At 44.1% G+C, this 144,179-nt stretch overlaps 1 protein-coding gene across 1 annotated transcript; it reads left to right on the top strand.

Moving 5' to 3' along the window:
* Positions 1-37,810: 37,810 nt before the first annotated feature.
* Positions 37,811-125,634, top strand: LOC147422443 (uncharacterized). The gene is made up of 3 exons (XM_086502710.1): positions 37,811-38,118; positions 87,505-87,588; positions 125,433-125,634. Exons 1-3 carry the CDS (start codon positions 37,863-37,865, stop codon positions 125,486-125,488), a joined length of 396 nt encoding a protein of 131 aa, XP_086358836.1. The 5' UTR covers positions 37,811-37,862; the 3' UTR covers positions 125,489-125,634.
* Positions 125,635-144,179: the final 18,545 nt, after the last annotated feature.

Below are 144,179 nucleotides of genomic sequence, written 5' to 3'. Positions count from 1 at the left end.
TGTGATTTGTCTTGAGGTAGGTTGTACTGATTCATGTGAAGCTTAGAGGTGCTTAGTCACTGTCCAAGCTTGTGGGAGAGGGTGGTGTTCTTTCCTGAAACAAACTCAGTAGATCCCTAGTTTCTCTAGTGAGAGTGTGAGCCAATGCTTCCGTTATCCGTGCTGCAGCATCAGGTGTGACTTGGAAACTGACTGTGATAATTACCTCGGTGACTTGAGTTACCCGATTCTCAAAGTAGAATAGTGTTGATTCTCTATTGTGCAGAGCTCCTTCCATCTTGTTGTTGTGGGTTGGTTGTAGGTTGCGGACATGGTTTTGACCTTCTCCTTCTTCTTCTTGGCACTCGACGTATGTATATCCACTGAGTTTGGCGTGTTGGTTGACTCTCCCACTGTAAATCGATTATCGTTACACCTGGCACTCGAGCTTCGATGGAGATGCAGAGTTCATCTAGTTGTGCTTGGAGCTCTTCTTCTTCTGTCGTCCAATTAGCAAATCCTGCTAGCCATTCATCCATTCACAATAGTTTAGGTGTTTCAGTCTTGTAAACTGAAGGGTTTCATGAAAAGATCCTCGGTGGGGGGCACCAAATGATGGGAGCAAAGCGAACCCCGAACCCCCGACGGCCTCTAAAACGCCGGGGGCGAATGGCACGCCTCGAACCTGTTACGGTAAAGCGAACAGGGGCACACCTAGCTTGAGCGGCTAGGACGCAAACAACACACCACCATAACAAATTTTTCATCCAAGAGAGATGGATGCTTGGGAGTAATGATGAAGAGGAAGGGGAATGAGATCAAGTGAGAGAGAGAGAGAGAGAGAGAGTATAGCGGCTTAGTACTTAGACACCACAGAAGGATGGCGAATCCGCACACCCTTCACACATACACAAGCTCACTCCAAACACAAGACTAGGTGGCGATTCCGCACACCTCAAATGGGAAAAACATTGCAAGAAACATACTCACAAAACCTCAAGCTTTATTTAGAGAATAAGGCGATGAAATGGGGAGCATAGGGTAGGGGAAAGAGAAGGGAGAGAGTGGTAGAGCACATGGTGGATACGTGGGAGCTGATGGCGAAGACTCACACGAGGGTTATGTCCATCATCCTTCATTTATCTGCCCTTCATCTTCCATAGCCTAAGGGTTTAGAGGTCATGCTCAAGACGAGCATGGTGATTGCGGTGATGGTGATGGTGTGGGTGTGTGTGTGTGCACTAGGCACACACAGTGCATAGTGTACTCTTTGGTGATGTTGTGTGTGTGTTTAGTGTGATGGTGACCCCTCTTTATCTAGGGAAGGAGGAGGGAGAACTTCTAGAATTTAGAAATGAAGAAATCATTATCTACATAGGCCATGTGATTGTGGGGCCCACTTGTCTGGCTGTGTGTATATACGCCAGAACAGCAGTCTCATGAGAGAGAGATGGGTTGATGAAAAAGGTAAGAGTTGACATGGAGAATAAATTAATTACAAGAGGGGAGAGAGGGGAGTGTGTTCAGAGGTGAATCTGTGTGCAGATGTGTGTGAACACAAGAAAAATCAGGTAACCACCGGGTGGGGATGGGTCTGTGGGCACCTTTTTCAGTGAAACTGAGTGTGTGTGAGTGTGGGGGAGGTTATTTAGCTACAGGACAAGAGACATGGCGCCCTTTAGAGAGAGAGGGGGATATTTGGGTCATGGGATATGATAGGAGAGAGAAAAGGGGGGTGGGGTATACTGTTTTGGAAGATAGGCGAGGTGGCATGTGAGTTAGAATGTATTATTGGTGAGGACAGGGGTGGGGTAGCTTAAGGGGAGAGAGAAAGGATAAAGGACAAGGGGAAGAGAGAGGGGGTTGACCTTTTGAGTGGAGGAGAGAAAAAGGGACACACAGTGGGGCAACAGTGAAGAAAAAGGAGGCAGGGTGGGGATGGGCTGCCCCGCAGGCACGAGGTGGCCTATTTTACCTTTCTCACTTATTTACATACTCATACTTTTTTTTTTCTTACTTTTCCAATGCCTTTTATCACTCCCTCCCTAAGAGGGGATTTCCATGGGGTGGGGAAGAGAGAAGAGGGGTATGGGAGCCTGGCTTGTGAAAAGCCCCCATCAACATGTATGTAGACAACCACCCGAAAAGCTATCCTCTTTCAACCTCAAGATAATCCAATTTTTAGAATAGTTGACCTTTATGGATTTGTTGTAAAAAAACCATGAGATTCCAACTTTCAGTCTATGTAATTAAAATGAATGTACAGCTTGACATAGGTTTCAGAGCTCAGCCCCAAAAAAGACCGTCAAAAAGCTCAACCAAAAAGTCTTTGTAAGTCATAACAATGCCTTCCTGCATTCTAGATTTACTTCTTTCATAGACTCGAGAATAGGAAATGCGTATAGAGTGGTCATCTCAACAAACATCACTGATACAGAATCCACATGATGAACGTCCAACTGTCCTCTTCATTTTAAAATTAATAACCATTTATAAGCTAAACTATGTACGCAAAATTTCTGCAGCATTTCCTTTGTATATGCTCAGTCATTTCAAAAAAAATTAGGCAATGTCATCTCCCATGAGACCCTCACATGGGGTTGTATGCAAAACAGATAATGACAATCATTTCCATAGACAAAGGTTTTTTTTTTCTTCTTGTTTTATCCAGCCTTATACATTCAAGTCAATGAATCAGTCTGGTATACCATCCGATCTCTATATGAATTGCATGACATGAGAAATAAAAACCCACATTTATCATTAGGTTTCAGCTGACTAGATGTCAAAACACAACACTTGTACACTTTCTCCAAATCTTGAGCAGAAAAAGAAATGTTTAAAGAAAATCTAACTACATACTGAGTAGGTGCAGAAGGCCAAGGACTTTATGTCCCAACGACCTAGCAATAACAATATGCAGCCTGATAGAAACAACCAGCAAGGTGAAAGGCCAACCCACTGATAGTCATGAGTGAATAGAAAACCCAAGAAATTCACATTATGCTAAGTACAAAAACCTGCAAACTGACACTACATCTTGCAATTTCCAAATGTTTTTTCTTCAAGGGCAAAACTTTAGTGGAGACATTACTATTATTGCAAAAACTTGACACTTATTTCCCATAATTATATAATAGTTTTGTATTCCAAGGAATGCCCTCTTTCTAGAACATTCTAAGAACTTGTTATTTACCATAAACCCAAAATATATTGAGTAGGTGCAACTGCACAGTTGCACCTACCTGTATCTCGATCGTTTTCCTTTTTGAAATAGACAAGGTTTTGTAGGTAAAAAAAGCGGGATGTCGATTGCCGCTGTAGATGTACATTCTATCAATCTTGTTGTGTGTTTGAGTGGCAATGAAGGCCAACATGGCGAAGGAATCAGCTGACGAGAGCCATGCTGCCATGCTGTGTGACAAATTGCCAAAACCATCATGGGCATGTGAGGTAAATTGCATAAGGTCCAAGGCTTCGCAACCAAAGAGCCATAGTCTGTCTATCACGAGCAGCAAATCGCAACAAAACTATAGGAGAAGAGGGAGATTCACCGAGGTACCGGCAAATTGTGTGCACGCGAGTAACTTCGCAGGATTGGTCCATGCAAAAATGTGTGTGTGTGTGTGTGTGTGTGTGTGTGTGTGTGTGTGTGTGTGTGTGTGTGTGTGTGTGTGTGTGTGTGTGTGTGTGTGTGTGAGAGAGAGAGAGAGAGAGAGAGAACGAGAGAGATCCTACGTGGGGAAAGCTCCTCTAGGGGGGGGGGGGGGGGGGGGGGGGGGGGGGGGGGGGGGGTTGCACGCTTGCCTGTGTTCGCTTGTGGAAAAGAATCAAGCAAGAAAGGGCATGTGGGAATGCAAAGAAGGACCACCTGAAGGAGTACGAGCGGAAGTGCGACGCGAGAGAGAGTGCGAGAAGAAGAGCACGACGATATGGTGAACTCGCTCTATTGTAATGTGCAGAGCATAGTGAGTTCTTATTAGGTTTTTACAAAAGAATATGTGTACATACCTAGCGGCCTGCCCACTTACCTGGGCGACCACATTGGGCTTTATACCCCAACAACCTCCCACTTAAAGTCCCATGTGGTACTTTAAGTGTGAGAGAAGCTACTATACAAGCTAATATACAAGAGATGTAGAGAAGTGATGTACTACCCTACACCTAACGGCTTACGAAAATGCGCAAAGCTCTCTGAGGGAAGTCCTTTTGTAAGTAGATCAGCAGGATTTTTTGTGGTGTGAACTTTGACAAGCTGAATTTGCTTATCCTCGAGCATTTCCCTAATGAAATGATACTTCACATCCACATGCTTTGTCTTTGAGTGATAAACTGGATTGCGAGCCAATTGTATAGCACTCTGACTATCACAATATAACACAGGCATCTCTTCTTTGATTCCCAAATTTGTTACTAGTCGATTAAGCCAAATTGATTCTTTGCATGCCTCTGATGCTGCAACATATTCAGCCTCTGTAGTAGACTGAGTAACACAATCTTGTAATCTAGAACGCCATGATACTGCTCCACCAGCCAATGTAAAGACATACCCTGACGTAGACCTTCGATTGTCTAAGTCACCTGCATAATCTGAGTCTGTAAAACCCTTTACACTTAGCTCCTGACTCCCATAGAATATGCGCGTACTCTTTGTAGCTTTCAGGTATCTCAATATTCCTTTCACTGCCTCCCAATGTTTCTTGCCTAGGTTTGACATGTATCGACTTACTACTCCCACTGCAAATGCAATGTCTGGGCGAGTAGTAATCATTGCATACATCAAACTACCCACTGCAGACGCATATGGAATCTTATCCATTTCAGCCTGTTCTTCCTCAGACACAGGACAATCTTGTTTGCTAAGTTTCACATATGGTGGCAATGGAACACTCAATGCCTTTCCCTTCTCCATATTAAAATGTTGCAAGACCTTGTCAATATACTCTGTTTGAGATAACCAAATCAAATTCTTTGATTTGTCTCTCTCAATGGGCATACCAAGTATATGACTTGCCTCACCCATGTCTTTGATGTCAAATGATTTTGCCATCTTTGACTTCAAAGCTGAAATTTCTTCCAAGTGCTTGCCAGCAATCAACATGTCATCCACATACAAAATAAGGATCAGCCAACTACCATCCTTAGCCTTCTTTGTATATAGACAGTGATCGAACTCACTACGTTTGTAGCCTTGAGAAAGCATAAACTTGTGGAATTCATGGTACCATGCCCTCGGTGATTGTTTTAAGCCATAAAGACTCTTTAACAACTGGCATACCCAATCTTCCTTGCCTTTCTCAACAAACCCTTCTGGCTGTTGCATGTAAATTTCCACATCTAAATCACCATGCAAGAACGTTGTCTTGACATCCATTTGGTGCAACACCAAATCTAATATGGCAACCAATGCAAGAAAGCATCTCAATGTAGTCATCTTGACCACCGAAGAGAAGACTTCATCAAAGTCAATGCCTTGTTCTTGCTTAAAGCCCTTGGCAACAAGCCTTGCTTTGTACTTTGTCTGACAATCATGAGCGGTGATCTTATACCTGTAAACCCATTTACAAGGTAGAGCCTTTTTGCCCTGTGGTAATTTAACTAGCTTCCATGTCTGGTTTTTATGCAGAGCTGTCATCTCTGACTGCATGGCCAATTTCCAATTCCCGGAGTCCTTCATTTGCACTGCTTCCTTGTAACATGAAGGCTCATTGCAATCAGTCAACATGACATAGTTGATAGATGGAACAAACCTATCAGGAGGTCGCGTGATACGTCCAGATCTACGCACAATAGGTGGCTCAGGCTCCGCCACAACCTGTGGTTCCACTCTATCCTGTCCTTGCTCCTCTTGAGCCCTGACATTTTGTCTTGCACGTGCAGGTCCATCTTCTTGGAAGACAACTCTTCTAATCTCCTCAACCCTCTCTGGTTTAGAATGATATTTGGCTTCATTAAAGTGAACATCATTGCTGCGGATAACCTTTCTGGATTCGGGATCCCAAAGTCTGTACCCCATTTCACCAGAATTATCGTAGCCTAGAAAGATGCACTTTCTACTCTTTGGCTCAAGTTTGTTCCTAAATTCCTTTGCAACGTGAGTATATGCCTCACAGCCAAAGACTCTGAGATGCTTCTATGAGGGCACCTTGCCTGACCATACCATCTCTGCCACTAAATCCTTCTGCAAAACCTTGCTAGGAGATATATTTATAAGATGAACAGTTGTTGATACAGCTTCAGCCCAAAACCCATTTGGCAGTTGTGCATTAGACAACATACTTCTGACCTTCTCTTGTATGGTCCTATTCATCCTCTCAGCAACACCATTTTGAGGAGGATTGTAAGGAGCAGTAAGTTCACGATTTATACCTTTTGACTCACAAAAGTCCTGAAAGGCCTTTGAAACATACTCTCCACCATTGTCAGTGCGTAAGCATTTAAGCTTCTTGCCACTCTGATTCTCCACGTGTCACAAACGTTTTGAAAACACTAAACGCTTCATCCTTGTGCTTGAGAAAGTAAACCCATACTTTCCTCGAGTAATCATCTATAAATGTCATAAAGTAAGAAGCTCCCCCTAGAGATAGGTTAGGCATAGGTCCACACAAATCACTATGAACAAGTGCCAACTGTGTATCTCTTCTACTACTTCTATGCTTATGTGGCTGCTGTGTTTTCTTACCATACAGACAATGTTCACAGAATTCAAAATCATTAAATGACAAGCCAGGAAAATAACCAGAACGAGACACGATTTACATTCCCTTCTTGGACATATGTCCTAACCGGCTATGCCACAAAGAAACGTTCGGCTGCTCGGTCTTCAGCTTTCTCTTTGCCTTTTTCTGCTTTCCATTCTCTGCATTCTCTTTTCATGTGACCCTTCTTGCCACAATGGTAGCATTCTATGTCACTCTTGCCTTTAGCACTGCGGGACTTGCTACGAGACTGATTCCGCTTTCCACCTTTGTACTTTTCTTTGGTCCTTCCCCTGAAAACTAAGGCTGTTCCTTTGCCTTTGTCCATTGTCTTTCTATTGGTTTCTTCAGTAAGCAGACTTCCTTCTACACCTGCTATGTTCAAACCATCTGGAGGTGCAGAATTACTCAAAGCTGTGCGAAAAGTGTCCCAACTTTCCGGCAATGTGATCAACAGGAACATAGCTCTAACAGGTTCATCAAACTTGACACCTTGAGCTGACAACTGACTATAGATTGTGTTGAATTCATTCAGATGATTGGACATAGGTGTCCCTTCTTTCATCTTCAAGTCAACAAGCTTCTTAAGCCAGTATACCTGTAAAGCTGCACTCTGCTTCTCATAAAGATCACTTAGCTTTAACCATGCTTGATAAGCCGACATCTCGTCTGCTACATTGAAGTAAACGCTTTCTGCCAAAGTCAGCATAATGGTAGAAAGTGCCAATTCATCCATTTCGCTCCATTCATCTTCGTCCATATCTTCTGGTTTTATCCCTTGAGCTTTATAGGTTTTATCTGCTTCTTTTGTACCAACACGTGCCAAATCTGCTTCTTCCACAATGGGAAATTGGTTCCATCCAGTTTCTTGATATTGTAAAGAGCAGTGTCTTGTGATCCAGCCATAGCTACGCTTCACAGTAGTTTACTTTCCTGGGAAAAATTTGGCAGAGTTTCCCCTATAAACTGACCTCTGAACCAATATCAACCTGATGAACTAGTGGATGTCGCCTACAATCTGTGTGTAGATGCGCCCGTGTCGTATGTGACACGCCTCCAAGAACTATGAGCCGTCCTTCAATGTGTAGACAGCCACAAATCAACACTCTGGGAGTGCCGATATCCTCAGCACCTGCAGTCGTAGGCCGAAAATCCCAAATTTGTAGAGTCAGATCTGCACCCGCCAAGACCACGTAGTCGAAAATGGCCTGCGCAGAACTTTGTCGAAGCCGAACGGTGGCCGAGATGGCCGGAATTTGGGCCGTGTCTTCGCTTGTCGAATCTCACTCCAATCTGAGCAGGTGACTCTGGCTACCTGCAAATGCTGCCCCGAGTCTCGATCTGAGCTTTGATACCAGTTGAAGGAGTACGAGCGGAAGTGCGACGCGAGAGAGAGAGTGCGAGAAGAAGAGCAGGACGATATGGTGAACTCCCTCTACTGTAATGTGTAGAGCATAGTGAGTTCTTATTAGGTTTTTACAAAAGAAAAAGTGTACATACCTGGCGGCCCGCCCACTTACCTGGGCGACCACATTGGACTTTATACCCCAACACCACCCGTATAATAAGAAAATCCCAATTCCAAAAATAGAGGGGCCGTTTTTAAGCACCCATGCATACAGTTGTTGAATTCATTATGAGCATCCACATTATGTGAGTTATCTCATTCAAGTCCACCACCAATTTAAAGCCCCAGCTAAACCAAAAGAGACCCAGCTCTGAAGCGTGTTCCCTTGGGGTTCTAGGGTCTATCAAGCAAGGAAGATGACTTGTGGCAAGAGCAATTCCAAGAAAGGGTGTATGCAAGAGAAGATCATACGCTGAAGCATGTGTCCCCTACGCAGCTGTGCGAAAGTATATTTGGATGTATGCAAGCCCTAGTACGAAGAGTTAGCCTAAATGAGTTAATCATCATTATATTTGTGTGTGTGTGTGTGTGTGTGGGGGGGGGGGGGGGGGGGGGGGGGTGGGAAAGGACAAGGGGAACTAGGGTATGAGAGTCCACCACCCAACCAGCCATTATATAGGCAAGCCTCTGGCCCTTTGCCCTAGTTGGACTCCCCATTCCACACCGCCTAACCCGGCCCTGCCCTTGTCTAGTCCGGCCTTGCCGGTGTCCTGAAATTACTCCCCCCTTACGAAGAGTTTTCGTCCTTGAAAACAAAAGTGGAAACTTCTTCTCAAGAACACTAATGTTTTCCCAAGTGGCATCCCGTTTGGTTGACCGGAACACGGTTCCGCAGGAGGTTCAATGAAACCAAGAGTAACATCTTGATTTTCCACATTGTTGTCCATTTGCAACCATCTAGTGTGCAGACTCCATTTAGAACGTACATGAGCATGCTAAACGAGTTATCACGACAAAGATGTACCTGAAAGAGTACCGCTTTTCACTTCCTGTGAAAGTACTTGTTGATCTAACTCATCAGCTAAGTGTAAGTCCTTGACTTGTTCTCAAATTTTATCAAAGTAACAACCCCACCCTAACGAGTGTCAAGGTTGAGAACCTGACTTATACATGAAGAGACTACCTAGTCGCAACATGCGTTAACTGATAGTAAATAAACTCCAAGAAGAGCAAAAATGCTTATTAATTGGATTGCTTGGTGCTAATTTACGCACTTTGCATATCTTTTAGCCCAAGATACCACTTTGTAATCTACCTATCCCCTTGGATACTGACAGTATTGAGGTGTGTTTCCCTCACTGTTTACAGACAGTCTTCCCTGATGACTGGTAAACGGGGATTTACAATATCGTATAACATTGTCGAGGAATCAACAATGTCCAAAATAACCATCATGGTTAACTTGAAAAATCCACAAACACCCAAACCGAGCCATGACCTCTATTGGTGATTAGTAGACCTAAGAAGTAATCTCATAGATATATTGTACTTAGAGTGCAAAATGCTTCATAAGCAACAATTTGAGGAATATGCATGCCACTCCAAATCAGCCTTTGCTAAACACTAGAGCCCATAACACCTAGTGTGCATGCATTTAGAAAAAACAAACCCGAACCCGTATATCCATAATGATCCTTGCCAATACTTATGGAAAATGTGATGCACCTAGCACACATTTAAAGAGGAATGTAATAGTTCTGAAAAGAAACTAAATACTTTCAGTTTTGCAATCTTTTGCAAGCCTTGCTGGAACGTCTAAACCATAATAGAAGGTGAAATAATGATCACTTCTAGGTACAAACAATGAAACTTTTTTATATGCTATATGTATAAACAATCATTTGTAATGTTGTTTAGCAGTACTTGTACCTTAACAAGTCATTCTAAGTATCCGACAATTGTTGGCCTCGAAATTGCTCCTGATACGTCGTTCTAAAAATGGTCGAGAAAACAAATGTGACCAGCACTTAGGGGCTTTGTCGTGACACATAATTGAAATAATGGCGCCAGTGTCAGCCCAGAGACTCATATATTCTCCACATGTGGAATATGTCTCATGTAAGGATGTGTAAAAAGGAACATCCTTCAAGTACAAGATGTACTTGTGTGTGGAGGTAACTCTAAACACTCGTGACAATAGTGAGGGACCCGCATTCTTTGCTCCACACTGGCTAAACTGAACTCCTTGAGTCCCTAGACCATGTTGTATCCCATGTGACAACATGTGCCAAAGTGAATCCTACAAGCGGATTCGTAACAGCATAATGTACTTTGGACACTACGGCCCAAAAAACTTGTTTTGACCTACCCTTGGCATGGCCCTGAAATATTCAAGCATATTTAAACGACTTGAAAAAACCAAGCAATGCATACTAAAAACTGGAATAACACCAAATCAATAGATGCGTACCTGAAGATTGAACTGAATGTTCACTTACCTGTATTCAAATACAGAGGAACATGTCATCCACATGTGAAAAAACAAGCAACATTGCACTAGAAACCCTGGGTGTTGCCTTTGCAATCCAAGTCGGTTGGGTAGAAGCTACGTAGTCAAACGCCTTGGTAAGACCCTTTGTAGAACTGCACAACTAGCAGGTAACGATAACCAAGCTAGTTAACCGTGTACAGAATGATGAGAGTCAACTTAAAAAGTTGAATTTTCCCGCTACCGCGTGGTAGATTGTGGAATTCTTTCCTTGAAAGTATAAAAGATCAAATTGTGATCCTCAATGCGTATGGGGTGATTTAGTAAGCACCCGCTGGGTCATACCCCAAAACTGTGATGCCATAGACACTCGTAGTGCTATAGAGAGAGCAATAAATCCTCCAAAATGACAAGACTCTTGCTCGTCCAGATGTTCGATGTGTAATCCACTGGGCAAATATGTTTGATCCTAAGAACAATAACCCAAGGAATGGCAATAGTTGGATCTTACCCAATATCTGCCAATGGCTCTTAGCCAGCCTGTGTGTGGCTCCTAGCTCTTACGATAGTTAGTGTTCAATCGATAAACCGAGGAAAACTAATGTAAATGGCATCTTGGCCCATTTCTTTAGGTGTTGGCCCAGTCTTCAGACTTTTCAAATGCTCTGGCACATGCAAATTGCATAGGTTGAAAACCATACATGAGCATGAAAGGATTAAATCCAGTCGTGACATGCTTAGCATTGTTGTAAGCAAACTCAAGAAGAGGTAGATACTGTTCCCAATCTGTTTGTTTCTTGCTAATGTATGCGCGTAGCATATCCTCTAGCACTTGGTTAACTAGTTTAGTTTGAACATCCGTTTTTGGATGATCTGTTATACTGAGGTTGAGTTGTGTACCCAATCGTTTAAACACAACCCTCAAAAAATGATTGTTAAACTTGGGATCATGATCACTCACAATGTTACTTGGCAAGCCATACAACTTGTATAGATTATCCACAAATAACTTAGTTATTTCTAGAGTCTTTACAATAGACTTTGTTGGAATAAACTTGCATAGTTTAGCCAACCGGTCTACGACCACCCATACCGAATCATGACCTCGTGCAGTGGTTGGTAAACCCACAATAAAATCCATAGAGATACTTTCCCATTTCCCATTGGGAATCTCTAAAGGATTTAAGAGTCCTCCTACCTTCAGGCGCTCTGCTTTTTGTTCACATTTTTGGCAATGCAAGACATAATCTTGAACAAAGCCATGTAAACCTGGCCAGTAAAACTGTCCTCGTACGAGAGAATAAGTCTTTTTTATACCCGGGTGCCCATGACATTCATAAAGAATTTGGCGCCGAATGTCCGTTTCTGTCGGTGCACAAACTCTCTCCTTGTGGAGTAGGTACCCATTATCCATGGAAAAATTCTTCCATCGCTATAGTTCATCACTCGACGGAGAAGAACTGTATTTGGAGGTTAACGACCCACTACCAGCATTGGAGTGAGAAGGATCCTGTTAAGTATGGAGCCCGATTTACCTTGTAATCTTCTGTGGTAAAAGCGCACATTTGTAAGGCCCCCATTATGAGGAGAAGCCATCGTGCGTGAAGGAAAATCACTCGCCGAAAACCAAAATTTTCATGGCCAAAAATCAAGGGCAACTTTAGGGGCCTCGGGGGTGGAAGCCCCCTGAGACTTTTTTTTTTTCTTCGCCGAAATATTCCTTTTTGCGGGAATATTATGGCCGGACGGCGGTCGAAAAGTGGTCCGAAAACAACCGGTCGGTTGGCCGGTGGCCAGTGGTCGGAAGTCAATGGCCGGTGGCCAGTGGCCGAATTCAAAAGCGGACATGCCTTCTCAAGGGCGGCCACACATGGGCGGATTGAAGGGTCCGATTTGGACTTATCTACACAAGGGTGGCTACACATGGCTGCCTCTCATGAGAGAGGGCAACCCTTTTGGCCTATAAAAGGAGGTCATTTCTACACACATTTCATAGTGTGAAGTTGATGCAACAAGGTGAGTGTGAGGTGGTGAGAGTGAAGCAAGGCGGGAGCTCCATTAAGGGTATAATCCGTTTGTAAACTACTTCTTGTTTTGAAGTACTAAAGCCATTGAATGGCTGCTTTCCCGTGGACGTAGCCCACATTGGGTGAACCATGTATATCGTGTGCACTCTCTCTCTCTCTCTCTCTACTTTATAATCTCGTGTATGTAAATCTGTCTCTCTCCATTAAGTAATCTACTCAATTATCTATTTAGCTACGTCTTATTTCCTAACAACTGGTATCAAAGCAAGGTTTGCTCGTAGCTAAATTATCTCAAGGAAAGGATTCCTTGAATTGAGTGGGAGTTATGGCAGAGGAAGGGAAGCTCAAGATTGAGAAGTTCAACGGTAAAAACTACCAACATTGGAAGATGCACATTGAAAACTATTTCTACCAGAAGGACCTCTATTTGCCACTAGGCGGTCTTGCAAAGAAGCCCGCAACGATGGTAGATGAAGCATGGATTGTCCTTGATCGAAAGGCACTAGGAACAATCCGGTTAAGCTTAGCGTCAACGGTGGCCTTCAATGTTTAGGAGATGAAGACCACGGAGGACTTGATGAAGTCACTTGATGACTTCTACGAGAAACCATCTCATCCAATAAGGTATTTCTTATGAAGCGCTTGTTCAATCTAAAGATGGCAGAGAATGGTTCAGTTGAAGAACACCTAAATGACTTTAACACAAACATAAGTCAACTTCGATCGGTGAAAATCAATTTCGATGACGAAGTGCGAGCTCTCCTTGTCATAAAAACTAATATCTAACCAACCCAAATGATTTTCTCATATTAAATTGATCACTTAATGTGGGAGAATAAACGGGAACAAGGGTTAAGATATACACATGTGCTTATAGATCTATCTCAACACAGGGCCAATGGTAAAGGAGCCCAAATGAGAGATGGTCTATCAAAGACCAAGGCTAACCAATGGAGCATAAGACCTTAGGGTTAGCTTCATTGAAGACCACCAACAATGTGTGTAAAAGTCCTTTGACCTTAGGTAAGTTGACCTTAGGTAAGCTAGGGCTGAGCTTGAGGCGCGGGAACCCGACCCAGCTCGAGGTGCTTGTCATGCTTGATGACTAAGTTGATTGAGGTGCTTGATGATTGAGATGCTTGAGATGCTTGAGGTGCTTGAGATGCTTGAGGTGCTTAATGATTGAGATGCTTGACATGCTTGAGATGTTAGGGTTGCACTTGAGGTGAGAACCCAGCCCAAGCTTAAAGTGCTTAAGGGCCAAGCTTGTGGTGGGAACTGGGCCTATGCATGAGGGGTTGAGGTGTCAAAAAGTCAAAGATTCAATCCCTACAAGGAGGGGGCAAGCCCTACATGAGGGGGGATGAGAGAGAACACCTACACACTCACACAAGGCATGCATGGTACAAAGAAAGCAAAAGGGACACTTGTCAAGTTCCTCCTCATGTTGCCCTCATGGTGTGCCTAAAGCCTATTGGTTGGCCACCCAAGGGGTCCAATGATAATTTAGGGGATTTGATTAATTGATTTTTCATTTATCAAGTCCTCTCTCTCAAAGGGGAAAGGGGGACACTTGTCTCAAGGCTACCCTTGCTGCTTGTAATGCCTCCTGCTTATGGATTGGCTAGGCTTGGAGGGGTCCAATGAGCTTCAAGCATGAGCTACAAGGGGGGGTCGACCCAAGAAATCTAGGGGGTTGCTTAGGGGGTATACTCACCCACACACACTCACAAACACTCTCATTGTGTGCTAGGCAAGGTGCAAGAGCTCCATCTCCATCTCCAAGCTCCTTGAGAAGTTGAGAGCCTACACCAACACTCTTGGCTATCGAATGCAAATCCAACCAAGAGCTATGCTTCAATGCTTAAGCTTTCCATCTTCATTACTATGCTATTATGTAGGCTAAGCAAGAAGAGTGATGATAAGTGAGGAATTATTTCTTTCTCCTATGGAATACTTCTTCTTCCTCTTCCCTACCCTTATTCCCTGCTACCTCTCTCCACCTTTGAAGGTGTTTGAGGTCTTAGGACTGAGGCTTGGGATAGTTAATGCTTTCCACAAAGTGCATGTTATGCTTATTGCAAGAAGGCTAATGGTTTATTGCAAGTAGATTAGTTACTTAATGCAAGTAGATTAATTGTATTGCAAGGTAGATTAATTGTTGCTTTAGACACAAGTTGATGCATAAAAGTATACATCTTCATGCACTCAAATGATTTAGGGAACACAAAGACTAATGATGTTCACGAGTTCTTGACTGTTTTCAAGCTAAGATTGATTGTTGATATTATGCAAAATCTTGGTGTATGAAGCTTCCATCTCCATACTGCCAAAGAGGTTTCAAGGAACACAAAGATTGTATTGTACCAAGTCTCTCTTAATGAGAGAATCTATAACACAAATGCCTTTTGGAGGGGGGACCGGCTCCACATAAATCTGGTCCTCAAATGTTGTCATATTCTCTAAAATCTCTCTCTCTCTCTCTCTCTCTCTCTCTCTCTCTCTCTCTCGCAAACATATTGCTCATGCCTAGTTAATTAATTAAGTTGCTACTACCAATTAAGTCCACCATCTATGCTCTCAAAGTTGCTCACTCTAATTCTCTTAATTCCGCTATTCTCTAAGTTCATAGGCCATTTCCATTACATTGGTATCAGAGCATTTGGTTTCTCTTTTCTTGCTTAAGAAGAGAGGTCCTTAAGTAGCCTATAAATGGTTGATGTTGTTAATTATATTAGGGTAAGTGGAACTGGGATCTATTATTGTTTTTGTTGAGCCCATTATGTGGGATATGGTGCACACCTCGGGAGCTTTGGACTTAATAATGGAGTCTTTTTAGACTTGCCTACGGCTTTACCATTATTGAGCCATAAGAAGTCCGAAAGGAGCTAACCCTCGGCAACTCTGCTATGTTAGACCTACTCCTCTACTCTCTATAATTAACCACTTTGAGCCATGGGTGTAGATACTTAAGAGCCGATTTTCAAAGGCTAAGAGGAGTGGCAACTAAGGTTTTGAATTTCCAAATCATACACTAAGTACATACATAAATTTTGTTAACATGGCTGACAATAATCAAGAGAGTAACGAGCATTGATAACTTTGATTTTGCACATGAAGGTGCTAATGATGATGCTCCCATGTTTATCAAGTGTCTTGTTTCTAAGCTGCAACAAGCTATGGGAAACCCAGCCCTACAAGGTGACAACTTCATAGTTATGGGATTCTCCAAACTCCCCCAAAAGAGAGAGCACCTGAGAAGTCTCTTCAAGAGATTTCCAAGAGAGGGATCTCTACGGTGAGAGAAGAGGAGAACCCATATGAAGCGCTTAAACGATTACTAGCAGGCTTAACTCCATCCAAGAAGAAAGGTGAATTCTCTATTATAGAGCCTTCCCCAAGAGAAGGAGAAAGAAGTGAGTCTCCCGATACTTCTGAAGATGTGGCTCCAAGAAGACGGCAGCCTCAACGATCTCCAACTCCCCCCAAGAGAGAAATATTGCCGGAAAGTCCTCCTCCTCGTTATCACAAAAAGGAAGAGAGGTACCAAAAGAAGGAAAAGGAGAGAAAGAGGTCACCCTCTTCTCCATCTTCATCACCTTCCTCATATTCCAATGAAGGTAGAAGATCTTCTCTCAAAGAGCCCAAAAGGAAAGGCCATCCCAAGCCCTATCCGGTATGGAGATGGTCCAAGAAGCTGAAGAAGTTCAAGGAGGGAGGAAAGGACACCACTTTTCTTACCTATGATGGCACCTTTGGTGCTACGGACAAGATCTTGGCCTTCATCCAACAGTTTGATGTGGCCTTTGGTGATGAGGACTTCATGGAGCCCTCTAAACTGCGTCAGGTATCTATGCATTTTCAGAGCTCCGCTCGTCAATGGTGGGCTAGCCTACAAGCCCAAAGGAAAGCTCCAAGTACATGGAAGGCTTTAAGAGCCTCCATCATGAAACAATTTCTGGCAAGCAACACTAAAGACAATGTCCTCACAGAATGGCAAAGCTTGAAACTCTCTCCCTACGAGTCTATCTAGAAGTATGTAGATAAGTTTTGGGATTTACTTCTCAAAGCCAGTGTCTACAAAAAGATAGGCTTTGAGGAGAAAAAGCAACAATTTTGTGCGGGTCTTTTTTACGAGATGGCCGAGTATATCAACTCACAAAGGACTAATGCCATATCGACGGTCATACACCATACTATGGTCGCCTCTCAAATCAATTTCCAACAAGGGGTTAAGAGAAACTCTAAGCCCATGGAAGTGAAGGATCAAAATGAGCCTAGAGGAAGGAATAATGCTCAAACTTCCTCCAAAGGCAACTCTAGCAACACCGATAACAAAGCTAAGGAGAAAGGAGTCTTAAAGGTAAGAATAGACTCTCTCCAACAGAGCTAGAGTGTTATCGTAAGGATAACAAATGCTACAAGTGTGGACAGCAAGGGCATATCTATCATGCTTGTCCCCAAATAAATGCACGCAACAACCCGTTTCTATGCTGGAAACTCCAAAAGAGGATGCTAATAGCAAAAGGCTTTTGTACATACATGTTTATGAGTCGGGTAGCATCCTATCCCATGTAAATATGTATGCTTTTCGCAAGTTAATGAAAATCTATATATTCATATACATGATTTTTGTTAGAAAGTCTGTAAATGAATTCAATGTTTCAACCAATAACAATAAAAAAAAGACGGGAATCAAGAGGAATTAGAATTTTCTACATTCCTAAATGGATTCCAAAATGTTTTTATTAATGATACCCCCGTGAGCTATCTCCATAATGAGGGGACAATGACCATGCAATGGAGCTTTTACCACGAAGCTCACTGCCTAATAAGCCTCCTTATTGAGCTTTATAAGCTCCACAAGAGGAGTTCAAAAGGCAATAGCATGAACTGGTAAGTTTTGAAAGAGATAACGCTTTCCTCTAACCAAAAGAAAAATGGTTTTTTTTTTTAAGAGATTCAATAATTAGGTCATATTATCTCTAAAGGTGGTATTTGTATGGATCCACAAAAGGTAGAGGTAATAAAAAGATGGCCTAATCCAAGGAGTCTACATGAGTTGCGAAGCTCTAAAGGTATGAGTGCATACTAGAGATGCTTCATAAGAAAAATTCATGCTTATAGCACGTCCAATACATGACTTAACAAAAAAGAACGTTAATTGTACATGGACTACAAAGAGAGAAAAATACTTTTGAAAAGTTCAAAGAGAAACTTATCTCTCAACTTATGCTTACACTACGGGATCTCTCAAAGCTATTTGAGGTCCAATGTAATGTCTGGATGCATGCCTTCAAGCAAAATTTTGCTTCAAGAAGGGAATACCATAGAAAACAAGATTCAAAGACTCAAATCCAATGAGCGAATGCTGGACATATACAAAAGGAACTACGAGCTGTTTTACATGCGGTTGACAACTAGAAGTACTTCTTGTGGACTCCATCCATGATACAAACCAAGCTCTTCGACAATCAAATGAGGTGGGAAAATTTCTTTTTGCAATTTAAATTTTACATTGCTCACATTGCTGGCAAGCACAAACATGTAGGGTATATAGGGTATCAATATCAACTTACAATGAACTATGTTTTATGATAGTTAAATATGCTTCTAACCCAGGCTTTAGGGATATAATAATAGCCTTTACAAATGGAAGAAAAAGAACCACTCACGTTAGAGGATGGTTATCTTCCATACCTCAATAGGCTATATCTTCCTAACTTCCCATGCTCCTCCCATATGCGGGGCAAAGAGGAATTCGAATTTATTCTTTTAGGAATAAAAGCATACTTGTATTGTCTTACCAAGAAACTGCAATAACATACAAGAGTATGTTTCAAAATGTATGGTATACCAAAAGATGAAGTATGATAGAAGGACCATGGCTTGCCAACATCTAATTGTGTCAGATAGAAATCCTACCATGACCACTAATTTTTGATAGAGTCTCTATCAGAACTAGAGTAACCCTCTTATGTTGGCCTACTATTCCAACGGATGGCCAAAAGGAAAATCACAAAACTAATGATCCTTGATCTACTAAAAGCATGTGATTCGAGGTAGATCAATGCTCAAAATGGGAGAAGTACTTACCCTAACAACAGTATGTCTCTAATAATATGAACATACTTCTAAGGGAAAAGTACCTTTTGAGGCTAAAGACGGAAGATCCAAACGTCCCTTGTAGCTTAAGGTACATGGGAAGATCTTCATTGAAAAGGAGTATAGCCGAGATCAAAACGAATCTTTTTAGAAGATTAAACAGGCTATATCCATCTATTAGCTAGGCAAAAGAGGCTCCTGCCATTAGGCATAAAAGAGCCTTATCCTTTAAAGAAAAAGAAATCTTTCTCTGTGTCTTACTAAACAATTAAAGTTGCGCAACTATTGGCTCATATATATCATTTTTCATGAGTGCCTATTCGAGCCTTATTAAGGAGAGTCACCAATAGGGGCTATAAATGTAGACCCATTAGAGATAGAGGATGAAGCAAACGAGCTACAACCCAAGTTCATCCTTCGACAGGAACATAAGGTATTAAGAAATGGTAAGATTACTGACAGTATCTTATTTAAGTTAAGAATTATCCTTTCAAAGATGCTAAATGCATGCAAAGAACATAGCTTAAGGATAATATGAACCTTGTTAATGATGCTTACAATGACACAAAAGAGTAAGAAAATGTTAAAAAAATGCATTTTAAATGATCCATGTTTTTGTCTTATAAGACTCTCTTTTTATGTTTCGTGCACAAATTTTAAGAAGTATGCATACTTAGGATCATGTTTGTGGTGACTACGTCTCCCAAACACCAAGTAGAACTTGTCACTCTACTTTGGAAGTATGATATGGACTAAAAAGAGCAGACATGCTTGCGGCAGACAATGTCTCTCAAGCACCAAGTGGATTAGTCATCCACTCTGGAATGATGTCGTAGGGTAAAAATGGATCCTCTACCCGCTAAGACCAATGGACTAACGGGTGAGACTATACCATCTCTACCTCATAGTCGAGGACGACTATGATTCCAAGAGAGAGTTAATGTCATAAAAACTAATATCTAACCAACCCAAATGATTTTCTCATATTAAACTGATCACTTAATGTGGGAGAATAAACGGGAACAAGGATTAAGATATACACATGTGCTTATAGATCTATCTCAACACGGGGCCAATGGTAAAGGAGCCCAAATGAGAGATGGTCTATCAAAGACCAAGGCTAACCAATGGAGCATAATACCTTAGGGTTAGCTTCATTGAAGACCTCCAATAATGTGTGTAAAAGTCCTTTGACCTTAGGTAAGTTGACCTTAGGTAAGCTAGGGCTGAGCTTGAGGCGCGGGAACCCGACCCAGCTCGAGGTGCTTGTCATGCTTGATGACTAAGGTGATTGAGGTGCTTGATGATTGAGATGCTTGAGGTGCTTGAGGTGCTTGATGATTGAGGTGCTTGAGATGCTTGAGGTGCTTAATGATTGAGATGCTTGAGGTGCTTGACATGCTTGAGATGTTAGGGTTGCACTTGAGGTGAGAACCCAGCCCAAGCTTAAAGTGCTTAAGGGCCAAGCTTGTGGTGGGAACTGGGCCTATGCATGAGGGGTTGAGGTGTCAAAAAGTCAAATATTCAATCCCTACAAGGAGGGGGCAAGCCCTACATGAGGGGGGATGAGAGAGAACACCTACACACTCACACAAAGCGTGCATGGTACAAAGAAAGCAAAAGGGACACTTGTCAAGTTCCTCCTCATGTTGCCCTCATGGTGTGCCTAAAGCCTATTGGTTGGCCACCCAAGGGGTCCAATGATAATTTAGGGGATTTGATTAATTGATTTTGCATTTATCAAGTCCTCTCTCTCAAAGGGGAATGGGGGACACTTGTCTCAAGGCTACCCTTGCTGCTTGTAATGCCTCCTGCTTATGGATTGGCTAGGCTTGGAGGGGTCCAATGAGCTTCAAGCATGAGCTACAAGGGGGGGTCGACCCAACCAAGCTAGGGGGTTGCTTAGGGGGTATACTCACCCACACACACTCACAAACACTCTCATTGTGTGCTAGGCAAGGTGCAAGAGCTCCATCTCCTTCTCCAAGCTCCTTGAGAAGTTGAGAGCCTACACCAACACTCTTGGCTATCGAATGCAAATCCAACCAAGAGCTATGCTTCAATGCTTAATCTTTCCATCTTCTCCATCTTCATTACTATGCTATTATGTATGCTAAGCAAGAAGAGTGATGATAAGTGAGGAATTATTTCTTTCTCCTATGGAATACTTCTTCTTCCTCTTCCCTACCCTCATTCCCTACTACCTCTCTTCACCTTCGAAGGTGTTTGAGGTCTTGGGACTGAGGCTTGGGATAGTTAATTCTTTCCACAAAGTGCATGTTATGCTTATTGCAAGAAGGCTAATGGTTTATTACAAGTAGATTAGTTACTTAATGCAAGTAGATTAATTGTGTTGCAAGGTAGATTAATTGTTGCTTTAGGCACAAATTGATGCATAAAAGTATACATCTTCATGCACTCAAATGATTTAGGAAACACAAAGACTAATGATTTTCACGAGTTCTTGACTGTTTTCAAGCTAAGATTGATTGTTGATATTATGCAAAAGCTTGGTGTATGAAGCTTCCATCTCCATACTGCCAAAGAGGTTTCAAGGAACACAAAGATTGTATTGTACCAAGTCTCTCTTAATGAGAGAATCTATAATACAAATGCCTTTTGGAGGGGGGATCGGCTCCACATAAATCCGGTCCTCAACTGTTGTCATATTCTCTAAAATCTCTCTCTCTCTCTCTCTCTCTCTCTCTCTCTCTCTCTCTCTCTCTCTCTCTCTCTCTCGCAAAGATATTGCTCATGCCTAGTTAATTAAGTGTTATGATTAAGTTGCTACTACCAATTAAGTCCACCATCTATGCTCTCAAAGTTGCTCACTCTAATTCTCTTAATTCCGCTATTCTCTAAGTTCATAGGCCATTTCCATTACACTCCTTATACTATCATCTCTATCGGATAGTTGGGACAGCCTTCTGATGGCTGTAAGTAATTCTATTTCTGGCACAAATACTCTTAAGTTTGATGATGTTGTGGGTGTTCTCCTAAGCAAGAAAATACGAAGGAGAAGCACATGAGAATCATCAAGTGCTGCACTGTCAGTAGAAACAAGAGGAAGGCCTAAGGAGAGGTTCAAAAACCAAAAGGGTCGTGATTGCTCAAGGCGAAGCAAGCCACGCACAAAGTCAGTTCTTGAACTTTTGGAACTGCGGCAAGAAGGGCCACGTCAAGAAGGATTGTTGTTCTAAGAAGAAGAAGGAGACAGAGTCTCAAGACAACAAGCCAACATTGGAGGCCAATGTGGCAGGTAAAATAGAGCAAGATGCTCTAATTCTCTCATTAGACAATGTGTATAACTCCTGGATAGTAGATTTCGGGGCTTCATTCCATGCAACACCACACAAGAAACATTTCCAAGACTACACCAAAGGTAATTTTGGGTATGTATACTTGGGAGATGATGAAGCTTGTGAGATTGTCGGCAAAGGTACAGTTTCTGTCAAAACTGCTAACGGAAATGCATGGAAGCTTAAAGATGTTGGGCATGTTCCTTCTCTTCGCAAAAATTTGATCTCTACAGGACAATTGGACGATGAAGGTCACAACATTGCATTCGGAAACAAACGGTGGAAGATCTCAAAGGGATCTTTGGTGGTTGCCAAAGGAGAAAAGGTCGGTACACTTTACTTGTGTAATGTTAGCGCGTAACCTTCAGCATGTGCAACAACTACAGAAGTTGACAGTGCGGTGTGGCACTACCGGCTTGGGCATATGAGTGCCAAAGGAATGCAAATCCTTCAAACAAAGAAGCTTCTACCAAGTTTGAAAGAAGTGGACTTAGAGTTCTGTGCAGATTGTGTTTATGGTAAACAAAAGAGGGTGAAATTTCAAAAATCAAGAAATGAAAGAAAAATTAAAAAACTTGAGTTGGTTCATTCTGATGTTTGGGGTTCTGCAAGTACACCATCACTTGGTGGCTCATTGTACTATGTAACATTCATAGACGATGCGACTAGAAAAGCATGGGTTTATGTCATGAAGAATAAGTCTGATTTATTTTCCATATTTCAAAGGTGGAAAGCCTTTATGGAGAATGGAACAGGTACCAAGGTTTAATGCCTCAGATCCGACAATGGAGGTGAATATTGCAGGCAAGCTTTTGAAAGCTTTTATGCTAGCAATGGCATTCAGAGGCAAAGGACAACCCCAAGGACACCTCAACAAAATGGGATTTTAGAAAGGATGAACAGGACAATCATGGAGCGAGCACGAAGTATGCGGCTACATGCTGGCCTACCGCTTGAGCTTTGGGTGGAAGCTGTAAGTACGTCTGTGTACTTAATCAATCGGTCACCCTCAACGGCATTGGATGGGGGAATTCCAGATGAGGCATAGATAGGTAAACCGGTGAATTATGCATTTCTCAAAGTGTTTGGGTGTGAGGCTTTCATGCACATAGATAGAAGCCTAAGATCAAAGCTAGATGCAAAGTCCAAAAAGTGTTTCTTCATTGGCTATGGAGAAGGTGACTTTGGGTATCGCCTATGGAATCCTGAAGATGGTAAAATCTTAAGGAGTAGGTATGTAATTTTTAACGAACAAAATATGTACAAAGATTACTTGGAAAGAAATCAAACAAAAGAAACAGGTGATGAGTACATGGAGCTTGAGGACGATGAAGACTCAAGGACTGCAAACGGTGACAATGTGCAACAACGTCAACCAAATAAGGAGCCTCAACCTATTCCCCGAAGATGTACAAGAGCAAGTAGACCTCCAGAAAGGTTTGTTCCTTCCTTCAACCATCTCTTGATCTCAGATTCTGGAGAGCCGAAATCATACAAAGAAGCTATGCAACATGAATCCAAAGAAGAATGGACGAAGAGCATGCAACTGGAGATGGACTCACTACATCGCAACCAAACATGGGAATTGGTTGAGTTGCCTAAAGGTAAGCGGGCACTTCAAAACAAATGGGTGTACAAGGTGAAGGAAGAAGAAGGTGGGAAGAAAAGGTACAAGTCTAAGTTTGTGGTAAAAGGTTTTTCTCAAAATAAAGGTATTGACTTCAATGAAATATTTTCTCCTCTTGTAAAAATGAACTCAATTAGGCTTGTCTTAATCCTTGTGGCTGCTCATGATCTAAATCTCGAGCAAATGGATGTAAATATGGCATTCCCTCATGGTGACTTAGAGGAGGAAATCTACATGCTTCAACCAAAGGGGTATGAAGTAAAAGGTAAGGAGAAAATGGTTTGCAGATTAAAGAAGAGCTTGTATGGTTTAAAGCAAGCATCAAGACAATGGTACTTGAAGTTTGATCGATGGATGTTGGATCATGGATTCACAAGATGCAACTCGGATCTCTGCGTCTACACAAAAGAATTTGGGAGATGGGAAATTCATCATCCTAATGTTGTATGTTGATGACATGTTGATTGCAAGTGCTAACATGCAGGACATCAAAGACCTAAAAGAGGAGCTGTCTAAATCTTTTTCAATGAAAGATTTAGGTGTTGCAAAGAAAATACTTGGTATGAAAATATCAAGGGACAGGACGAAGAAGACAATAAAGCTATCTCAAGAAGATTACATCAAGAAGGTACTAGAAAGGTTTGCAACGCAAAATACAAAACCAGTTTCTACACCTTTGGCTGGTCATTTTAAACTAACGAAGGATATGTGTCCAAAGACACAAGAGGAGATAGCCTATATGTCTAAAGTTCCATATGCTGCAGCCGTAGGTTCTCTAATGTATGCCATGGTCTGGACAAGGCCAGAAATTGCACATGTAGTGGGAGTTGTGAGTAGGTTCATGGACAACCCAGGTAAAGAGCATTGGCAAGTTGTGAAGTGGATACTTAGGTATCTAAAAGGGACAACAACAAATGCTTTGTATTTTAGAGGAACTGATATTTTTCTAGAAGGGTATGCTGATGCTTATATGGCAGGTGACAAAGATACTCGAAGGAGCACTACTGGCTATGTGTTCACGGTTGGAGGCACAGCAGTAAGCTGGACTTCAAAGCTGCAGAAAGTGGTTTCACTTTCTACCACGGAAGCAGAGTATGTAGCAATGACGGAGGTAAGCAAAGAAATTATGTGGCTTCACAGATTCTTAGAAGAGCTTGGATTCAAACAAGATAATTGTGTCTTGTACAGTGATAGCCAAAGCGCTATCCATCTTGCGAATAACTCAGCCTTTCATTCAAGGACAAAGCACGTTGAGGTGAGATATCACTTCATACGCACTCTTTTGGAAGAGGGACAGCTAAAGCTAGGAAAGGTGCATACAAGTGAAAATCCTGCGGACATGTTTACAAAGGTGGTCAACAAGGAGAAGTTCAGCTTTTGCTCATCCTCAATTGGCATTCAAGGATAAGAAGCCAGGATGAAAAGCAGTCTCATAGGTTTGGTTTTGAGATCAGTCTCCAAGTGGGAGATTGTTAAGTATGGAGCTTGATTTACCTTGTAATCTTCTGTGGTAAAAGCGCACATTTGTAAGGCCCCCATTATGAGGAGAAGCCATCGTGCGTGAAGGAAAATCACTCGCCGGAAACCAAAATTTTCACGGCCAAAAATCAGGGGCAACTTTAGGGGCCTCGGGGGTGGAAGCCCCCAAGACTTTTTTTTCCCTTCGCCGAAATATTCCTTTTTGTCGGATTATTATGGCCGGACGGCGGCCGAAAAGTGGTCGGAAAACAACCGATCGGTTGGCCGATGGTCGGAAGTCAATGGCCGGTGGGACGGTGGCCGAATTCAAAAGCGGACTTGTCTTCTCAAGGGCGGCCACACATGGGGGGATTGAAGGGTCCGATTTGGACTTATCTACACAAGGGCGGCTACACATGGCTGCCTCTCATGAGAGAGGGCAACCCTTTTGGCCTATAAAAGGAGGCCATTTCTACACACATTTCATAGTGTGAAGTTGATGCAACAAGGTGACTGTGAGGTGGTGAGAGTGAAGCAAGGTGGGAGCTCCATTAAGGGTATAATCCCTTTGTAAACTACTTCTTGTTTTGAAGTACTAAAGCCATTGAGTGGCTGCTTTCCTGTGGACATAGCCCACATTGGGTGAACCACGTATATCGTGTGTACTCTCTCTCTCTCTCTCTCTCTCTCTCTCTCTCCTCTATAATCTCATGTATGTAAATCTGTCTCTCTCCATTAAGTAATCTACTCAATTATATATTTAGCTACGTCTTATTTCCTAACAGATCCCTCATTTGCCCATGGCTCCACACTTTGGAGTATGTGTCATCATGCTCATATGTGCCCTTCAAAGAATCCAGAAATTCACGGCGAAGTTCTGTGAACAAAAGAGAATTGATCTCAGGCATACGACTAAGATCATCAGCCACCACATTGTATCATCCTTTACGATACCGAAGTTTTGCGTCATATTCATGAAGGATCTCAGTCCACCTGGCCTTTCAACCCTTCAAGTCTCTTTGTTGTGTAAGCCATTTTATGCTTTCATGGTCAAACACAATCTCAAACTAAGCTCCATAAAAACAATGTCGCCGTGTCTTTAGGCAAACACTATTGCGTAGAGTTTGCGTTCATAAGAAGAATAATTTTGATGTACTGAATCAAGATTCTTACTTTCAAATGCAATTGGCCTTCCTGTTTGTAGAAGGACTGCTCCAATAGCACGTCCGTTTCCAAAATGAATGGTTTCAAAGGATCCACAATAGCTAGAATAGGAGTTGTAGCTAATGTATCCTTGAGTGTATCAAAACTATGTTGTTGAGCGGCCCCCTACTGGAAGGTCTTTCCTTTGCCTTTCAATTGGTCCATCATGGGAACAACAATATTAGCATAGTTTTCAACGAACCTTCAATAAAAACCTGCAAATCCCAAGAAAATCTATAACTCTTCCAAATTTTAAGGAGAAGGCCACTTCCGAATGGCATCCACTTTGGATTGATCCATGTGCAACCCAATAGCTGAGATAACATGCCCAAGATAGTGAATTTCCTCCTTGAGAAAATGACACTTGGATCCTTTGGCATATAATTTATTTGTTCATAACAATTCAAACACCTGCCTCAGATGTTGCAAGTGCTCTTCCTCAGGAGCACTATATACAAGAATGTCATTGAGAAAAACGATAACAAATTTGTCTAAGTACGGTCTCAAGACACTATCCATGAGTGTCATGAATGTTGTGGGCTCATTGGTTAACCCAAAAGGCATAACCAAAAACTCGTAATGTCCAAACCTTGTTCGGAATGCAGTTTTGGGTATATCAACAAGTCTAATACGTGCTTGGCGATAACCCGATCGCAAGTCTATCTTCGTGAAAACACAAGCTTGAGTGAGCTTGTCAAACAACTCATCCACGCGTGGTAATGGGTACTTGTTCTTAATAGTGACCGCATTTAATCCACGATAGTTTACACACATGCACATACTACCATCCTTTTTCTTCACTAATAGGATAGGAGAAGCCCATGGTGAAGAACTCGGTTGGATAAACCCCCTACTAAGATAGTCAGCAGCTGACGTTTCACCTCAGCAGCTTCATAATAACTCATTTTGTAGGGTGGTTTACTGACTGGTTTATTGCCTGCAACCATGTCGATGCCATGTTTCACAGATTGTGTTGGTGGTAATCCTGATGGCAAATCATTTGGAAAAACATGAAATTTTGTTAATAATTTTTTTAACTCACGAGCAACCTTTGCTTGAGAAGTAGCCATTGCTGCAAGAGATAGGAGAGAAGCATGCAGTGTTGAGGAATGTTCAACCGATTCAACATTGGAAAGAAAATGACACAATAGGTAACACAAGAGAACTTCGTCTATTTCATTATCAGAAACGAGCTTCATAAGCTCTGCTGCACATATCAGTGGTGAGGAGGACACATCCTTCTCTCCTAACAACAACACCTGTGCACCATGGGATTCAAACATTAGGTTGTTGTGCTCATAGCTACACTTCAGTGATGGTCCTAGGCTATGCAACCATTCTCTACCAAGTACCACATCTGCCCTCTCCATATTCATAACCTGGAAATCCAAGGATGTGGAATAGCCTTGTATTTCCCACAGTACAACTCTGACTTGAGTATCCCATACTTCGACATCATAACCATTCATCATTGCTACCTTGTAGCTATGGGAACTCAGAGTTTGGGGCAATTTGAGTTTTTTCACTAATCCATACTTAATGAAATTGTGAGTAGCACCATCATTTACCAAGATACCACCTTTTTTCACTTGAAGAGATCTGTGCATACGCACTAACTCATGTGGACCAAAAGTCTGTTGCCACATGGAAGTTGTGATACATCATTCAACACCACCTCAGTGTGTGTTACCTCCACCGTGGAGACATGAGGAAGACTCAAGAGGGAGTAGCTGCACCGTGTGCACTGCTTTCTACCATGAGCAGCAGATTTCCCCTTGGGACAATCCTTTTTGCCGTGGCCGCTTCCCAAGCATTGAAAGCATAACTTCTCTTTTTTAGCCTTCTCAAATTCCTCAGGAGAGAGAGAGGACCACGAGACCCCTTGGGTTTTTTAGCTGCTTCAGAATTAGCTACTATAAACTTCCTTTTATTGTGCCCATACTATGTGCGTGTATTACCATGTGTATTAGCAGGCACGTGTTATTATGTGATTTCTTTTCATCTGGATCATCATGAATGTGTGCTTTCACTATGGCCTCCTCAAGTGTTTTAGGGTCCTGAGTCTTGACGTGCTCCTTAAGCTTTGGCGTCCTACCACGGATAAAGCCATGTACTTGTTGAAAGGTGTCTAGCCCTTTCAAATTGAGGATAACATCCCAATAGTGAGAGATATATTCAAGCAATGATGGGTGTTGGCGCATGGAGCACGTGACCCGAGCCGTCCAATTTCTATGTGCCTCATTCGTGGGCAGAAACTCTTTTCGAAACATAGCTTGAAAGGCTGTCCAACTTTGTGGTATGATATTCTTCTCCTTGAGAGACATCCACCATTTGTAGGCCTTGCTTCCAGAGTTAGACTTGTCTGTAGTGCTCTGACTACATCCGGAGTACACCGTAAGGCGTGAATTCCATCCCACTTGCTGAGAAAGATATTCATTGCATCCTTATTGCGATCTTGATCCTCTCCCTTAAAAGTTGGTGGCTTGGTGTTTTTCAACAACTCGTACACCTCCTTTGCAGTGAGAGAGTGCAAAGAATCCGGAGATGGATCTTGTCCATGACCAGAAGGGCCTTGCCCCTGATCGACAACGTGCTCATGCATGTGTGTGTCAACAGGGCCCTCAGGGCCTACTGTTGCATGAATTGTATCGCTAAAGTGGATAATTTAGTGACATTTTCGTTTAGAGATGCAAAATTTGTTTCCATTACTGAGATGCGTGCTTGAAGTGCTCAAAATTCCTGAATATCGAGCAATTCATAAGCGTCATCTCCTCCCGTAGTGTCGCGGGCACCCTCCGTGAGAGTATCAGACCGCGAGCCATCATGGGGAGGATCAGGCATATTGTGCTCAAAATCAAAGGTCATGTTGATATTTGACTCCATGGCAAAAACTGTGCAGTTGAGAGAGAGAGAGAGAGAGAGAGAGAGAGAAGAATACCTTGATTCCAAAAACAACCGCATAGCCATAGTATGCACCACTGATGTTGGTAGGTGACCGGGCTAATGATACCCGCAACCGTATGGTCGTCAAAAGTCGCCAATCCGAGATATCAAGCTTGTTGTAGAATCACCATGTACGATTTGCAGTACCAACGTGCTCCATTGAGCTTTCCTTGAAACAAGGTTGATGTTCTATCGAAAAATATTACCGTGCAATATTCTGCAACTTCAGATGGCGGCTCGTCGATGTATCAAGCTACGGCACCATGCCGGGGTCAGTTGCTAAGCTTGCTAGGGTGCCGGGGTCAGGTGCTAGGTGTCGCAGGCATCTGCCCTAAGGATAATTTTCTTGAATTTTCCTAAGGCCAAGGGCCTTTGGGCGTCGGGTGTGAAAGAAACGGCGATACACAGGAGCAATGGTGCTCACTGCAGAGCCGCTGAGACAGAGAAGAGGACCACCCAATGAGTGTGTTGCTCGGCCTCGCCCGCTGCAGTGACGGGTTTCTTGCAGCCGGGCCTCGTGCTCCCATAGAGCTCCACAACGCCGGGTTCTATGCTGGTCAACCCATCCTCTCCCTTCCCCTCAAGAAGCACTGCACACGGGTCCTTCCTCCCCGGCTTCTTCCTCGCTTGGCAAGAGAGGAGCTCCACGGCCTTGCATGCACATGCAAAAAAGACCACGCCCTCTGTTCCCAAAAATAGAACCAGCTTTGATACCAATGTAAAACCCAGAGGAGACTGAATATTGGATCCTCCTCCCAGCCAACCTTTTATATGAGGGCCCATGGCCCTTTGCCCTAAATGGATCCCCTGTCCACACCTTTAGTCCGGCCCTTGGCCTAGGTCCTTGACTCCCCTAGGTCGGGTCCTGCCCTCTAGCCCTTGGCCTGACATTAAATTCCTTGAGAAGCTCCTTAATAAGTACATATTCCTCAGTCTTTGTCAAATCTTGGGCAATGAAAATAGGTTTGGACTCCTCACGTGGGTCTGCTTACTCTATTTCCTTAACTATCATTGGACTATCATAGACTCCATTACTTCCATCGATAGGAGTTCTCTGGGCCTTTGTATACACAACCTTATGCTCCTCCGTGGTGTAGGATTTGAAATGCTAAGGTGCACGATGTGGGGTCTTGTTATTCTGTGGATTGGATTTCTCTTTCTTCCTTCTGTTGTTGAGCTAGCTCCCGGTTTTGTCGTCTCCTTACAGTGCGGCTCAACTATGGCTTCTCTGTAGCCTTCAAATGTGCAATGTCAATGGGTTGTGGGATGCACCACATGACGCTTTGAAGGTATTCACCCCAATTATTTACCAACTTTTGATGAGCATCACATGCCCCCATATAACTTTTCTTTTCATTTATCCTAGCACGTACATTGGCTCGATATCAATGCCTCTTATATTGCTTACTCCTCTTGTCTAATTTTTTATTACTACTGATCTCTAGTGCAGAATCGCTAGATGAATCGCTACTTGTATATTCTCCTCTCCAGGATAGATTGTCATCTAGGGTACCACTGGGCCTTGAATGGTTTGTCTCCACATTTACACCAAGATTTAACTCAAATTCTTCATCCTCTCAATTTCAATTGATGTTCCAAAATCTGAATCATGTGAGCTATAGTCTTTTGAGAAGCTACTGGTTTTAGTGTCAATCAAGCCTTCACCTTGTAGGTCATCAAAAGCTATATACATTGCTCCTATCATATTTAAAGGTACGAGTTGTGGCATTTCACCCCCCTCATGTGTTACCAGGTCGTCCCCCAAGTGTTTATGTTTGCTGCTAGGTGGACTCAATCCATATTGTCAGACTCAGTGATCCCAGGTAGAACAACCATATAAGGGGAATCTTTCCCAACGTCAGTGTCCTCTTTACACGTGTAACAATACTGCAATGGGCCCCAGTGAATTGTGGTGTCAGATCTATGATCAATTATAAATATTTTTCCTAAAGGATGTGCTCGACCATTTACAAGATCAACTCGAATGACGGAGTCTTGGAACTGCAAGTAGACATGGTTTTTAGACCAGTCATGCACCATTTTTGCTTCCCTCATGAAAGGACGTCCTAATATCATCTTAGATGACATAGTGTGCTTGGAAGAATCCATAACAATGAAGGTATGCCTTATTTTGTGTCCCAGGACCTTGATCTTGAGATCTTCTAGCATCCCAATAGGTTTAACAATAGTCCCATTGGCCATCTTTACCACCATGTTTGTAGTCCCAAGGTGAGGTCTTCCCATAGATTCCCACCAATTTTTAGTTACAATGCTAACCCCAACACCACCATCAAGGATTCCTTCACATTGAATCCCTTGGTAGTGATTGGTATGGTCGCATTGGATTCATCGCCTTCAATGTATTGTCCCAACTTGTTAACAGGCATTTCAACAACAAACTTCTCATCTAGGTACTAGGTATGGCTAGTGGTCTATGGTCTTTGTGAGGTTGATTTCACGTAGGGAACACTGTGTTTGTAATTTGGATCTGCCTAGGTACTAACTCTAGATTCCTTAAGGTCTCTTTACCAAATTCATTAAATTGCTTGACTCGCTCGATCTCCTCTATAGGGTTTGGGTAAGTTCCTATCTCCTTCTTGGGTTGCTTGGGTCCTGGCCATTGTTGCTCATGATGATCTTCCTTGGTTGTTTCTTTGTCATCCAAGAAGAAAGTGACTTTAAGTCATTGGAAAGTGGGCGTAGTCCCTTCTTGTTGGAGAGAATATTTACAGAGGGATTACCTGACCCTATCAAAGAAATGGAGACCCCATCTCCCCATGTTAAGGGATTGAAGCCCAAAAAGTGTCGTTAAATATTGTCAAAGTGATGGATTTCATGGCTTCAGAAGTCAGAACCACCATTATGTCTAAACTATATGGAGACCCTGAGCTATTCTTAACTCTTTGAACTCTCCTCAATGGAGAACTAAAAGTCTGGCTACCACAATTTGCACATATGGATGGAGCTAGTGGGGTGCCAATAGAGGAGGAACACTTAGATCCACAACCCACCTAGTGATCGTTTTAGTCTCCATGGTCTCATTCGAATCAGAATCCTCTTCAACGTCGTTCACATACACGGGGTCATCACAACAGTCCCCATGTTGGTATTTGAACTGGGGTCTGACTTCACTACTTTTTGCAATCTCTTCCTTCGTGTTTTCTTCTTCTTCTGAGATTGGGCAATCGATGATGTGTCTCTTTCTTCAAGAATATAATTTTGGTTTTGGAGCATCGATTGTGTGAGTACATTTATTGGTACCACATGTGTACTTTGTGATGGCTCCTCGGTAACCTCAATTAAGTTTAATGGCGTAATCTTTGGCACATTTAGATTATTAGGACATTGGGCAATAAATGATCTATGCCACATCGATTACACATGAGTATCGGCATTGTAGTTGTACTCGCTTGATTGGTTTGTATTAGTGTGGTACTCTTTTGTAGTCTATTAGGACACTCCGCTACATGATGTGAACCCCCACACTCGTAGCATTGAAGAGGTGGTCTCTTGGCAGTGAAATTGATATTTTGGCCTCTTGCCACAAGAGTAGCTACTTGATAGACAGGTTTGACTTGTCCCCAATAGTCCTCCATGTATTATTGTGGACTTTGTTCAAGTGCATCAATCCCATAGACAACATTAGGGTCTAACTCATCCACACAAGCAATAGATGACTCACAACCCACTTGATCCACATAAGTGATTCTCGGTGTGGGGGTTACGGTCCTAGCACTGGAGGTGGTAATGGTGTTGTTTGAACAACATTTTGGGCCCTAGAGACCATGTGTTGTGATGGCTGTCAAGAGGTGGGACCAACATCAATGCAGACACTCGAGGTGTGTCCGTCCATGCTAAGGTTGGTCTATTGGCCATTGAGCGTTTAAATACTATGCAGTCCTTGGCTTGATGACCATACCTCCGACATGCATTGCAATTCCCATTAATTTTTTCTCTAAATGTAGGGCATTCACCGGTACTATGTGGACCAAAGCACACGGAGCACCATTGTTGCTCCCTTTAGGGATACATATGATTGTTTTGTGGAGTATGATTGTCTCTAAGACTTTCTTGAATGGCCTTGGTGAGATCTGCTAAAGTCATCTCAGATATCTTTGGCTCTTTAGCAATAGGATTTATGGTCATTGTCTCATGCCCCGATGCTTGCGAGCTAGTAGATATAGGCTCAACAGACACTCTTTCTCCTTGAATCATTAAATTGTCTTCCAATTGGATCGCATTGGTGGTGACCGCTTCCCAAGTGGTGATACCTCTAATGACTAGGCCATTGTAGATATCCTCATGTTGTAGTCCCCCAATGAATCTATTGAGCAATTGGCTATTATTGAAGCGCTCATTTGGATTACAACAAGAATTCAAATGCTTCAAGTGACTAATAAAGTCTCTCACGGACTCCCTTCCTCTCGTTGGGATTTCTGGAGCTTCGATGCTACACTCCAAAGAACTCCCTCTCGTATGTACTCTTTCAAGGACAGTCTTCTAAGAGTAGGGTAAATCATTTTCTCTTCCACCCTTAGGGTCCTATCCAATCCCCAGCCTTTCCACTCAAGTCACACTTAAAGCATTACTCTTATGCAGCTCATTGTGTTCTCCTAGGGAATCACATATTTGTTCAAATACTTCGATATGCTTTCTCACATCCCTGTATCCACTAAATTTTTGTGTGAGCTTGGCTATTTGTACTGCCTTACTTCTAGGATTTCTATTAGGCGCGTTATGCATATTTTCAGCAATAGATCGATCGATAGTTTGAACAAATATTACCAAGTCACCCAAGTGAGCAGGTATAATGGGGACACGCGCTATCGGGACTGCATGTGAAATGGGGGTTGGCATTGGGTCCCAAGCTGGGTACGATGTTGTGCCATGTGGTGGCCCAAAGTTCATATGTGTGGCCCTGAGCATAACAGATGTGGGATGTGACATGCTAATGCTAGCTGGTATGGTCTCCTTGAAATAAGGGCTTGGATGTTGTGGTCGTGGAGTATAAGTTGTTGAAACAATGGGAGGGGTAGGAGCTACATGATCACGAGGGTCCATAGGTGCATATGATTGATACACACTTGATGTATTGTTGTAGGCATTGGGCCACCATGTAGTGGTGCTTTACTAATAAATGAGGTCCATGACGTGTTTTTTGTCATGTCCATCACTAGGGTAGGCATGGTAGCCGTGGTGTCATCAAGAGAAAGATGAGCTAAACTTGGAAAGGTAAAACTATCGTTTGTGGACTCAGATTGTACTGAGACTTTTGATGAAACAATTTATGGAGGATCCATTGGGCTTACTGAGGGAGTCTCCATTTGTGATAAAGTTGGTTGCTTAGTCTTCCCTATATCCAAGAATCTCATGAGACCCATTGAAGGCATGTGGATTCCTTTGTTCTGCCTCTCTAGCTCAATAACCCTATGGATGACATCACAAACTCTTTGTTGTTGCTCCTCTACGCTAGTAGCACACGATGTGGATTAGGACATCTAACCAGCCCACGTGATAGGTGTGACATGTGTATAGGTCGATTAAAGTCTTTGTTTGTAGTTCATACTCCCAATTTTCATTTAGAAACACTCCATCTAGGATTGAGTTGCTAGGGGTGTCCATTGAACTAGATGCAATGTGTCTCTCTATGGTTTGACCCTTAGTGGTTGCTAATTTAGGAGCACTCGATTGCTCGACTAGCATGGGTGTTGACATAGGGGACTTGGCCTTTAGCTCTCTCCGTTGCTCTACCTTGCGTAAGCTTTCGATTTCCTTTTCGCTAGCTGTAAGGATATGTCGCTCAACCTCTTGCACTTCGGCAAGGCTTCTACCATCAAGTAATATAACCTCGGAGGGGAATAGCTCTGAAGAGTCAGGGAGTGCAGTGAATGAAGTATTCACATGCACACTCTCTAGGAGCATGGGGTCTACATTGGTCATGAATGGGGAATTTACTTCCCCACCCCCTTCATTTACATCGCCAGCTCCATGTTTAGAGCAAGTGGCTCTACTAAAAGTCTCTTTCAAGCGGCTAAGCATGCTCGGCCCGGACTGTGGGTCCATGGCATGCATGTCTTGGCTTGAACTATCAGGATTGGGTGTAGGGTAACCTTCCATGATGTCGTAGTCAGAGAAAGAGTCACTCGATGCAATATGTGGGTCATGAGTGGTACTACCTTGTGTTCCCGCTGAGGGCCTAGAGCCTAATGTGGAGGAATAATGGGTGTCCGTGTAAACGGAGACACTCTTTATATGATTGTCCTCTAGCACACGACTAGAGTGTAGGTGCATGTGACCTCAACACCCTAGAAGTGTTGGTGAGTGCCAATGAAGGCCGCTGACATAGTTTTTTTGGGTGTTTTGAAACCCGAAATATCTCTCAATTTTCTGTTTTTTTAGTCCTTTTTTCTAACCAAGCCATGGAATATGGTGTGTGATAGCTCAAAATGAACATCTTGGTTAGAGGGACATGTCGTGACTACAGTCCCCGATTCGTTTACTTAAAGCCCTCAGAATCCTAAAAACGGTCTTTTTCTAGTCGAAAAGAAGGCTAACATTAGTAAGTCCGAGGGTGTAAGTGTGAAGGGAAGGGTGGAGGACTTAAAGGACTTGTCCCACATGTTCTCCCTTCACCTTGAGAGAGTAGTCTATATATATATAGTAGTGTCTATACTATATCATAAGACTGAGGACTTAGGCTTGGACTTGGGCTTGGGGAATGATCCCAGTCCCTTCTTTTAATATAAGCTTTTTCTTTTTGAAATTTCTTTTTGATCTCAAATTTTTCGAGCTCTTTTAATATAAGCTTTTTCTTTTCGATAAATTTTTTGATCTAAAAAATTTCAAGCATTTTTTAAAATAAAAAATTTATTCTTAAAAACAAAAAGAACTTTTCAAAAGAACTTTCTGCGGATAAGGTTGTGCTGCATGGGCGCCGAGCTCACGCGCACAGAGCCTGTCTAACGCGCACAGCTGCACCTTACAGCTATAACACACTACACACTAACAACACTAACACTACACACTAAGTAACACTGCACAACACTGTTCACTGCCAAAAACCTGCACATTGCAGAGCTACTAACACTAACATACATACTAATACCTGCACATTACAGAGCTTAACATATCTCACAAAACCTACTAAAACTTGCACATTGTAGCACTAACATATCTAATCCAAACTCAGAAAAAACTGAAATTGACAGAAGTGAATGGCTTCACAAGGTAGCACTGAGTGCTCCTCGAGCTTGGTGCAAGGCAATCCTCGGCAGCGGCGCAAAAAATGTGCGCTTCTATAGCACGTGTCGGAGGGGCTGGGGACTTGTCGAACACTTTGTGCGAGCCACGAATGGCTACAAGCACACAACCAGACTATTTTTAGTAAGCTCAAAGGGGGCAATGGTGTGTCACTCACCGCTCAATGCTTATCATCGTGAAGGATTCTGTGCCGCGAAGAAGAGGGAGCCACCGTCGCCGTGCTCAACCGCCTCGCCGCCGTTGATGCTGCCACAATGCTCGATCACACACACACACACTCTCTCTCTCTCTCTCAAGTGCACATGCACACATACACACACACACACACATACACACTCTCTCTCTCTCTCTCTCAAGTGCACGTGCACAGACACACACACACACACACACACACACACACACACACACACACACACACTCATGAGCACATGATGGACACGATGGAGAAGAAGGTAGAGGTAGAGCAAGAGCACTTCTTTAGCATGCACCTCAAGAATGAGGATTTTAGGTCAAAATGGACCTTTTATATGAATCTGACTCATTCACACATGGATGCCCATAGGGGTCGGTCATAGCAAAAATAATGTAAAAATGAGATAAGTGGTGTGTCTCTCATCGACGATCACCTACGTACCTATAGGACCGACAAGCGCGGTCCATGACTCAAATAAAGTGTCTGTCAAAGGTGATAGGGTGTCCGTAAGTGGTTAACAATTGGTCGCTCTCTCCTTCACATGATTTGCAGGCACATGACAAATTTGATCTTGGGAAGATGAAGAGCTGCCTTGGGATGAATAGGGTCGAAGCTCCACCTCTAGAGTGGTGCACGTTGAGAAGCAAGAAGAAGTGCTCATAGCCTACAGTGTATGGTTCCGCAAAAGATCGGGGACACAAGATGTTTACGATGTAGGAGCTCTGTTGCTGCACACACATTCACGATGAGAGAGAGAGAGAGAGAGAGAGAGAGAGAGAGAGAGAGAGAGAGAGAGAGACCTCTTGCTCGATGCTTGAGAAGTTGTCTTGAGAAGTCGAGGTGCAAAATGTGGGCAGAGGGGAGTGAAGATGCCAATGATGACGGGTTGTTGCTTGTTAGTGCTTAGTAGGGATGTTGCTTTTCGACAATAGAAGGAATGTTGCTTTTTCGACGATAGGAGAGCTGTTGCTTGCTACTACTAAATGTGAGGTGGGAGTGTTGTTTTTTTTTGGGTCAATATTTAACGTTGGATTAAGCTCCATTCGACGGTTAGGATTGAACCCAAGTGGACTAATCCTTTGGCTTTATTCGAAAGAAGGACCTTTGGCTCACTAAGTAAATATTGTTGGAATTTCCACATATCAGAGTGGTATTTTGGTAATTTTCCCAAAATAAAAATATGGCATATGCGGCGAGCGTAACCATGAACAATTTGAGCTACACAGAGTAACAAATGGCGCTTATGATTGGAGCGTCCGCCTTGTGGGTGCTTCCCAGAACAAAAGCCCCCTTGATCACCGGCTCCTTCGTGGGCACTCCGCTGAGTTCGCTCCGGTCGCAGAAGTTGGTAGTTTCTTGTAAACGGAAGAGGCGTCTTTCTGCTCGAGTTCGAGCCGGCCTTCCCATCATCTCCAGCGTGCCAGTCGTTGGGCCTCTCGTCAACGTGCTCTTGAGCCCCCTCGTTCTTCTTGCAGTGTACGCATTTGGGGGTAAGTTCTGAGAGAGAGAGAGAGAGAGAGAGAGAGAGATTTATTGATGTCTTCGAAAAACCGAGCTCGGCTTTTGAGATGCATCTATGTACATGTGTGTATGTCCTGTGTCATCCCAAAAATGGAAAAGTTGAACTGAAAATGAAAGACTAAGTACGGGGGAATGATAGATGGAGGATGTAACTTTATTTCTAGGGGCTTGTAGTGCAAATAGTGTATACAAGCATGACGTGCAATCTAGCTAGCTGCATCCTGCATCCTGTACTATACTTGGTGTGTAGTATAGTGTGGGTGTCAACAGCTCCTTGAAGAAAATCCTAGATCTGATCTTAGCCAGACGCTGTGTAGTCTCTTGGTGGAACTCGTCTCTGATCTTTGTATGGCAAAAATCATTTAAAAAGGGGACCTCATTTTTTTTAATCACTGGGGAAGTCTCGAAAACCTCAATGATACTTCAACCGGACTTGGATGCATCTGGGAAAAACTATGTTCGGAGGTGGAGGCTATCTGAGTGATATTTATGTCTCCCGTGTATATAGCTGCATAAAAGTTATGCCTCAGGCCTTTGTTCCTCCTGTGACTTGGCCATACCATGATCTTGTGTCCCTTGTCTTAGTGAGTTATTTAGAAGCCTTAAAAGCTCTTTATGATATTCGATTAGGTGGCATCTTTGTAAATCTGTCTAGAAGGCATATAGTCTAAAATATGATATTCACTATCATGGATGGTGCAACAAACTCAGCTTGAACTATAGCATGAGGTATCGAGGGTTTGCTGCGTGCCATAGATGCCATCATGAGTACGTGTGGTTGCTCTATTTGTGTTCACTAGATGGTGCCCATAATAATGTGGCTCCGTACATCAATGCTAGTGTGACTAGAGTGTCAAATGCCACCCCTTTGTCTTGGGCTCTTGGAGGTGTGCCACCATGATCCTCTATCCCTTGTCTTAGCGAGCTGTCTAGAAGCCTCGAAAGCTTTGTTTGATATCTGGTTGGGTGGCATCGTTGTAAATCTATCTAGAAGGCATACAGTCTAAAATATGGTCTTTCCGATCGTGGGTGGTGCAACAAACTCGGCTCAAACTACAACATAGTGTCATAAATGCTATCATGAGTACATGTGGTTGCTCTATCTTTGTCCCACCAATGGGCCACTATTTCACGTGCCCATTGCTCTATGTGCCACGTGGACATGTTATATCGACTTCCAAAGCCAATTCTGTACATATCTCTAGATAGGAATGCCTAAAATCCTAGAAGGATTAGTACCAGCAATTTTGTGACCCTGTTCGCAAAACTTGCATGTCTGGCATTAGATTAGGTTTTCCAATTTTGGGACCCTCTTGCATAAATGGTTTGTACAAGCGTTTTGGTAGATGTTATTACACTACGGTGGGCATCTGGCATGACGAGCATCTAAGTTTGGGCTAGAGGAACGTGTCGGTTCAGTTGGTGAGTCACCAAGCAGTGAGTTGTCTCCTATGTGCGCTCATTTGCACATTTTACCCGACTTGATCTAAGTTTCCCGACCTGCCAAAAGTCATATATAAGGTTAGCGTTTCCACACATATTTGGAAGCGCTAGCTGGAGGAGAGCCTCAGTGTTTTGCAATAGCAGACCGACCCTAGCGTTTTTCAACTCCAGATTAGCCTTGGCGTTTTCGACAGCAGTTCAGCCAGCAATTTGCTCTTTCAGCCCTAGCACCAGCTTGTTCCCTGCAGATCAGTCAGCGTTTTCAGTTTTCAGCCCATTCCCTCGCGGGCGATCGGCAAGATTTGCAAACGCCAGCCATCCAAATGCGGTCCAATACTTCGGCAACCCATTGAGCCTCTTCTCGGCCATTCCCTCACCGCATCGAGTGCTCCCATTGCTGTCCATCATCGGCATCGTCTGTCACAAAGTGATGACGTGGCAGACAGCAGAAACCCTAAAATTCCTGCAAACCCTAATTTTTGCCAAAAACCCTAAATTCCGGAAATCACGGAGGCGGAATATTATTATTATTATTATTTTTTTAATAGAAAATGATGAGCGACGCGAATTTTGCTGTTGCTTTTTCTTTATAAAAAAAAGAGAAAAGACTCTCAAGAGAGAGAGAGAACTGATGCTTTTGATTTTAAAAGCTTTTGGGGCTCTGCTTTTGGGCATCCCTTGTAACCTTTAAATTAGTGGTGAGGGCCTCACTTCTCAGAGCATCTGGACGCAGAGTCTGAGAGTGAAACCCTAACCGCTCTCTTGTACTTTGATGATTGATTAATACAAAAAGAAATACCGAAAGGGGCGCCAGTCTTTGGGGCCAATATCTCTAGGCACGGAACTCCGCCGGGCCAGTGCAAATCTATTGTGATCTGTGAATTGTTTTGAAGTGGTTATTTGGTGCTGTCGCGGTTGATTCTTGACTTGGAGTGTCCAAGTTTGTTACAGTGGTATCAGAGCACGGCCGATTTCTCTTCTACGGGAAATCCGATCCCCGAATTTTTTTTCCGTGGCACCTATGGCTTCAGGCAATGATCAGTCGACTCCCTCTGCATCTGGAGATGCGGGCTGGGATCACAACGAAGATTCAGGCAGAGAGTATGGCCCGCCTTGGCCTACTTAGGCGGAGCGGCGAGAGATAGAGCGTCGCCAGTTGATCAGCGATGCAACAATGATGATGCTCAATTTTGCCAAGGAAGCGAAGATGGCAAAATATATGAACCAGACCTCTTTGGAAGAGGTACAGATGGAGTGGCAGAGAACCACAACACCACTCCCGAAACCCGCTCTCAAGAAACCTTCTGCCTCCAAGAAATATACGGAGAAGGAACTGGAGAACGTGGTTGATGCACGGATTGCTCAGCTTTTTGACACGCAAAAGAAAGCCAAAAAGCACGGCAAAAAGCAGAAGAAAGGCACTGACTTCCCGAGATATTTGGATCGTCGGTCGACATTTGACAAGGCAAAGAAATTGAAGAAGCGCGTCAAGTTTGAAGACCTACCCAGTTCTTCTTCTTCTTCTTTTGACAGTTCTTCTAGCTCCTCGGATTCGAGCGAAGAAGACAGAAAAGGTAAAAAGCGAAGCAAGAAGCAACGCTTTGGAAAGGGCAAGAGAAAGGCAAAGAAGGCTAAATCTCGCCCAGAGACTGACAGTTCTACTGAGGACTCGTCTACAGACAGCTCAGATTCCGATGACGGAAAGTTTTATGCGAACAAGAAGAATTTTTACAAAGCCAACCAGTATGACTTTCTCGAAGATAAAAGCAAGAAAGTCCGAGAGTTTAAGGAAGGTGGCCACTCGATCAAGTTTGATACTTTTCAGGATACTCAGATGCTTCGAAGGCTTTGTCTTTTATACACCAGTTTGACATCGCTTTCGCGGGAGGACGCTATTCAGAGCACTCCAAGATTCGGAGAGCTGCCTCTTACTTTAAGGGGAATGCTCGTACTTGGTGGTCCACGCTTCTATTAAGCAAGACTGTGCCAGTTACATGGCTGAAATTCAAGAGGCTTTTTATTTCTTCTTGGTTGACTCAAGAGTTTGAGCGAGATATACGAGCTGCTTGGAACCATCTCCGGATGACCAAGAGCGATACAGTGAATTCTTATTGTGAAAGATTCTGGAGCTCTTTTCTACCCGCCTCTTCATTCAAGAAGATCTCGTTCAGAGAACAAATTGAGCGGTTTACCTTGGGTCTACCTACAGAGATCCGAGATCACTGCTTGGAACAGAAGTCAGCTTCTATTCAGGAGTTGATGAGTCATGCGAAGCGGGGCTTTGCCATTCACTCTGGCAGTCTGACTTACCCCACAGATGAGGCCATGACACAACGAGCCAAACAGACTTCTGGGAATGAAAGTAGAATGAAAAAGAGCAACCCAGAGAAAAAAAAAGGATGCACGACCCAAGCTTACTCCTGAGGAGAGAGCTCGCTTCATCAGAGAGGGGAAGTGCTTTGGATGCGGGAAACATGGACATATTTCCGCAAAGTGCCCTGATAAGGCACAGAAAGAACAGAATGATAAAGACGATGACAGGTCTGAGAGTTCGAGAGCAGCTGAGGAATGTGGCAGAAAAGGCAGATAGAAAAGCAGAACTGGTACCACATGGCGTGGGACTTGCACCGAATCAAATGAATGAAAGTACAAACTTTGCCGTTTTTTTTTTGGGGCAAAGTGAAGGATGTAGAAGCTCTTTTGAAGGAGCCAAGGCCAACTTCTTTTCACTTGGAATTGGCGGCTCGATTTGGAACTACGCCCGACAGACTGACGCCACAGGCGGAGGTAGTTCGACTGGCACCCGGATGGGATGTTGCCATTACACCGAGCATTGGCAAACTTCGTTTGCAATGACAGGGGTGTTCAGGGCACGTGAGTGACGTTCTACTCGGGATCCCTTGGTACCACAAGAACTATGCCGTGGTTGACTACCGGGCCGAGAAAGCGACTTTGATAAATAAATGAAGGGCTTAGAGATTGTACTTGATGAACTTCAGTTTTCTTACTCATTCTTTTGGGAGAACTGAACCATGGATAAAAGTTGAATATGTTTTGACCTGAAGAAAAGAACGCCAAGATTTTTTTCTCCACGCTCATGCCGATTGCTTTTGAGAGGGCCTGAAGATCATACCATTGATCTGATATCTGGAAGCACACCACGGAATCGGCCACCTTATTGTGTGAGCCGAGTACAGAATGAAAAGATTATGAACTCAGTGAAAGACCTCTTGGAAAAGGGTCTTGTCCAGCTTAGTACTTCACCGTATTGCTCTCCAGTGTTGTTGATTTTGAAGAAAGACAGATCTTGGAGAATGTGCATCGATTATAGCACTCTCAACGAAATCACCATCAAGAACAGATTTCCGATTCCTAGGATCGATGATATACTCGACAGGTTACAGGGATCCTCGTGCTTTAGCAGGATTGACTTGAAGAGTGGATATCATCAGATCAGGATAGCGCCAGGAGATGTCTACAAGACAGCTTTTCGGACGACTTTTGGGTTATTTGAGTTTTTGGTGATGCCTTTTGGCTTAACCAATGCTCCTGCGACATTTAACCGGATGATGGACAGGATTTTTCGAGAGTACAGGCTATTTGTTGGCACTTTCTTTGACGACATCATTGTTTTCTCGAAGAATGAGGCAGAACACAGAGATCATCTGCTTCAAGTCTTTTAGGCATTACGAGATCACACGCTAGTGATTAATGCAAAGAAAAGTGAATTTTTTCCTACCATGGATACACTTTTTGGGACACATTGTGTCAGCAACACAACAGGAGTGCAAATGGACCCGGCCAAGATAGAGACTATTCGTGATTGGCCCGATTTGAGGAATGTCCATGAAGTTAGAAGCTTCTTGGGACTATGTTCATACTACAGGCGGTTCATACGAAAGTTTGCAGAGGTTGCTTCCCCTTTGCATATCTTGACACAGAAAGGAGTACCTTTTTCGTGGGGACCCACAGAGGTGACTGCCTTTCAGACATTGAAAGAGAAATTGACTACGGGACCTATTTTGACTTTGCCGGACTTGCAGAAGTCATTCGAAGTATATTGTGATGCTTGTGGTCGTAGTCTGGGTGCGGTCTTGATGCAAGAAGGCCATGTCATAGCTTACGAGAGCCGTTTGTTCTCTAGGCCGGAGATGACAGCACAGATTTATGAGAAAGAGCTTTTGGCGGTTATCCATGCTCTTACTCAGTGGCGGCATTACCTACTCGGAGCGGATTTTACTGTCTTTACAGACCATCAGAGTTTGCGCTACTTCTTGTCACAGAAGCAGCTTTCGGAAAAGCAGATGCGGTGGGTGAACATCTTGTCACAATTCCACTTCCAGATTGTCCATGTGCAGGGACAGAAGAATGTGGTGGCAGATGCTTTGTCTCGGAAACCGTTGGTTCTGGCTATTTCCGCGATACATCATAGGAGCTTCGAGGATATGGTCGATCAGTATGCCACAGATACAGGTTTTGCAGATATGTTCACACGGATACGGGATGGGGAGACAGTAGCTGGATACTCCCTTCGGGAAGGCTACTTGATGAAAAAGACTATGTTGTGCGTTACACAGCCGTTGAGGGAAAAGGTTATGACTGATTGCCACTGTCCACCTTTTACGGGTCACCGCAGCATTGCTACCACCATGAAAGGGGTAGAGAGAGATTTCTTTTGGCGGAGACTGAAGAAGGATGTGGAAGAGTTTGTGCGCAGTTGCTTGGTATGCTAGAAGGTCAAGTTTGACAGGCATAAGGCACAGGGATTGTTACAGCCTTTACCCATACCCACCCACCCGCCCCTCGGAAAATATTGAAATGGATTTCATTTTTTTTAATCTCCCGAGAATACAGAATGATCACGATGATTTTCCGATTACATGGCACGCCTGAGACGATTGTCTCCGACAGAGACCCCAGATTTATGAGTTTGTTTTGGAAAGCAATTTGGGAGAACATTGGCACGCAGTTGCAGTTCTCGTCATCGTTCCACTTGCAGACTGACGGGCAATTTGAGATTGTCAATTCAGTGATTTTAGATTTATTGAAGTCTTGTATCTCGGATCAGAAGACTCAATGGGAAAAGAACTTACCTTTGGTGGAATTTGCCTACAATAACACGATACACTCTTCGACGGGGAAGACGCCATGTGAGATTGTTGAAACTGCTGCGAAGGTTCCATCCTTCCAGAGCACGAAAGATTAGAAATTTGAAGCGGAAGAATATTCGCGAGATTTGGATACGGCTTTTGCCAAGGTTCGCGAGACTTTACAGAAGTCTCAAGAACGACAGAAAAAGGCAGCGGATCGCCATCGTCGCGACTGGAAACTGAAGGAGGATGATTGGGTGCTCTTACTTTTGAGAAGGCACGCCTAAGAAAGAAACAGGGAAAGGAGAGGCTTTTTCCAAAGCTTAGTATGTGATACTACGGACCTTTCCAGATTACTGACAAGATAAATGATGTCTCCTTCCGATTGAAACTGCCAGATACTTGGAGGATTCATAATGCATTGCATGTGAGTCTCTTGAACCCTGTTAAGGGTGATGTGCCTGATGATGGGGAGCCTGATGAGCAACCCAAAGTGGAAGAAAACGAGGAGATCCTTGTTCCTGAACAGATTTTGGCACATAATGATACGAAGAATAAGGGTAAAGTCCGAAGGCGGTTCTTGGTTAAGTTCAAGAACTTTCCTGCATTTGATGCGAAGTGGATGGAGGAGGAGGACCTAGCAGATACTCCTCGGATTGTGAAACTTTACCTCGATGTTTTGGTTTAGCATAGTCTACTCCAAATGGAACCCAGAACTCAGCTTGGCCGAAGATCTGGTGCAGTGGGATGCACAAGAGGGGAGTCACTCCACTCCTTTGTCAACAGATGCCTCGATTTTGATACTAAAGTCACTGATGTCTCTTTGAGCTTCAGGGATACTGAGAGCTGACAGGATTCTGCTGGATGACTTTATGAAATGGAATTCCTGATTATGATACTGATTTGTTCTTGACTTCTTGTGAGTGTAGGAACTGATAGCCGAAATGACTGCAGCATTTTGGTCTGATTGATCTCGAATAGACATGGTTGCAATAGGGGTTAGTCAATCGGACATCGATGAGGTCCCGATTGGACCTAGATGTGATTGCTAGCTACATTGCCGATAAATCATGGTCTAAGATCCGAATGAATGTTGAATGTCATGTGATGTCCTGTGATGTCTGGTGATGTCCTGTGATGTCGTGTGATGTGACTGTCGATTTTGTACATGTGCTAGATGTGTGTTCCTAGTACGTAGGTACTAACAGTCAGTGTCTGCTAAGACAGTTTATGGCTTTTGTCGGTTTTGCAGGCGTAATCGCGGTCGATTACAATGCTTTCAAGAGGGGGGTATGTCACAAAGTGATGACGTGGCGGACATCAGAAACCCTAATTTCTGCCAGAAACCCTAAAATTCCTGCAAACCCTAATTTTTGCCAAAAACCCTAAATTCCGGAAATCGCGGAGGCGGAATATTATTATTATTATTATTATTATTATTATTTTTTGAATAGAAAATGATGAGCGACGCTAATTTTGCTGTTGCTTTTTCTTTATAAAAAAAAGAGAAAAGACTCTCAAGAGAGAGAGAGAACTGATGCTTTTGATTTTAAAAGCTTTTGGGGCTCTGCTTTTGGGCATCCCTTGTAACCTTTAAATTAGTGGTGAGGGCCTCACTTCTCAGAGCATCTGGACGCAGAGTCTGAGAGTGAAACCCTAACCGCTCTCTTGTACTTTGATGATTGATTAATACAAAAAGAAATACCGAAAGGGGCGCCAGTCTTTGGGGCCAATATCTCTAGGCACGGAACTCCGCCGGGCCAGTGCAAATCTATTGTGATCTGTGAATTGTTTTGAAGTGGTTATTTGGTGCTGTCGCGGTTGATTCTTGACTTGGAGTGTCCAAGTTTGTTACATCGTCGAGAGCTGCGTTTGTAGCCCTTCATTCCTCTCACATTGGGAGTGTGAGTGCGCGTGCGAAAGCGTGAGAGAGGAAGGAGAGAGAGACAGAGAGACACAAAACGCTAGAGATGGGGAAAGGGGGGGATCAGCCCCCCACAGAGACCCTCAATACATCAGGTGTGTGAGTCTATATTTGTGGAAGTGGGTACCCCCCTGGCCCCATATATAGGTGCCCAAGGGGAGGTAGGGAATGCCTGAGAAAACCCCACGACCCAGCATAAAAAAGGAAATATAGGGCGCCTGGACATAATGAAGGCGGCCGGCCCAGAAGTGGGCGGCGAGATAGTGCAGTGGGTGGCCAGCCCAGGGACATCCGGAGACATACTAGCCGTACATGTACGCCCTAGACCTGAGTGAAGTAGCAATGTGGTGTAAATCTAACACCCCCTCTCAACACGTGATGCTGAACAAACCGCATAAAGCCGAAGATGTGAGGCAAACGATGAAGATGTCTGCTGCGATGTCCATTGAAGGACAATACTCAAGCGAACTCCACGAGTGTAGCAGCGTCATGACCGCCAAGGAATCTCCATGGTAAAGTGCCGTCACGAGCAGTGTAGCAAATTGCTGTACTCCGCCGATACAGGGTGAAGATATTGCATGAAGGTCCTGAATGAGTGTAAAAACAACTCCTTGTCGTAAAAGAAGTGCCAATAGACCTGCAAGTGTCCTACCCAATAGGATTTGTGGTGTCTGTAGTCAAACCGTGTGGAGAAAATGGGGAAGCTCAAGAACCATCATGAGAATGACTGGAAGCCTGTGAATGCTTGAACCTGTAAACCAGTGTGGCCAGGAGGCTAAGCTGTGAAAATTTAAAAACTCCAGGAAGGCCAGATGTAGCAATCTGCGCCGTAAACGTCCTCTGAAACAAGGAAAGCCAGACTAGACAGTCTGCACTGCTACCTTAAGCTGCAGCAGCAGTCACGGATAGACCGCACGGACCACCACCTAATGGTGTCCTGTCAGTAGGTAGGGTAATCCAAGATGAGGGAAAAGCCAGACTCAATAGTCTGCGTTGTGAAGAGTCTTTGAGAAGAGGTGTGGTCAGACCAAGCTATCTGCACGGTGAACATCGTGTAGAAGTAGGGAAGCCAGACTGAGCAGTCTGCGTTGTGAATAATCTTTGAGAAGAGGAAAGGCCAGACCAATCTGTTTGCGCCGTCTTGCCTGTAACTCCTGCCTCCAATCCTCGGGTGTCAACCAAAACAGAATTTGCGCCAACAACGCCACTAAACCGCAACTCGGTGTGGCTCTCAATGTGAATGAGCTGGGAGTGGCCTATTATCCAGGTTGTGGGATAAGTCTGCTGTAAGGTTACCGAGGGTGAGTGTAAGTAACTCTGAATGGTAGCAATCCAAATGATCAAGAGTGTAGAAGAGCAACTACACTACCATGCAAGCCAAGCTCTGGGTGACTCCGGATGTAGTCGCGTAATGATGCCTGATCTCCCGCATCTCGCGGGTAAACTCTCCAAGTGTATAAGGTGCAGCGGAAGTGAATGAGAGAGAGAGAGAGAGAGAGAGAGAGAGAGAGAGAGAGAGAGAGAGAGAGAGAGAGAGAGAGAGACGATGATGATGATGTATTTACGTCCTCGAGGGGCCAAAATGACCCATGGGACCACAAAAGGTCTACAAGATGCTCCCCTCATGTGGGAGGGGGTAGTGGGCTAGTAGCTTTCTTGTGTGTGAGTGTTGTGTGATGATCCAATATTTTGGCAAAGTAGATGCCTAAAGCTACCGGGGAGGGGTGTATCCGAGAGAGAAGCTCCTCAAAGGTGACATTGTCACAAGGCGGGCACCACGTGCCAATAGAAAAGAACAGACTGAATAGACTTTTAGCACTTCAATAACAATTGAACTGAAAGAGAGAGACGACACGCGATACGGAGTGGCAGAAGTCCACCCCAGAGAGTATTGGCCCCAAACCTTGGTGCCCCTTTCGGTATTTCTTTATATTGCATCATCAAAGTACAAGCCGGTACTCCAGACTTTCACCTTCTCCAGGAAGCATGCCAGAGAATGAGCCCTAGCCTCATATTTAAAGGCCCTTGGCCTGAAAAGCAGTTACAGTAAAAAGCTTTTAAAACTCAAAAGCTTATGGTCCAAAAGCAAAGCCAAAAGCTGCCAGCGTAAATCACGGAAATCCGTACAGCCTGCCACGTCATCAGCCAACGCAAAACATGTCTGCCCTTAGGGTTAGGGTTAGGGTTTCTGCAGTTTTAGGGTTTCTGGCAGCAGAATTAGGGTTTGCAGGTTTTAGGGTTAGGGTCTCCAGAATTAGGGTTTCAGCAGTTAGGGTTTCTGGCAGAAATTAGGGTTTGCAGGTTTTGGGGTTAGGGTTTCCAGAATTAGGGTTCAGCAGTTAGGGTTTCTGGCAAAAATTAGGGTTAGGGTTTCTGCTGTCGGGCAACCACGTCATCACTTTGTGACACTTCTTCTGTTACTTGTTCTTCTTAGGGTTTAGGCCCCTCGGCCGGTAGCTCCGTTCTTCAGTAGGTCAACACATTAGCAGTTTGTTACATCTCCCCTCCTTGAAAGAGAGTAATCGTCCTCGATTATAGCATATCTGCAAAACAACTCAAGTTAGCTCAAAAATTTCTGAGGGACAATCAGTTTGCTCTTTTTATTAAGGAGTTAGCTTCTCCTTTCGTCCAGATCGGAACTCTTGATATACCGGCGTAGTAAAATTAGCCATCACACCCAGACCGTACTGATCTTCTACGGGTGTCTTGATGCACTAAAATTACATACCCAGGCAATCTCATCCAATTAGGAATATTTAGTAGTTGGCACATCACAATGCAACACAAATGCTCACATATGCATGTTACAAGACATAGAAACATAAAGCCGCCGATGAACACTCCCCCCACAAATAACCATCTAGGTCCGGGCCATGAGCTGTTCAACGACTCCCTCGTCACTCCTCCCGCAAATAACCTAAAAAGGTCCAGGCCATGAGATATAGAGGCCTTTACAACCAAACGCCCCCCAGACCGCAGCCTGCGCCGTTTGGAGGTGCTGAGAGTAATCACTGCTCAGACTTCTTAATACTCCTCTCGCATAACCATGCAGGTCCGGGCCATGAGTAACAACAACAATACTCCCCTCGTAAATAACCACAAGGGTTCGGGCCATGAGTAAAACAACAATTTTCAATCATTCAATACTCCCCCCGCAAATAACCACAAGGGTCCGGGCCATGAGTAAAAACATTCTCAATCATCATTTCTCACTTCTCAACCCGGGAGTAAAATCACCAATCATTGAAACCAGTATCAAACCAGAGTCAAACAATTCAAATCGGCACCAAAACAGGTTCAAAACAAATAGCATCCATTTCAAACAAATTCCAAACAGGATCACCAAACAAGTTCTCAAATAGATTTGAAACTTAAAAAAGCAATCTCCACATCAGTCGAGCTCGAAAAGTCGACCGACTTTCCATCCTGGAACCTGCACCAAAAATTAGGGTTAGGTTCATTCCGTAAGGTCGTAGCCGAGCAGAGCATGGTCCATCAGCTCTTGGACAGATAGTGTTTTTGTTGGCGGCGATGGTAGTCCCAAGATAGCAATCGCACTGGATCTCCAAGGTCGTCTGCTCGTGAAGAGACATCTACTGAAAGATGTCGAGAAATTTCAAGTTATAATTTGCTGGGTTTCCATGGCAAGCAGAATTAGGGTTTGTAGATTTTAGGGTCAGGGTTTCCAGAATTAGGGGTTCAGCAGTTAGGGTTCTTGGCAGAAATTAGGGTTTGCAGGTTTTTGGGTTAGCGTTTCCATAATTAGGGTTTCAGCAGTTAGGGTTTTTGGCAGAAATTAGGGTTAGGGTTTTTGCTCTCGGGCAACCACGTCATCACTTTGTGACACTTCTTCTGTTACTTGTTCTTCTTAGGGTTTAGGCCCCTCGGCCGGTAGCTCCGTTCTTCAGTAGGTCGACACGTTAGCAGTTTGTTACAGACATCCCTTGAAAGAGCTGTGGAAATTCAACACGGATGTGTGCGTATGCTGGGCACTCAACGGTGACATGAGCCTCGCTTTCCACTTTGTTCAACTTGCATTGTGGGCATGTCCTCCTATTTTCCTTTATATTCAGCCACCCTCCCGTTTCAATCTTGAGCATGTGTGATCGCGTCCGCATCAAAGTAATGGCTCGTCTTGCCCGGTGGGACATGGGTGTCTTTATATGCATCTGAGTGTCCCCAGTATGTAGGTCTCCCAATATTGTGTATTGATGTGCTTGCCGTAGTACTCAAATTTGGACCTGTGTACTGCTGTCTTCCATTTAGTGTGTAGGGCTTCAAGTATGCTTATGTCAAAATTCAGCCCATGTTCATGTTCGGTGTGTTCCTCTATATGAATGTCCACATGGTCTCCCACATTCCATCTAGAGAACCATTTCCGTATGTCTGCTAACAGGACTAAATGTGAGAAACTTACTCGTAATTCTTTTGTGGCTTACATCCGGTTTGCCATGCCTTGTGGAGTAGACGACTCTCTGGCATCATCTTAACTTTCATGAGGTATCTCTGTACTCTCTGTAAGGCTTGCATTTCCAAAGGTCTCTTGCCTGTCTCCAAAAGCATCACTGAGTATGGGGTGGTAGTTTTGATCCCCAGAGAGAGAGAGAGAGAGAGAGAGAGAGAGAGAGAGAGAAGATACGACACCAGGCGGTTCTCAAACCCTCCTTCAAGGGCCCCCCTCTCTATGGCGAGAGAGGTCTATGCTATAGATTGCACAAATCTGGTACAATGGTTTTGATGCAATGGTCTTGATTCTATGATGCTAGATGAGGCTAAGTCTATAACGACGACGACGACGGTGATAACGACGGTGCCGAGGACGATGCTATGGCTGAAACTGAAGGGGAATAAAGGTGCGGGCTGATCCGACCCGAATCTGCAACTGCTTGGCTGATCTGGTACGACTGGCTCCAAGACTTTCGGCTGAAATCTGAGAGTAAAAAACGCTGCTGCTGTCCTGCTGAAACGCTGCTGAGGACCTGCTGAAAACGCTGATGATGGTCTGCTGGAAACGCTGGCGATGGTCTGCTGGAAACGCTGGCGATGAACCTGCTGATGAGGAAAACGCTGATCTGAACTGCTGATCAGGGCTGAGAATGTTGAAATTCGGAACTCTGAAAACGCTGGATGCTGGTTGAGAAAACACTGACTAGCTGGCTCTGTTGCACTTGCGCACCGTAGACTTCTTGTGTCTTTTGCTTCTCCCTTGCGCCCAAAGCCTTGCCTTTATACTCCCAATAGGCTGGGCCGAGCAGATATTAGAGAGCTCCATGATTTGGCCTTTTTTTTAAAAAACTAAGTTAAGGTCACTTATTAAGTTATAGGAGATGGTTCACATGCTGTTAAAAATGGGTGCTCATGTGGTGGCTTATGCCCATGCTGGGTATTGGGTAATCATACTATGATCATGGTTGTGCAATCAGAGGACATGCAACTACTCTTAAGTGCGTGGACATGCACGGCCTGCGAACATGCTCACAAGGGTGCCAGAACACTTCCTAGGCTAACTTGAACCCCAGATCTGAGATAGCTTGTCCACATGCACATAGGGTTAGATGTGCACGTGACATCCCCTTCTTTTTAAAGTGAGGTACTGGTACCGAGCTGCATGGCTTCCTTGTAGGCCGCCAACAACTCTGGATAATCTCTGAAAAATTCTTTGTCAACCCACACTGCCTCGTGGGTTCCTTGATCCTTTAAATTCAAAAAGTATTGTCGCACTTGCTTCTTCGAACCGTGGGGAAACCGATGCAACAAGACTTGCTCCAGGTCCATGACTTCGGCTTCATCTATGATTTCTGGTTATTCTTCTTCGGAAATGTCTTTTGGAGCTGTACCCTGAAACACTTTCAACCAAGAAACATGGAAAATGTTGTGCATTGACGATGAGTTAGGCAATTGCAATTTTATAGAAACCTCATTGATCTTTATAATGACAGGAAATGGACCGTACATTCTGAAAGACAACTTAGGACACTTCTTTCCAACTTGCTTCATGATTCTCAAATAGACCCAATCCCCTTCCTTGAGGGGGGCTGAAATGGGAACAGGGTCGGAACGGTAGACCAAAGAAACTATATATATTATATGTATTATAGGCTCATATGTTAGTGAAAAACTATAAGCTAAGCTTTTGAATTTGACCATCCTAATTTAGAGCCATATTTAGACATCTTTTACGATGACGGAGCTTGAGACAAGGATGGAGTTTGACTCTTGAGAGAGAGAGAGAGAGAGAGAGAGAGAGAGAGAGAGAGAGAGAGAGGGAGGAATGGAGCTTGAGACACGAGAGGGAGGGATGGAGCTTGAGACACGAGGAGGGATGGAGCTTGAGAAAGAGAGGTAGAAGCCACGTTTGTTCTTTGAGGGTGTTGTGCTTTTTGCCAAAAAAGAACAGATAGAAGCTAGAGCTCCATGTCCAAGCTTAAAGCGTTAGCAAGGAGAGTAGCTTAGTAGAGATGTTGAGAGCTTGAGGAGGAGGTGAGACGAGCCTCTAAACAAGCCCAAATCAGCCCTCTAAATAGCCCTCAAACAGCCCCAAATCAGCCCTTCAAATAGCCCCAAACCTATCCCCAAATAGCCCCCAAACAGCCCCAAACATGCCTCCAAATGGCTAGTAAAAAAAATTTGACTTTTTGATTTGACAGTCCCGGATTCCTGTTCCGCCGTTCCCGGTGCCGTTTCGTCCCGTTCCCCCCGTTATGGGTCATCGTTCCGGTTACATCGTGTTCCAGAATGGCGTTCCGTTCCCGACTCCGTTTCAGAGCCGGGCCCGTCCGAAACGTTGTTTTGGAACATTTAGGGTCTGTTCCGTGTTACCATGTAGAAATGTCCTGAAAGGGCCCGTCGAGAATAGGCAGCGGTAGCAAGAGGCCTTGCTGTTTACCCTGAGGAGCTTTTGCTTTTTGACAAATGGTGCACTGTGTGACATAACAAAACACATCTTTTTGCATTTCAGGCCAATAAAAGAATGTTTCTATTTTTTCCAAAGTGGTGTTCATTCCCCTCTTGTCAGGTGTAGCGGAATGAATGTTTGCGCTTTGCTCAAGATTAGTGCTCCGAACTGTGCTCAAGGTTCCTTTTGTTCTTATGGAAGGTAGAGCCTTCCGTTCTTAATGAGAGAATGCTATGATCACAAACAAAGTGAATGGACACTGTGCGTGCAAGTGTATGAGACTGAGAGATAGAGAGAGAAGAGAGATACGACACCAGAGACGTTGTAAAACCCTCCTCCGAAGGCCCCCCTCTCGTCGGCCAGAGTGGTCTACTATTGATTGCACAAACTGGCACAAACGGTATGCATGAGACTGATGCAAGTCAAGGCTATGTTAGCGATGACGACGGTGATGACGAGACCGACCTAAGGGCTGAAATCTGCAATCTCTTTACTGCTGTCCAAAAACGCTATGGGCTGAAATCTACGACTAGTCCAAAAACACTGATTTTGGGTGTAAGGTGCAGCGGAATGAATGTTGTATTTTCTCAAGATTAGTGATCTTTATTGCTCAAGGTTCCTTTTAGTTCTTAGGGAAGGAGAGAGCCTTCCGTCTTGTGGAGAGTGCTATGATCACGAACAAAGTGAGTGGATATTGTGCGTGCAAGTGAATGAGACTGAGAGAAGGAGAGAGAAGAGATACGACACCCGAGTGGTTGTAAAACCCTCCTCCGAAGGCCCAACTCTCGTCGGCGAGAGTGGTCTACTTTGATTGCACAAAGGTGTACAATGCGTATGCAATGGATTGATGCAACTTGGACTATGCCGATGACGACGACGACTTCGTGGCTGAAATCTGAGGTCTTCTATCTGCTGTTTTTCGGGACTGTTTCGGTGGCTGAAAATGATTGTTTTGGCTGCGTTTTCTTGGGCTAAAGATGGGGGGACTTTTGCAACCAATCTGGGTCGGTTCTACTGCGATTTATCTGCTGAAAACTTGCATTTTTCCAATGCTGAAATCTGCTGCAAAAACGCTACCAAAGCTGATGTCTGTTGGCGTTTTTGGCTGATATCGCTAGGGCTCTTCTGAGGTTGAAAAATGCTGGCTATGGGAGTGAGAAAACTCCAGGGCGGAATGGTGCTGATGGTTAGCGATGGGTTGAATCTTGGAAAACGCCAAGGACTGCAAGAGGCTAGGCGATGGTATCTGCTGGGGGTGCTAAGGGGGGGGGTACTGCTGAGAAGTTGCCTGTTGAGCGGGAAGCTCCTGCTGCCTCTTCTGACAGAAAGTGCTAACTTGGGTTTGCTTATATATTAACTTAGCAAAATTGCCCTACCTACTTTTGTTGGAAAGTCACTTAAAAATAATAAGTGAAAATACCAAAAATAGGGAAAATAGGCTAAATGCATTGGAAAATTCCCCTAACTGATGCTAATGGATTCTGATGGGAATTCCGATGATCATGCTGTGTGCAATTGGAGGATATGCATCTATGCTAAGTGACTGGGCATGCACGGTCTACGAATAGACTCACAAAAGTGCCAGATCAGTACTAATCTAAACTGACTGGATTGACGGGAACCCTGCTATGGTGTAGCTTGTCCACGGACACATAGGGTTGGGATGTGTCACGTGACATCCCCACCTTTTCAAAGTAAGGTACTGGTATCGAACTGTATGGCGTCGAGGGAGATCGCCAACAGTGTCCGACTCTTTGCCGACCCACTCTGCTGTGTGGGTCGAGCGGTACTTGAACTTCATAAAGGTCTGCAACGCTTGCTTCTTTGGGCCGCGCCGAAAGCGACACAGTCTTCTGTGGCTCCTTCCTTGCTTCAACTTCGTTTAGAGACCTGCTTCTTTCGTCTTCAAGAATCTCCATGGCTGAAAATTCCTGAAACCATCTTCAACACAAAACCATGAACATACCCATTCCATGTAAAGTGAAGGAAAAAAATCGTGTCTTCTCTAAAGATTGTGCATGCAATGTAGATGAACATAGAGACGGAGTGACAACCTGTTCATCTACCACATGCAAACAATGAGGTCTAATCTTTTTTGTTTGATCGAAATCAATCAACTGTGGCAAATCACAATGGAAATGCCCATGCTTGGTGCTCATACTATCATGTGCTCTTTCGGAAAGTGTGTCATGCCAAGGAAGAGACTTGGAATGTGACTTCCTTACATACAAACTTTTCAGCTTTTCATGAACAATCCGCATACATTCGTGCTCATCCATGAGAGAAACGTGCTCAACATGCAATATGTCAATCATTAAAAAATCTCTTCTGTCAACGGATGTAGAAGAGTGGAGCCACCTTGAGCTCGCTACTGTTGCCCACCTGTGCACGCCTAGCTTCACCCCCTCCCCCCCCCCCCCCCCCCCCCCCCCTCCTCAGCCCGTTGCCTCTCCCCCCTCCCCCACTGCCCCGCTGCCTGTCATCCTGCGCCGCCCCCTGCCTGCCCGCGCTGCCTCCAGCCCGCCCGTTGCCGGCCCTCTGCCTGCCTGCCGCCCGCTGCCTGCTCTCTGCCACCCGCTGCCTGCCCTCCGCCGCCCCCCTCCCCCCCCATCACCCCCTCCTCCTGCTGTCGCCAGCCTTCCCCTATACCCCCCCCGCCTCGGTTTCTCCTCGTCACCTGCTGCAGTTCGGCCTCCTCGGCATTGCTTCGTTTTTGGGGCAGTGTCTCTAGCGCCTGATTGCAGCGTCCACCCGTCGACCTCTTCTTACGACACAGCAGTAGCAGATGGAGGCTCCAGCTTCGCCACAGAGGGACTCGCCAGAAGCCCCCTCGCCCGACCGCGCTGAGCCCACCATTCGACTTGCTCTATCGCCGACAGAGCAAGCGAGCCTAGCCGTTGAGGTAGAGCGTTTGCAGGCGACTTCGGTCATGTGCAAAATTCTCAGCACCTGTCCTAGCAGAGGAGAGCTGCGAGACCTTCTCTAGGCCCGCCTTCTCGCAAAGGTGGGCAAGATCTTGGATGTCCAGATTCTCGGACGGGGGTACTACCAGATTGAGTTCGAGACCTCCGAGATGGCTTCCAAGGTCATTGCTATGAGTCCACTGGCCATCCGAGCATCACGCGTCCACTTTCGACAATGGCGACATGGTTTTGACCTGACTTCGGATGTGCTAGTACAGGAGGCAGACATCCCCATCTCAGTCTTCTTTCCGGGTTTACGGAGGGAGTACCTACCACTTCTTTCCAGGATTGGCTCCGCCATCGGGACTGTCCTGGAGACACCTCGTACGGCAGCATCAGTAGTTGCCAAGGCGGCTTCATCCCCTCAGTTCGAGTTTTGGTCAGAGATACCCACATGCTCTCGAAGGTCATCCTTCTGCCTCGGGTGAGTGGGGGTTGGTTTAGACAGAGTGTGGAGTACTCGGGCCTCCCGAACCTGTGCTTCATTTGCAGACAGATGGGCCACCTAGCGAAGGCCTGTCCACGGAGGAGGCCACGACCTGCACCTCAGCCTCAGCCCCAGCCTGCCAAGGCTGGGCCGCAGCCACAGCCAGCGGCACAGCGCATAGATTCAGAGCCACCCTCCGAGCCTGGGGCTCCAACAGAGGAGGGGTGGTAGCAAGCCCGTGGCCGTCGACGCCAGGGGCCCCAGCGAGCGACAGCCTGGCACTCAGAGTGGCCCTCAGGTGCCTACTCAGCAGCAGTGGGTTTCCACAGGGAACCGCTTTGGTCCTCTTGAGTAGGAGGAGCCCCCTACGCCAGCCTCCACCTCTGCTTCACCCTCGCCAGCCGCCCCCCCTTCAGAGTTCCCCTCCTCCTCCTCATCCTCCCCCCCGCCCTCTGCTCCCGTCCACTCCCCACCTCGCCCCTCTACCTCTGTCGCCCCACCCCGCTCCTCTTCCCCTCCCCCCCCTCCTGCTCCAGTTCCACAGTCGACTCAGGAGACTGGTTCCTCGCCGGCGGCTAGGAGATCTCTTGGTAGCGCCTTTGCCACGAGTCGCCTAGCGAGAGAGGGTCAGCCCTTCTTGCGGCCCCCTCTGCAGATTCAGACATCTTCCCTTGCAGCTATCCCTCGTGGTCTGATGAGCATTGACCTCCGACGCCGCTGGGATTTCTTCGACTACGGGTTTACTCGCTTTCCCGGCGATTCCGCAGCAGACCACGAGGCAGCCTGCTTCAGGGTCCATGCTTTGTTCCTCGCCGCTAGGGGGACAGAGGCCTTGGACTCAGCAGTTGGTTTCTCCTTCCCCCTCTGTGGTAGGGCCGAGACAGAGTGGTCCCTTGACTCAGTGGTGGGATGGTTGCATACACAGGTTCTCGAGTTCTCTCACCACATGGGAGAACTTGGAGTTATAGATTTGCTGCAGACTTTGTGGCCACTGGCCAAGTTTGCGGTGACACCCCCTGACTCAGCAGGATGTAGGCACATTGTGGTGTACTTTTTTGCTGATACGCAGTGTTTGCCTTGCTATGTATACATTCATGAGGACTCCTGGACAGAGGAGGTTGCTTTACGTACGGCTCGCTCTGCTTGGGCTTGGGCTAGGCACTCACTGCAGTCTTGCCTATCTAGAGGACGCTCGGATGCGGATTACTCCCCATCCAAGCCAGCCTCGAAGATAGCCCGTCTTGCTGCCCATCCAAGCCAGCCTCGAAGATAGCCCGTCTTGCTGTTGCGGCATCATCTATTCTCTCTCGCTCCCCATGAGTATCGTCTCGTGGAGCGTGCAGGGACTAGGTGGGCCCCAGTTTCAGCGACAGCGGGGCCGATTGCGTCAGGAGCTTCAGCGTTGCCTTGTGGGAGGAGAGATTGATCTCCTTATGCTTCAGGAGCACCATCTGTCTGAGAGCCGCATTCGGCGATGTGGTCAGATTTTGCGTGGACGATATGATACCTTTTGGTCAGCTGCTTTTGGACCTGGAGGCATCCAAGGTGGGGTATGTATGACTATTGCGGACTCATTGCAGCAGGCCATTGTGGGCAGAGGGATTATTGTGCCAGGCAGGGCTCAGTGGATTACTATGCAGGTTCAGGGTGGCCTTGTGGGCTTCCTGAACATCTATGCGCCCAATGTGGCGAGTGCTCGTGCAGAGTTTTGGTCACAGATTGTTGAGTCTTTGCCACAGGCTGACCATTGGTGTGTAGGAGGGGACTTCAACATGTTGGAGGACCCTTTTGATAGGATTGGAGGCAGCCATGCTACTGTGCATGGAGTCGAGTTAGCAGCTTGGGAGAGGTTGTGTATGACTTTGAGGGTCTCGGATACATGGTAGCACTCTGGCTTTGTGAGGCCTCCAGCGAGTCTTGCCTTCTCTAGATTGGACCGCAGAGTGGGAGGAGTGAATCTATCGCGGATAGATCGCTTCTACACTAGTGACCACTTCAGTGACTTGGGGGGATCAGTGGGCATCCTGGCAGGGACATCCTTTTCGGACCATGCTCCAGTGATCCTCACAGTGGCAGACAGGCAGAGGAGTGGGAGCACAATGCTTCGCATCCCAGAGCGGGTCTTGTTGGACTTAGCACTCAGAGAGAGGGTAGAGGCTCTCTGGACAGAGGGCATGGACAACCAGGCTCTACCTGCAGACAGAGTGGCCTTAGGCCTAGCTCAGCTTAGCCACTTTTTTCTCCAGGAGTCTCTGGCTCGACGGGCTGTAGCGAGAGAGGAGGAGCAGCGTCTCAGACGAGGCATTGCTTCACTACAGTGGATGTAGGAGCAGCATCCAGACAGTCCATGGTTGGAGGAGCAGTTACAGTAGGCTCGACAGGAGCTTGCTTGCACAGAGGAGAGGCATCATGAGTTTGCCTTTCACCGACAGGCATCTCAGTGGACTCAGGTGGGTGACAGAGTGACAGGTGCTTTTTTTGAGACAGTGAGACCTCGGCACTCGCATGCCAAGGTCAATCAGTTGAGGAGACCCGATGGGTCAGTTGTTTGTGAGCCCGAGGATATGCGTGCAGTTGCGACTTTTACCGTGAGTTACTATCGGCTGAGCCCCAGTCAGAGCGGCAGGATGCATGCAGGGAGCAGGTTTGGGCACAGATGCCTTGTCTTGTGACTGAGGAGATGCGCCAGAGGCTTGAGATGCCTCTTCAGCTTTAGGAGCTGCACACGGCTCTTAGGGCCCTCCCTCGTGGTAGCTGTCCAGGTGAGGATGGGTTGACTCCCAGCTTCTTCTTGGAGTACTGGGACCTGCTTGGCCCAGATCTTTGTAGTGCCTTTCAGTACATTCTGCACACAAGAGTGATGCCGGATAGCATGAGTGAGGACCTGATTTACCTCATTCCAAAGGAGGGTGGCTCCTTGGATGAGATTCGACAGTGGCGCCCCATCACCATCCTCAACTCAGCCTACAAAATTCTTGCCAAGGCTTTGAGTTTGAGGATTCAGCCACTTTTGGAGAGCCTTATACATGGGACTCAGACAGGTTTTGTCAAGGAACGCAGTATCCTTGAGAACATCTTCACTTTCTGGGAGGCTTCTGCCTTGGCAAGGCTCCGTGGGGAGGACCTTGTGATTCTTCTTCTCGATTTTGAGAAGGCATACGACAGAGTTGATTGGGACTTTCTAGAGGGCACTCTACGCAGGATGGGCTTCTCAGATGCTTGGATCAGAGGGGTGTTAGCTTTGTACAGACAGGCTCACAGTCAGGTGCTTTTGGCAGGAGGTAGAGGTGAGCGCTTCATGCTCACACGATCGGTCAGACAGGGTTGTCCTCTTGCCCCCTTTCTCTTTCTGTTCTATGCGGAGGTGATGAGCAGATTTTTGGTGTCACAGCAGGTTGGTCTGAGGGGCTTAGCACTCCCTATTCGGTGAGATGAGCGACGACTCAGCCTTGTACTTAGAGGGCCAGGAGGCCAATCTACACAGATGTGAGCAGGCTTTGTAGACCTTCTGTTGTGCATCGGGCACACTGATCAACTGGAGAAAGACAGTGGCTTTCTCGGTTGGCAGTGCTCCTGTGCCAGATTGGATGTCAGGAGAGGGTTTCAGGTGGATTCCCCCAGGGACTGCAGTTCGGTACTTGGGTTGAAAGGTTGGTTTGGACTTGTCCCCCAAGCAGCAAATTGCTCCTCTTCTCCTGTCCATCAGGAGAAAGCTGTTACATTGGAGCTCAACACGAATTTCGCTGGCTGGTAGAGTAGTAGTTGCCAACCAGGTGTTGTTGGCGACTATGTGGTACATCACTTCTTGCTGGATCTTCTCGAGTTCTTGTATCAGCCAGGTAGAGAGGCTGATCAGGAACTTCCTTTGGTCAGGTCGTGACACTCAGATTGCCTGAGCCAAGGTGGCTTGGTCGGTCATCACACTTCCTTGTTCTCAGGGAGGGCTTGGGATCATTGATCCAGCACAGCAGAGCAGAGCCCTTCTTGGGAAGTTGTTCGTCAGAGGACTTCTAGGCGAGGAGCCCTGGAAGGAGTTCTTGCTGCAGAGGCTTTGTGCCAGGGTGCCTCAGTCAGGAGGCCCTTGGCAACCTTCGACCAGATGGATCTTTACAGAGTTGCGCCGAGTTGGTTAGAGCAGGAGTCTGGAGGACCGCTTCGCTGTGAGTTTGCTTCGATCTTGGGAGCTCTTACGACGTGGCCTAGAGCAGAGACAGCCGACGTGCACGGAGGAGCGCCTACGGCAGCCCCTCGTCTGGAACCCCATGGTTAGCACTCAGAGAGGCCACTTGGTTGGGAGTCGGCCTCATGTTTCTTGGGTCCATGGCAGCAGGTCCAACGCTCTCTCTAGGTGACTGGCTAGAGTTCAAAGGCTTGTCAGAGAAGGTGCAGGGTTTCCAGCTCTACAGGGCATGAGAGGGGTGCAGCTGAGTGGCTCACGCCTCTCGAGCCAATATCACCCCGGTGGATGGGAGCCTTCACACGACTGGAGGTTATCATTTCAGTCAGGGCCTGCTCAGAGACTCTCCCAGCCCTGTTCTTCGAGCTTCAGGGTGGGGGACGATTACAGCGAGTTGCAGTAGAGGCCCTGCAGATAGCAGAGTGTTGTTTCCAAAGGATCCGAGTTGTGGGCATCTGTGGGAGGACTTGTGTCATAGACCCTGACCCTGCAGCTCTTGAGACTGGACACTGGAGGCTTTGGGCTTGGGAGTGTTGTCCACCGGCACGAGTACAGTGGGATCCTTGTGAGTGGCTATGGAGGGACCCCTTCTCTTCTGCAGACCGCCCAGGAGTCCCCTTCTTTCAGTACACTGCTCGGCTTGGACGTCATATACTTGCAGCACAGAGAGAGGCCCGCCCCGCTGCAACACGTCATTGGCAGGAGGAGGGCCTCACAGTCGAGTTCTTGACAGCCTTTTGGCAGAGGCTGTGGGACTCCAGACAGCCGAGGCGCGTCAGTGGCTGGTTGCACACAGAGCCACAGCAGGAGGGAGTTGGCTTGTGCATTGTGGTCTCTCGGCCGCATGTGCAGCCTGTGACCAGTTGGTGGAGAGTCAGCGTCATTGTCTTTGGGACTGTCCCTCGGCCCAGCAGGTGTGGCTATGAGTTCTTCGGTTGATGCGTGCTCTCTCCACGGCTCGACAGTACACTTGGGGGGCAGCGGCCTGGTCCACACTCACGGGCCCGACACTTCAGTTTGAGCTATCTTCCACCAGCAGGATGATAGTGATGCAGGGGGGGCGACCTACACTCCAGCCTGCTACTACAGAGCTTACTCCACAGGAGTGGTGCAGTGAGAGAGAGGAGTGTTGGGAGCTCATCAGTGGCCTAACACTTTGGTTCATCTGGCGGGCCCGTTGTTTCCGCATCTTTGAGGCTCGCCCTGTGCCACCAGCAGAGACTGTTCGTGACTTTTGGCTAGAGCTGATCCATACTCTCAGAGGACAGCTTGAGGGACTACAGGGTAGCTCTGACCGCATGCGGGAGCGCTGCGAGGCTTTCCTTCGACTCTGGCGCCCTGGGCCTTTCTTCACCATAGTCCAGGGGGTGCTCAGATGGCACTACTGTCCACCTGTGTGGCTCTTCCCTCCTCCCATCTCTTGATTTAGTGTTGTATATATGCTGTTTTTTCATTGGGAGAGTCTCCCCATCATGCTTGTTGTAGCCCTCTCTTGCAGAGGTGGATGTAGCCCTATGGGCAATTTTCATTAACTAATAGAAGGATCTTTTTCTCGTAAAAAAAAACATGCAATATGTCATGCCTAGAAAAAGGGATCACATAACGATGTTGACTAAAATACAGGAAACCTTTACGAATGAAACACTCGAACAATGCGTGCGTATCAATCATGCGAACACATAATACTTCTTGTGAGGGTTCTGTGGACCTAGGCTCGAGAGCCAAGATCGGTTCTTCTTGAATGATCGAATCGTCCTGTGGGGGTTCTTTGGACCTCGACTCGAAAGTCAAGATCGGATCTTCGTGATTGATCGAATCTACAACGAGGTTAGTTTCGCTAGGAAAAGCATCCACTAACACATTATCATTGTGAACAATCACATCTGGTTCATGCAATTCATCATGCTTGTCTTTATCATCCAAATCATCATGCAAATCATGGTCAATCAAATCATCATTATGCTTCCCATAATCATGCAAATCCTATGTGTCATGCTGTGGAGAAAAAGAGATTGAGAGAATCTCCTTATCTTGAATTGTTTCAACCTTGTCTTGCATATTAGCAATGAGAGATGGAGAAGGAACAATGTCCTCTCCATGAATGACAATGGGAGAATCGCTTTTGGCATTGACAGTGAAAGTGTTAGCCTCCCAATCAATGAGAGGGTTATTATCACGAAACCATCGAATGCCCAAAATCATCACATCCTGAGAGAGGAGAAACAACAAATCTTCTAGTGAAGGCGGCTTTTTGAATTGCAAACAACACATCAAGGCATTCCTCCGTGATGAGAGCGTCCATACCGGGAAGGAAGCCAGAGACCTCCATAGGAGATCTCGGACCAACTTCGAGGCGGGCTCTCTCAACAAGAGAGGGACTGATCACATCATGCATACTACCTGGGTCAAAAATGTGACAAAATGGTGCCCCGACGTACGACCATTACATTTAATGAGAGAATCATCAATGGGAGGGTCCTGAGAAACTTTGGGCACACTCGTGTTATCATTCATTGCATTGACAGATGTAGTGGGTGCTGTGGGTTCTTTAGATTCATTCGATTCAAGCTTAGGACATGTTCGTATTATGTGACCCTTAATGTGACAATGAAAACAACGACCTTCCTTAGAATAAGTGCTTTGTGCTACCTTTTCATCTGGAGTAAGCTTAGGTTTAGCAGTTGTGTCAGCCTTACCCTTAGATTCATTGGAAGAATTCTTTGATGAGATACTGTTGGTAGATTGGTTAGAAGAGTTATCATTCTTACCATTCTTACCGTTCTTACCGTTCTGAGGGTTCTGAGAAGTTTGCGAGGTACTTGTGGAAGTCTTGTTCTCCTTAGGCTTTCCCTTGTCGTGCTTCATCTCCTGTGCGAGAGCAATCGCTACCGCCTTGTTGAGATTGATTGGATCGAAGACTTCTACATCGTACTTGATATACTCGTCCAATCCAAAGAGAAAAGCCTTTTTGCGCTCATCATCCGACATGCGTAGTTGGGTACCTAGCTGCAAAACACGATTAGAAAAAGACATAACCGGCATACCATTTTGCTTGAGAGCGCGCCAATCGTCCTTCAATCGTGCGAGGTACTGAGGTAGCATAAACCGCGCCTTGAGCTTGTCTTGGAGATCAGCCCAACTAAAAGAGGGGCGTGAAATCGTCGGCTGCCTCTAGGTGCGCGACTACCTGTGCCTCTTGCCATGCGTGGTACCAATTGATGGCATCACCGGCAAGGTATATAGCTGTCGTCAAAACTTTGCTATTTCCTGTCTTCTTAGTTGTCGCAAAATAAGCATTTAATTGATGCAACCAAGAATGAATAACCGTAGCATCCATCTTACCGTCATACTTACTGAAAGTCAACTTTTCTGTGATTGGATGGTTGGAATCCGCGTCGTGGCTTGCGCCACTTGATGAACTCCCACGATCTTTGGGTGGTTCGGTCTTCGAGGCTAGGACTTGGGCAAGCAATTCTTGAGTGCGTAGCTCTCGTCGAGCTTTACGCTTGGCCTCCAAGGCCAATCTATGAGCGGCACGATCGGCTTCCAAGGCCGCGTTTCTTGCCGCCTTGTCCGCCTTTCTTTGTTGCTTCCGTTCTTTCCGTTCGTTGCGCTCGCGTTCTAAAGCAAGGCGATCGTCTTCTTGTTTTGCGGCAAGTTGTGCGTTTCTTTCATCGCGCTCACGTTCCTGAGCAAGGCGATTGTCTTCTTGTTTTGCGGCAAGTCTTGCGTTTCTTTCATCGCGCTCACGTTCTTGAGCAAGGCGATTTGCGTCTTGTCTATCCATCATGGCCATCATCTGCTTGACCATTGCCTCCATAGCACTTGGTGGCGTAGATGGCAAAGGGGGAGGGTTGAAGAAATCATCTCCGGGTGGGGACGAGTCTTCGTCGCCTCTCTCATGCTCATCACCTGTATGCGAAGTATCCATTCCGCTTCGGGTGACGACCATGCACTATGATCTTGGGTTCTTAAGCTCGCGAGGAACTTGGGTTCTTGAGGGTCTTGAGGTTCTTGAGTCTTGAGGGTCTTGGGTTCTTGAGATTCTTGAGGTTCTTGAGTTCTTGAGGGTCTTGAGGTTTTCTTTCACTTGCAAATCGCGTTGGAGAAGGATCTTCTCTTCACCCGAGTTCTACCCTTTTCTGCGGGCGCACCTCTTGGCGGCCTTGCGCTCACACCAAGGTTGCTTTTTCCCACCTCACGTCAATTGGCCGGCCGCTAAGTGCACGGTCCGCTCTCAATGAGTGAAAAGAGACACAAGGGGAGGCTGAACAAGCCCTTCTTTCTTGGGATTCCTGTCACTCTTCAACAAAACAGGATTAGGAATGGCCACGCCCATGTAAACTTGGGTTCGTGCGACCTCAACAAGCAAAAAAAATTCTTGTGGTTCTTGTGGTTCTTTCCTTGAGTAATGCAGAACACTTCCAAAGCTCTGATACCAATGTAAGGTGCAGCGGAATGAATGTTGTATTTTCTCAAGATTAGTGATCTTTATTGCTCAAGGTTCCTTTTAGTTCTTAGGGAAGGAGAGAGCCTTCCGTCTTGTGGAGAGTGCTATGATCACGAACAAAGTGAGTGGATATTGTGTGTGCAAGTGAATGAGACTGAGAGAAGGAGAGAGAAGAGATACGACACCCGAGAGGTTGTAAAACCCTCCTCCGAAGGCCCCACTCTCGTCGGCGAGAGTGGTCTACTTTGATTGCACAAAGGTGTACAATGCGTATGCAATGGATTGATGCAACTTGGACTATGCCTGTCACGTGACACATCCCAACCCTAAGTGTCCGTGGACAAGCTACACCACAGCAGGGTTGAGTCAGTTCAGTCAAGTCTAGATTAGCAGTGATCTGACACTTTTGCGAGTCTATTCGTAGACCGTGCATGCCCAGTCACTTAGCATAGATGCATATCCTCCGGTTGCACACAACATGATCATCGGAATTCCCATCAGAATCCATTAGCATCAGTTAGGGGAATTTTCCAGTACATTTAGCCTATTTTCCTATTTATTGGGATTTTCACTTATTATTTTTAAGTGACTTTCCAACAAAAGTAGGTAGGGCAATTTTGCTAAGTTAATATATAAGCAAACCAAAGTTCACACTTTCTGGCAGAAGAGGCTGCGGGAGCTCCCCGCTCAACAGGCAACTTCTCAGCAGTACCCCCCTCATGACCCCCATCGCCACCGTGATCCCTTTCCTTGGCGTTTCTAGGACAGCCATCGCCAGCCCAATCTAGCAGGTCCTTGGCGATTCCTATCAGATTAGATTCCCGCTTGTTCCCCCTTGCATGATTGCCGCAAAGACCATCAGCATTAGCGTTTTTCATTTGCAGAAAAGCCCTACTTCAGCCAGCGTTTTTCATCCAAAAACGCCAGCAAGACTACAGCATGTCTCAGCAATTTCAGCCCCCAGCACTAACGCTAGGAAAGCTGCAGTCTCAGCAGGGAGAAAAACTCAGAATTCAGCATATAGAACAGTAGCAGATTCCGCCCCAGTCGGTTGCAGATGATCCCCCAAGTTTAGGCCAAGAAAACGCAGCCAAAACAGTCATTTTCAGCCACCAAACAGTCCCCGAAATCAGCGATTAGAAGACCTCAGATTTCAGCCATCGCGTCGTCGTCATCTCCGTCGTCGTCATCGGCATAGTCCCATTGCATTTGTCCATTGCATACGCATTGTACACCTTTGTGCAATCAAAGAATAGACCACTCTCGCCGACGAGAGTGGGGCCTTCGGAGGAGGGTTTTACAACCTCTCGGGTGTCATATCTCTTCTCTCTCCTTCTCTCAGTCTCATTCACTTGCACGCACAATATCCACTCACTTTGTTCGTGATCACAACACTCTACAAGACGGAAAGCTCTCTCTTTTCCTAAGAACTAAAAGGAACCTTGAGCAATACAGATCACTAATCTTGAGAAAAAAAAACATTCATTCCGCTGCACCTAACATTGGTATCAGAGCTTTGGAAGTGTTCTGCATTACTCAAGGAAAGAACCACAAGATTTTTTTTGCTTGTTGCGATTGCACGAACCCAAGTTTACTTGGGCGTGGTGCTTCCTAATCGTGTTTTGTTGGAGAGTGACAGCAATCCCAAGAAAGAAGGGCTTGTCCAGCCTCCCCTTGTGTCTCTTTTCACTCATTGAGAGCGGACCGTGCACTAAGCGGCTGGCCAATTGACGTGAGGTGGGAAAAAGCAACCTTGGTGTGAGCGCAAGGCCGCCAAGGGGTGCGCCCGCAGAAAAGGGTAGAACTCGGGTGAAGAGAAGATCCTTCTCCAACGCGATTTGCAAGCGAAAGAAAACCTCAAGAACCTCAAGAACCCAAGACCCTCACGACTCAAGAACCTCAAGAACCCAAGATTCTCACGAATCAAGGGCCTCAAGAACCTCAAGACCCTCAAGAACCCAAGTTCCTCGCGAGCTTAAGACCCCAAGATCATAGTGCATGGTCGTCACCCGAATCGGAATGGATACTTCGCATACAGGTGATGAGCATGAGAGAGGCGACGAAGACTCGTCCCCACCCGGAGATGATTTCTTTAACCCTCCCCCTTCGCCATCTACGCCAAACCCTATGGAGGCAGTGGTCAAGCAGATGATGGCCATGATGGATAGACAAGAAGCAAATCGTCTTGCTCTTGCCGCAAAACAAGAAGAAAATCGGCTTGCTTTTGAACGCGAGCGCGATGAACGAGAAACTCTACGGGAGATTCGACATCAAGAATTTATTTCCCATTTGGTAGCTTCGAAGACTGAACCACCCAAAGATCATGGGAGTTCCTCTCGTGGGGCAAGCCACGATGCGGATTCCAAGAACCCAGTCACCGAAAAAGTGACTTTCAGTAAGTATGATGGTAAGATGGATGCTACGGTGATTCATTCTTGGTTGCATCAATTTAATGCTTATTTTGCGACAACTAAGAAAACAAGAAATAGCAAAGTTATCAAGTGGCGCAAGCCACGATGCGGATTCCAATCATCCAGTCACAGAAAAGTTGACTTTCAGTAAGTATGATGGTAAGATGGATGCTACGGTTATTCATTCTTGGTTGCATCAATTTAATGCTTATTTTGCGACAACTAAGAAGACAGGAAATAGTAAAGTTTTGACGGCAGCTATGTACCTTGCCGGTGATGCCATCAATTGGTACCATGCATGGCAAAAGGCACAGCTAGCCGCGCACCTAGAGGCAGCCGACGATTTCACGCCCCTCTTTTAGTTGGGCTGATTTCCAAGACAAGCTCAAGGCGCGGTTTATGCCACCTCAATACCTTGCACGATTGAAGGACGATTGGCGCGCTCTCAAGCAAAATGGTATGCCGGTTATGTCTTTTTCTATTCGTGTTTTGCAGCTAGGTACCCAACTACGCATATCGGATGATGAGCGCAAAGAGGCTTTTCTCTTTGGATTAGACGACTATATCAAGTTCGATGTAGAAGTCTCCGATCCAATCGATCTCAACAAGGCGGTAGCGATTGCTCTTGCACAGGAGATGAAGCACAACAAGGGAAAGCCTAAGGAGAACAAGACTTCCACAAGTACCTTGCAGACTTCTCAGAACCTTCAGAACGGTAAGAACGGCAAGAATGGTAAGAATGATAACTCTTCTAACCAATCTTCTAATAGTCTCTCATCAAAGAATTCTTCCAATGAATCTAAGGGTAAGGCTAATACAACTACTAAACCTAAGCTTACTCCATATGAAAAGGTAGCACAAGGAATTGTAGGAGGTTACATCACTTCGGAAGAACAAAGCACTTATTCTAAGAAGGTCGTTGTTTTCATTGTCACATTAAGGGTCACATAAAAAGAACATGTCCTAAGCTTGAATCGAATGAATCTAAAGAACCCACAGCACCCACATCACCCACTACATTTGTCAATGCAATGAATGATAATACGATTGTGCCCACAGTTTCTCAAGACCCTCCCATTGATGATTCTCTCATCAAATGTTATGGTCGTACGTCGGGGCATCGTTTTGTCATATTGTTTGACCCAGGTAGTATGCATGATGTGATCAGTTCCTCTCTTGTTGAGAGAGCCCGCCTCGAAGTTAATCCGAGATCTCCTATGGAGGTCTCTGGCTTTCGTCCTGGTATGGACGCTCTCATCACGGAGGAGTGCCTTGATGTGTTGTTTGCAATTCAACAGACTGCCTTCACTAGAAAATTTGTTGTTTCTCCTCTCTCAGGATGTGATATGATTTTGGGCATTTGATGGTTTCGTGATAATGACGCTCTCATGGAATTTACGGCTAACACTATAACTCTCAATGCCGACAGTGATTCTCCTATTGTCATACATGGAGAGGACATTGCTCCTTCTCCATCTCTCATTACAAATATGTAGGACAAGGTTGAAAGGATTCGGGATAAGGAGATTCTCTCAATCTCTTTTTCTCCACAGCATGACACATAGGATTTGCATGATTATGAGAAGCATGATGATTTGGATGATAAAGACACGCATGATGAATTGCATGAAGATGATGTGATTGTTCACAGGGATGATGTGTTAGTGGATGCTTTTCCTAGCGAAGCTAACCTCGTTGTACATTCGATCAATCACAAAGATCCGATCTTGGCTTTCGAGTCGAGGTCCAAAGAACCCCCATAGGACGATTCAATCATTCAGGATGAACCGATCTTGGCTCTCGAGCCTTGGTCCAAAGAGCCCTTACAGGAAGTATTATGTGTTCGCATGATTGATACGCACGCATTGTGCGAGTGTTTCATTCGTGACGGTTTTCTGTATTTTAGTCAACATCGTTATGTGATCCCTTTTCCTAGGCATGACATATTGTATGTTGAGCACGTTTCTCTCATGGATGAGCACGCAGATTCCCGCTTGTTCCCCCTTACATGATCGCCGCAAAGACCATCAGCATTAGGGTTTTTCATTTGCAGAAAAGCCCTGTTTCAGCCAGCGTTTTTCATCCAAAAACGCCAGCAAGACTACAGCATGTCTTAGCGATTTCAGCCCCAGCACTAACGCTAGGAAAGCTGCAGTCTCAGCAGGGGGAAAAACTCAGAATTCAGCATAAAGAACAGTAGCAGATTCCCCCCCATTCAGTTGGTTGCAGATGATCCCCCATGTTTAGGCCAAGAAAACGCAGCCAAAACAGTCATTTTCAGCCACCAAACAGATCCGAAATCAGCGATTAGAAGACCTCAGATTTCAGCCATCGCGTCGTCGTCATCTCCGTCGTCGTCATCGGCATAGTCCCATTGCATCTGTCCATTGCATACGCATTGTACACCTTTGTGCAATCAAAGAATAGATCACTCTCACCGACGAGAGTGGGGCCTTCGGAGGAGGGTTTTACAAACTCTCGAGTGTCGTATCTCTTCTCTCTCCTTCTCTCAGTCTCATTAACTTGCACGCACAATATCCACTCACTTTGTTCGTGATCACAACACTCTACAAGACGGAAAGCTCTCTCTTTCCCTAAGAACTAAAAGGAACCTTGAGCAATAAAGATCACTAATCGAAAAAACAACATTCATTCCGTTGCACCTAACAATGCCGATGACGACGACGACTTCATGGCTGAAATCTGAGGTCTTCTATCTGCTGCTTTTCGGGACTGTTTCGGTGGCTGAAAATGACTGTTTTGGCTGCGTTTTCTTGGGCTAAAGATGGGGGGACTTCTGCAACCAATCTGGGTCGGTTCTGCTGTGATTTATCTGCTGAAAACTTGTGTTTTTCCAAGGCTGAAATCTGCTGCAAAAACGCTACCAAAGCTGATGTCTGCTGGCGATTTTGGCTGATATCGCTAGGGCTCTGCTGAGGTTGAAAAACGCTGGCTATGGTAGTGAGAAAGCGCAAGGGCGGAATGGTGCTGATGGTTAGCGATGGGCTGAATCTGGGAAAACGCCAAGGTCTGCAAGAGGCTAGGCGATGGTATCTGCTGGGGGTGCTGAGGGGGGGGGGGGGGGGTACTGCTGAGAAGTTGCCTGTTGAGCGGGAAGCTCCTGCTGCCTCTTCTGCCAGAAAGTGCTAACTTGGGTTTGCTTATATATTAACTTAGCAAAATTGCCCTACCTACTTTTGTTGGAAAGTCACTTAAAAATAATAAGTGAAAATACCAAAAATAGGGAAAATAGGCTAAATGCACTGGAAAATTCCCCTAACTGATGCTAATGGATTCTGATGGGAATTCCGATGATCATGCCGTGTGCAACCGGAGGATATGCATCTATGCTAAGTGACTGGGCATGCACGGTCTACGAATAGACTCACAAAAGTGCCAGATCACTGCTAATCTAAACTGACTGGATTGACGGGAACCCTGCTATGGTGTAGCTTGTCCATGGACACATAGGGTTGGGATGTGTCACGTGACAATGGGGGTTGTTTCTGTGGGTCTTTGACGCTGAAAATCTGCACGTATAGGATTGGAAATTTAGGTTTCTTTAGGCTGAAAACTGATGGTCTTTCCGGGTTGAATCTGCGACTCTTTGAGGGATTGAATAGGCAGATGCTTCATTGCTGAAAACGCTGCCTAAAACTGTGTAAGGCTGAAATTTGCAAACGCTAGGAATGTTCAAAAACGCTAGGGCTGCATTTTCCAGAAAACGGTAGGATCTGGGGTCTTCTGGCGATGATCCAAATGCTGAAAATGCAATGCTGATGCAGATCTAGGCGAGGGTGCTTGATGGAGAAAACGCTAGGGGAGGTTCTTGCTTGGAGGGAAGTACCGCCAAGTTCTTGTTGAGAAGTTGCCTGCTGAGCTTGGCTCCTGTTGCCTCTTCTGCCAATTAGTGCTAGTTTAGGTTTGCTTATATACAAACTTAGCAAAATTGCCCTACCTACTTTCCAACAAAAGTCACTTAAAAATAATAAGTGAAAAATGTCAAAATAGGTAAAATAGGCTAAATGCATTGGAAAATTCCCCTGAAGGATTCTGATGGGAATTCTTATGATCATGTTGTGTGCAACCAAAGGATATGCATCTACACTAAGTGACTGGGCATGCACGGTCTACGAATAGACTCACAAAAGTACCAGATCACTTCTAATCTAGACTGACTGGACTGACTGAACCCTAATCATGCTGTAGCTTGTCCACGGACGCATAGGGTTGGATGTGTCACGAGACATCCCATCCTTTTCAAAGTGAGGTACTGGTACCGAACTGTATGGCGTCGAGGGAGATCGCCAATAGCATCCGGAATCCTGGAAGGGACTGTCACAAATGGGAGTGCATAACAATATAAAATATGCTCGGATAAATAGAATTTATCACTTAATACTGAAGCCAAAGGATAAAGAGAGAAATAAATAGAGAGAGAGAGAGAGAGAGAGAGAGAGAGAGAGAGAGAGAGAGAGAGAGAGAGAGAGAAGATCGACATAGTACTGGGGACCATAAGATGGGTTGGTCCCCCCCCTTAAAGAGAATCCTTTATTAGGGAGAATCTTTTTACAAGCAGAAGAACCGGAGAAAACCCCTCCGTTCTAATTCTCTAACTCAATGGTCGTTCCTTCCCGTAAGGGAAATCCGAGAGACGAGCTCTCAATCCTTTTTCCGTCTGTACTCGGAGTCGAGACTTCACAGACAATTTCCGAATTCCGTTCCTGGAATTCCCAAGCGTAGGTCGAAGCCTTCTCGCTTCTCCTTCGCGATGAAGTTGCAAACACACACGCAAACACTCGACAACAATTCGTATGGCGAATTCACAATAGATACCTGTTGCTCTTTCGCGGGAAAAACGACTTTCGTGCTTCGTAGTCTCGCGATCTCTTTTGTTATCTGGCGGCAGAGTAACTCCCTTTTAGTGAGGGCATGTGGTACTTTTATAGCTCCTTGGCCACGACACAAATAGCTGCTCGCGTAGAGAACGCGACCGTTTTTTTTTTTGGTTTTTTTGCGATGCTGTACCAGAAAATAGGGGGAGAGAATTCGCTGGCTAGTTTTGTTGCTTTATTTTCTAAGTGGCTGCCCACTTATTAAGTGGGCGGCCGGCATATTTTAAAATTGGTATGAACCTGCCCAAAAACTCAATAAAACCTTTTAAGTTTAAAACAATGCTTTTCACAACACTTCCCAGACGTCCCTGGATGCAACCACATGCACAAATGCAATGCAGACATAGATTCCTCGCGGGAAAGCGTCTGCTCTTCTCGGAAAACTCGTTAAAATATTCCGCTTTTTAAGAAAAGCTTCTCAGAACCCATCTTTATTCTTGTGCTTGCGTCTTTACGCGTATTCCTCTTTCTAGTTCGGATTTCCTCTCGACTATGGATATCCCCTTTCTGATGCACCTGTCACCCACCTTGTGACGCATTAGGAATACCCATCACCTAGTCCTTTCCTACCAAACTTACGGCACAATCCCCTTCACGATGCTCTATGTCACCCATCCTATGACGCATCAGAGATGTCCGTTCCCAGATGGTCGGATACTTCTTACTGATGCTCCCTGTCACCCATCCGTTGTGACGCATCAGAACTACACGTTCCTGGTGGCCTTACAAATATTTCCGTTCTCAGTGCTCCCGTCATTACTTTGAACGATGCACTAGGAATACTCTGTACTCGGATGTCCAGTGAGAAAAACCCTCACTTAAAATTCCAATAATTTATTTAGAATTATTTTTCTGTCAGATAAAGCCAATTTAGCAACATCCCTCTCACTTATAAACAGTTGTCCTCAATTGTAGAGATCCAACTTAACTGCCGGGGAGAAACCGGAAAATTTCAAATCTTGCTCAATGGTGAGTTGAGCTACTTCTTTCTCAAAAGAGAACTTAGAAATTAAATTAAACAAAAATTCAATAATTCAATACTTACCTTACTGGTTCATGTCCTTCCTCTAGTACCTCGAGGATATCCTTCACCAATCATAAACTTATGAGCCACTAAGAACTCATCATTTGGAAGTTTCCTCATCGGAGAATCTGTTAACTCAATTCCACCTTCTCAATCCCGAGAAGAATAATCCTCCTAGAAATCAATCTAGGTCTTTGCCCTTGCGCATAACCTTGCGCTATTAGTCCTGAGGATATTGACCTCTTGTGTCCTCCCACATAGGGAATGCCTAGTCGTAGAGCATTAAGCTCGATGTCTTTCTTTCAGAAACAGAGTTTGCGATCACATTAAAGAAGGTTCTTGTTCCGAGCCGTCGCTGAACGTAGGCGGACTGTTCCAATCCGAAGATTCCTTGTGCACGGCGGCACTTATTTCCAATCTTTTTCTCCTGCGAGTTATTACCACCAATAGTGTTTTCCACGACTAGCTTTGACTCGCTCGTGTTCCCATTGGGTAAACTGATCCCAATCTTCTTGGATCCCTTCCTCAAAGCGTAGAGGAAAAAAATTTGTCGAAAAATTCAGCCTTGAATTGAATCCAAGTCTTGTTGTAAGTTCCTTGCAGAGCTTTGGTATACCACTAAGTACTTGCAATCCCCCTTGAGGTGTTTGGTCACATGCCTCACCTTCGACGCTTCTTAGAAATTGCCGTTTGCAAAGGCAACTTCAAACTGTCGAATGAAAGCGGTAGCTTTCGGGGCATCTTTCCTTCTGTCAAAAGTATCAAACTTGACTGGAAGTGTTCCTAGGTCTAGAGACCTTCTTCATATCCTTCTTGAAATGAAGGGATTTCTTGGCTATGGTTCTGGATTGATGTTCATGAATATTTTAGGGATTCTTAAGGATCTTGAGCATTCCGCTCCTTGGATTCTCTAGGTTCTTGAGCATCATGCTCTTGTCGCCTTCTCAGAGAATCCCAAGTCTTGTGTCGACTTCTGCAGAGAGAAAAAAACTTTCCCAACTTTGCAAGATTTTCTTGCAAGGCTTAGGGTTCTGCCTGCTTACTTCTCTCTTGGCTTGTCATGGCTTCTTCCCGTATCTTCCCAGAGTCGTCCTCCTTTACAGAAAAAGAGAGGAGACCATGCTCTGATACCACTGTCACAAATGGGAGCTTCATAATAATATAAAATATACTCGGATAAATAGAATTTATCACTTAATACTGAAGCCAAAGGATATAGAGAGAAATAAATAGAGAGAGAGAGAGAGAGAGAGAGAGAGAGAGAGAGAGAGAGAGAGAGAGAGAGAGAGAGAAGATCGACACACTACTTGGGACCAGAAGATGGGCTGGTCCCCCCCCTTAAAGAGAATCCTTTATTAGGGAGAATCTTTTTACAAGCACAAGAACTGGAGAAAACCCCTCCGTTCTAATTCTCTGACTCGATGGTCGTTCCTTCCCGTAAGGGAAATCCGAGAGACGAGCTCTCAATCCTTTTTCCGTCTGTACTCGGAGTCAAGACTCCACATACAATTTTCGAATTCCGTTCCCGGAATTCCCAAGCGTAGGCCGAAGCCTTCTCGCTTCTCCTTCGCGATGAAGTACCTGCAAACACACACGCAAACACGCGACAACAATTCGTATGGCGAATCCACAATAGATACCTGTCGCTCTTTCGCGGGAAAAGGACTTCCGTGCTTCGTAGTCTTGCGATCTCTTGCGTTATCTGGCGGCAGAGTCTTCTCTTGTTGACGTTGGTAACTCCCTTTCAATTAGGGCATGTGGTGCTTTTATAGCTCCTTGGCTACGACACGAATAGCTGATCGCGTAGAGATCGCGGCCGTTTTTTTTTTTTTTTGCGCTGCTCTACCCGAAAATAGGGGATGAGAATTCGCTGGCTGGTTTTGTTGCTTTATTTTCTAAGTGGCTGCCCACTTATTAAGTGGGCGGCCGGCATATTTTAAAATTGGTCTGAACCTGTCCAAAAACTCAATAAAACCTTATAAGTTTAAAACAATGCTTTTCACAACACTTCCCATGCGTCCTTGGATGCAACCACATGCACAAATGCAATGCAGACATAGATTCTTGGCGGGGAAGCGTCTGCTTTTCCCGGAAAACTCGTTAAAATATTCCGCTTTTTAAGAAAAGCTTCTCAGAACCCATCTTTATTCTTGTGCTTGCGTCTTTACGCGTATTCCTCTTTCTAGTTCGGATTTCCTCTCGACTATGGATATCCCCTTTCTGATGCACCAGTCACCCACCTTGTGACGCATCAGGAATACCCATAACCTAGTCCTTTTCTACCGAACGTACGGTACAATCCCCTTCACGATGCTCTTATGTCACCCATCCTATGACGCATCAGAGGTGTCCGTTCCCGGATGGTCGGATACTTCTTACTGATGCTCCCTGTCACCCATCCGTTGTGACGCATGAGAAGTACCTGTTCCTGGTGGCCTTACAGATATTCCCGTTCTCAGTGCTCCCGTCATTACTTTGAACGACGCACTAGGAATACTCTGTACTCGGATGTCTCTAGTGAGAAAAACTCTCACTTAAAATTCCAATAATTCATTTAGAATTATTTTTATGTCAGATAAAGCCAATTTAGCAACATGGACTCTTTGCCGGCCCACTCTGATGTGTGGGTCGTGCGGTACTTGAACTTCATAAAGGTCTGCAACGCTTGCTTCTCTTGGCCGCGCCGAAAGCGACACAAAGTCATTTGTGGCTCCTTCGATGCTTCAACTTCGTCTAGAGTCATGCTTCTTTCTTCTTCAAGAATCTCCATGGCTGAAAATTCCTGTTTCCAACACAAAACCATGAACATACGCATTCCATGTAAAGTGACTGGAAAAAATAGTCTTCCTCAAAGACTGTGCATGCAATGTAGATGAACTAAGAGACGGAGTTCCAAACCATTCACCACACACACGCAAAGAATGAGATCGAACCTTTCTCTATTGATCTAACTCAATCAACTGTGGCAATTCACCATGGAAATGCCCATACTTGGTGCTCATACTTTCATGTGCTCTTTCTACGAAGGTGTCATGCCAAGGAAGAGAAATGGAATGTGACTTCCTTGAATGCATACTTTTTTCATGAACAATCCGCATACATTCGTGCTTATCCATGAGAGAAACGTGCTCAATATACAATATGTCATGCCTAGTAAAAGGGATCACATAAAGACGCTGACTAAAATATAGGAAACGATCACGAATGAAACACTTGAACAATACGTGCGTATCAATCATGCGAACACATAATACTTCCTGTGAGGATTCTTTGGACCAAGGCTCGAGAGCCAAGATCGGTTCTTGCTGAGGGGTCGAATCTTGCCGTGGGGGTTCTGTGGACCTCGACTCAAGAGTCAAGATTGGTTCTTCGTGATTGATCGAATCTACAACGAGGTTAGCTTCACTAGAGAAAGTATCAACTAACACATCATCCTTCTTGTGAACAATCACATCTTCTTTATGCAACTCATCATGCTTATGAGAAATCACATCTTGATCATGCTAATCATTATGCTCGTGAGAAATCACATCTTGATCATGCAAACCATCATGCTTGTCATTGTCATCCAAATCATTATCATTCAAATCATCATGCTTATCACAATCATGCAAATCCTGTGTGTCATGCTTTGGAGAAGAAGAGACTGAGAGTCTCCTTTCCCGAATCTCTTGCATCTGTGCCTGAGCTTGAGAAAAGAGTCGCAAGAACTCTTTCATGTGTTGGTCGCTCTTTCCTTTGACGACGGCTGCCATTCTTTCTCGGTCTCTGCGCTCCATTTCTGCTTTTCTTTCTGCGTGTCTGCGTTCCATTTCTGCCATATTTCTGCATGTCTTGCTTCGCGTTCTAACTTCCTTTCCATAAACATTTGGTTCAAAGCCTCCATAGGAGTTAGTGCAATCCTTGATGTAGATGGGGAAGGGGGAGGGTCGAGAAAACCTCCTGTTGGGGAAAATTCTTCTTCGTCTCTCATGCTCATCACCTCCAAGCAAAGTATCCATTCCGCTTCGAGTGATGACCATTCTGAAGTCGTGGGTTCTTGTGGTCTTGGGTTCTTAAGTTCACGAGGAACTTGGGTTCTTGCGGGTCTTGGGTTCTTGGGTTCTTGAGGTTTTCTTTCGCTTGCAATCTGTGTTTGAGAAGGATCTTCTCTTCACACGAATTCTACTCTTTTCTGCGGGCGCACCCCTTGGCGGCCTTGCGCTCACACCAAGGTTGCTTTTTCCCACCTCACGTCGATTGGCCGGCCGCTAAGTGCACGATCCGCTCTCAATGAGTGAAAAGAGACACAAGGGGAGGTTGGACAAGCCCTTCTTTCTTGGGATTCCTGTCACTCTTCAAAAACACGATTAGGAATCGACACGCCCAAGCGAACTTCGGTTCGTGCGACCGTAACAAGCAAAAAAAAATAATTCTTGTGATTCTTGTGGTTCTTTCCTTGAGTGATACAGAACACTGTCAAAGCTCTTATACCAATGTTAGATGCAGCGGAATGAATGTTTGCGCTTTGCTCAAGATGAGTGCTCCGAACTGTGCTCAAGGTTCCTTTTGTTCTTATGGAAGGTAGAGCCTTCCGTTCTTAATGAGAGAATGCTATGATCACAAATGAAGTGAATGGACACTGTGCGTGCAAGTGTATGAGACTGAGAGATAGAGAGAGAAGAGAGATACGACACCAGAGACGTTGTAAAACCCTCCTCCGAAGGCCCCACTCTCGTCGGCGAGAGTGGTCTACTATTGATCGCACACACTGGTACAAACGGTATGCATGAGACTGATGCAAGTCAAGGCTATGTCGGTGATGACGACGGTGATGACGAGACTGACCTAAGGGCTGAAATCTGCAATCTTTCTACTGCTGTCCAAAAACGCTATGGGCTGAAATCTACGACTAGTCCAAAAACGCTGATTTTTGGGCCTGTTTCTGTGGGTCTTTGACGCTGAAAATCTGCAGGTTTAGGGCTGAAAACTGAGGTTTCTCTAGGCTGAAAACTGATGGTCTTTCCGGGCTGAATCTGCTACTCTTTGAGGGGCTGAATAGGCAGATGCTTCATTGCTGAAAACGCTGCCTAAAACTGTCCAAGGCTGAAATCTGCAAACGCTAGGAATGTTCAAAAACGCTAGGGCTGCAGTTTCCAGAAAACGCTAGGATCTGGGGTCTTCTGGCGATGGCAAGGCTGATGCAAAACGCTAGGATTTGGGATCTTCTGGCGATGATCCAAATGCTGAAAATGCAATGCTGATGCAGATCTAGGCGAGGGTGCTTGATGGAGAAAATGCTAGGGGAGGTTCTTGCTTGGAGGGAAGTACCGCCAAGTTCTTGTTGAGAAGTTGCCTGCTGAGCTTGGCTCCTGTTGCCTCTTCTGCCAATTAGTGCTAGTTTAGGTTTGCTTATATACAAACTTAGCAAAATTGCCCTACCTACTTTCCAACAAAAGTCACTTAAAAATAATAAGTGAAAAATGTCAAAAATAAGTAAAATAGGCTAAATGCACTGGAAAATTCCCCTGAAGGATTCTGATGGGAATGCTTATGATCATGCTGTGTGCAACCAGAGGATATGCATCTACATTAAGTGACTGGGCATGCACGGTCTACGAATAGACTCACAAAAGTGCCAGATCACTTCTAATCTAGACTGACTGGACTGACTGAACCCTAATCATGCTGTAGCTTGTCCACGGACGCATAGGGTTGGATGTGTCACGAGACACCTCTGCCCACCCGTGAGAGAGTCATGAGCATCGTGCAATATGTCTGTCTTGAGAGAGGGCAACACACATAGACGGTGACGAAAATACAACAAAGAGATACCCTGAATAGAAACTGTGGATCTGGACTCGAGAGCTAGGATCTGTCTTTTGCGACTTAACGTATCTGCAACAACGTTAGATTTACCAGGCACATACTCAATAAAACCACCAAATTGCTCAAAAATTGTGACCACTGTGCTTGGCGATCACTCCAATGTGCCACTTGAGGGCTTGATGATCTATGCGAACTGTGAACTCTCTACCATAAAGAAAACGCTTCCAATGCTTGAGAGAGTGAATACGGCACTATTTAACTTCTGACTAAGAAATGCAACTGGACGGCCATGCTGCTGAAGCACAACACCTATGGTGACATTGCTCGCATCCGTCCATACCTCAAAGGGGTTGTCCCAAGAGGCAAGGATGAGACATGGCGGTTCTGTCACCGCAACCTTGAGAGTCGAAAAAGCCTCAACGGCTGCCTAGGGAAAAACAACACGTTGTCTGTCGGCGAGTTTTCACCCCTTTCAAAACATCTGTCATGGATGCGGCAATGCGTGTACAATTCTCTTGTGCGAACTATATGCTTGACATAACCCAAGAAAAAAGCGCACATCATATGTAGTTTTGGGCAAATCCCAATTACGAACTTGTTCTATCTTTGCGGGATCAAGCTTGACACCTTCTGCAGAAATGATATAACCCAGATAAGTAACTTTTGTGAGAAAAAACTTAGACTTCTTAGTTGCAATGTACAACTGACATTGATCCAAACAGGCTAAAACCTTTTCAACATTCTTTTCATGTTGTTCCCATGATGCAGAGAAAACGAGAATATCATCAAGAAAGATAAACACACACACGCCAATCATATCGCCAAAACGGCTTACCATGAAACCATTGAATGTACCCACAGCACCTATCAATCCAAAAGGCATAACCATACTCCCATTGCCTTCGCTCTGTGCGAAAGGCGATCTTGTAGATATCGCCTTTGAATACCCTTACCTGATGGTATCCACTTTTGAGATCAACCTTGCTGAAAACCTTTGCCCCATTGAGCCTATTGAGGATATACTCAATGCGAGGCATCGGAAACTTGTTCTTGACGATCATCTTGTTCAAAGCCCTGTAATCAACACACAAATGAGACGAACCATCCCTCTTGCGGACAAATAAAATAGGAGTAGCAAAAGGACTTACACTAGTGCCTATGAATCTTCTAGCCACCAACTCCGTGAGTTGCCGCTCTAATTCTTCTTCTTGTGTTTTGTTCAAACTGTAGGGAGCCTTACTGATTGGCTGTGCCCCCTCCGTGAGTTCGATACGATGGTCCTCCGGCCGCTTGGGAGGGAGACTAGGTGGAAGATTATCTTGCAAAAAGAGGTGCTCATACTTGGTAAACAAACTTGAATACCTTTCTGGAGCCTTGAGGTTCTGAGTGACTGGAGAGGCATAAACTAATGTCACGTGACACATCCAACCATATATGTCCATGGACAAGCTACAACACGACAAGGGTTCAGTTAGTCTAGTCAAGTCTAGAATAGGAAGTGATCTGGCACTTTTGTGAGTCTTTTCGCAGACCGTGCATGTCCAGACACTTAGTGTAGATGCATATCCTTTGGTTGCACACAGCATGATCATAAGCATTCCCATCAGAATCCATCAGAATCCTTCAGGGGAATTTTCCAGTGCATTTAGCCTATTTTCCCTATTTTTGACATTTTTCACTTATTACTTTTAAGTGACTTTTGTTGGAAAGTAGGTAGGGCAAATTGAGTAAGTTTGTATATAAGCAACCTTAGGCTAGCACTAATTGGCAGAAGAGGCAGCAGAAGCACCATCGCTCAACAGGCAACTTCTCAACAGAACCCCAAGCCCTAGCATTTTTGCTCCACAGCAACCACCTAGCGTTTTTGGACCAGATCGGTCAGCGTTTTTGCTTTTGCAGATCCCTGGCGACAGAAGACTCAACAAGAGACCTAGCGTTTTGCAGTTGCAGGCCATCCGGCGACGGCAGAGCCATTTTCAGCCCTAGCGTTTTTGATTTGCAGATCAGCCCCGGCGTTTTGCAGATTCACCGCGACAGAAAACCGAGAAGCATCAGCGTTTTCAGTTTTCAGCCTTTAGACATCGCAGAAGAAGTCTGGAACCTCGCAGATCTCACCTTCCCTAGTAGTTCCTCGCCGCACGGTCAGTTTTCGCAAGGTTTATAGTTTCAGCCCGGAAAACGCAGATTTCAGCATCTGCGTTTTCAGCGCGTCGTCGTTGCATCGTCGTCATCGCCGTGGTCACCAACATAGAGTCAGAATTCAGCAAATAAAGATTTGCAGATTTCAGCCCTTAGAGTTTCCAGATCTCAGCCCGTCTCGTCGTCGTCCTCATCGTCGGCAAGTCCAAGCATTGTAGAGATTTGTGCAATCATAAGTAGCACACTCTCACCATAGAGAGTGGGGCCTTCGGAGGAGGGTTTTACAACGTCTCTGGTGTCATATTCTCTTCTCTCTCTATCTCTCAGTCTCATACACTTGTACGCACAGTGTCCATTCACTTTGTTTGTGATCATTGCACTCTCTCATTAAGAACCAAAGGCTCTCCCTTCCCTAAGAACAAGAGTACATTACGGAGCACTCATCTTGAGCAAAGTTCAAACATTCATTCCGCTGCACCTTACAACAAATGCCGCTTGTGCTCCTCTTCGTAATTCACGCTTTGCCTGCACATGTGAAATGAGAGGTAAAGAATGAAGACCCTCCTGCCCACGAATGATCATGGGAGAGTCACTTTTGACATTTAGAGTGAGCGTATTGTCTGTCCAATCAATGAGAGGGTTATGCTCACGAAAACATCTAATGCCCAAAATCATATCACATCCTGAGAGAGGAGACACAACAAATTTTCTATGGAAGGAAGCTTGCTGAACAGTAAATAACACATCAAGGCTCTCCTGTGTAATGAGAGAGTCCATACGAGAGCAAATCCCGACACCTCGAGAGGAGTTGTCTAGCTAACCTCTAGGAGGGCTCTTTCTGCATGAGAGTCACGGATCACATCATGCATATTGCCTGAATCAAACAATATGAAAAAACGTGACCCTTTACATGACCATAACATTTAAAGAGATACTCATTAATGTGTGTGTCAGAGACATGTGGAGAATCAGATTTGTTTACCAAAGTGCTTGTGGTAGCAATTGGTGCTTTGGGTTCTTTAGGTGGTGCTGTTTTAGGACATGCCTTCTTTATATGACTCTTGATGTGACATTGATAACATCGACCTTCCTTTGCATAAATGATTTGTTCTTCTGGCGTTATGTTTCCTTTGATAATTCCTTGTGCAGCTTTTTTATATGGGGTTAGCTTAGGTTTAGCAGGTGTTTAGCTTTACCCCTAGATTCATTTTGAGAGTTCTTTTCCGAAAGAGTAGAGGAAGATGGGCTAGAAGAGGTGCCATGCTTACCGTTCTGTAGGTTTTGAGGAGTCTGAGAGGTACTGTGAGAAGACTTGTTCTCCTTGGGCTTTCCTTTGTTGTGCTTCATCTCCTGCGCGAGAGAAATCGCTACCGCCTTGTTGAGATCAATTGGATGGAGGACTTCGACATCGAACTTGATATACTCGTGCAACCCAAAAAGGAATGCCTCTTAGCGCTCATCATCGGATTTGCGTAATTGGGTGTTGAGCTGCAAAACAAGGTTAGAGAAAGACATAATTGGCATACCATTTTTCTTGAGATTGAGCCAATCTTCTTTCAACCGCGCTAAGTACTGAGGTGGCATAAACCGCACCTTGAGTTTGTCTTGGAAGTCGGCCCAATTGAAAGAAAGGGGCACGCCTTCCTCGGCTTCCTCTAGGTGCGCAGCCAACTGTGCCTCTTGCCGTGGTTGATACCAATTAATGGCATCACTGGCAAGATACATGGCTGTCGTCAAAACTTTGCTATTCCCTCTTTTCTCAGTCGTCGCAAAGTAAGCATTAAATCAGTGTAACCAAGAATGAATAACATTAGCATCCATCTTACTGTCATACTTAATTAGTGAACGTTAACTTCTCAGTGTGACTGGGTTGTTGGAATCTGCATCTCTACCTATGCTAGTTGATGAATCGCGCACGTCCTTGAGTAGCTCGGATTTTGAGTTGAGTACCTATAGGACCAACTCTTGCATGCGTTGGTCTCTCTGCGCCTCAGGCTCTAATTCCATAGCCGCTCGCTTTTCTTCGGCCGCTATGCGTAGAGCTTTGCGTGCTTGCTCGTGCTCAAGCTCCATAGTCGCCTTTTTGCCTTCGGCCGCTATGCGTTGAGCTTTGCGCGCTTGCTCGCGCTCAAGCTCCATAGCTGCGCTTCTTTCTTCGCGGTCGCGATCCATGGCGGCGCGTTGCACCTCTTGTATCATCGACTTAACCAAAGCCTCTATAGGATTTGGTGCAATGCATGCTGTAGATGGGGATGGGAGAGGATCGGGGAACAATCCTCCTGGTGTAGAAACTTCTTATTCTCCAACTCTACTCTGATCACCTTCACATAAAGTATACATTCGGCTTCGGGTGACGACCATACACTGAGATCTTGGGTACATGGGTCTTTGAGGGACTTGGGTTCTGGAGGTTCTTGGGGTCTTAGCTTGCAATCGGTGTTTGAGAAGGCTTTTCTCTTACCCGAGGTCGACTCTTTCCCGCGGGCGCACCCCTTGGCGGTCTTGCACTCACATCAAAGTTTCTTTTTCCCACCTCACGTTGATTGGCCGGCCGCTTAGTACACGGTCCGCTCTCAATGAGTGAAAAGAGGAACAAGAGGAGGCTGGACAAGCCTCCCCTTTTACTTACGGAAGGGAGAGCCTTCCTATCTGAGAGAGAGAGTGCTATGCTCACAAACAAAGTGAATGCTACTGTGAATGAAAGTGTTGAGAGAGAGAGAGAGAGAGAGAGAGAGAGAGAGAGAGAGAGAGAGAGAGAAAAGATACGACACCAGGTGGTTCTCAAACCCTCCTCCAAGGGCCCCCCTCTCTATAGCGAGAGAGGTCTATGCTATAGATTGCACAAATCTGGTACAACGGTTCTGATGTAATGGTCTTGATGCTATGATGCTAGATGAGGCTAAGTCGATGATGATGGCGACTATGGTGATAACGACGGTGCCGACAACGATGCTATGGCTGAAACTGAAGGGGATAAAGGTGCAGACTGATCTGACCCGAATCTGCAACTGCTTGGCTGATCCGGTACGGCTGGCTCCGAGACTTTCGGGCTGAAATCTGTGAGTAAAAAACGCTGCTTCTGTCCTGCTGAAATGCTGCTGAGGACCTGCTGAAAACGTTGATGATGGTTTGCTGAAAACGCTGGCGATGACCTGCTGTTGAGGAAAACGCTGATCTGAACTGCTGATCAGGGCTGAAAATGCTGAAATTCGCAACTCTGAAAACGCTGGATGCTGGTTGAGAAAACGCTGACTGTAACAAACTTGGACACTCCAAGTCAAGATTCCATCGCGACACAGCAGAGATTCACTTCAAAACAGTTCACAGTTCACAATTGATTCGACACAGCCCGGCGGTGTTCCGTGCCTAGAGATATTGGCCCCAAAGATTGGCATCCCTTTCGGTATTTCTTTTTGTATTAATTTGTAACTCAAAGTACAAGGGAGTGGGAGGGTTCTCACTCTCAGACTCTGTGTCCAGATGCTCTGAGTTGTGAGAGCCCAACCACCTATTTATTGATTACAAGGGATGCCCAAAAGCAGAGCCCCAAAAGCTTGTTCTTTTAAAAACTCTTCAAAAATAAAGCAATGCCCAAAAAGCTTCTAATTTTCAACCTTGCGTAGGAAAAGCAAAGTCTATACGGCTACCGCAAATCACGGGATTCCGTACGGTCAGCCCCGTCAGCCTGCTGCCGCAGTTCCCGCCGCAAAACACGGAGGTTCGTACACTGCCACGTCAGCACTGTTGCGGATTTTCCGGGTCTGTTTTTTCGGCCAGCCGTGGTGTGTGTGTATCTGTTGCCAATAGTTTCCAGGGCCATGACACGTCACCAGTTTGTGACATACCCCGTTCTTGAAAGCATTGTAATCGCCCTCGATTACGCGTGTAAAACAGACAAAGGACATAAACTGTCTTAGCAGACACTGACTGTTAGTACCGACGCACTAGGAACACAGATCTAGCACATGTACTAATCGACAATCACATCACATGACATCACAAGACATCACTTGACATCACAGGATAAATCACATTCAACAATCATTCCAATCTTAGACCATGATTAATCGGCAATGTATTTAGCAATCGCATCTAGATTCAGTCGGGACCTCTTAGATGTCCGATTGACTAATCCTTATTGCAATCATGTCTATAGAGATAATGAAATGTTGCAATCATTTCTTCTATCAGTTCTTGCACTTAAACAAGTCAAGTACAAATCATTATCATATTATCGGGAATTCCAGTTCTTAAAGTCATTACAGTAGAATACTGTCAGCTCATAGTATCCCTGAAATTCAAAAGAGACATCAGTGACTTTAGTATCAAAAATCGGGACAATCTGTTGACAAGGGAGTGGAGCGACTCCCCTCTTGTGCATACCCGCTGCACCAAATTCCACCCAAGCTGAGTTCGGGGTTCTATCGGAATAGACTATGCTGAACCGAATGCTTCAAGGTAAAGGTTCACAATCTGAGGCATATCTGCCAGGTCCTCCTCCTCCACCCACTTCGCATCCAATGCGGGATAGTTCTTGAATTTAACCAAGAACCGCCTTATCACTTTACCTTTTATCTTTCTATCTTTATGTGCTAATATCTGTTCTGGAACGAGTGTCTCCTCGTTTTCCTCCACTCATCTGGCTCCTCATCATCGGGCACATCGCCTTTAAAAGGCTTCAGGAGACTCGCATGAAAAGCATTGTGAATCCTCCAAGTATCGGGCAGCTTAGTCTAAAAGAGACATCATTTCTCTTTTTGGAAATCTGGAAAGGTCCATAGTATCTCGTGCTAAGATTTGGAAAAAGCCGTTCCTTTTCCTTTTTCTTTCTCAGGCGTGCCTTCTCAAAACGTAAGAGCACCCAATCGTTCTCCTTTAATTTCAAATCGTGACGATGTTAATTTGTTGCCTTTTTGTTACAGACTTTAGAGCCCACCTATACTCGAGGTATATTAGTTGACACAGCCATTGAGCTCCGAAGAGCTAGATGCCCACGTCTACAGGGGCGACCATGACATTGGCGGAGGCTCCATCAGAGGATCAAGACTATTCTAGCACGACATGGGAGACGTCAGTACGATTATTTACAGAGGACAATGCCCAATGCCGGGCATCCTCGGGCATTGATGATGATGATGATTTTAGTTTTTCACTTTACTTCATTTTTATTTTGTACCCAGACATTGTATTAGATCCACCAAGATTGTATCAGTTTGGTCTCATAGGTTGTTTTGGCCTTTTGGAGACGTTTATTAATATAATATTTCATCTCATTTCATCTCTCTCTCTCTCTCTCTCTCTCTCTCTCTCTCTCTCTCTCTCTCTCTCTCTCTCTCTCTCTCTCTCTCTCTTCAAGTTCAGTTGTTGTAGTTTCTGTTCGTGTGTTGCTATTGATTTCTCGCTTGGGTGTCCAAGCCTGTTACACTAGCACCCACTATACATGAGGGGGTTTGCTGGTTTGCTGGTTGTGTAGCCTTATGGATGACGACTGTGAATTCATAATCTTTGCAGAATTTTCAGGTTTAAAGGTGAATTGGATGTTTCCCCTCGATCAACCAGTGATATTTAGCTTTACCTTTCTTTATAGTTTCTTATTTATTAGTCTGAAAACATTGAGCGACAAATTAAAGGGTTTATGTTCTCATTTTTGCTTATCAATTCTGCCCATTGTACTCGAATATTTGATAAGGTTATCGTTTGTCTTTACAGCCTTCAAATTTCTCTCAGGCTATTCCAAAACTACATATGCAGACTCACTTTCAAGTAAATTGGGCCTTACCATACTTTGGCCAGGTTTGTGGGTTTTTCTTACATTAAACTTATGAGGCACAAATTGTTTTAGAGAAAAAGCTCTTTATGGAGTTGAAATTGTCCTTGTATATAGTCAAGAGTTGTAGTGTTGTCATTAAAACATGTTTGAGTTTGTTAAAGGTTTAACACTGTGCTTGAATATGTACACCCATTTACTGATCAATCCATTTACAATGTAGGACTGATATGCCGCATGTACAAGATGAGGTTGTGTGATGATAGAGCATACACTAGCAACCTGGATTCCCTTAGGGACTGCGGTTCGTTACTTGGGTTGTTAGGTTGGCTTGGATTTGTCCCTTGAGTAGCAGACTGCTCCCCTTCTCTTGTTCATTAGGAGGAAGTTGTTGCATTGAAGTTCGACACGACTCTCTTTGGTAGGCAGAGTTGTAGTGGCCAACCAGGTGCTGCTGGCCACTATGTGGCACATCACGTCTTGCTGGATCTTCTTGAGCTTCTGTATTAGCCAACTCGAGAGGCTGATCTGGAACTTTCTTTGGTCAGGGCGTGACACCTAATTAGCCCGGGCCAAAGTAGCCTGGCAGGTTATCACCTTACCATGTTTTGAGGGGGGACTAGGGATCATAGACCCAGCACAGCAAAGCAAAGCCCTTCTTGGGAAGTTTGTTGTCAGAGAACTGCTTCCAGGGGAGGAGCCCTGGAAGGAGTTGTTGCTTCACTGACTTCGAGTTCGAGTCCCTCATGCAGGAGGGCCTTGGAGCCCTTCCATCAGGTGGATCTTCACAGAGATACGCAGAGTTGGTTTGAGCAGGAGGTTGGAGGATCGATTTGCTGCGAGCCTGCTTCGGTCTTGACAGCAACTGAGGAGTGGCCTGGAGCAGCACCAGCCCACTTGCATGGAGGAGCGCTTTAGACAGCCCCTTGTTTGGAACCCCATGGTTTGCACTCAGAGAGGCCGCCTGCTTGGTAGTAGGCCTCATGTTTCTTGGGGTCCCATGGCAGAGGGCCAGCCCACACTCTTGGCGACGGGCTTCAGTTTTCAGGTTTGCCTGAGGAGGCACAGAGCATCCAGCTATGAGGCATGAGAGGGGTGCAGAGCATGTGCCAGGACATTACAGAGGCTTTACCAACTGAGTGGCTCACCCCTCTAGAGAAAGTAGCTCCCAGATCGATGGGTGCCTTCATGCGACTGGAGATCCTCATCGTAGTTCGTGCTTGCTCAGAGTCCGTAGCCCCATGTTTTTTGAGATCCAGGGAGAGGGTCGCCTACACCGAGTCTCAATAGAGGCTCCACATGTAGCAAAGTGTTGTTTTCATAGGATACGAGTAGTGGGCATCTATGGGAGGACTTGTGTCATAGATCTTGACCTAGCAGATCTTGAGACACAGCCCACTGGCGGCTCTGGGCTTGGGAGAGCTGGCCTCTGGCACGAGTGTAGTGGGACCCTGGACGGTGGTTTTGGAGAGACCCCTTCTCTTCATCCGATCACCCTGGGATCACCTTCTTTCAGTACACTGTTCGACTCGGGCGACGCATGCTGCAGCACAGAGAGAGGCTCGTCTTGGTGCAACACTTCATTGGCAAGAGGAGGGTCTCAGTTGGGTCTCACAATTGAGTTCTTGTCAGGTTTTTGGGAGCGGTTGTGGGACTCCAGACAACCGAGGCGAGTCACTGTGTTCCAGTGGCTAGTTGCACATAGAGCTACAGCAGTGGGGAGCTGGCTAGTACATAGTGGCTTGTTGGCAATCTGTGCAGCTTGTGACCATCCTTTGGAGAGTCAGCGTCACGATCTGTGGGATTGCCCCATGGCACAACAGGTTTGTCTTCGGGTACTTTGACCGATGCCAGCTCTTTCCATAGCGCGACAGTACACTAGGGGTGCTATAGCTTGGTCCACCCTCATGGGCCCTGCACTCCATTTTGAGCTAGCCTCCACCAACAAGATGATAGTGATCCAAGGGGGTCGACCTACACTTCAGCCTGCCATAAAGCTTAGCCCCCAAGAGTGGTACAGTGAGAGAGAGGTGTGTTGGGAGCTCGTCTGTGGCCTGACACTCTGGTTCATATGGCCCGTTGCTTCCACATCTTTGAGGCTCGCCCTGTCCCACTGGCGGAGACTGTTCGTGACTTTTGGTTGGAGTTGATTCATACTCTGAGGGGTCAGTTCAAGAGACTTCAAGGCAGCTCCGACCGCATGCCTTAGCGCAGAGAAGCTTTCGTGCGACTCTTGGTGCCCATGGCCTTTCTTCATCATAATCCGGGTGCGCCTAGATGACACTCTCTTTCCTTCTCCCATTTTGTGATTTAGCCCCATTGTACATATTTTGTTTACTCACTGGGAGAGTCTCCCCACGCTTTTGATGTAGCACTCTCTAGTAAAGGTGGTTTGTAGCCCTTTGGGCAATTTTATTAACTAATGGAAGGATTTTTTTCTAGGAAAAAAAAGGTGCCCACGAATGATCGGTACTCTCTAAAAATCTTGTCCATCATCTGATGTTGAGGAGCATTTGTGAGACCGAAAGGCATCACCAAATACTCGTTGTGGAGGTTAGTGGTGCTAATCCTATAATTAAGACTTAAAACTTCATAGTTAAGATCAAACTGAGATTCAAGAGACTGAATGTGTGTTTGATTGATTGAATGAATGCTTGAAAACTGAGTACAATAGGCTCCTTATATAGGAGACGAAGAGACACAAATGAAAAGACACGTCTCATGGTGAAGAGACATGACTTTAGACGTAAAGACATCCTTTTGGCGAAGAGCTGCAACCATTGGACGAAAGGTCGGAACTGTAGAGCGTAGTGTGACCAGTCGTCGAAGGAGTGTGGCACATCACTATCGCATGTATATGGTAACAAATCCCCCCTGGAGTGATGCTATGAACAAGAGCTGGCACATGAGTAAAGGGAAGTGCCATGCCTTTGGCGAAGAGGCATGTCTCTAGAGCGAAGAGTCATGACCATCCAAGCGTAGGGGTTCTCCTTGGCATGACACTTCGCGTATCTACAACTAAGAGTAGATGTAATACTGTAACATAGTCACAATCGTGACATTCCCTCCTATTTAAATGAGAGCCTCGGTTAAAAGAATGACTTCTGATATTGATAGAACTCCGAAAAAGCATTGAATCTTCGAAAATCTTTAGTCTTTGAGTTATCTGAAACCTTTTTCTTGAACCTTTTCTTCTTGCCAAACCTTTTTGCTTTGACTGCTAAACCCCATGTCATTGCATTATTCAAAGACTTTTTAGAGGAATCTGGCATAATCGGGTTGACTGCAACAAGGAATTGATCTTCAAAATCCTTCGTGTGATGTAAGACTTTTGGCTGAAGATCTTCTAATAACTACGAAATATTTGGCGAAGAGGAAATCTTCTCAAGGCATTCTTCAGATGAGTTACTTCAACTTTAATAATCACTGGAGAGGATTTTGGCTTGAGATTATAATCATCTTCCAATAATGAATCCCAAAATTCTTTAGAATCATCTTTAGAAACTGTCACTTCATGACTTGTGATTGGCATACCATCGTCCAACAAAGAATCAAAGAAAGCATAATCATCTTCTGACTCATAATTTGCAACTATGTCCTTATCTTTGTGTGGTAACGAAGTATCACTTGGAAAAACTTCTTGCTCGAAATCATCTTTGTCTTCATAAATTGATTGAGGAGAAGTTAATGAACTCAAAAATTCATCAGTAATAATTTTTGCATCTGCATCGAAGATCATATTCGCTTCATAATCCACTGTATCATGCTGTTTGACTAGTACACGTGAGGCTTGAATCACTTGTTCCGCATGATAAAGCCCGTGTAAAATCAATTCACGTCCATCTTTAAACATATTGATATTATGTCCTTGAAAGCTAATAGCAGGATCATATTGGAATAATCAATGCTGACCAAGAATCATGTCATAATAAGATAAAGTAATGACTTCGAAATCAAGTTGATCTGCATAATTTTGAATCTCGAACTGTACCTGTCGAATTGTCTCATCACAAGTTAAAATTGATCCATCTGCTAATTCCATATCATATAAGTGAGATGTCTTCTGAGTTTGCAAGCCAAGCTGTTGAACTATCTGAGTGCTGACGAAATTATTAGAGCATCCACTGTCCACCAAAATATTGATGGAGCGACCATTGAGAGTTCCAAGAAGGCTCAGAATTTGCTTTGAGAGAGGCTCCAAAATTGAAGAATTGCATTGAGCATGCTTCATAAGAATAGTCGTATCCGCTGAGACATGAATTGTATTGACCACATATTTTCCTTTATCTTGAGTTCAGAATTGGATAATGTTTCCGCATTGGAATTGCTTTTCAAATTAGATGGATTTGGTCTCTTTGGACATTGATACCATCTATGGTCACCACCGCAAATTGTACATAATCCATCCTTCTTTGAAGTCGAAGAAGCATTTGAGGAAGAGCCTTGCTGATTATTGGAATGAAGATCTTGAGAAAAATCACGTCCTTTACCACGATCAAGTGGAGCATTTGAAGAAGATTTGCTTTGAGATTGTTGATCTTGAGAATAGAACCTTGAAGTTGAATAAGGTGCTGTTGCGTGCTGCTTGTACTGAGATTGATGCTGTTGATTTTGGCTATAGCTTTCTCTATGTGAAAAGCGAGCGCTATTTGAAGATCTATCACCAAGGAACAAGTTCCTTGTAGGGCGTTGATTATCGCCAAGACGCTCCACATAGGCAATGGCAGCATTCAAAGTCGTAGGGTTGTATTTGTGCACATTGTCCTTTAGGGTTGGTTCAAGCCCGTCAATAAAACTGTGTAGTTTATCAGAGGGGGCTGAGATTCTCTATCTCCAGAGTTAGTCTCTGAAACTTTGTGATGTACGCGGCCAAGAAACCTGTCTGGCTCAGGCGGCGCAGAGAGGACCAGGCAAGAAAATCCGCATTGGCAGGTTCGAACGCCTTGCGAATAGCGTACCAAAATTTATCCCAAGAAGGTGTGTGTTTACCATCAGCAACCCGTCGTTGCCACCAAAGAAATGCTGTATCCTTGAGCAGAGAACTAGCAAGTGCAACTTTTTTACTCTCTACTAAGTCCATGTTGGACAAGTAGACCTCCATTTTGAATAGCCATTGGTCCAGTATGTGTTTGTCACGGCGACCATTATAAGGCTCAGGTTGTTTAACATCAAGTTTCTTCTTCTGTGCAACATTAAAATTTTTATAAAGTAAATGAAGTTCGCGATTGTCTACCTCATTAGTTGGATTTGGTTCGTTTTGTTCGTCCACTGAAGCTTCGGAAGAATGTGGTGGAGAAGTGGTGGAGAAGCAGTATTAGTCGTCCGAGAAGTCGTAGGACGACTCTGGGAAGTGTTTTGCGTCTGCATTGATCCAAGCGAGTGTGAAGTGATGCGAGGCTCGTGGAAAGTGTGGCCATCTACTCCTTGATGAGAGTAAGGGCATCTTCAGATTGACCTTCTCCATCGTGTGATGTCGGCATGGTTACGCCTCAAAGGGAACTCAAGTAGGTGCAGGTTCTAGCTCGAAGACAAGTTCTGGGACGGGTGCTTCGAGAGCGAAAAGTGCCTTTGGAATAAATTTGCGCTCTGGAGTCGGGGAATTTAGAATAATTATTACTTCCGGCTCTGAGTAGGAGAATCTGGAATCACGATCACTTTCATATGTAGCGAAATTCTCAAGCAAGATTTTATCGGGAAATTTTGTGTAACAGGTTATTCAACTGCTCTCATCAGCGAAAGGTATTGTGCGTAGTGTGTGCACACCAAGCCAGCACTGGAAGGAGAAGCTGGAGGAGAATCTTCGAAAAATGGCATCGTTGGCTGTCTCTCTTATCTTTTTACGTAAGCTTAATGTGGTCAGGAGGGTCACTTAAAAGGTGTGTTCACATGGGTTATAATTAAGGTGTTCTATAAGGTGCAGCCGAAGTGAATGTTGATATTGCTCAAGATGAGTGCTCCGAACTGTGCTCAAGGGTTCCTTTTACTTATGGAAGGGAGAGCCTTCCGTTCCTTTTAGAGAGAGAGTGCAATGATCACAAAGTGAATGCTATTGTGAATGAAAGTGTTGAGAGAGAGAGAGAGAGAGAGAGAGAGAGAGAGAGAGAGAGGAATACGACACCAAACGGTTTTCAAACCCTCCTCCAAGGGCCCCTATCTCTATGGCGAGAGAGGTCTATGCTATAGATTGCACAAATCTGGTACAATGGTCTAGATGCAATGGACTTACCGACGGTATCGACGACAATGACGACGACGAACTTAACGGGCTGAAAACTGAAAACGCTAGGGCTGAAATACTGAAATCTGGAAAACGCTGACTTCCTGCGGAATACTGACATTGTGTCGGCGAGGATGGCGATGACGACGACTCGACGACGATGCGCTGAAAACGCAGATGCTGAAATCTTAAAACAGCGGATTGAAACTGAAAACACTGGTTGATCCGACGATACGGCGAGGATCTGCTGCGGGTAAGTGAGATCTGCGAAGCTAAGGGTTGGATCTGCAATGGTTAAAGGCTGAAAACTGAAAACGCTACTTGATCTGGCTGACCTGGCGATGGAAACTGCAAACGCTAGGAAAAATTGCTGGAGAAAACGTTGGGGCTGATCTGCGACAGAAAACGCTATCAGGTCTTGTTGGCTGAAAACGCTAGGGCTCTCTGCTGGTCTTGCTGAGAAGATGCACTGCAAGTTGCTGGAACTCTTTTGCTCTTCTGATGGAAATGAGCGCCCCCCCTTCTGCTTATATAGGTCAGATTGGCTGGGTCGAGCAGTCTTCCCTACAGCCCCACGACCTTGGAAATTGACATAAATAATAAAAATGCCTGCAAACAACTGAGCTGTCCCAAAATGCCACGAAAATTTGGGTGTACTGCCTTGGACAATGCAAATGCTGGGTGGAATTGGGTTGTGCAATCGGAGGATATGCAACTACTCTTAAGTGCCTGGAGATGCACGCCCTGCGCACAGGCTCACAAAGGTGCCAAAACACTTTCTAGGCTAATCTGAACCCTAGACCTAAGATAGCTTGTCCACATGCACATAGGGTTAGATGTGCACGTGACATCCCCTCCTTATTAAAGTGAGGTATTGGTACCGAGCTGCATGGATTCCTTAGTCGGCCAACAACTCTGGATAATCTCTGAAAAATTCTTCATCAACCTACACTGCATCGTGGGTTCCTTGATCCTTGAACTTCAAAAAGTACTGTCGCACTTGCTTCTTTGAGCCATGGCGAAACCGATGCAACAAGACCTGTTCCGGTTCTATGACTTCGGCTTCATCGATGATCTCTGGTTCTTCTTCTTCGGAAATGTCCTGTGGAGATGTACCTTGAAACACTTTCAACCAAGAAACATGGAAAACATTGTGCATTGACCATGAGTTAGGCAATTGTAATTTCATAGAAACCTCATTGATCTTTTTAATGACAGGAAATGGACCATACATTCTGAAAGACATCTTAGGAGACTTCTTTCCGACTTGCTTAAGATGTTGCTTCATGATTCTCAAATAGATCCAATCCCCTTCCTTGATAGTAACATCTTGACGATGCTTGTTAGCCTGTCGGGAGTAAGACTCATGAGTCTTGCTTAGCCGAAGCTTTACACTCTTAGAAATCTCATCCAACCACTGACTTTCAGCATCGGCATCAGGTAGTTGACTAACTGAGCGAGTCAAAAGTGACTGGAACGGACGGCCAAACATTGCCTCATACGGAGTTGTACTAATGGCAAAGGAATAAGAGTCATTCAAAATTGCTTGGACCAATGGGAGATAGAGCTCCCACTGAGACTGTTGATCATGCATATATGACTTCAAAACATCAAAAACCAACTAATTGTGAATTTTTGTTTTACCATCTGACTGTGGATAAAAAGGGGATGAAAAATTTAACTTTGTGCCAAAATTTTCAAAGAGAGCGCGCCAAAAATTTGACGTTGTTAGGCATTTTTTGGATGAGCATAAAGTCACTAAGTCAAAAAGCTTGTCCACCAGCCTCATGTATATATGTGTACATAGCCCTGCAAGTTTTGGAAGTGACCATGTAAAAATCCTTGTACAAAGGTGTGATTTTGCCAAGCTTGAATACTGATATTTTGGGTTGTTCGAGACTCCAAAACATGGTTTTCAATAAGTATTTTCAGCCGTGCTTTATAGCTTGTGAATCGGACTTGTACATCATGAGTTATGAGCATCCGAAGCGGACGGTCTCAACTTAGAAGGTGATTGCGGGTGCATGCGACGAGGGCAGCTGGGCCAACTTGAGAGTCTAAGATTAGAAATGCTGAAGTTTTATATTTCTGGAGATAGCCGAGGTGATGGGCTTCGAACCGTGTGTTATGGTGCGTGATTCGGTGACCGGAGCAGCAAGTTATGCCTCAGGGAAAGTTGTTCGAGAGGTCCTCCTGCTTGGGGGAGAAGCTGGAAATTGGTTGGGCTTGAGGGAGTTGGGAGGAAGTTGCCATGTGGCATGGGGATTATTTCACATAAGAAGAGGAAAGGGGAAAGTGGAGGGTACATAGGGCACTTTGGGAGCCCACTATAGGTGTATTAAAGGTGAGAGGAGCTCTCTCAAGGCTTGGCTATGGGGGCTCGTGGGCTCATGGGGGAAGGAGATGGCGCATTTTTCAGTCCACACTCAACGCCCAGGCGCCTAGCCACTTTTTTCGGTCCCCGGCTACTTGCCCCTATCCCATTCCTTGGTCAAAGGGTCATCGACAGCTCATTTTTCATCCGCAAAAGGCCAAAATTGAACCAGTTAAAACTTAAAAGGTGCCTTGAGAGAGAGTCTTGTCGGCTAAGAAGAGAGAGAAAAATCTTCAAGATAAAAGATAAGAAAGTCCCCATTTTAATAGTTGCAACACCTGCACAACTTCGAGAGAGCTCATTTTTGAGCAAGAAAGAGTGCACCCTTGACTTTGAGCGTCCATAACTCTTTCATCCTTCATCTGTTTTTTGTCTAAGGATACTCTACGGACATCTCCAGAAGACGAGCTTCGTCATGATGTCCCTTGTTTCTCCTAATTTCGAGTGTGTTCCATGCTTGAAGGGTTTTTCATAAATCTCTACAGGTGTTTACCACATGTGTTTTTGGTCGTGCAATAGTTCTTCCTTTCGACGGGTGTGGCTCGTGCAAGGCTATAAAGGCGTTCATTTTCCTTCTCGTTTGCACGCTAACATCGTTTTGGTGCCCCCATTGAGGAGCAAGTGCTGCTATGCTCCAATTCCTGTGAAATATGTTATTGTGTAGGCAGAGAATGTAAAGGGGATGTGGGTCCTTATGGACAACCGCCTATGTATGTGCAAATTGTGGGCAGCACTTGAGGCAGTCGTATAGTTGGATTGTAGCCTTTGGAGGGTCATGAAGTTTTGTGAAGCCAAGCACTGGGGGCCGGGTTACCCAATGTGACGTGGATTAGGTACAGGAGCGATCCATCGACATCCCTTGAGCTTTGGACGTCACACGCTAAGTGTTTTTGTGGCAATCAAACATGGCGGATGAGTTCCCACAGTTTCATGGATTGCCTAATGAGAATGCACAGACTTTCATTGAAAAATTGGAAGTCAATTGCTTACTGCGAAATATACTAGACCAAGCTATGTTGCGGTTGTTGCAATATACTTTACATGATGAGGCAAAAATTTGGTTACACAATCATGAAGAGTTGGTGTAGGCACAATGTCATGTGACACATCCAACCCTATGTGTCCGTGGACAAGCGACAACATGACAAGGGTTCAGTCAGTCCAGTGAGTCTAGCTTAGGAAGTGTTCTGGCACTTTTGTGAGTCTGTTCGCACACCGTGCATGTCCAGGCACTTAGAGTAGATGCATATCCTCTGGTTGCACACAGCATGATCATCAACATTACCATCAGAATCCAACAGAATTCATCAGGAGCATTTTCCAGTGCATTAAACCTATTTTCCCTATTTTTTGACATTTTTCACTTATTATTTTTAAGTGACTTTTGTTGGGAACTGAGTAGGGAAAATTGGGTAAGATAATATATAAACAAACCTAGGCTAGCACTATTTGGCAGAAGAGCAACGAAAACACATGCCACAGGCAGCAGGTCCCCCCTCTCTCTCTCTCTCTCAAGCAAGACAACCCCCTTGGTGGCGTTTTTTCCTCCAAGCAAGCGACCACCCATCTGTTGGCGTTTTTCATCAGTAGCCGCATTGCCATAGACTCCCCCCTCTACTGGCGTTTTTCAGCAAGCCATTATCGCCCACTTTCCCTAGCGTTTTCAGCATCGCCACAGCATCAGCAATTCAGCGACTAAAGCCTCAGAAATTCAGCAATTAAGCCAGACCAGGGTTTTTTGGAGGACTTTCAAGGGCTGCAAATCAGCATTTTCAAAGCAGCAAGGCAGCCTTTTTATGCTACAAGGGGCTGCGTTTTTGCATCAGCAAATTTTAGCCTCATTGGCGTTTTTGAACAGCCATACCGCAGTGATCGGGATACTCAGTTTTCAGCCATAGACTAGGTTCGTCGTCGCCACCGTCGACATCGACATAGCCAGCCATTGTAGACTCATTGCATCAGCCATTGTACCAGATTGTGCAATCAATAGTAGACCACTCTCGCCAACGAGAGTGGGGCCTTCGGAGGAGGGTTTTACAACGTCTCTGGTGTCGTATTCTCTTCTCTCTATCTCTCAGTCTCATACACTTCCTTGCACAGTGTCCATTCAGTTTGTGTGTCCATTGCATTCTCTCCTTAAGAACGGAAGGCTCTCCCTTCCATAAGAAAAAGGAACCTTGAGCACAGTTCGGAGCACTCATCTTGAGAAAAGTACAACATTCATTCCGCTGCACCTTACATTGGTATCAGAGCTTTGACAGTGTTCTGTATCACTCAAGGAACGAACCACAAGAATTTTCTTTTGCTTGTTGCGGTCGCACGAACCCAAGTTCACTTGGGCGTGTCGATTCCTAATCGTGTTTTTGAAGAGTGATAGGAATCCCAAGAAAGAAGGGCTAGTCAAGCCTCCCCTTGTGCCTCTTTTCACTCATTGAGAGCGAACCGTGCACTTGGCGGCCGGCCAGTCGACCTGAGGTGGGAAAAAACAACCTTGGTGTGAGCGCAAGGCCGCCAAGGGGTGCGCCCGTGAAAAAGAGCAGAACTCGGGTGAAGAGAAGACCCTTCTCTAACACAGATTGCAAGGAACAAAAGACCCTCAAGACCCTCACGAACCTCAAGAAGTCAAGAACCCAAGACCCACAAGACCCCAAGTTCCGCGGTGAACTTAAGAACCCAAGATCACAGTGTATGGTTGTCACGAGGACGTGCAACTGCTAACCTTAGTTGTTGGTTTCTTTCCAATGATTGTTGTTTAATTTTTGAGACCCTCTTTTTGAAGTTGCAAATGGTCGGACATTGTATGGCCAATGTGAACGGTAGTTTTCATCCACAGACGGAAAGTTGGTCGGCACTGGAATTCGTATAGTAAAAGGATGTCTAGGCTCAGTTCAAGATCATGTAGGTCCCCCTGTCGCACTTAGCAAGTTGGTGGATACTAGGAACTGGACTCAATAAAGGCATAAAGTCAAGGTGGGATCACCAACAGAAAGTGTCCGACAGTTGGGCCACATTGCACTTTTGGATGCGGTCCCAATAGGGATAGATGGTCAGAAGACCAGTGGGAGCCCAAGGGAATCATTTCCTAAAATTTAGGAAACTGCTATTTTGGGCCATGAAATGTGTTCGCGTCATTACCTTCAGAATGACAAGGGGAACATTTTATTACTCTGCTGCAAAGTCAACTGATGCACCAGTTGAGAGATTTTTAAGCAAGAAGCCCAATGCGGGGAAATTGCATGTATGAGTGCCAAGTGGCACTTTTTGGCCAATTTACCAAGTCTGGGAGAAGAGAACTCGTAACTGACTTTTTGGAGTAGTTTTGGAGGCTGATAACTTTGATTTTCAGCCATTTCTCTCCATTTTTGAGCTTCCCATGACTTCACCTAGGTCCAAGGAGCTCATTTTCAGCATTGGAAGGCATCAGATGCGTGTTTACAAGGATGTTTTGCTGCGTTTTCAGCGATACGCAGGGTTTGGCAGCCATGGAAATCTTCTCCTTTATGTATCTATTTGTTCACAAATGCATTATAGGTCAAGCGCAGAAGACGGAGCGGTTGATTTATGCTGGGTGGATGCTTCATTGAGAACCTGTCTCACAGGTTAAGAGCTATGGAGTGCTTTCTTTCCCTCTCATATACAGTGTGGTGCGAGGAGTGATGCCCTGCACACTACACACTGCTCTATCTCCCCCCTGCGTGCAATTATGTGATGCCCCACAAGAGGGCTCTTCATTTGACTGATGTACAGCTGTGTGGGTTCATACTTTTGTGCTGAGGCAAGAGCCTCCTTGAGTAGGAACAAGGGTAGCTAGGTGCTACTCCAAAGCAGGCACCGGTGAGGGTCATAACCTCACCGTACAGGTGCAAATTCAGCGCTGTGTATGCGCAAAAAATTGACTGTTTTTCAGCCATACGGACGCCAGAACCATTGGGAATAGTGCCCCACTGGCAGAGGACAGTTGGGGGACTGTTTGCGGCTGAAAACAGGGCAAAAACCAGTAAATATAGCGTGTTGAATTTACTGTTTTTGGGCAGGAATCAGAGGGTTTATGCCAGTGGAAGTGAGTTCCAGCAGGGGAATTGGTTTCGCGCATGTTTTGGGACTGTTATGCTGCCGAAATTTGGCCAAATCAAGTAGTATCTAGTTGGATATAGACAAAGGATTCCCAGGACTCTACTTTGTAAATTTACCCTCTCAAAGAATAAAGAAATACCGAAAGGGGCACCAATTTTGGGGCCTATAGGTTGTTGGCGTCTGGTCGGAGCATTCTAGCTTCCGAGCCGTGTGTGTGCTTAAGTGTTAATTCCTGTCGCAGGCTCTTTTGCAAAGTGCTCTGTGTGTCTGTCTAAAGTAAAGAATTTCGGGTGAAAGCCAGCGCCTACCGCCCCACGGCCTGGTTTCATGGTTCCATGACGGGGATACCAATCACTTTTTCCTTAAAGAGTGAGCCTCGGTTGTTTTGGGTAAAGACACAGTGTACAGGAACGCGGGATTACACTATGGCCGACAAAGGGAAGGGCATTATGGAAGAGGGTTCCTCTTTACAGGACAGACAGGAAATTCCGCACGTATGCCTTGCTAAAAAGCGATCAAATTAGGACTGATTTTCTGCTGCGTTTTTAGGGTTTGCAAGTATGAACCAAGATGAGATAGGGAGACGTCTCACGATGGTAGATTGGCCACTAGATCTCCTGCGGGAGTGACGTGGGTCTACCAGGTGACACGGTGGTTGCCGATTCTCCGAGGCGATTGCTTGGATTCTATGACGCATTGGTAAATCATCTTGAAAGTTGAGCTTGCTTGGTCGTGGGTGGTACGTCAGTGTTGTGGAATTATGCTCGTTTGGAGAGGCAAGAGCCTCTTGCACAGGTAAAAAGTTAAGGGACAGGTTGGAAGATGCTATGTGGTGAAGTTCAAGAACTATCCACCTATGGATGGAAAGTGCATGGAAGAGTATGAACTGTCAGAGTCACCAAATGTATTGCAGCTTTACCTTGAGGTCTTTGGGTTACAGCCTACTTATGCCCCAACCCAACGTGTGCAAAGGAGGGGTAATGATAGAGCTAGCACATCAAATGTACTCATGGATTCAGTGCAATAGCAGTGTACAGTTTGACAAAAGTATGAAGGTCTCATTAAGTCATTTGTACATATGTTTTGACAGTCTTTCTTGCGGATACATGCGATGATAAAAGAGTGCTTACAACACAAGATCATCAGTGGCATGTATTTATGGTATGCAATCGAGGACGTTTGCGATTTCAAGAGGGGGGTATATCACGAGGACGTGGCAGCTACCAACCTTAGTTGTTGGTTTCTTTCCAATGATTTTTGTTTAATTTTTGAGACCCTCTTTTGGAAGTTGCAAATGGTTGGACATTGTATGGCCAATGTGAATGGTAGTTTCATCCGCAGACGGGAAGTTGGTCGGCACTGGAATTCGTATAATAAAAGGATGTCTAGGCTCAGTTCAAGATCATGTAGGTCCCCCGTCGCACTTAGCAAGTTGGTGGATACTAGGAAGTGAACTCAATAAAGGCATAAAGTCAAGGTGGGATCACCAACAGAAAGTATCCGACAGTTTGCCACATTGCACTTTTGGATGCGGTCCCAATAGGGATAGATGGTCAGAAGACCAGTGGGAGCCCAACGGAATCATTTTCTAAAATTTAGGAAACTGCTATTTTGGGCCATGAAATGTGTTCGCGTCATTACCTTCAGAATGACAAGGGGAACATTTTATTACTCTGCTACAAAGTCAACTGATGCACCAGTTGAGAGATTTTTAAGCAAGAAGCCCAATGCAGGGAAATTGCATGTATGAGTGCCAAGTGGCACTTTTTGGCCAATTTACCAAGTCTGGGAGAAGAGAACTCGTAACTGACTTTTTGGAGTAGTTTTGGAGGCTGATAACTTTGATTTTCAACCATTTCTCTCCATTTTTGAGCTTCCCATGACTTCACCTAGGTCCAAGGAGCTCATTTTCAGCATTGGAAGGCATCAGATGCGTGTTTACAAGGATGTTTTGCTGCGTTTTCAGCGATACGCAGGGTTTGGCAGCCATGGAAATCTCCTCCTTTTTACATCTATTAGTTCACAAATGCATTATAGGTCAAGCGCAGAAGAGGAAGCGCTCGATTTATGCTGGGTGGATGCTTCATTGAGAACCTGTCACACGTTAAGAGCCATGGAGTGCTTTCTTTCCCTCTCATGTACAGTGTGGTGCGAGGAGTGATGCCCTGCACACTACACACTGCTCTCTCTCCCCCCTGCGTGTAGTTATGTGATGCCCCACAAGAGGGCTCTTCATTTGATTGATGTACAGCTGTGTGGGTTCATGCTTTTGTGTTGAGGCAAGAGCCTCCTTGAGCGGGAACAGGGGTAGCTAGCTGCTACTCCAAAGCAGGCACCGGTGAGGGTCAACTTCATCGTACAGGTGCAAATTCAGCGCTGTGTATGCGCAGAAAATTGACTGTTTTTCAGCCATACGGATGCCAGAACCATTGGGAATAGTGCCCCATTGGCAGAGGACAGTTAGGGGCTGAAAACAGGGCAAAAACCAGTAAATACAGCGTGCTGAATTTACTGTTTTTGGGCAGGAATCAGAGGGTTTATGCCAGTGGAAGTGAGTTCGAGCAGGGGAATCGGTTTCGCGCAAGTTTTGGGGCTATTATGTTGCCGAAATTTGGCCAAATCAAGTGGTATCTAGTTGGATATAGACAAAGGATTCCCAGGACTCTACTTTGTAAATTTACCCTCTCAAAGAATAAAGAAATACCGAAAGGGGCGCCAATTTTGGGGCCTACAGGTTGTCGGCGTCTACTCGGAGCATTCTAGCTTCCGAGTCGTGTGTGTGCGTAAGTGTTAATTCCTGTCGCAGGTTCTTTTTGCAAAGTGCTCTGTGTGTCTGTCTAAAGTAAAGAATTTCGGGTGAAAGCCAACGCCTACCGCCCCATGGGCCGGTTTGAATGGTCATCACTCGAAGCGGAATGGATACTTCACTTGGAGGTGATGAGCATGAGAGGCGACGAAGAATTTTTCCCACCAGGAGATTTTTTCGACCCTCCCCCTTCCCAATCTACGCCATGAGTTTTACCAAATCCTATGGAGGCGATGGTCAAGTCGATGTTGGACATGATGGCACGACAAGAAGCGACTCGCATTGCCTTGGAACGCGAGCGCAATGAACGAAAAGAAAGAAAAGCACAAAGAAAGGAGGAAGCCAAAGCAAGACGAGCGGCCTTGGAGGCCGATCGTGAGGTTCAAAGAGACCTCCGCACTCAAGAATTGGTTCGACAAGTTCTTGCCTCAAATTCCGAACCTGCCAAAGATGTTGGTAGTTCCTTAAGTGGCGCAAGCCGAGATTCGGACCAACAACCCAGTCACAGAGAAATCCAGTTCAGTAAGTATGATGGTAAGATGGATGCTACGGTTATTTATTCTTGGTTGCATCAATTTAATGCTTATTTTGTGACAACTAAGAAGACAGGAAATAGCAAGGTTTTGACGACAGCTATGTACCTTGCCGGTGATGCCATCAATTGGTACCATGTATGATGACAAGAGGCCCCTTTTCTTCAATTGGGTTGATTTCCAAGACAAACTCAAGGCGCGGTTTATGCCACCTCAGGACCTCGCACGTTTGAAGGACGATTGGTGCGGTCTCAAGCAAAATGGTATGCCAGTTATGTCTCTCTCTAATCGTGTTTTGCAACTCGACACTCAATTACGCAAATCGGATGCGGAGCGGAAGGAGGCATTCCTTTATGGATTGGACGAGTATATCAAGTATGATGTCGAGGTGCTCGATCCAATCGATCTCAACAAGGTAGTAGTGATTGCTCTTGCACAGGAGATGAAGCACAACAAGGGAAAGCCTAAGGAAAACAAGACTTCGACATCTACCTCTCAGACTTCGCAGAACCCTCAGAACGGTATGACAGGTAAGAATGGTAAGAACGGTAACTCTTCTAACCAATCTTCCAATAGTCTCTCAGAAAAGAACTCTCAAAGTGAACCCAAGGGTAAAGCTAACACAATTGCTAAACCTAAGCTCACTCCATATGAAAAGGTAGCACAAGGAATTCTAGGAGGATACATCACGTCGGAAGAGCAAAACACTTATTCTAAGGAAGGTCATTGTTTTCATTGTCACATTAAGGGTCACATAAAAAGAACATGTCCTAAGCTTGAATCGAATGAATCTAAAGAATCCACAGAACCCACTTCCTCTGTCAATGCAATCAATGACAACACGAGTGTGTCCTAAGTTTCTCATGACCCTCCCATTGATGAGTCTCTCATTAAATGTTATGGTCATATGACGGGGCAGCGTTTTGTCATATTGTTTGACGCAGGCAGTATGCATGATGTGATTAGTCCCTCTCTTGTTGAGAAAGCCCACCTAGAGGTTAGTCCGAAATCTCCTCTTGAGGTTTCTGGCTTCGCTCCCGGTATGGACTCTCTCATCACGAAGGAGTGCCTTAATGTGTTGTTTACAGTTCAACAAGCTGCTTTCCGTAGAAAATTTGTAGTCTCTTCTCTCTTAGGATGTGATATGATTTTGGGCATTCGATGGTTTCATGAGCATAACCCTCTCACTGATTGGGCGGAAAATACGTTCACTTTCAATGCCAAAAGTGACTCTCCACTTGTCGTTCGTGGCGAGCAAGTTGTTCATTCTCTATCTCTCATTTCTAATGTGCAGGCAATGATTGAACGGATTCAGGAGAAAGAGACTCTCTCTGTCTCGTCTTCTCCAAAGCATGATACACAGGATTTGCATGATTATGATAAGCATGATAAATTGAATGATAATGATGAGCATGATGATTTGCATGATCATGATGTGATTTCTCACAAGCATGATGATTTGCCTGCAGATGATGTGATTGTTCACAAGGATGATGGTTTAGTTGATGCTTTTTCTAGCGAAGCTAACCTCGTTGTAGATTCGATCGATCACGAAGAATCAATCTTGGGTTTCGAGTCAAGTTCCAAAGAACTCCCTCAGGACGAACCGATCTTGGCTCTCGGGCCTAGGTCCAAATAACCCCTACAGGAAGTACTATGTGTTCGAATGATTTGTCAACACGCATTGTACGAGCGTTTCATTCGTGATCGTTTCTTGTATTTTAGTCAGCGTCTTTATGTAATTCCTTTTCCTAGGCATGACATATTGTACGTTGAGCACGCTTCACTCACGAATGAGTACGGATGTATGCGGATTATTCACGAAAAGCTGAAAAGTATGCATTTAAAGAAGTCACATTCCATGTCTCTTCCTTGGTACGACCAAGTTGTAGAAAGTGCACATGAACGCATGAGCACCAAGCATGGGCATGTCCATTGTGATTTGCCACTGTTGATTGATTTAGATCAAAAAGACAAGATACGATCTCATTGTTTGCGTGTGTGTGGTGAACCGTTTGGCACTCCGTCTATTTCTTCATCTACATTGTGTGCACAGTCTTTGAGGAAGACGAGTATTTTTCCACTCACTTTACATGGAATAGGTATGTTCATGTCATGGATGCTTGAGAGTCAGTCGTTGCCTGCATCATCGCCTATGTGATCGCCTACATCATCGCTAGAAGGCTCTAGAAGAATCTAGAAGAATCTAGAAGGATCTAGAAGATTCTAGAAGCTCTAAAAGTATCAAGGAGATTCTAGAAGTTTCTAGAAGCATGGAGAAGATTCCGGAAGAATCTATAAGTTTCTGGAAAGCTCTAGAAAGTTGAAGAAGGATCTAGAAGGTTCTAGAAGGATCAAGAAGTTTCTAGAAGCTTGGAGAAGATTCCGGAAAGATCTAGAAGTTTCTGGAAAACTCCAGAAAGTTGAAGAAGGATCTAGAAGATTCTAGCCTCCTCAAGAAGAACCTAGAAAGTCCTAACCTCCTCAAGTAACCTCCTCAAGCACTAGTATAAATAGGGGTCTTGGGCCACAAGCCCCTCAGTCTTGCCAACACCAGTTGTGAGCCTCCTATGAGGAAATCCCTCTTCTAGTTCTTGTCTTATGTTCAAGTCTTGTCCTTGCAATCAAGCCTTGTCTTGTACTCAAGTCATGTAATCCAAGTCTTGTATCTAGCTCTCTTAATAAAGTATTAAGTCTTGTAATCAATATTAAGCTTATCATCAAATCCAAGTTCTTGTACATTGTGAGCACCTCCTCTTGCTCTCTTCTCGCTCTATACGCGCTCATAATAGTTCATGTTTTTGTGTTATAAGTGGTTTCAGGAATTTTCAGCCATGGAGATTCTTGAAGAAGGAAGAAGCATGCCTCTAGACGAAGTTGAAGCGTCGAAGGAGCTACAAATGATTTTGACTTTCAGCGCGGCCCAAAGCGGAAGGCATTGTAGACCTTAATGAAGTTCAAGTACCGCACAACCCACACATCAGAGTGGGCCGGCGAAGAGTCCCTTCCAGGATTCCGGATGCTATTGGCGATCTCCCTTGACGCTATACAGTTCGGTACCAGTACCTCACTTTGAAAAGGAGGGGATGTCACATCCAACCCTATGTGTCCGTGGACAAGCTACAGCATGACAAGGGTTAAGTCAGTCCAGTCAGTCTAGCTTAGGAAGTGTTCTGGTACTTTTGTGAGTCTGTTCGCAGACACCGTGTATGTCTAGGCACTTAGAGTAGATGCATATCCTCTGGTTGCACACAGCATAATCATCAGCATTACCATCAGAATCCAACAGAATCCATCAGGAGCATTTTCCAGTGCATTAAACCTATTTTCCCTATTTTTTGACATTTTTCACTTATTATTTTTAAGTGACTTTTGTTGGGAATTGAGTAGGGCAAATTGGGTAAGATAATATATAAGCAAACCTAGGCTAACACTATTTGGCAGAAGAGCAAGGAGAACACAAGCCACAGGCAGCAAGTCCCCCCCCTCTCTCTCTCAAGCAAGACTCCCCTCTTGGTGGCGTTTTTTCCTCCAAGCAAGCGACCACCTATCTGCTGGCATTTTTCATCAGTAGCCTCATCGCCATAGACTCCCCCTCTGCTGGCGTTTTTCAGCAAGCCATTATCGCCCACTTTCCCTAGCGTTTTTAGCATCGCCACAACATCAGCAATTCAGCGACTAGAGCCTCAGAAATTCAGCAATTAAGGACCATCCAGACCAGCGTCTTTTGAGGATTTTCAAGGGCTGCAAATCAGCGTTTTCAAAGCAGCAAGGCAGCGCTTTTATGCTACAAGGGGCTGCGTTTTTGCGTCAGCAAATTTCAGCCTCATTGGTGTTTTTGAACAGCCATACCGCAGTGATCGGGATACTCAGTTTTCAGCCATAGACTAGGTTCGTCGTCGCCACCGTCGACATCGACATAGCTAGCCATTGTAGACTCATTGCATCAGCCATTGTACCAGATTGTGCAATCAATAGTAGACCACTCTCGCCAACGAGAGTGGGGCCTTTGGAGGAGGGTTTTACGTCTCTGGTGTCATATTCTCTTCTCTCTATCTCTCAGTCTCATACACTTTCTCGCAGTGTCCATTCACTTTGTGTGTCCATTGCATTCTCTCCTTAAGAACGGAAGGCTCTCCCTTCCATAAGAAAAAGGAACCTTGAGCACAGTTCGGAGCACTCATCTTGAGAAAAGTACAACATTCATTCCGCTGCACCTTACACACAAACTCCAGGGATAGTTTTGGACTACAATCGTGTGAAGCAAGCTTTCGTGGCACAGTATAGATCCATTGAAGTATCTGATGAGGTTTGGCATGAAATTTTGGGGTACACTCAAAAGGGTAATTAGAGTGTTGATGATTTTGTTATGCAGCTCTCCTGTTTATAGGATAAATGGGCCCGAGCTTTGGGAAATGAGATCCCTTCATCCATGTTAAAGAAGGACCGTTTTGTGGCAAACTTAGAAGAAAGTCTGAATTTCAAAGTTGAGCTGAGAAGACCCGCCACCTTCGACAAGGCAGTTGCTATCGCCAGAGAGAGAGAATGGAAGGCTCAAAGACTTAATGAGTATGGGAAAGCGGTCTTTGTGCAAGGTAATGGTGGTCAAAAGGAGAAAAATCAGGTAGAAGTGGAGGCCAACCTGTTCAAAGGACTGCTAATACTGAACAGTTACAACGAAATATGCAAGACATGATGACCATGATGCAGGAATTGCGACTTAGTGTTCTTGGAGGTGGAGGCGGTCGTGATCGTGGCCATGGCAGAGGAATGGTCCAGGCATGTGAAGCTCAGCCTAATGGTAATGCAGGTCGTGGACAAGGCGATTTTGAACCGCACAGAAGATTCATCCCTACCTGTTATAATTGTGGTGAACTTGGTCATATTTGTACTTATTGTTCAAGGCAAACAAGGATGGGAGGTGATATGTTCCCACTTTCCCAGCAAATTCCTAACAGGGCTAATGATTATGCATTGGATATACGGGGAGATCAAGGTACTGAACAGGAAAATCAGGCCTCAACCTCTGGTGGTCATGTGGGTATTATGCGGGTTGAAAAGAAAGAAGCAGATATGCTACCCGTGGGCAAAAGAGAGAGGGAAGGCTATGCTGCGTCAGGTCCTAGCAAAGAAAGGGAAGGAGAAAGACGGTGAAGATGCGAAAGCCAAGAGGAAGAGAAGACCTCGTAGACGGTTTGAAGTAGCAGATTTACCTTTGGGAGAAGGCCAAACAATTTACAATTTAAAGGAAGACCTGTTTGGGAGAGAAGTAGATTATACTTTTGGACAATTGATGAATATGGTGCCCAAACTCAAGAGGCAGTGGAAGTCATTAGTGAATCCAGAGAAAGAGCCGAAGCATGGAAAAGTCAGAGGGTTAGCTGCGGGAGAGTTACCCGACGTTTGTCCTGTGGTGAACGCTTGGCACAAAGGTGTGGGCATGGGAGAGGCCTACATTAATGGAGGTGCTAAGTTTGTGTGATCACACAGTCATGTGTCGAGAGATTGGGTCTCATTACATTCGGAAGCTTTGGGTTTCGGATTCGACTAGCAAACCATGCCAAAGTGAAGTGTTTGGGGATGATCAAGAATTTGGAAGTTGAAGTCTTTAACGTGAAGGTTATAGTAAACTTTCATGTTATGCCAGCTGTCCTGGGAGCTTTTTTCTCATTTTGGTACGACTTTGGTTGAGAGCTGTTGGTGCTGTGCAAGATTGGGGCAAGGGCACAATCTGTGTGTATGGCAGGAAGGGTGAAAAAAGGGTGTTTGATATAACTACCAAGCAACCTATGGCACTAGAAGATGTAAGTGAGAATGATGATTCTGAATTTACCAGTGAAGACAGTTCTAAAGATTAAGAAAGTAGCTCTGCTTCTAGTTCTAGTGATGAGGGTGAAGTGTGATTCTTGTTGTTGGATGAGGAGAAAAGAGAAGTGGGTGAAATGTTGCAAGTGTCAAGGAATATAAATACTTCAAGCCGTTTAGAGCAACTTGAAGAGTTGATGCAACCTAAACAGGAATTGCTAGTGAAGAAAGAGTTGATCAAAATATGCCGAGTACTGATTTGACACAAGGAGAAAGAAGGGAGTACTTAGCGATGTTGGACAGGTTTCCAAATCTTTTCATCACTTCATACCAAGAAATAAGGGGTTTGGTTGGGGATCGTGCGAAGATCGAGCTAGTTGAAGAGGCAAAGTGTTAGTTGCAGCAGAATGAATGTTTGCGCTTTGCTCAAGATAGTGCTCCGAATTATGCTCAAGGTTCCTTTTCGTTCTTATGGAAGGGAGAGCCTTCCGTTCTTAATGAGAGAATGCTATGATCACAAACAAAGTGAATGGACATTGTGCGTGCAAGTGTATGAGACTGAGAGATAGAGAGAGAAGAGAGATACGACACCAGAGACGTTGTAAAACCCTCCTCCGAAGGCCCCACTCTCGTTGGCGAGAGTGGTCTACTTATGATTGCACAATCTGGTACAATGGTGATGCATGAGACTGATGCAAGTCTAGACTATGTTGACGACTACGACGGGGATGATGAGGCCGACACTAGGGCTGAAATCTGCAATCCTTTATCTGCTGTACAAAAACGCTATGGGCTGAAATCTGCTACAAGTCCAAAAACGCTGATTTTGGGGGCTGTTTCTGTGGGTCTTTGTCTTTGAAAATCTGCAGGTTTAGGGCTGAAAACTGAGATTTCTTTAGGTTGCAAAACTAATGGTCTTTCCGGGCTGAATCTACTACTCTTTAGGGCTGACTTTTGTAGGTTCTTCACGGCTGAAAAACGCTGCACTGCTGACGCTGCTTGATTGGTTTGCATTAGTGTGGAGTTCTTTTGTAGCCTAATAGGACACTCGGCTACACGCTATAAAAAACACTAGGTTGATGTAGCTTTTCAAAAACGCTGGCTGATGGTATGTGTGGCGATGATGCTGATGCAAAACGCTAAAGCAAGGGGGTACTGTGGCAATGTTGCTGATGCAAAACACCAGGCTGATGCTCCTTCAAAAACGCTAGGCTTAGGCTGTTGAAGAAAACGCTAGGGGATGAAGTTCTTGCTTGGAGTGGGGAACCGCCAAGGGGTCTTGTTGAGAAGTTGCCTGCTGAGCTTGGCTCCTGTTGCCTCAATTGCCATTTAGTGCTAGTCTAGGTTTGCTTATATACAAACTTACTCAATTTGCCCTACCTACTTTCCAACAAAAGTCACTTAAAAATAATAAGTGAAAAATGTCAAAAATAGGCTAAATGCTCTGGAAAATTCCCCTGAAGGATTCTGATGGGAATGCTTATGATCATGCTGTGTGCAACTAGAGGATATGCATCTACACTAAGTGACTGGGCATGCACGGTCTGCGAACAGACTCACAAAAGTGCCAGATCACTTCTAAATCTAGACTGACTGGACTAATTGAACCCTTGTCGTGCTGTAGCTTGTCCACGGACACATAGGGTTGGATGTGTCACGTGACATCCCCTCCTTTTCAAAGTGAGGTACTGGTACCGAATTGTATGGTGTCGAGGGAGATTGCCAATAGCATCCTGAATCTTGGAAGGGACTATTCGCCAGCCCACTCTGATGTGTGGGTCGTGCGGTACTTGAACTTCATAAAGGTCTACAAAGCTTGCTACTTTGGGCCACGCCGAAAGCGACAAAGTCTTTTGTGGCTCCTTCGATGCTTCAACTTCGTCTTTAGTCATGCTTCTTTCTTCTTCAAGAATCTCCATGGCTGAAAATTCCTGAAACCATTTCCAACACAAAACCATGAACATACCCATTCCATGTAAAGTGCGTGGAAAAAATCTTGTCCTCCTCAAAGATTGTGCATGCAATGTAGATGAACAAATAAACGGAGTGCCAAACCATTCACCACACACACGCAAACAATGAGATCGAATCTTTCTCTTTTGATCTAAATCAATCAACTGTGGCAATTCGCAATGGAAATGCCCATGCTTGGTGCTCATACTTTAATGTGCTCCTTCTACAAATGTGTCATGCCAAGGAAGAGACATGGAATGTGACTTCCTTGAATGCATACTTGTCAGCTTTTCATGAATAACCCACATACATCCTTGCTCATTCATGAGTGAAACGTGCTCGACGTACAATATGTCATGCCTAGGAAAAGGGATACATAAAGACGCTGACTAAAATACAGGAAACGATCACGAATGAATCACTCGATCAATGCGTGCGTACTAATCATGCGAACACATAATACTTCCTGTGAGGGTTCTTTGGACCGAGGCTCGAGAGCCAAGATCGCTTCTTCCGGAGGGGGTTCTTTGGACCTTGACTCGAGAGCGAAGATCGGTTCTTCGTGGTTGATCGAATCTGCAATGAGGTTAGCTTCACTAGAGAAAGTATCCACTAACACATCATCTTTCTCGTGAACAATCACATCTTCTTCATGCAACTCATCATGCTTGTGAGAGATCACATCTTGATCATGCATATCATCATGCTTGTGAGAAATCACATCTTGATCATGCAAATCATCATGCTCATCATTATCATGCAAATCATCATGCTTATCATTGTCAATCAAAACATCATCATGCTTCTCACAATCATGCAAATCCTGTGTGTCATGCTTTGGAGAAGAAGAGACCGAGAGAGTCTCCTTTCCCCAAATTTCTTCATCTGTGCCTGCACTTGAGAAAAGAGTCAAAAGAACTCTTTGTTGTGTCGGTCGCTCTGTTCTTGTCTTGCTTTGGCTTCCTTTCTTTCTGCTTCTCTTTCTGCTCCTCTTTCTACGTGTGTGCGTTCCATTTCTGCCTTTCTTTCTGCATGTCTTGCTTCGCGTTCTAACTTCCTTTTCATAAATATCTGGTCTAACTCCTCCATAGGAGTTAGTGCAATCCTTGGCGTAGATGGGGAATGGGGAGGGTCGGAAAAACCTCCTGGTGGGGAAAATTCTTCTTCGCCTCTCTCATGCTCATCACCTCCAAGCGAGGTATCCATTCCGCTTCGAGTGATGACCATTCACGGAACTCTTGGGTTCTTAAGATCGCGAGGAACTTGGGTTCTTGTGGGTCTTGGGTTCTTGAGTTCTTGAGGGTCTTCGGGTCTTGAGGTTTTCTTTCGCTTGCAATCTGTGTTTGAGAAGGATCTTCTCTTCAACCCGAGCTCTACTCTTTTCCGTGGGCATACCCCTTGGCGGCCTTGCGCTCACACCAAGGTTGCTTTTTCCCACCTCACGTCGATTGGCCCGCCGCTAAGTGCACGGTCCGCTCTCAATGAGTGAAAAGAGGCACAAAGGGAGGCTGGACAAGCCCTTCTTTCTTGGGATTCCTGCCACTCTTCAAAAACACGATTAGGAATCGATACGCCCAAGTGAACTTGGGTTCGTGCGATCTCAACAAGGAAAAAAATTTCTTGTGATTCTTGTGAGTCTTTCCTTGAGTGATACAGAACACTTCTGATACCAATGTTAGGTGCAGCGGAATGAATGTTTGCGCTTTGCTCAAGATGAGTGCTCCGAATTGTGCTCAAGGTTCCTTTTCGTTCTTATGGAAGGGAGAGCCTTCCGTTCTTAATGAGAGAATGCTATGATCACAAACAAAGTGAATGGACATTGTGCGTGCAAGTGTATGAGACAGAGAGAGAGAGAGAGAAGAGAGATACGACACTGGAGACGTTGTAAAATCCTCCTCCGAAGGCCCCACTCTCATCGGCGAGAGTGGTCTACTTATGATTGCACAATCTGGTACTATGGTGATGCATGAGACTGATGCAAGTCTAGACTATGTTGATGACTACGACGGGGATGACGAGGTTGACACTAGGGCTGAAATCTGCAATCCTTTATCTGCTGTCCAAAAACGCTATGGGCTGAAATCTGCTACAAGTCCAAAAACGCTGATTTTAAAGGCTGTTTCTGTGGGTCTTTGTGGCTGAAAATCTGCAGGTTTAGGGCTGAAAACTGAGGTTTCTTTAGGCTGAAAACTGATGGTCTTTCCGGGCTGAATCTGCTACTCTTTAGGGCTGACTTTTGCAGGTTCTTCGCGGCTGAAAAACGCTGCACTGCTGTGGCTGAAAACGCTGCTGAAAACTATAAAAAACGCTAGGTTGATGTAGCTTTTCAAAAACGCTGGCTGATGGTATGTGTGGCGATGATGTTGATGCAAAACGCTAGGGCAAGGGGGTACTGTGGCGATGTTGCTGATGCAAAACGCCAAGTTGATGCTCCTTCAAAAACGCTAGGCTTAGGCTATTGAAGAAAACGCTAGGGGATGAAGTTCTTGCTTGGAGGGGGAAACTGCCAAAGGGTCTTGTTGAGAAATTGCCTGTTGAGCTTGGCTCTTGTTGCCTCTTTTGCCATTTAGTGCTAGTCTAGGTTTGCTTATATACAAACTTACTCAATTTGCCCTACCTACTTTCCAACAAAAGTCACTTAAAAATAATAAGTGAAAAATGTCAAAAAATGGGTAAAATAGGCTAAATACATTGGAAAATTCCCCTGAAGGATTCTGATGGGAATGCTTATGATAATGTTGTGTGCAACCAGAGGATATGCATCTACAATAAGTGACTGGGCATGCACGGTCTGCGAACAGACTCACAAAAGTGCTAGATCACTTCTAAATCTAGAGTGACTGGACTGACTGAATCCTTGTTGTGCTGTAGCTTGTCCACGGACACATAGGGTTGGATGTGTCACGTGACACAAAGCCAATAAGAATGAATGGGTAAGGAGCAAACGAATGCTTTAAAGGAAGAAGTGGATAAGCTTTTGAATGCAGGCTTCATTGTGTAAGTGGATAATGCTGAATAGGTGATCCCTGTAGTGGTCACTCCAAAGAAAGATGGACGTTGGAGAGTTTGTGTTAATTTCAAGCCATTAAATGAAGTGACCAAGAAGGATTTTTACGCTTTGCCTTTCATTGATCAACTTTTAGATGCAGCGGCTGGTTTTGAAAGATACAGTGTCTGTGATGGTTATTCATGATATTTTCAGTTTATCTTTGCTCTTGGAGATCGGAAAAAGACTACTTTTATCATGCCATGGGGTTGTTTCTGCTTTTGCTGCCCTCCTTTTGGGTTGACAAATAGGCCTGGAGCTTTTGAAAGAAAAGTAGATTGGGTCCTTACTCCGTTCCTTGGGAAGTTTGTCAAAGGATTCATAGATGATTTTTGTGTATACAATTCAAGGAAAGAGCATGTTCAAAAGCTTGAAATGACTTTTGCAAGGTATGATGAATGCGGGGATCAGTTAAATCTGAAAAAATGTCATTTGGCGCAGCCAAGGGTGAAGCTTCTTAGACATGTGATTTTGGAAAATGGGATTGAAGCAGATCCAGAGAAAGTGGAAGCTTTGTTGTTGCTATCATCCCCAAAAGATACGAGACAGTTGCCACTTTCATACAAGAGGTTAAATATATGTTTTGTTTCATACCTTTGGCATCACAACTATTGTATCCATTGCAGCAAGCAGTTAAGAATGATCCCTTGGAGTGGTCTCGTGACTGTGATGATGTTTTTGACAGAGTCAAAGAGGTTTTGAGTACAATACCCATTATGCAAGCTCCTGATTGGAAAAAGGAGTTCTACGTTAATCCATTAGTGGGAGACGATGCCGTTGGGGCCATGTTGTTGCAAAAGGGGAAGGAATCTGAGTATATGAAGCCTGTTCATTATGCTAGCAGAGTAAAGACTCCCCATGAAAGCAATTTCTTTGAAATTGAATTGGTGACGATATGCTTGAAGACGATTCAGACACTACTTACTACAGAAAACATTCACCTTTCTCACTAGTTATTCATTGCTTCCTAAGCTGTTCAATAATGCAAATATATCAAAATAGTGATGAGATGGGTAATTGAACTTCAAGAGTTTCAATTCACTTTTTTGGTGGAAGAGAGTACTCGGGCTACCTTGGCAGATTTACTCACTTATAAAGACACGTGTTTTTCCAGCAGTTTTACGTCAGCACCTACTAGTGAAAAACGCGAAATTGTCTGAACAGTCTGCCACGGCAGTATGTCGATGTGATTTTTGGCTTGTTTGTACAGTAGGTGCCACGTTAGTAATTTTTACAGTAGTCTTTTGTGTGTGAGTGTCTCCTGCTTTATTATCTTTAGTCACTTGAGCCCCATTGAACGAGGTTCTCATAAGTTGATAATTTTTTTTAATATAATTTGCTCCACTCAGCGAAAATCTGTAAGTTGGTAAAATTTCTTATCTCTCTCTTGCTAGGGTTTAGGCCTTGCCACATCATCACTTTGTGACATTCGCGAATTGTGGGCCAGTCTGTATTGTGCTGCCATGTCATCATCTTTGTGGTGCCGTGTCGACTCTCCTCTTGTGTGTGTGTGTGTGTGTGTGTGTGTGTGCAAGTTTTGCTCAATTATTTGTAGTTTCTCACGTTTTGCAGTAAATCTTTGGCTTGGAGTATCCCAAGTCTATTACATAGTCTCTGCATAGGCTTTGTCTGTGAGGGAGTATGTATGAGAGAGAGAGAGAGAGAGAGAGAGAGAGAGAGAGAGAGAGAGAGAGAGAGAGAGAGCTCTTCTATGTGTTCTGGAACTCTCTGCTAGGGAGCCAAATAGGTAGCGCTAGAGATCCCTATAGCAAGGCGTAGAGAAAAGTGGCCAGATGGCACTACATGAGAAAGATTGTTAGCTCTTTGCTGCGCGTAGTAACATTTCTACACTACAAAAGTGACTTTATACATTATTTTAATGTTTAATAAGCTTTGGCTGGTTTCACATTGGTTTGGGCAATTATTTTTAACCTTAGGCTTAGAAACCAATGCTAGGAAGCTAGTTTTTGATCAATCTAGAGCGCATTTGATCTTCCTGTTCCTGCACCCTCCAGGCCCAGTGTGCGTGCTCTTGTCGAGACATCATATATATTTTGTCGGGCGGCCACAAAAATATATTAAATCATGTCTTTCTGAAAAAGTACGGAGACCATCTTATTCATGTGCTTGTTCTGACACGTTTTGCATTGTATTTGGTTATTGTTCTACTTATTGTATTACTCGGACATCCTTAAACTTCCTTGATGCTCATTGCACAAGAAAACGTGTCCGTCTTTTATTAGATTAATCGGTACCAATAAATTCATTATAGTTTTTGTGTACAAAAATCATTTTTATACATTTATAGGATTAGCCAAAAATGTTATAGTGTGTCGTGCAGCTCTTACATGTTGGGCAGCCCTAGGGTTTTGCTGGTGACCTTACGCCCTGTCTTGAGAGAGATGAAGTGAAATGAATTGTTATATCAAACGTCTTCAAAAGGCCAAAATGACCTACGAGACCAAATTGATACAATCCTTGTGGATCTAATCCAATGTCTGGGTACAAAAATAAAATGAAGTAAAATGAAAGACTAAACTAAAAGACTAAAATTGTCAGACTGAAATCATCATCATTATCATCCATGCCCGAGGATGCTCGGCATCGGGCGTTGTCCAAGAAATATTGCATCGGTCATTGAAGAGCTTTGTCAATGTACACCTCTATAAATAGTCGTACTGGGCATCTCCCATGTCGTGGCCCACGTCTAGCTCTCCTGAGCTCAGTGGCTCTGTCCACTAATGTACCTCTGGTAGAATTGGGCTCTAAAGTCTGCTGTGAAGCATGCTCATCTGGCTGTTGAGTCTCTATACTAAAGAAGTCAGTGATCTTCCTCTGTGAATGTCTCCCATTGCCTGGTCTCCTCAAGAGACTCTCCCTCTGTGAATATCTCCCATTGCCTGGTCTCCTCAAGAGACTCTCCCTGTGGCTGCGCAGCTCTAGCAAAAACAACCCTAGGCATCTTTGATCCTGATATCTCATGACTCTAGCCAACGGTCCATAGCCCTCTCTGAATAGACAGTGGAAGCGGTCTCGTATCTCATAGTACACCAGACAATGAAAAATGTGATGTAACTTTGTCTCTGGCTCTATATGACACAACTGGCATATCCTTGCTTTTCCTGCTACTCTCCTAAATCTGCCAGTCTCAATCTCTAGCTGATGCGATGATATGCGCATCTGACCAATAGCACATCGTATCTTATATGATAAATGAGTGTCCATGTCGGCGGGTCTGATCACATATCCATCCTCTGTTAGATGGAGGAGATGCTCTCTATAGAAAGCCATCTTCGTGTCCAACTCTTGTTCTGGCTGTATCCATGTGCTTCTTAGTTGAATCAAATCGTGACGTATAAGTCTAGTGATCTCTGTCCGTGTGAAAGAAAGGGAAGGTGCATCCAAGGAGCATTGGAATGGAGGCAGTCTATCCATGCTAAAGCCATGTGATTGAAACCATGATGTCATTTGCCCATACCAACATGCAGTCTCCTTGTAGCGCTAGCTGTCCGGATGACTCAAGGGCTAGTTGAGCATATTTGTCTCTGGGGAGGTCCCATAAATTATGCATAAAGGAAATTGATCCAGTAAGGACCTTAACTACGAGAGGGGGGGCAACTAGCACAGCTCGAATAATCTCATGTGGCACTGAGGCCTTAGCCCGAATTATCCGAGAGATCATAGAGACTAGAGGCCTCTCCGTACATCTCCATCCATCAATGCTACTAGATTTACCTTGGTGGTCCAGTGAAGGCCCCGAAATCAGAACCCCATAGAGCATAGCTGAAGCCACTATAGTGTCAAAAAGCCACAGCTTTGTTTGAGGTTTCCAAAACTGAACCTGCGAACACATCTTCCCCAATCCTCCCAAGGCTACATAAGCTCTCGTCAATCTAGTCTCTGGTGCTCTCCTCAATGAAAAAGCCCGTCCACTGAAGACTACCCCAAGATAGGTGTATGCATCTATATACTCCATCTCTTGGCCATATGTAAAAGTGGGCTCTGACCTCCTGACCCACTGTGGTGTGGTGTTAAACACCATAACCTTGGTTTTCCCCATGTTAACAGATAATCCACTATCGTGGGCAAATGTGTACAAAGCATCTATATGACGCTACATCCCCTTCAAGGAGTCGGAAATCAACACAATATCATCAACATATAACAATAGTGGGATCCATGTCCCTGCCAACTGTGCTCCTCTATCACTATCCCTCTCAATGTAGTCAGCAACCTCATCCACATACACGCCAAATAGTGTAGGAGATAGCGGGCAACCCTGTGTCACCCCAATAGTGGAGTGAACCAAATCAGAAATCCCCTCTAGAGTGTGTACATGCCCTACTACTGACTTGTATAGAGCCATAATCCCCCATATCAACTCTTTGGGTACCCCCATCTCGTGTAGTCTACCCATCAATCTAGCTGCGGGCATTGTATCGAAGGCTTTGCGGAAGTCCACAAAGCTCCATAGGGGCCCCTGACTTGAAGATAGGTACGATCGTGGACAAACTCCAAGTATGAGGTAGGCCCTCACACATGGGACGGTTGAACATCACTACTAGAAGCTCTGCAAGAAAATCTGTGGCATGTATAAAATGCTCTGCTACAAGGACATCGTGATCATATGCTCTCCTAGTCTTCATCTTGTCAACGGCTTTCTTTACTATCTCGGCGGTAAAGAAAGCACGTGTGTGGGCATGGCTCTGGTGGATCTTGAAGAGGTGGCTGCCCCGAGACTGTGCAGAGAGATGATGCATACTGACCCCATACCTCCGTAGAAGTGATGACAGGTGGGGGGGAGTGCTCATGGAAGAGTCGCCATGCCTCGCCTGAATCCTGACTCAAAAACAACTTATATAAATCCTGCTCTAGGCGAGCTAGAAACACCCTCTTCTTCCATCGTACCAAACGTCGAGAAGTAATCTGTAACTGCCTGTGAGTGATGACTCCTAGAAGTACCTCCCTTTGCTATTTTGGGATGTGCTCCCAGAACGTCGTCGCTCGCCAGGCTCAATGTGTGGGTATGCCTCTGTTGCTTCATCCTGTAGTGTCTCTGTCAATATATAGATGAGCTCCCTTAAAGGTCTCCGTGGATCCTTTGTGGATAAGCGTCTGTAAATACCATCTATGTAGACAGAATAAGTCTTTGAAGTAAAAGTGTATTGGGTATGCGTAGGTGTCTGTGCTAGTCAAGCTGTGCTGAACTAGAATGAGACGGTAAACATGAGGAGAGCATGATCTACTGCTACCCCAATAGGCGTGGGCCCGACTGTAAAGTCCTGAATAGAGGGTATAAAATTGGGTTGAGCCAAAACATAATCCATTGTGATGGCCCCATGTCTATGAGGAAAACAAGTGATGCTAGAAATCTCTGGAGGCCATTCAAGATGGCCAGTCCTTGTGTAGTCCCCAAATCTGTCGGATATTGTCACGTGCGCACATCACTTGCGCCACGTGGACACGCTTCTGCCATGGTTTAGCATTAGTCATAGCCTAGCTTAGGACTGAGCCTGACACTTTGTGAGCCTCTAGTAGGACGTGCATGCCCAGGCCGGTCATAGTTGCATACCCTCTCTTGCACAGTCAGTTAGCATGAGCATTTTTCATAGCATTGATCCTTTTTGCCAAAGTACATATTTTTCACTTATTTATTAGTAAGTGACTTTTGTTGGAAAAGTAAGCAGGGCAATTTGCTAAAGATCTATAAAAGAAACCCATTGGACACTCAATAGTAGCAAAAGAAGCAGGGACACAAGGAGGCAGTCACCCAACAGTCAGGCAGCACCTTAGCAAGAGCCCTAACGTTTTTCTCAAGAAGAAGAAGACCCATATCAGCCTGGCATTTTTAGATTTCAGTAGACAGCCCAGCGTTTTCAGTTTTGAGCCTTAGCCTCACGAGAACCCTCTCCCACCCGGTCGCAAATCCTCACCAGATTCCCCATCTAGTCCCAGATCAGCCTAGCGTTTTCAGAATTCAGCTAGATCAGCCTAGTGTTTTTGCATTTCAGCCCTTGCACGACACGGCGGTTGCAGATCAGCCTCGCAGTGCCGCCGTAGTAGCAGATCCGTAGCACATCATCTTGTGTTTTCAGTTTTCAGCCTTGATGCCGTCGTCATCGACACCATCGTCGTCGTCGACATCGTCATCGTCATCGAAGTCATAGCAGCTAAAATACACGTATTTTATTTAGAATACACGACGTCCCGTATTGAAACGTACAATACGTCTCATAACGTTTTTTTGCTCAAAACGTATGTCTTTTTCTAATTGATCAATTGTGTTCTAGAGCTTCATGGTGCTTGTTTATGTATGCTATGGCTAAATATTGAAAAGTCATTGAGGAGGTCCATGAACGGCTTCATTTGTTCTTATTAAAGTATCATATCTAGAAAAGTTGACGTACTTTAGTATGAACAAATGAACTGCTTCATTTGTTCTTATTAAAGTATTATATCTAAAAAAGTTGACGTATTTTATTTTTGATTCTCAAAAATACGTCTAGTACGCGTATTGTACACCGCGTATTAAACGTTCCGTCCTGTACCATAGCTGCTATGATCGAAGTCCCTATCTTGACGACGACACCTTCGTCATCGTCATCGCAGATCCTTATCTTGACGACGACACCTTCGTCATCGTCATTGCAGTCCTGGACTTGACGAAGACACCATCGTCGTCATCGTCACAGTCACCGTCGTTGTGGTCGTCGACATCATCGTCGTCGATATAGACCAGCAGTACTCGTCGTCGACTTCACCGTCTTCAACATAGAACCGTCGTTGACTTCACTGTCTTCGACATACCGTCGTCGGCTTCATCGTCATTGACAAAGACCCTTAGTACCTTGTCATCGACTTCCTCGTCTTCGACATAGACCTCGTCGTTGACTTCCCATCTTTGACATAGAACCCGCAGTACCCGTCGTCGACATCATCGTCTTCGACATAGAACCTGAGTACCCCTTCAATACCCCTTCAGTACCTCAGTAGCACAGATATCCCCCATATCCAGTGTGCTCTTTATCCTGCGAACATCCAATTCTCTCAACATTTCCTCTCTAAGGTATCGTAGAAAGCTGTCTGAGATTGGCCCATCTTGGCATTGAAGTCTTTCAAAAGAATGACATCTCCATCCCTAGAGAACTCCCATATGTCCTCATTCAACATCGTGTAGGGTGGCTCCTCCTTGGGCGATGCATAATGAGATGTGCTGGGGGCAAAATAGCATATTACAATGTAGAGTGGCCTCCTTGTCTCCGCTCTCACTCTGACGCACAGATATCTGGACTGCTCATCCCACCGAACAATACGAATGAGGGGTTGCAGCTCCTCCTTCAATATGACTGCCACACCACTTGACCCTCGTCCTCTATGCGTTGATCTCACTTCCTACAGTAGTCTCCCAATGGTATCCCGTCACTCTAGGTAATGTGCCGCCAGGAGTCTGATGTGTTTCCCAGTAAAAAATAATGTCTCTTCCCTTAAAGCTATCCTCAAATGCGCCTACATCTAGCTAGCTTCATTGATTTGTTACAATTCCATGCTGCCATTTTAAGGTTGGTCCCATAGGTCTCGCATTGTCATGCAATGCGTTTTTCCAACATCACTACTCTCCCTTCCCTGTAGAAAGCAATTTTCCCTTTGTCCCTGGCCGCCTTGATCTTTGGCATCAACTCTTGGATGTGTGCTACCTGTGTTAGAGTGAGGTCATCATCCAACCTAATGTGCTTGAGTTCTTTTCTAGCTTCTAGTGTAGGGAAACGTATAATGAGTTCTCTTTCCTTGGGCTTGCCTTTCTCATCTCTTCTCTTCTTGCCAACTCTCCAAGCACTTGTGTGTGGGGGTTCAGAAATACCCATACGCTCCAAGAGCTCTTGCAATTCTTCTTCTACTTTTCCAGTGTCTTTGAGACCTGTAACACGCACATGAAGGGCTCTAGTCTCTCTCTTTCGCTCCTCCTCAATTGTCATATTGATGATGGTCGATATCGGTGTGGCTTGAGGCATCATATCTTTTCCTTTCTTTGCGTCCTCCATCCACTTTGCAGCTTTATCAACCTTCTCTTGTGTTTTGAATAGGTGCTCCGTCCATGAAGAGGTTGCTCGCGCCTTTTGCTCTTCCTCTTCTCGTAGAGTTTTCACCTGCTCCTTAATGCTTTCGAGCTCCTTGATCATTGAGGGTTGATTTTCTGCCTCCTTTGCGGGGGTATTTTTGCAAGCTGCAAGGTCTCCTTTAAGTGCTTCGATCAATGCATCCTTTTCATTCATGCGTTCTTCCATTTTTAATTTCCAGGATTCAAACATAGCAAGTGCAAATTCTAATCTTTTATGCATCATACATTCCATTACATTCACTTCTGCCCTCACAATCGTCTGCATTTCGGCCTTCAAAGATGTGTACATCTCGTCACGCTTACTAAGCATCTCTTTGTCCAATTCTTCCTCATATCTACATAGCTTTTTTGTAAGTTTCCGCATTTGCATACATCTCTTTTTCAATATCACCCCTCAAGAGGCTCAGCTCCGCCTCACCTATACCTTCTGATACATTAAGTCATCTTTGACTCTAGAAAGTTTCTTTGCTCTCACAGAACCTGGCGATAGTGTGCTCTCTCGAAACCTCCGCCTAAATGTCGCTTTCGATTTTGGCGAGGTTTTATAAATGCTGTCATCCTTGACATCGACTGGTTGGGCCATCCTCAAACACCCTTGTTGTACCGAGTTTCTCTCCGCGTATTGCAGTCGCCTTGGCCAGTGCTACCTTTGCCTCGCGTGAACTTCCCCCCCTGCCTCATATGATTTAGTTGCTTGCTTGCATAAATTGCCTTACTTGCGGGAATCGTCAATTCCTTTGCTCGCGTAAAGTACCTACTGCCCTGTGGGTATCCACAACTGGCAGTAAACGCGTGCCTGCTGGGTTCAACGATGCTACTGCTCGAACAAAGAAGAAGAAGAAGAGAGTTTAAACTATCCTTTAACACACACACACACACACACACACACACACACACACAGAGAGAGAGAGAGAGAGAGAGAGAGAGAGAGAGAGAGAGAGAGAGAGAGAGAGAGAGAGAGCTGCACGCTGTCTTGCTCACAGGCTGCTCGCTGCCCATCGCTGATGTCACAAGAGGGGCACCACGTGCCAATAGAAAAGAACAAACTGAACAGACTATTAGCACTTCAATAACAACTGAACTGAAAGAGAGAGACGGCACGGTACAAGCCGGGACTCCAGACTCTGCACCTTCTCTAGGAAGCATGCCAGAGAATGAGCCCATGGCCTCATATTTAAAGTCCCTAGACCCAAAAGCAGTTTACAGTGAACAACTTTCAAACTCAAAAGCATCTGGTCCAAAAGCAATGCCCAAAAGCTGCCAGCGTAAATCATGGAAATCCGTACAATTGCCACGTCAACATTCATCGCAAAACGTTGAAATCCGTACAGTGCCACGTCATCAGCTTTTGCGTAATTCTTGGTGTGTGTGTGTGGGTCGTGCTTTATTTTAATTCCTTTCACTGGGGCCCCATCGGACGGGGTCCCCATAAGTTGGTAGGACTTCTTCTTCTTCTGCTGTTTCTTACTCTTCTTAGGGTTTAGGCCCCTCGGCCGTGATTTGCAAGTTGGCTCATTCTTCAGGGCTTGACACGTTAGCAGTTTGTGACAGTTGGAGAGAGAGAGAGAGAGAGAGAGAGAGAGAGAGAGAGAGAGAGAGAGAGAGAGAGAGATTCTCCCCTCATCCTGGCCACTTATTTGATCCCCATATATAGCACATATGCCATTTCAAGTATCCTTAAATCATATTTATATGTCCCCCAGACTTTCGCTTTTATTTCTTTAGATATGTGAACAATTAAGCCCTTTTGATGTTCTCAGTATGTCTGTGTAATTGACATAACAAGGGATTATGGACGGAGTGGCGTTCCTCGTTGGATTAGTGCTATTCTTCTTTGGTGCCAGCATTGCTAGGAATTTCATGTTTCATTCTTGCATAAAACATGAATCTGCAATTCATTATGTAGGTGAGTGATTCCAAAACAATATTTCTGGATGGAGTATCATGTTGTGGACGACAGTGCACCTGATGTCTTGCCCAGAGTGATCCCGTAGTGAGTTTTGGTAACTTGTCTTCGGGTTCTCTCGTTTTTCTCAGCATCAAGTGCCAAAACAAGGAGTTGGAAATTACCTCATACTGCTTTGCCAGTAGGCCCTAGGGCATTGGTTGGTGATTGGGGGACTGGCCATCCATAGGCACTAGAAAAAAAATATGATTCAGACCCCTTGGTAATAATGGATGTTGGATGTCATTCTTCATAAAGGAAAATAGAGGGAAACATGACAAGATGCATGAAATTTAAATTCCCTTCAAGCAACAGGACTCAACAACATAAAAAGAGCGTAAACATTAGAACTTAGAAGTTAGAAGTTAGAGCTTAGAGGTTATACACAAGGGAAAACTGCAATATTTCATATCCGAAATTTTAAATTTCAAAGGTCCAAGCTTTGATACTTCAAGAAAGCAAATATCAAAAGCTTCAAACTCCAAAATTGCAGTTCAGCATTATTTTTGGGGTGGGCGTTAATTTACCAGGGCCCAGGCAGTATGAAATGTGAATTCACACTCCTAACTTCTAACGTTTGCATACGTCTGCATGGCCAATTATGGAATTTTTTTTTTCTTGGCCATATTTCTCTTTGCTTGTAGTTCTCTGAGGACAGCCTGACTTGAGCATCCTTGAGGCTTAGGGACCATCAGTAGTCAGTAATACAATCAAATCATGGGAAAACCTCCCTTACAAACCACAAGATACATCAAGGAATAAGATACTCTAATCAGGAAGTGGTGACGAAGCTGTCTGGCTGTAAGAAGCCTGCACAGATCTGCCAAAAGCTGTCCGAAACCAACATGTCCAGCTCTAGCTACATCCCCTTTTCAATACAAGTGTCTTTTCAATGACGATGGATTTGTTGCATGCTGTTTGGCATCCAAAGGAAGCTTTAAAACAAAAGAATTGTGGTGCATGTGCTTTGTCAAGGGCATGATTTTGCAATGTTTGTGCAGTTTTGTTCGTGGTTTCCCAAAAGTATCGAGGAAATTTCAACAGAGCAGTACAGTAGCAGCAGTGGTTAAATTGTCCCCTCAAGATGGCATTTTATGTATCAGCCTTATTTTATGTAACATCTTTGCTAAGTAAATGGCATTCTTGTTTCGTTTTAACCATGAACTTGGGGCAATGCTTTAATGGGAATAGATCTGTTTCTTATTTCAAAATGTTTTGAAGCTCATGTCCTTGTAGAGAAGCTAAATTGGTGTACAAATCGGAGTACAAATGCCAAGGTTTTCTCCGTTGTTGTGCAAAAAAGTTGATCCAACAATGTGAATCATGTTGAGAAAATAAGCCACTAGACCACACAACATGCGAGCCTCATTGTATGGAAAAGTGGCTTGCTTGATGGAAATGTTTTGTCCAAGGGAGTGGTTTGCAAGTTGATTGGAATTTTAAAAAATGGGCTTTTAGTGATGAAAATCAGCTTTTGTGAGTGATTTTGATACAGTCAATGAAAATAGAATCATGGTTCATTGTTTGTTAATGGAGCTGAAGGCTTAAAGAACGTACTCTGCAATGTCATGTCTGTTCTTTGTAAGTTCCCTAAAGTACTGAATAAAAATATATGTCAATTCTCATTCACTGCGTTTGTTTATTTTTTGGGTGGTTCTTTAGGGAGGGAAATGGTTTAAAACACCACCAACATTTTTACCAACAAAGGTTTTTCAGATATGTACGAGTGTACTGTTGACCTTGTCTTTGCTCCCTTTAAGGGGGCCGGTGAACAAGTTCACTTCGGCCCGTAACATTAAACTTTGGTTGGGTCGCTCCTTGCCCCACCGCCTAGTGGCCATGTCAAGAACAAGGCCTCATTAGTGAGTAGTTTAGACAAAGCAAAATTTTACAAAGATTCTCCCAAGGGAGTTGAGATACTGAGGGGTGCAGCTTCATTTGGGGCTAGAGGTGCAGTTACAACTCCAATATCATATAATTCCTAGAGCTTGATATTCTCATAACCATGTTTACTTGCTCAAAAATAGTTCATTCCTAGAAAACACACCGTTGTTGAATGATTCCCAAACATCGCTACAAGTCATGTAATCTTACAACCTATGTAAGTGAAGACATTGAAGGTGGAAATCATATCTTTTTTTTCTCTTCTCACCAATGTCCTTTCTGTGTTATGTATTCATTCTTGTTCATAACTAGGGTAAAGGAGCAATTAAAAAGGCAGGTCCGTGTGTAGGGACGCATCGACCCCCAGATAACAAGACAAGGTTGCTCCAGTTTTCCTTTGGAGTGATTGCATGGTTGGGATAGAATTGTAGATGTTGGAATGGTGGTTCAAGCCCTGCTCACATTTCCGACACTAATTACCCCTTTTGGTTATACAGAAATTTGTAAACAGTGCCGTTCTTTGTAAGCCAAGCACCGTTCACGCTGGTGTTTTTGCTGCAGACAGTGGCTATGCAGTGCTTTCATATGAGCCGCTCCACGCTGGAAACAGTGTAGCAAAGATCCCACAATTTGTCATCCAATTTGGGTGCCTCTAAACCAGCTTCTCTACCTCTGGCAAACCGGGATTTTGACTGCTTGTTTTTATAAAACGGTTGACAATGCTTAAACTGGGACATGTCCAAAGGAAGCAAACTGGAACACAAGAACACACTTTTCTTGAACACTGATGGGAAGAATGCCAAGCCTAGGAGCCAGTTGGCAACCTAGTTTTCTCAATTACATGGGAAAATGGTCACCTAAATGGATGGTGTCAAAAGTGACTTGCAAACTCAAATCAAAATTCCAAGATCAATCTTGCATTTCTTTCTTGATGTGTAAATTCTTTTGTCTCAAGTCGTTTCCTTCTTTTTAAAATAGATGGATGAGATATATTGGGAAAGAGAATTTTGGAAATTTTCTTATGATGTCATCGTAACTAACTTGGACCTCTGAATTGCATCATTGTGCTCTCAAGTCCTTTTCTTTGTCACATAAATTCTCGAAATAATAAGGTGATGTCCCCCCCCCCCCCCCGGGGCCCTGTGCGCGTGCAAAACAAAAAAGATCAACATTGTCTTGAAGAAAACCATAGATGTTAATACGGGTACATCCTTCAAATTTTGACACGAGGCTTGAGAGATTTTATGTCTTATCCTTTTCTCACCGGTTGACAAAATGTTCTTTGGGGAGCATTGCCCTAGATCCTCTCTCTCTCTCTCTCTCTCTCTCTCTCTCTCTCTCTCACACACACACACACACACACACACACACACACACACAAGATCTAGAGTTAGTTGAAATATGAATCACTATGATGGCATTTGGGCTACAAGTAGAGACCATCACAATTTAGAGATCTTAGTCCAATGCCATTCTACACAAATACATTGGTATTAAGAAAACAAAATTTGAAGAGTGTCGGGCATGTGGCCTTTGGTTTATGCCACAACTATTAATGTGCACTACCTCTTATCTAGTTGAACTTATGTGGCATAACCCATGTGCGAATCCATGTGATAGCGAGTGTAAGTTTACACCTAGGATGACGATGCACATGGTGATGTATTATTCTATGACATAGCCATGATGTCACCCCCTTTCAAATCTGTAAAAGATGCTTGCATTTTCCCTTTACTTTAAGCATAATCTAGTTAATTTTGAGTTTACATTGAGTTTCTTGTTCTCTTTCTATTACACACACACACATACCCACCATGAATGCTACACACTAATCCTCCTAATCCCTAACAATTAGTATCAAAGCCTAAGCGTGATTAGAATATTCTAATCGTATACTAGATTCTAATCATCTTCAACTTAAAACTCTCTCTTTAGTTAGCTCTATCTCTAATGATTATTGCTCATTATCCATCGAGCTAGATAGTTTTGAGCACGCTCATAGATTTGAATCTCATGGACCACTACTCTCACCAGTTAAGCTTGACGTTCTAGAGAATGATCTCTTGATTTAATTTGATTTTAGTCTCTTGCATAAGTGTGTCTAAAGTCGATTTTTGTTACTTCGTGTACAAGATTCTTTATTCTTTGTGTACAAAAGCGGTACCCAGAGTGTTGACAACACAAGACGATGTTCTTTGTGGTCAGCTCGACTGACACAAGATCTAGGCCGTCGTTTGCAAGCTCAAACCACGCCGACAGCACCGTCTCAAAACTCGCCCAGGCCACCCTTGCTAATGGGCCAGCGTTTTGTTACACGAGACTCGAGCGAGACTGGCCGATCTCGAGCTGAGCACTGTCGAGATTTATGTTGTAGATCACCCTTGAGTATCGTTATTCATTGCGCCTCTCCCTGCTCGAAATCGTGCAGCATACGCAAATCGCGGTCGTCACTTCCTTAATAATATTGGCCCCTTTACCCTAAGTTGGCAGTTCTGCGCGTATCAGCAACCGAGATGGACTCTTTAACATACAAGGTCATCAAATCATTCTTTGCACCTTGCGTGCCAACATTAAGGTCGTGGGTAGCTTCAACAAATTCAACGCCATCAAGAAGCAACAACTCAATTTGGAGCTCGGTGAGCTGGTAGTGGCATATTCTATTGGAAAGAGAGAGAGAGAGAGAGAGAGAGACTCTTCGATTGGGAGAGAGAAACAGAGAGAAGGCATTTCTTGGGGGGCGGTTAACTTTTTCTAGGCCTTTCTATTTCAAAAAATAGAAAGGCCTCTCACACTCCAATTCTACAAATTGAAGGAGCACTCTCAGCTCAGCATTGACCAAGATTCTATACAAACACATCTCCATGATGTGGGTGCCCTATTTTGCGGCACAAAGTAGGCTCCTTCATGGGCAATGGCACATTATGTAGCACCATATTGGGGATTTGATAAACTGAGCACGATTTCCATTTCAAACTGCCAAAGGCCAACATTGCAACATGCCCGCTAGTCCAAGGTACGGTTCACACGGGAAGAAGGCAAAGTTAAAGGGATGTCAACAAATTCATCATTCTTACTTCAAACTTGAAATAACTACAGTTTGAGGCGAGAGAGGTTGTCATGTAGCGACATCTTCAACATCCGAGAAGTTAGAGAATGGCTTCGTTTAGGTAACTCTGCCAAATTTGGTAGAGTTAGGAAGCAAAAGCTTTATTTAAGTTTGTTGTGTTGAGCTCAATTGGTGGAGTTAAACTTTGTCGCGTGAATGCGCTCCAAGCCTCAAAAGGACTTGCAGACCTGACACACATAGGGTAGACTGATGCAACTTTGAATCAACACCAATAATGATATCTCTAGCCCATCCTCGACACTTTTTGAGCAAGGCTCTTTTTTGGGATGTTTATAGCAATCTTTGCCAATACACAATATGCTTGGAAGATTCTCTTGAATATCTTTGACGCATACAATTCGACTACAATCTGGAGATCTTTCCAACTAGTTTGTGCATGTGCGGGCATCACTCAAAAGGTGGCCAATCAACACTTGCATCTTTGGCATCCCATTTATCAACCAACCATTTGGAACTCGATGCCCTTTACAAGGAACACAATCAGCAACAAAAAATAAATCAATCAAAATTCATAATAAATTTATTTTGTTTAATGGCTTCTTATTCTTATTTGATTGCTATGAGGATTTTTACACACATTTCCATAGCTAATCACTTTGCAATGTATTACAACTTCATGGAGCGTACACACTCACATTTTAAGCTTAAAATCTTCACAATGGATGTCCTATTTGCCTTGGCACTTCACAAGCTACTAGAGTCACACCATGCCACATTATCACTCAAACTAAAGATCTCTCCCCTCAAACATGAATCACCTATGACTATAGGCCTTTTTCATTTGATTATATGCATTGTTAGTTTCGTTTAAGTTTGTGACTACACTTTGTGATCATAAACTTGTTGTTTTGATGATGTAATCAAGTGTAATGTTAATTTTTTGATGGGAAATAGTCGTAAGGCATACGTGATGCTATTAAACCACTTTTGTTCATGTTTTGTACACCTGCAAATCCATGAATTGTGAATTATGCGCCTCTCAAAAATGATTTTACAAGGTCCATATAGATTCTTATTAGTCCTTGCCTATAGTCTCCTATAGTTTCGTGGCGTTTTGAGATTTTTTGAATGAGGAAATCATCAATTGTTGGTAGGAGCGAGGATTGAGCATTGATAGTTATAAATTGTTTGAGTTGATACTGTGATTACATGATAGTGTTCCCTTAGTCACAATAGCTCCTTGGGGTTTGACAAACTCAATGCCTCTCCATGCCCCACCCCGGTCTCTTTCTTGAGTATTGAGATAGAGGATGTTCGCGCAAGAAAGTTGTGCTATATACGTCTGTTGCGACGATCCGTTGATATTGGCACTCTTGTTGGGAACAATTCTATAATGGTCAAGTGACTTTGTGATCATATTCACATCTTATAAGAAGAATCACTTTAAAACCATCCCATTTTACATTAGCAACAAAGTGGTGAAAACGGGTATTTTCCACTTGTTAGATTCTAAAGGTCTCTTGTCAAGAGTGCCTTTTGGTAGCAAAGGGTATTGCGAGTGAGTGACTTTCAAGCATTTAAGTTTCAAAGTCTTGTACACACCAACCCCATAGTAAAATTTTCACATTTCATAACATACAGTCATTTTTTATTCATTAGAGTAGGCGAAGCAAAGAAAATCCATCACTTAGGAGTGTGAAAATTAGAGAAAAACTGGCCAAAAACCATATTTGGTTCAAAAATATCATAAATATTTGAAATCAAAGAAGTGTTGGTAGACAAAGCAAAAGGTGACCAACTTCAGAGAATCACCAATGCAGCTTTCAAAGACCCTACAAAACAAAGTTGTAAAAGATCAATGCAAATTGGAAAAGATCAGTGCAAACTGAGCAGTGAAAACTGGGAGAAACATGAAGTGCGATTCATGTACCTCATGTTAGCAAAAAAATTGAATTCACATTGAACCACAAGGGTTGTCAAGACCCGAACCAGCCCTTTGAGCTTATAAAGATAACCAGAGTCTCATCAAACAAGGAAATTGGAAAAACAAGCTAAGTGAAAATTGCAAGACACATTAGGGAAATGAAAACTGGGATCCAAATCGGGCACAAAGCAGGGAAAATTTTCACAAATGACGTCTCCAAGATGCTGACAAAATTTGAAGCACAAAGTCTTGCAGGGATTGAATCGTGATTCATCTACCTTTCTAGGGTTTTAGAACGGGGAGCTTCCCGCGCATACTTCTAGTATAGCCAAACAGGATCAAGGAGTTTTGACCAACATATATCCAAAAATAAGGGTAAGAAGCCAAAAATCCAACGAAAAGTCAAAAACCGCTGTGCGAACACGACTCGAGGTTTGACCTATCCAGATGAAGTTGAAAATTGGGAAATAAATGTGGAATTCTTATAAGCATAGTCAAGGCAAAGAGCTACCCAAGTTTCGGATCCAGATGTTGAGGAACATCAATCACAATTCATGTACCTCAGCTCAAAAAGTTGTAAAAGAGGGTGAATACTGATTCACAAGACCTTAATGAAACCAAGACCAACCTTTGGAATCAATTTTCTTTTTATAAATCCTCTACAAAACCAAGAATCTTGGTGGAGAATAGCCTGAAAAGTGGGAAATGCACAAGGGACTGGACTTCTGGTATTGAAATCAACCACAAACAAGAGGATTAGCCTTCAAGGAGCATAACCTAGATGCTAACAATGTTTGAATCCTAAAATCTAGCAAAAAATGGATCACAATTCATGTACCTTAGCTGTATGAGGAAAGTTGAACACAAATGACTCCATCAATATCTACATACATAGAGGAGCACCTATTAGGAGATGAACACAAAATCTTGAGAAACTTGGATTGGGACAAGGTTGTGGCACACAACCCTAGCCATAAAAAGCCAAGAGTTTTCAAAACTGAAGTTGGATTAAAAAAAAGTGCATCACCCATCCACGTTTTAGAGTCCAGAATTGAGAATTTGATTAAATTTGAGGTAACTAAGAGGGAACTTAAGAACCCTTGAATATTGGTTACATTTTAGGGTGGGATTCAAGGCTATCAGATGAATTGTATCCCAAGCAGGAAGACAACCAAAATCTCAATCTCTAGATAACCGGTAGGGATTTTGCTTTGAATATCGATTGCAAAAAAATTTCATGGTTCTAACGTTAGGAAGGTTTTATCAATTTAGAAGTCCAATCCAAAGAGATAGGGTTAGCATTGTATCCACGGAAGAGAGTGTAAACCAAGGGGAGACTAAGCAATTAGAAATCATCTTGGAAGAAATTCTATCAGAAACGTTGTTTGACAAATCCTACCAAATCAAAAACGTTATCCCACGTAAGCTTTGAAACCAAAGCTTAGTCATTGGGACCTCTAGTGCCACACCTAAGCTCATGGAGTTGTAACATTTGTTCAATAATGACCAAGTGGCCAATGTTTACAAGGATCCAATGGAGCATTATTGCATCAAAATAAATGATAGACCTAGCAAATTCAAGGGCTTAGTGCTTGTGAACTACAATGGGGATATATACTTTGATGACGATGGAATGGAATATAGAGTTGTTGTTGATCCGTCGATAAGTGGGAAATGACATGAACCAAGGAAAAAGTTGATGACAAGCTAGAGGAGACACCTATTCAAACCTCTTGGGAATATAGGTCTTCTTAACACATAAATAAAAGCGGGACTACAAAATCGTAAACCAAAGAGTGTTGGAAAATACACCATTATAAATGCTACAATCGCTTTTTACTACATTTTGTGAGGTATAAATCCACAAGTTAGATCCGAGCCTGATAGAGGGTCAAACTACAAGAAAGGGGACTAATGAACCAAAGGAGCATACTTATGTTTCAATGGCTCAACCTACAAGATCAATGTGATCAAAAACTTGTATGATAGCTATCCATGGAAGCCACAACACAAATCACCTACACTAGTAGGAGGATATACTACTCTAATGGGGAGGGTCACAAGGGCCACAATTTGGGAGTAAATATGAAGACCGTGCAATACGAAGGACTCCACCAGGATTTCCTCCTAGAACACAAGAAACAATGAGAGACTCAAGAATTGTCAGATTAATGGTCGAACCTCAAATAATGAGACCATCTCAAGTTGCCAAATGGGCAAGTAGAAAGTATGGAGGATTAGGGGATTTCTATGCTCATGTGTCCAACAAGTCATAAGGGTCAAAGGTGCACAAATTCTACACACAATACAAAGGATTTGGACTGGCATTGGAAGGAACCTCTTTGACATGTTCCAACCCTCGATTAGAGATGACTTTCAAATGTTGTCCAAAAAGGGGAGATAGCGGGAACCTTCGGCAAGTGCAGCAAAAAGTGGAGGTTTGGTGTCTCTAAGGAGGCATGTAAACACTTGGACATAGCAACACACATGGATGCTTGTTTCCTACAAGAGATAAATTTGATGCCTAGTCATCATGCCTTGTTTAAGATCTCAACACAAGATGTATATGATGTGCAGGTGGCTATGGAGCATTGTTGCACATGCCCATATTTTCAAGGAAGAGAGAAGGCAAAGAAACCCTACTTGGCTTGTAAGCACCTATACTTTGTCTACACACAAATTCTTTGCTCGATGGTAAGCAACATATGAGCATACATCAACCAACACTACGTGAAAGAGATCCCACTTTCATCTTAAATCAACCCAACAACTGATGCCTTTAGAAAAGTAGATAAGAAGGAGCTCCCCAATAGCTTGCACAATCTTCAAATATAATAGAAGCTTGTGCAAGTGTTTTCACATTTTGGTAGGTGATGTGTACACTTTGTGAGGGCTATATTTTTTGCACTCGTAACAACTCCTCAATGAAATGCTTGTTTCCTTGTCTAATGTGAAAATAAAAAACCTTAAACCTAATGCTTTTGGTGGAATTCTCTTTGAAATGATTGTAGCGTTTGTAGGATGTGTAAGAGTGTTTTGAGTATTTAACTTTGATAGGTGCAAATAGTACATTTTATGTGGAAGCCTTGTGGATTTCTTTGCAAAATTGACATGCATGGAGTATTAGATTGTGGTGTACTTTTGTTTTAATACGTTGGTGAAAGCATGTTAACATGTCGCACGTTTTCATGTCCCGGACAATGCTAACTAGCTTAATTTTGACATATGCTAACTAGTATAATAACATGAGCTACATCTCCAAGATCCATGACGTATGATATATCGGTAGAAAGCTCTTGAAACAAGAAATCCAAATGTACAACCTCCGACAAATTTTGATATTATTGTAAAAATTTTACCGGACGCCCAACTTTTTAAAGATGTGCTAACTTGAAAATGCTAACTAGCAGAAAAAGCGCAACACGTTAACGTGCTTTCACTTAATGCTGTTGCGATGAAGGGATTGGAGTATATGTATTAGGTTGCCGTTGGAATTAGCTCCTTATGCATTATTCTACTTTGAGCATGCAGCTTAAAAAGACCTAAATTGTGTGAGAAAGCTCTAAATGAAAAGATTTTTATGAAAAAATTACTCTAAAATAGATAGATGCTCTCTGCTCTGGTGTTGGATCTATCCCACATGAAAACTAGTCTTGCTTGGTTGGCCTTGTCTACAAATTCTCTCACCCATATCCGCATCTTGTGTAAGGCAACATGCCTTCAAGATTTAAGCATAGGTGATTGCATTTGCAGAGAGACCTTCTCTTTGCATCTAGTGAAAATAGATTCCTTGGAACATCCATGTTCGGCATATCCTGCCATTAGCATGTTCCAAGAGACAACAATTTGGACAGTAAGCTCAAGTCATCGAGAAATTTTTGTAATTTGGTAAGGCCAAGTGATTGTAGTTGAGGAGGTGCCTCCTATTGAGTAACAGTTCAAATATTCCTTGACCATGGGTGTATACTCATATGAGAGCATTCCAAGAGACTTTGTGTGGCAAAAAACCCTCACTTTGCATCTTGTCAATACAGCCCAACACTTCCTTGCCACATCCACATTGGGCATCTTGCAATCGACACGCTCAAAGAGACGACATTTTGGTCAGAAAGCTCATCAATAGATTTTTGTGCTTTTGTATTAATGGCACCATGTTTGGCATTGCGAATCACAACATGTTTCTTTGAGTAGCAATCTCATCGTGAATTCTCTCCGCCATGTGAAGGACCTCTAAAAGTCCACAATGGTTTCATTTGGAGAAAGGCCTTCCATTAGCATCTTGCAATTAACATGTTCCAATAGAGAACATTTGGGAGATGGAAATTTTCATGATTTTGGGATGGAACACCATTTGTCATACATACAAAGCAATGCACCAACAATAAAAACAATCTACACATTTCAAGAGACAACATTTTTTAGACAAAGCTCATTAAGAAATGTTTACATTTTTGTAAGGGCGTGATTGCAGTTGAGAATGTACCTCTTCTTTCAACTTAGCCTCATGATCAAGCTCCATTTGAAAATCTTTGATTCTCCCTCTGCCATTAGGGAGAAAAAGCCCACATAAGGCCTTTTCCTTTGGAGGCTTTGATTCTCTCCCATGAAAGGATCTTACATAAGCCCACATGCCTTTAAAGTGCAAGCATCATTAGGCGAAAGGCCTTCACTTTGTATTCAGTTTAAACAACCCAAAGCTTCCTTCCCACATCCATGTTGGGCGTATCTTGCAATCAACACATTCCAAGGGACGATATTTTAACAAAAAGCTCTTGAAGAACTATGTATGCTTTTGTAAGGGCACCATATTTCACACACATAATGACCAAAGCATTGCCAAAAATAGTATGTTTCTCTTGATCTCATCGTGCATTCTTCACCCATGTGAGGGTTTTGCATAAGACCACATGCCTTCAAGGTGCAAGCGTACGAAAATCGCAATTGCATTTGGCAAAAGATATTTCCTTTGCATTTGGCTAAAGCAACCTACTGCTTCCTTCCCACAACCATGTTGGGCATATTCTACAATTGACACGTTCCAAGAGATGATGTTTTGAACATAAAGCTCGTCAAGAAATTTATGTACTCTCTTAAGGGCACCACAATTGACATATCGACCAAAGCATTTCCAAGCTCTCATTGTGAATTTTGTCACCCATGTGAGGGTCTTGCATAAGGTCACATGTCTTCAAGGTGCAAGCATAGCCGAGTGACTTTGGAGAAAGGCCTTCCATTTGCATTATCTTAAAACCACCCAGAGCTTCCTTCATCATCGTTATTGCTAGCTTATCCATTTTATCTATCCCTAACGAACTCATTTTGCAAAATTGTGCAGGCTTTATCTCTGTACTAGTGCACATATCCCTTATCAATGCCCTCCAAGAGGCAACATCACAAATAGAGGCCTCATTTTTCAATGTGATTTTTTATTTTTGGACATACACTCTACAATGTGTCCTAGAGAAGTCCCCTTGGTTTGAATCACATCCAAAAGATTAAAGGCTATGCCCTTGCTAGACACAACCTTTCATGAATGCACTCCGAGAGGCTTCTCTCAGAGGAAAAGCTCATGAGCCCCTTTTGTGTTTTCATAAGTAAACCATATTTGGCATACTTGTTAGCAAAAGCATTTCCAAGCACAAAGTTATTTTTCAATAGCCCCTTATTAGCAATCTCATTGTAGAGATTTTCTCCCCAGCTGCAAAAAAATGATTGGGGTGTCTAAGAGGCCACGATGATGGGGACTTTTGGTAATTTGCTCCTCAGTATGAAAAGAGGGGAGAGAAATTGTGAAATCAAGTGTATTCAGTTTGGGGATACTACTTTTCGAGGTAGTTAGGGAAAGAAAACATGTAGATAAGAGTGTGCCCTTAGGTCAAGAAAGTCTACGTGTTTCAACTTTGCCTCTTTTCCAAAACATTTCCTAGCTTATGATTTTATTGACCCAACTTTGAAGCAAGGTTTGCCTATTGATGACATGCAAAAGATGGCATATTTGGCATACTTACAAATGGAGTCAGAGTCCAAGCCGAATGTGATTGTTGAAGTGCACCAACCCTGCCATCAAATTTTCTAGAGGAATGCAAGCTCTCTTTGTTGCACTAGTGTGAAAATTGGATGTTCTTCCTTGATAGTTGATAAGACAAGGACATCAAGAACTCTATGAAGCTATTAACTTCTACACCTCCCTCAATTACCATGACTAATATAAGCTCTCTTCTACTTGGAAAATTTAAAAATGTGGTCTTATGTGCATCATGAGGGCATAAGTGTATCTAAAAATAGTTGGATGCAAGGTCCAACAAGTTATTTTCCTAGCTGATCTACAAGTTCTTCCACCCTTGCAAGAGAGTACAAAAAATGCTATGTAACCTTGTTTAAGGGAATGAAATCTACACATAACCCAATATAGCTATAAACCTAGGGGTCATCCTCCTAGGGTAGGACATCTATTGGAGGCCTCCACAGGAAACCCAAGAGGTGGGCCAATGCTTTGAATATAGAGGTGATCATTGGGCAATGAGTTGCGCACACAAGGGTGAACATGTAAAGATTTTTGTATATTGCGATGAATGTGCAATCAATCATGTTCTTTAGGAGTGTCCAAAAAATCATGATAATAAAGGAAAAGCACCAATGAGTATTGTTGGTATTTCTCCATGCTTGAGTGGATAAAAAACTAAGCCTAAAATTTTTGTAAATGCTATGACTAGAGCTCAAGCTCAAGAAGTTACCAAAAATAAACCTGTCAAGGAGGAACAAAAATTGCTTGTTCAAACAAAAATCGAGAGCATATCAGTGAGGCCGCAAACGAAATCATAGAGAGTCAAACCAAATAAAATTAAAGCAAAAAGGTGAAAAGAGCAAACCATCTTAGAAATTGAGCTACAACAAACGAAAGAATAGCCAAAACAAGAAAGGAAAACAAGGGACAAACTGGAGGAGTGATGTAATCCAAGATATCATCGAGAGGTTTAGTCCTAGGTTGGAGGCTCTAATGCAAGCTTATGAGGCTAGACTAAAAACCAATCAAACATTAGAGCACAGATGGATGACATATTTGCATTCAGAGATAGAGAAACAAAGTCTTGAAATGTGAAAAAGGCTCATAGAGGCAACTCAAGCTCTAAGGGAGCTAGAGAAACAAAAAATCCCTAGACAAGAAATATTAATCCACAAAAGGGACAAGTAAATTGAGCACAAGGAATATGAAACAAATGATCAAATGAGATCAGACACGAGAAATCCGTTGGAAAATAGGGTAGTGGTTAATACCACAGATGACTCAAAGTCACAAATGATGATATCAAACTTGAAGTGGAAGATCCTTGGACACAAGCCTTATGGGAAGCGATAAGGAACAAGAAGGATGGTAGTGCAAGTTTCAAGTATGCAACTATCACTAAGATAAATATGAATCATGAATTTTATGTATGAGATATACAATCTCTATATGGAAATACAATGTAGAAGCATCTGTGGAGAGTAAACCTAGAGCATTGAAAACTTTTCCACCTTTTATAGGAGAACATGAAACAAAATTGGATGTAAGGGTGGTACCCTCACAATGGAAGTCAATTCCAAAAATGATGGACACTAAGAGCCTGCATAAACTAATTTCAACTTATACAATGCATTATAAATCTCTTTGAATGGTTAAATATTAGACCACATCTATGGGGAGAGGTGGGTAAAAACTTAGAGAAGATGAGAGTGCAAATTCCTCTTCAGGAGATCCCCTTAGATGCTTAAATAGATAAAATGACACAAGGAAAAATTGGTACTTATAAACAAGGTGGGTGACTATTGTGAGTGTAAATGTATAGTTGATGAGATTTCCATCAGAATCTGAGTGACAAAAAGGAGAAAGAATTCAAGGATTCACAAAATAATGAAATCCAAATAGATGGATTCAGATAATGAGCTATGGAGTAGCTTTGAAAATGAAACAAAACCAAAGGAAAAAGAGGCGATCTTTTATGATTTCCCTAACCAAAAATCCAAAAGACAAGAAAGGTATCGCACAACATGAATGAGAAAGCAAAAGCAAACAAGAGGAAGACCTATGCATCTTATGAGGAATAAAACACAGTTTTTGATGCTTGTTGGAGCAATAGATTGTGTCAAAGACAAGATTACAAGGAGATTTACAAGACCTGCTTGACAATTCTAATGGAAATCTACGTTTTCTATACTTGATAGTGAGGCTGGAGTGGCCATTTCCACCAAAGAGAATGGGAGAAATAGGAACGATCAGCTCTAAGAAAAACGAGAATGAAATTACAACTTGCAAATGTTTATGTTGAGAGATCTATAAGTATGCTAGAACACATTGTGGTAACCTCTTGTGGGATAGAGATACGAACATACCTTTGTAATAGTAGATTTGGCAAGGGCAACAACTTTGACATCATTTTAGGGAGACCATTTATGCATCAACTTAAAATAGTACAAGATTGGGGCTATGAACACATCTATATGAGACACAAAGAGATTATGATGAAGATCAATGTAAAAGACCATAGCTATAGAGATGTTAGTAGGACTATTGTGGAGAAATTTGACTCAACAAACTGATCAATGAGCAAGAGATACCTTCATGGATACAACCTAAAGCACATATTTGGATGTGCGGAGCTTTAGAGTGAGAGCTTAGCGAGAGAAGATTGCATCCTAGAGAGACCATTAGTGGTGGATAAGGATTATATCTTGAAACCATTTCTTGAGAAATTGTTTGAGCGTTTTGGCTAGAATCAAATACTAGCTACTCTAGATGTATGTGTAAATGAGGTAATCCTAAAATGAAGTTTTGTGACAAAGAGGTCTATGATATAGCACCCTTCTGGATATTGAGTGTTATCATGGAATCGGGGTACGAGATCAAGCATTTAAATACATAAGAAACTATTGAATGTATATGTATAGTTGATGAGATTTCCATTAGAATTTGAGTGACAAAAACAAGGAAGAATTTGAGGATTCACAAGATAATGAACTCACATAGATGGATTCAGATGATGAGCTACCAAGTAGCTCTAGAAACAAAATAAAACCAAAGAAAAAGAGGCAATCTTCTATGGTTTCCGTAACCCAAAACCTGGAAGGCAAGAAAGGTATCACGCAAAATGAGTGAGGAAGAAAAAGCAAATGAGAGGAAGACATGTGCCCTTTATGAGGAATAAAGTGTAGTATTTGATGCTTGTAGGAGCAACAGATTGTGTCAAGGACAAGATCATAAGGAGATTTATGAGACTTGCTTCAACAAAGACAAAAAATCCTAAGTAACAAATCAAATAAGAAACCAAAGGAACAACTGAGATGCCATCTATGATGACAAAAATAGAGTGTAAGCAAAAATATCAAAAGGTCATCTAGGATGACAAAAACAGAACGTAAAATTTCATATAGGATGACAAAAATAGAGTGTAAGCAGAAATATCAAAAATTGGAAAAAACCTTGAAAGAGGTTTGGACAATAGAGATGGAGAGTGAAGAGGGCTCATACACTGATCAAATTGAAATACCCTCTTACTACAAGAGATTTACCATACAAGATCAAAAGATCACAGTTCAGCAAGCAATGTGGGAACTTAAAGAACTAAAGACATCTTGCGATGGTCCTGAGAAATCCAAGTGCATAGATTTAGCTAAACCAAGAGAGGAATCAAAACCTACACATATTTCCACTAACCTCACTGAGAAGAGGGAGAGCAGCTCTTGATAGCCATGCTCAATGACTATAGAGATGTGTTTACATAGTCCTACAAAGATCTTAAGAGTGTAGGTCCATACATCTGTCAACACATGATACCCCTAATGAAAAACCTTGTATGCAATGTCTCTATACGTATAATGAAACCTTTGCAAAGAAGATCAAGGAGGAGATAGAAAATCATTAAGAAGCAAAGTTTATTTGCGGGATTGAGTACAAAAATTGGGTTTCACCAATTGTGATAGTACCCAAAAAAAAACAAGAAGTTAAGAGTATGTTTGAATCTCAAGTAGGTCAACGCAACTACGATAAGAAACAACTATCCTCTACCTATTACAGATCACGTGATAGAATGAGCTGCAGGAAAGGAAGCTTATAGCTTTCTTGATGGATTTTCAAGCTATTTCCATAAAGCCAGAGGATCAACATAAGACAACATTTGCTATAGAATGGGGCATATTTTCTTACAAAGTAATGTCATTTGTCTTAATAAATGTATCTACCACATTCCCAAGGCCAATAAGCCATGCTTTTAAAGAGTATCTAAGACGATTCTTAGAGATTTACATGGATGGTTTATGCGTGCATTCTCAATTGAGGAATGATCATATAGAAGACTTGAACAGATCTTTGAAATGTGTAGAACATATTGCGTTTGCTTAAATAACATTGTGTCCAAGAACCATATTTCTATGGATCTTGAGAAGATTCAAGTGATTATTGCTCTACCAAGACCTACAAAAGTTAGAGAGGTATAGCCTTTATGGGCCATTGTGGATATTATAGATGATTCATCTATATGTATGCAATTAGTTCCAAATCTCTCTATTCCCTTATCACAAAATTTGAGTGGACCGATAAATGTGAGGAATCATTCTAAACATTGAAGTAGAGATTGATTTCTACTCCAATTTTGAAGGGTCCTGATTAGAAAAAGATTTTTCATGTCCACATAGATGCATCAATTTATGCTATAGGATGAATTCTAGCATAGCCTGGAGAGAATAGCATGGACTTTCCTATATGTAACTTGAGGAGTCAATTGAATAATGTGAAGTATAATTATACGACCATGGAAAGATAAGGATTAGGGATGATTTACACTGTGAAGAACTTTAGACACTACCTTCCCGCAAACAAATTTGTATTCTTTGTGGATCATCATGAACTATTGTACTTGGTAAACAAACCTTGCAATACAGGGCGTATTATTAGATTTTTCATTATATTGCTTGAATTTGATTTCAAAGTTGTGGTGATGAAAAGAACTACTCATCAGAGGGTTGACCATTTGTCAAGGTTGACTCATGAGGAAACACCCAAACTTAGTTTCTAGTAGCAAATAATGTTCAAATGACTCCAAATTTCTCAAGCTATTTGTGTATAGGTGCTCTACCCTTGGCAACTAAACATATTAAAAAATGATATCTTTAGCTCACAAGAGGAGATAATAAGTATGATCATTATATACTGGCATAGAAAAGCATCATTTTTTACTTTTGATGATCCCCTCTGGTTAAGAGTATGCTTGAAGAGATCTGAATCAATTTTTAACAATTTTGGACAAGTTTTGCACAATTTCTCAACAGTTTCAGTGTTTGGCATATTATAATGCAATCAAGATGGTTAGGCTAAGGCAAAACTTTCCCAAGTCACTTAAAATTTGATAGATGCACTTCATTGATATCCTCTTAGCTTGAAATGAAGAATTTTGTCTCTTACACTAGATATACATACTATAAACAAGTCACCTGAAAAGATTCATGAGGTTTGGATCTGTTTTCAAGTATTTGGGCCAATTTTTTTCCTTTGGTATTGGACTTCAATGAAAATTGGTTCTAAATAACACTTTACAAATCCAAATGACTTCAAACTTGAATCATTTTAGCGCAATGTACTATGTCCTAATTGTGAGATAGCCAAATGATGAAAATTTTGCATTTCCAGGTCAAAAGATAATAAAGACGCTTATTATCTTGGGGTTCAAATTTGCAAAATTTTAAAATTTTGGTGGCTCTCACAATTAATACCAACTATTTTAAGACCTATCAGGAGGTTTCATCCAATTTGGAATGGTTTTTGTGTTCTTATTTATTGTTAAAGGGTGGAAGTAGATTCGACTCAAAATTTATACACAAATGAGATTAAAACTCCTAAAGCCTTCCCAAAAGTACTTACACTTCATCGTGACAAGCTTATCCCTACTTTAAGCCTCATATAAAAAAGAGATTATTATCTACCCATTATCTATAGGCCTAGACTTACACTCTTTTGAACTTTTGACATTGTTTGAATCTTATACAGCGGATTGCAAGCACTTTTGGCTAGACAAACTCAAATTTTCATGCACTAATCATAGATAAGATAATAAATTTTTTCTATGAAGCTAGTTTTGACTTACCATAGTGCTTCCACAACTCTCCCAAGACCAGTTTTTGATCAAAATATTGTTGATGGATTTTCAAGCTTACCATAGGAGTCTACAACCCAAAAGACTTTAAACTTCACGTAAAACTTCATTGATGATGATTCAAAGGGTGCGATAGATAGGAGATACACCATGATGTCTACTTAACCTACTCCCAGCCAAAACAACAAGAAGGTAGTCCACAAACACTGGTTTTTCTTGTTTTCTTATGAAATGAGTGTAGAATTTCAAACTCTAACATAGTCCAACTCATCAACCACTAAAAAATAACCTAATCTAGCCCTAAAAGGTCATCGACAAGTACGACAAGACACCTCTACACAACTAAAGACAATACTCCTTAACCATGCAATTTCTAAAAGTTGGTGTTTTTTTCAAGGTAAACCTAGAGAAATTCATGGACAATTATATCTTAGCATGAGGTTTTCTCTAGTTTAGGTCACTCGTCCCTAGACACGGTACCAAATGTAAGCTCGAGAGTTTCCAAGACTCACTCTATCCTATTGTAGAGATAGAGTAAAACCCCGTATATAAATGTCATATAGTGGGACAAAGTTGACATGACTAGTACATGGAGGCTACAAGAGGTTTTCAATCTCTTGGAAAACACACTCAATCCCGATCCACTCAATGCAACACTCAACTGTATGCCAGACAACAAGAGCCAATCGTCACATCAGCCAACAAGCGGATATTGATGATTCACCAAGCAAACAAGTTCCATGTATCACCA

The sequence above is a fragment of the Adiantum capillus-veneris genome, chromosome 27 (genome assembly GCF_014529385.1).
Source record: "Adiantum capillus-veneris isolate H3 chromosome 27, ASM1452938v2, whole genome shotgun sequence".
NCBI lineage: Eukaryota > Viridiplantae > Streptophyta > Polypodiopsida > Polypodiales > Pteridaceae > Adiantum > Adiantum capillus-veneris.
The sequence above is the reverse complement of the archived record's forward strand: the minus strand, read 5'-3'. Positions and strand labels throughout refer to the sequence as shown.

Bases quoted from the DNA above. Each gene is read 5' to 3' on its own strand.
- LOC147422443 (XM_086502710.1), top strand. From the start codon at position 37,863: ATGGCGCTTATGATTGGAGCGTCCGCCTTGTGGGTGCTTCCCAGAACA. The intron at 38,119-87,504 runs GTAAGTTCTGAG...TTGTCTTTACAG, and splicing joins TGCAGTGTACGCATTTGGGG to CCTTCAAATTTCTCTCAGGC. The intron at 87,589-125,432 runs GTTTGTGGGTTT...ATGTTTGTGCAG, and splicing joins CCTTACCATACTTTGGCCAG to TTTTGTTCGTGGTTTCCCAA.